General features: G+C 38.4%; 2 long non-coding RNA genes across 9 annotated transcripts, besides 2 other annotated features; both read left to right on the top strand.

The window, feature by feature from the left end:
* Positions 5281-5481: a silencer, noted in NCBI's record as "peak2438 fragment used in MPRA reporter construct". NCBI's record gives its function as "represses an SCP1 promoter by STARR-seq MPRAs in K562 erythroleukemia cells {active_cell/tissue: K562}" and the evidence as "EXISTENCE:reporter gene assay evidence [ECO:0000049][PMID:32103011]".
* Positions 13141-13341: a silencer, noted in NCBI's record as "peak2437 fragment used in MPRA reporter construct". NCBI's record gives its function as "represses an SCP1 promoter by STARR-seq MPRAs in K562 erythroleukemia cells {active_cell/tissue: K562}" and the evidence as "EXISTENCE:reporter gene assay evidence [ECO:0000049][PMID:32103011]".
* LOC105371005 (uncharacterized) lies at positions 63461-79751 on the top strand. Its single transcript, XR_932684.2, has 4 exons — positions 63461-63547; positions 65043-65164; positions 66311-66442; positions 76437-79751. It is a non-coding gene; the product is annotated as an uncharacterized LOC105371005 (long non-coding RNA).
* Positions 79752-79914: 163 nt separating this feature from the next.
* LOC105371004 (uncharacterized) lies at positions 79915-111542 on the top strand. 8 transcript variants are annotated; one of them, XR_001751689.2, is made up of 10 exons: positions 79915-80171; positions 82504-82586; positions 84972-85070; positions 85795-86009; positions 98367-98621; positions 98714-98826; positions 99339-99507; positions 109029-109137; positions 109831-110107; positions 111241-111542. It is a non-coding gene; the product is annotated as an uncharacterized LOC105371004 (long non-coding RNA). The 8 variants fall into 8 exon arrangements; XR_001751690.2 differs by lacking the exon at positions 79915-80171 and adding an exon at positions 81882-82032; XR_932677.2 differs by lacking the exon at positions 82504-82586.
* The last annotated feature ends 32637 nt before the right edge of the window (positions 111543-144179 follow it).

The raw sequence follows: 144179 nt of genomic DNA, 5'->3' as shown, positions 1-144179 counted from the left end.
CGTGCTCATGTTAGTGACAGTAACACAGTACCATCTGGACTTGGGCAATATGCAGGCAGATGCTGAGCAGACTCCCCACACACTCCTAAATGCCAGAGTGCTTCTCTGCTGACCCACAGCTAAGCATGCAATTCTGGTAATGAGCCGACCAGTGTGCAGAGAGCTTGATGGTTCCGATTTATGCCACGCTGTGGGAAGATGCATAATGCAGCATGGCTTGCTCACTCATTTCCCTCATGACATATACCATGATATTGTTACCATCTATTGTGTTTCTAATGATGAACCAGACATAGTACGTAAATAGTCTCATCCAATGCCAATAGCAAAACTCAAGGAAGCAGTAACAGCTACCATAATGCATAAGAAACTGGAGACTCCGGATGCTTATTTATTTGCCCTAGAGCACGTGGCATTGGTATTTGAACCCAGATCTGTCTAAATCAAATCATATTTTTTTACTATTATGTTACAGAGCTTCTCCAACAAACCCATCATTTTTTTTAAACTTCATTGGTTTTTGAAGGCCAGAGTCCTCATAAAACTTGCAACATTGGTATTAAGGAAATATTTGTTACATTCATAATTTTATTAAGTTTATAGCACCTCTAGCCTAAAGCATAGTGACAGAAAACAGCTAGTTAAAACATGGTAATGTATATCCTAACTCTTCACATATCTTAGAAAGAATTAGATAACCTAGCTTCAGTGGGAAAGATTCCATTTGTGAACTAAATTTCAATGACCAATTTAGAATTGCTACTACTAACTGTAAAAAAATCACTTACTCATTTTGCAGTTTTATAATAAAAAATAAGTAACTAGATCATGAGGGCAAATGAACAAGCCAGAGGATGCCAATTCTGTATGTGTTTTATGGGTTAATCTTGGGGGAATAATTTATCTATTAGTTTGAACTAAAGCAAGAACAACACCATTATCTTAACAATACTAAACAGAAGAAATCCAAAGCTATTGTTTTCACTCTGTCTCATAAGGAAACAAGTAGTGTGAACTTATTTGTTTCCCATTTCTATTTGAGGTCTTGCTAATGTGCTTTCTCTAGTGCATTTTCACCATCTTCCATGGACCCATATTTTGGGACAATGGAAGCGCTTTGGACCAGACTTGCAAAGGCTGTCTCATCACCTGAAATATAAGAGCTGTATCAGGGTTTTAGGGTCTCAAATCAGGTGGAATTCCTTTTCTTTTTGCTGATCTTCCAGAGTTAATGTTTTCCATGAAGAAAATTTTAGAAAGTTATGGCAATAGCTTCAGGTTTCTCCTGGACCCACACAATAACTATAAGTTGGTAATCATTTCAGTACAACTAATGAAGAAACATAGTTAAAGATCTACGGCTTCTGCACCAGTCAAGAGTCGGGTAGTGAAGTGCATTGTTGTAATACAGGGACTTTTCATCATTGAACTTCCAAAGGTGTGTAGTGATGTAGTTTGACACCGGTTGGTGTATTTTGATAATTACCTTTTCCAATTTTTGAAATAAAGTGATGGACAAAATATCTAAAATCTGATCTGAATTTTAATCTTCTGCAGCATCCAACCAAGTGAATTTGGGTTTGCTTTAGTTTTTCTGTCTCCCAGACTTCACACAGTTCTTTGAGGCTCCATGGTGGGTAAAAAATTTCTAGTGTATTCCTTGTTAAAATTTTTAAATAGTGAAGCAATGTCTGATATATACTCGGTGTAATCCTTAAGACTTCATGCTCCTTAATAATTACCTTAGAAATTAAAATAAACTGGAAAGCATTCAAGAATAGGTTTTAAAGACATTTGTGACCATTATGAACATTAATAATTTCAAATATATATATATTTTATATATTTATAAAATATAAATTTTAGCTTACAAAACAAAGACAGGAAGAATAACAAGAGGTCTCAAGAAAGCTGAGAAAATTGTTTAAGAGTTTGTGGAAGCCAGGGTATTTGATAGCAGTAACATTGGTAACATGGTGGTTTTCATACATATATAGAGCACTTGCTTGGAGCTGAGCATCGGGTCACAACCCTGAAAGCTGAGCATTTCATCTGTATTTTACAAATGGAGAAACTTGGTTTAGAGAGGCAAGGTGCCTCCCCAAGGTCATCTGATGAGTACGTTCAAGAGAAAGAATTTGGCTTTTTCATTCCCGAGCCTCTATTATCTTTTAATGAATCCTATCCTCACACACACAAAAACTTCTTTATCTAAAAGCTAGTCAAGTAATTTGTTTCTTTTAAAAAGCAAATAAATAAAACATATAATCCAGGCATTGCTTCCTGGTAACTTACTGATGTCCCCCCAGTTCCTGAGAGTAACAGCACAGTGTAGCATTGCTCTGTCCAATATACTGAGGATGCTGTACTGAATAATGTTTAGGCATGTAGGCACTGGGTTCAGATTGCCTGAAATCATGTATGGTTCGACCAATTATTCACTGTGTGTGATTAACCTCTCTGTGCTTGGGCTACCATATTTGTAAAATGGGGGTCATGAGAGTTCTTGCCCTATAGTATTATTGTGTAGACTAGAAGAATTGAACTCATATACACACAGTAAGTACTCAATAAATGTCAGTTAAAATTATTATGGATATCAGTTGTTGAACAAATGGGTAGAAATGTCAGCAAGGAAGATTTCCATCTCAATGTTTTTACCTTATTCTCTACCAAGCATTCATGCTTTCTTGGATTTTTTTTTTTTCTTGTTGCATCATCCTGGTGATTTCTCCAAAGCAGTAGAAGCAGTTTTTCAGAACAGTTTTGCCTATTGTCAGCTAGCTATATGAGACAAGGACTTCCAGTTGCCCTTGGAAGGCACCAAGGTATTATCTGAGATAAGATCTTACCCAAGACACTGGACAGCATCCTAGTGCCCCAATCCAGTCACTTCTATCACCAGGTGAGCCGATTATTTCAGGGAATTTTATTCACCTGATCTTCCATTAGGGCTGCTTTGCAAACCAGAGCATGTGCTATTTCTAGTGAAATGATGACCCTGCTTCAGAACGCAGGTACATTAAGGATACTTAATTGCAGATGATGATCCTGTTTAGTTGTTAAGGGAGTGAGAAAAGATAGAAAATTGTGAATTTAGATTACTAGATAACAGAGACTTTTTTTTTTGTACAGGTAACTCATAATTTAAGTATAAGTGACAATGAAAATTGAACCATACCATCATTTAAGAAATTGTCCTATGATAGAACTAGAATTTCCTGTATATTTGGCACATTCTCAGCTAAATTGACCTAGTATATTTCCAGGAATATGTCAGTTAAAAATGTGCCCTTTGGAGGAAAAAGAGGGAGTACAGATTCCGGGATAATAAATACTGGAGGACTGGGAGGAATCAGACTATTGGCTTCCAGCTGGCATGGCAGAGGTGGTTATAACTGAGAAAAATAAAAACTTGGATTAGGCAGCCATTCAGTAGACTCAAGCTGCTACTCTGCTACTACTAGATCAGTATGCCTCAAAATCTCACTTTTACCATTTTGTAAAAACTACAGTTCCCGCACTGCTATAATAAAAACTGCATCCCATTCCTGTGTTTTCTTGATGGAGAATAGCTGTCTTTTTATATTTAAGTAAACATCACTTTTTAAATTCTTTTTTTCCTATCTTTTGCAGTCCAGAATTTTGAAGGCGATTTTATGTGCCTCTTTAAAAATGTCTGAGTTTATCAGGTTCACAAAATGGAAGAGTTAAGAGGCAAAAAGTGTCCTGATTACATTCACACTCAGCACTTACTAAGATATGCACACTCCTTAATTCTATATTTTAACAATCTATAGATTATTAATTCTATAAACATCCAAGCAAAGAAGACAAAAATTGAAGTAAATAATTATAAAGGAAAATCTTTCAAACATATACATCATTTTTCTTTTCAGATGGCTGCTCACCTTCTTGGGTACTGGGGCCTCTGTCTGGGGCCTTCACTCTTTAACCTCACCATCTGTCAGTAGGGTTTTAAGGCACAGTCTGGGATCTTTATTTTTCTGCTTACCCATACCCAGATAATGCATTTACATTTATTTTAGAGACAAGAATAAAAGTTAAATTTTATTTTAGCCTGTGCTATTTGGAAATCAAGCATCTGGCTGGCTGAAAAAGGCTACGGTACCATTTTGTTTTATAACTTAGAAGGTGCTGAACTCCATTATGAAGGAATTAAATTCTCAGAGGGTATTTTCTGGTGCTGTCTTTCTGAAAAATCATCATCCTTAGCACTCTGCCTCATTTTCCACTAGAATTGCCCTTCACCAAATGAAGTCAGGGAAACTCAAAAAGCAGCCTTACAGAAACAAAGACTCCAATCTGCAGAAGGGACCATAATCTCATTGTGTCAGTCAGAAACTCTGAATTGGATCTGCTCGCTAAATTCTCACTATAATTTTGTCAGCCACATCTGCAGTCTGTGTCTCCGTATCACTGTACTTGGACGACGCAAACACGTTGCGGCTTGTTATTTCTCTCTGGCTTGCTTTTTTCTCTTCTGTCTGTCTTTCCTTGTTTTCTATTCTCTTTTTTTCACCTATGTCTTTTCATCTACTGGCAGCTGTTTCCCCTGACCTCGTACATCTAAATCGAGTGGTGTGTGTAGTTTCGGCATACCTCATGGGGCTCTAGGAGAAGCTGTCTTGTTTACCATCTCAAAGGAACACCAGTTTATCAACAGAACACACATAATGATCGCGGTGGTGCTAGAAGCTTCCATATACGACCATCTTGATTCCAAAGATGGAAGGCCCCCAGGAGTCAAATGTTTTCCCTATAGTGTTGAATAATGTAATTCCTATTCACACCTCAACTGCCTGCACTTTACTTACTTCCAGAGGCATCCCACTCCATTTTGAAACTTGGTCTGTGAATGTGTTGGGGGTAGAGCTAGCTTTTGTCAAGGAAACTGTGTGTATGGACTCTGCTGAAAGGGATGATGGTCTTCTTGTTGCCGCCTCCTTTCAAAATTGGAGGCGTCTGAACGCAGTGTAATGCTTCAGAAGTGCATGTCTTTAGGAGACAGATTTCTCAACTGCCCAGGTGCTGAGCGGAGGGGCCCTCATGCTGCCTGACCGGGCTGAGCTGCGGCTGCTTCTCCAGAGGAGACAGAACACTGTTTTCTCTGTAACAAGATAAGGCAGCCCAGCTGTATCTCCTAAAACACGCTTTATTTTTGTTGCTGTTGCCCTCTCCCCTCCCATCCCCTCCCCCAGGTCGGCCCTCAGTGCCCTCCCGAGAAGTACATGCGCTTTATGGCCGCCTCTCCCTTTCTGTGAATTAGAGTTGCCCTACTGTCTCAGCCACAGGAGAGGGAACAAGGGGAGTCGGAGGCAGGCAAGGCCATTTCCTGCTCTGGTTACGCTGAGAGGGGAACTGATGAGAGAGGTATTTCATTACATTCCAATCCCAGCCACCGTCCAGAAAGGGGGAGATTCTGTTAATTTTACTGAAGGCAAATATTTATTTTCTTAACATAGCTCTGCATTTGTTTTGATACAGTAATTTGGTTTTACCATTGCAATCTGTAACTGAAATCACTCACCTAAGCCAGAATGTTAAGCATCATGCAGCAGATGTATATTTATATTCCTACACTTACATTTTTACTGAATCAAAGTCTTGATTCTTATGTACAGACTTTATCAATTATCATCAGCCTTTATCTGCAATTAGCATAATTTTAGTCATTCAAAAATTGAGAAAGTTTTCTTAATTATTACCTATGTATGGTTAAGCCAGGTATGTATGGTAAGAATTTTTAAAGTAATATAGGATCTATTAAAATGTAGTATTTGAGTTAAAATAGTTGAGTGTTGTGCATGAGAAATCATGAGAGGCTGTTTTCAGCAATCCACGTTTTTTTATTTTTCTTTAAGAGAGGAAGCAAAGAGCGAAGAATTTACAAATATATTTTTTCCCTTTACAGATTTTATATTTCTCTTGATTATATTTTTAATGCAGCAGTTTGTCCATTCATCATAAGAACAGATCAGTAGCGATCTAATTTTAATTTCAGATATCCAAAATTGTGTAACAAGCTTAGCTGTGTGTTTCCACTTTGCCGGCAGAGTATGCAATTCTTTAAGGTAGTTGCGGATGAGAATAAACCACCTACAAACAAACATCCGATCCTAAATCTTGGCATCCTTTAGCTGTGTGGTAAAACTCTATTACCACCTCCCCAAAGGGTTAATGGCGCCACTATTGGAGGGACAATTCATTCTCCTGCTAAACACGATGACAAATAACCATTATTCTTTCCAACTGCACTGATAATCGGGACAGCTTAAACATTTTCGCCAGTATAAGTGAAACCATTAATCCTCTTGGATTTCATGATAAGTGGTGACTGTGAAATAATGACTGTGTCATTGTAGGCAAGAAAAAATGTTAACAATTAAAACAAGTTAGCCATTATCTTACCGGGTACTGAATCGCTTTCACATTTCATTTGCAATATTGTAAATGATATGTACCTTATTAAAAAGCTCTTATTATCTAAGAAACCCAATTAGTCAAAAATTTGCAGTCACCACTATAATTTTCTAATGATATAAATGCTACAGTGGGTATTGGACATGGGGAAATGTTTCTGTTTATCCATAAAAGATCCACAATATGTCATTGTTTCCCAGAAATATCATAGAGGATAACTTATTTTTTTCTGGATATAATTATATTTTATTTTAAGTGATCCACCTGCCTATTATTGAACAGAATGCAAAATCCCTCCTCAGCTAACAGTGTATTTAAGCCAAACATTAAGCTTTCTGCCAAAAGATGATAAAAGTCCAAGAAAATAACAATTACAATTTTATAGTGCGTTGAAGATTTTTTTTTATTCCTATGCTCAACCTCTAAGCTTCTTACAAATGAAGCTGATAAACTGATCTGGAAGACTTCGTATACCTCCATGCTGAAAGGGGGGGTCCCTGCATTTATCAAAGGGAATGTCCAAGATCAAGTTCAAATCTGATAGTTTCATTCTCCAGACATATAAAATGATGAAAATAACATCAGAATTCTGGAGAAAGAGTATGAATGCAGATATTATATCTAGATATTACCTACATGTTTGTAACAAAGAAGTAAACATTAACAGAATAATTCTACATACAAACACAACTAATTTTTTTCTTTAGAAATCCTATAGAAAGAGGGGCTTGTGTTCAGCACATAGATTCAGCAGTGTGTTGCACAATGCACTAGCATATCTAATACTTATGGAAATGACTCATGCCAAGCACTTAGACTCCTTGTCATTTACAAGTGTTCAATAAATGGTAGCTATTTTAGAATCACCAGTTTATCAGATTACTTCAGTAATATCAAGTAGAATGTATATGCATATATATGGATGTATAATGGACACAAATGGACTTTCCTACATAAAATGTGTCATAATAGAAATGACAGAAATCAACGCCTGTCTTCCTGGAGTCAAATTCTGCAATTGTGAGTACTGGCTGTAACTTTTTAGAATCTTTAAATCATCCTTCACTTCCTCTTTTAGTTTAAATTGCTTAGTAGTGCCTGCTTTGCACGCAGCACTGTGCTTGGTACTGGAGTGAGGGGAGAACAAAGAGAAACCTTATATGTGGCCCTTACCCTAGACTAATATTTTGTCTATATGATGGAGTTTTTCCTGTGCATCTATCTTTTTAAGAGTTTATAAAATTTTATACAGTTTTTAAGAAAATTATATATATTAAATTATGTCTCACATAGCTGGAATCATATAATGAAACAGCAGAAAGACTAGGGAAGTTAATGGAGACTGAAGAATCAATGTGGGTGGAAGGAAGAGGAAAAAAAGGGAAGAAGAAGGAAGGGAAGGAGAGAGAGAAAGAAAAAGAAGGAAAGCATTTGAACAGCAGGCTTTATGTCGGGTGTTTGTGAATATGCTATCTAGTTTGGCTCATAAACTGTGTGAAGTTGGGATTCTTACCCCCATTTTACAGATGAAAGCAAATGCCAGTGCTGTTTGGTTTATATTTGACATGTGTTCTAAGATTAGTAACTTGGCCTTATTCCATCAGTTCTGATTGAAGCAATGCTAACGCAATGTCAGAAATCAAGTTAAAATCCAACAGTGAGTCTCTGGATGAACCTACCAAAAGCACCAGGAGTTGAAAATGGTTCTGATCCCCTGGTGCAGTGTTGCATTTAGGTGAACATTTCTGCTGTTCCTTCTTGAATAAGGGGTTCTGGAGCTTCTACTTCAAACAATGTTGACACAAGTGCCCATAAACTTAATTCTCTAGTTTCCACTTTTTTTCTATTAGTACCAGGATTGGCTCACCCACTTCCCTATTCAATGTCACCATCGCACTCAACGCCAAAAGCCAACTTAGAAACACAATCATTTTAAAAACATGTACACCAAAGCATAAAATGTATAAACTGTAAATATCATATAACACAATGGAAAGGAAAATATATCAAAAATTCTTGGCTAAAGAAAACAGCAGAACTTAAAGCTGCACTTTTGAGCTTCCTAGCAGTGAAAGCAAACATGGAACCAATACAGTCTAGACTTTATCATCAGATTTCCATTCCTCGCTGCTGGAAAGTAGAATGCCCCAAGGCAGCTTCTCTCTCCTGTCCCCAAAGGTGCAGGTGACTACTTGGCATGTTCTGAAATGTCCTATTCTCAGCAATAATCATAAATGCAATGGAGAAGTCACTACTTTCATGCCTCCCTTCGTTTCTTTTCTTTTTTTCATTTAGATCGTGGCAGTGATGGGTGTTCAAGGAACTGAAAAGATCATTGTAACTAAAGTAAGCACAATGTTATGTTCCTGCAAGCCAACTGGTCACTCTAACCTGGACATTTTACTATAGGAATAGAATGGGAATGGAACCAGTATGGACTTAACTGTGTTCCCCAAAATTCACACATTAAAGCCCAGTTTGACTGCATTTGAGCCTTTAAGAAGTAATTAAGATTAAATGAGGCCATAATGTGTCCAGAGTTTGTTCCTTCTGGTGGGGTCATGGTCTCGCTGACTTCATGAATGAAGCCGCTGACCTTCGCGGTGAGTGTTACAGCTCTTAAAGGTGCTGCGGACCCAAAGAGTGAGCAGCAGCAAGATTTATTGTGGAGAGTGAAAGAACAAAGCTTCCACAACGTGGAAGGGGACCCAAGCAGATTGCTGCTGCTGGCTAGGGTGGCTAGCTGGGCTAGCTTTTATTACCTTATTTGTCCCCGCCCATGTCCTGCTGATTGTTCCATTTTACAGAGTGCTCATTGGTCCATTTTCCAGAACACTGGTTCCAGAGCACTGATTGGTCCATTTTACAGAGCACCGATTAGTCCATTTTACAATGTGCTGATTGGTCCATTTTACAAACCTCTAGCTAGCCACAGAGAGCTGATTGGTGCGTTTTTACAGAGTGCTGATTGGTGCATTTTACAAACCTCTAGCTAGCCACAGGGTGCTGATTTGCGTTTTACAATCGTAGCTACAGAGTGCTGATTGGTGCGTTTTACAATCCTCTTGCAAGACAGAAAAGTTCTTCAAGTCCCCACCTGACCCAGAAGTCCAGCTGGCTTCACCTCTCAGTAAAGGTTGGCTGTAAACCAATATGACTGGTGTTCTTGTGAGAGGAAGAGACACCAGGGACACACAGCAAGAGACATCAGGGTGGTTGTCTGCAAGCCAAGGAGAGAAGCCTCAGGAGAAACCAATTCTATTGACACCTAGGTCTTGGACTTCAGCCTTCAGAACTATGAGAAAAAGTGTGTTCCTCAGGCTCTCTTTTCCCAGGATATTAACAAGTATGTTGGAAAAGTGGACATCAATAGAGTTTGAGAAATAGTGAGTTGCACATAATTTACCAGATTTCTTCATGCATTGGAGTTGCTATTATAGGAATATCATAGAAAGAGTTTCCCAAATAGTAAATGAAAGCCAGTTTGGGGGACCATCTTAGGTTACTTGTTTTTCTTGCAAAAATTTTGCACCCATGGTTCGCTGGTTTAGGGACAGTCATTTTGATTTTGTCCCCTATGCTGGTCTTCACCATCATGGAAACCAGGCCTGGGAATGTCTCTTTAAAAAGTGAGACAAAGAAAATGAATATGGCTAAGAAATATGAGTAAAGTTCCAGGCAATTAGGAGGGAGGAAGCTGAAGGAAAAGGTTGAGAACTTGGCTTTGAAATCAACCGTAGGTTTGACTGAATGCACCATTTTATTCTATGTCATCCCTTAATTCTGTGTAATTGAACTTTGATTCCTTATATATAAAATGGGGTGATAATTCCCTGGTCAAATTAAATGCTCAACAAGTAGGGGAGGTCATTGAACAGAAGGGGGTGGCCACAGAGGGAAAGAGGTATACGAAGGACCACAGAACAGCCCATCTGGACCTGCTATTGCTGGTGATTATTCCCTGTGCACGCCTTAACTATTTTAAAGTTACAGGCTGCTGGAGTCTGTGCATTCTTAAATCAGGAACTTAAGTCAGTTCTTGTAACATAATGTATGTACTCCCATGGGTTTATGCATTTCTGATGAACTGACCAGTGGGTACACACTGAAAGTGTTACATACTTTCTCATGCCTCCATAACCTTTCCACCTGCTACTTTTTCCGCCTGGAATTTCCTTTTCCATGTGCCCTCTCTGCCTGACAACTTTCTACTCCAGCGCCACATCTTGACTCAAGCATCACCTCTTCTCCGAGGCATCCCCCAAATCTTGAGGGTGAAGTCAGGCACGGATTCTCCTGCACTCTTCTTCACCAGGTGCCTTCCATGAGCACAATCTTCTTACCATAGCTTCATCATCTTCATGTCTCCCCAGCACAGGCCCAGATACACACGGCGTGGAAAACGGAAGCATGTGCCTTGTGCTGTGGGTCCTTGAGCTTCTGCACAGCGCCTCCCGGCACGCGACAGATGCTGTGGTTTTGTTGTTTTGTTTGTGTTTTTGTTTTGATTTGCAGTAAGGTATGTTTGTTTTTAGTTTTCAGGATTTTTTTTTCTTTTTGATGTTTTTTTTTGAATATGTGAATCACATATGTGGTTTCTAAATCAAAACTATTAACAAGCCTATTGTTGAAAGACAGAATAAAGTAATCATTGTTTTCAAAACCTCAAACTGGAACACATAATTTTTTATTTTAACTCTTTTTTAAAAATTATACTTTAATTTCTGGGATACATGTGTATACATGTGCCATGGTGGTTTGCTGCACCCATCAACCCGTCATCTAGGTTTTAAGCCCTGCATTCACTAGGTATTTGTCCTAATGCTCTCCTTCCCCTTGCCTCCCAACCCTCGACAGGTGCCAGTGTGTGATATTCCCCTCCCTGTGTCCATGTGTTCTCATTGTTCAACTCCCACTTATGAGTGAGAACATGCAGTGTTTGGTTTTCTGGAACACGTAATTTTTTTACATGTCCATGTATCTGTATAAAATTTCTTCCAAAGCAATGCACATTAAACTAGGCTAGTTATATATTTAATACAAGTTCTTCACTGAAAAAATAATTTGTGCAAAATCAGGCCTGTCTTGGTTTCAGGTGGCCATTCGTTCAATGTATGCCTCCATCCCCCTGTTGTATGTAATACAACCTGGTCCTGACCTTGCCACATTCACATCACATTCTCCTGTTATCTGAAAGGCCATGATGGGGTCCTGCCTCAAATAAAAATAGAGTGCATTACAGCCTCTGAAGGAAACAGGCTGTAACTGTTAATAACAATCAGCTCTTCCCTTGATAGCCACATTCACTATGAAACCATTTTCCTTAGATACATGTTGTAATTTAAGGGGTCTGAGCTCATGCAGAAGTCTAGGCATAAATCCTGCTAATGGTTTCATCCCTAGGGAATCCCTGCAATGTTCCCTTGGCAATGCTTCTTCTTTTCTTTGCACCCACAAGAAGCCTGGAAGTGACCACTTTCTAGAACCATAACTTTCAGGCCCACCTGGCCACTGCAGTTCCTGCCGGCTGCCTCCCCCAGATCCCACAGCCTTGGTTGCCCTAGGAACAAAAAGTTCGTCCAGAAAGCCTACATGGAGACTCCAGTTACCACTAACATTAATCACACGTGCACACTGCCCTGTACCTGCTCTGGTGGGATTTACTTACACATTATTTTCTACCCAACTGAGCAGAACCATTCCTGAGAAGTACCCCATATTCCAAATCCTCACAGTTCTCTCTTGATCCTTTTAAATTCATTTACAGAAGAAATATTTGTTTTACCTTTTTACATTTTGATCTCATAACACTTTCAGGAAATTTACAATTTCTTATCAGCATAGTGATTTAGAGATAACAAAATGCTTTCAAATACCACACCTCTGGTAATGCTCATGACTACACAGAAGAAAGAATTCTTTTGAGGAGGAAATACAAGTTTAGAGAGATTAAGATATTTGCCTAAAGTCAAATGGCTGACAAAGGGTGAAACCTTAATGCAAACTCAGTATCTTTAACTCTATTTCGGGTTTTCTTATTATCCAACCCTTTTGTCTACTTTTCAGATGAAGTTCAAGGGTAAAACTACAAAAGAGTACGGAAGGAGGCATTTGTTGGAGAATGTTTTCAGTGAATCATTTGTTTTGGAAATATCTACCATGATGCTCTATTATGTCTGTGAAATGAAGATTAGAATTGCACTTATTGCTTCTCTGATAACTTGCTTACCGAAACTATCAATTAGTCTAGGTAGCTAACATTTTCAGACACTGGCAGAAAAGTAATCATTCACTGCAAGGTCTTCTTCCCAAGTCTGTGTCAGATTCTGAGCCAAAACAAGAAGTTACGTACAATCATAAATGTATGCAGCATTGCTACTTAACTAGAAATATGCATCAGGAGAGTCAACAAAATAGATGTGGACTGATAGACTTGCGTATAGAAGAAAAGGCTTCACTCTGAAGCACTTCAACCTGTAACCATCTGGGAAATGCAATGGAAGGAAAAGTGGAGGGATTTCAGTATTTGAAACGTCCAAGGGACAATGTTGCTGGGCTTTTCTTACCTTACCCGCTGCCAGGTCTCAATTATGTTTAATTCCATTTGTTCTGGCCTTGCTTATTTCTTAAGAGCAAGTGATACATACATGTAATTTTTTCCTTGAGGGTAGGCTGCTCAAAGAACAAGCAGCAATTCATGCAAAAGCAACCCCATTGAAAGCACATATTTCAGGGAAGGACACTTAACCACAGCCCCAGTGCTGTGATTTGTAAACCAACGTGTTGCTTCCGGATGCGTCCAACAGAGTGAGAGTCAGATCCTGGCTTTGCCTTTGAGTCACAAGTTTATCAGAGCCTGCCTGAGGTCATTACTCCTGAGGTGACTGTCTTGTAACTAAGGAGATGCTACAGGCAAGTGGAGCCTGTCGTGTTCCATCTCCTCTCTGGGCCTCAGCCTGTGTCTGCAGGTGTTTCTCTCTATTGAATCTCCCTGGGGAATCCTTGGCTTCACAGCAAAAGCCGGCTGAAGTGAAAGTGATTTGATTTGGATCCTATTACAGGCACTTTACCTCTTCTATTTCCATGATAATAGCAGATTGGAGTCGATTATTGTACTGGGAGGGGAGTTAATGTGATGTCGAGAAACATTGGGAAGACTGGCACAAGGAGAGAGGGATAGATAAAAAGTTTAGCCCAGATTGAAATGGGTGGCACAGGCCAGTGCAGCCACCAGTTAAGCATCCACCTAGAGTCGTTGTGGTGTTCTGCAGAGGGTCAGGATCATTTCCCTTACTGGTGCTGGTGAAGGGATAGAGGGTATAGCGGCTACTTGGTTTAATTGAACCAAGCCTTCGTGCCCTCCTAGTCCTTTTGCCCTGTCCTCTGCCGCTTTCCCTAGGCTATGCTGCCTCTCTGTTAGCCCCAGGGTTGCAGGACCCTCACGCACTGGTGGCCTGCAGTCCTTTTCCCAGGAGGGCAAAGGATACTGGCCTTGACAAACTCACCTGTGATGGTCACACCAATCACAAAGAAATCTGGACTTATTTTAAAAGAACTGCTTTATGTTGCTTCACAAAAGAGAGAGGAAACATTGAAAAATTTCCAAGCACTCTTGCTAGGGAACCAGGCACTATCTGCAGGAATGCTTGTCAGGCCTCTTTCCCTGTGGCCCTCACATGTGTCCAGCAACAGAAATCAGCAACCTCGGGTTAGAAAAACATGACACAGCCGATAAGACACCCCTAATAGGAAGAACAAACAACGTTCGACCACTCGAAACTTGAATTTATCAAAAGTAAGTAAATATCACATGCATTATAATACTTATGCCTGTTTATCCCTTACATTATAATGATATGTCACCATCATAATGATGAACACTATCAAATATATTGTCTTTGACTAGAATTTTCATTTCTGAAAGTGTATTCCTGCTTTCTGAATGTGTCAGTCTAATGAGACGCATTGTGCCTTTGAGACTAGATTTTCGTTTTCTTTACAGTTATGTAAAATAGATATGCAGAATGTTATTTCAAAGGGTGATAGAGCAAGATAGGGAAGGAATCTTTATTCGCTTTTGCTTTTGTCTTGTTTAACTTTGAAATATGAGATACATACAGAAAAGCACGTTGCATGCGTCTATAAACTACACATACCCAGATTCAGAAAGAGAGCTGCACGAGCACTCTAGAAATCACCTTTCTGCCCCGTCTCTATCACCAAAGTTAGGCCTCTGCCTTGACGTCAGACAGCACAGATTGGTTTTGTCTGCTTTTGAACTTCAGTGGAATCATACAGTATGTGTTCTTTTGTGTCTGACTTCCTGCACACGCCATCATGCTTATAAGATTCACACATATTGAATATAAGTGTGGATGGTTCATTCTCCTTCTGACAGTGTCTTTTGTGTGAATATTTATCCAGTCTCATGTTTTGGGCATGTGGGTAGTAGCCAAATTCTGGCCACTACAAAGAGTGTTGTCCATAGGTAAACATAGGTAAGCATTTCTACCGGGTGTATTCTGAGGAATATAATTGCCTTGTCACAGGGTAGGGATATGCTCAGCTTTAACAGCTACTGCTAAACAGTTATCCAAAGCAGTTGTGCCAGTTTTCACTTCCACTAGGAGCGTATGATAAGAAGCCTTGGTTGCTTTGCATCCTTCCGATATTTGGTATTTTCTCTTTTTATACGTTTTGCCATCATGCTTGGTGTGTAGGGTATCTCATGTGGGTTTAATTTTGATTTACCTGAAGATTAAAACATTGAGTACTTTTTTACATATGGTAACTACTTAAATAACTATTTGGATATTCCCTTTTGTTAAATGTACATTCAAGTAATTTGCCAATTTGTATATTAGATTGGCTCTGTTACCAATTTGCAGGGGTTCTGTACATCTCCTAGATACGAGATTTTCACGCAACATATGTATTGCAGCCATATTCTTCCACTCTTTGGATTTTGTTCTATTTATTCAACAGTTGCCTTCGATTAATAGGTGTTTGTAATTTTAATATAATCTGATTCATCCTGTTTCTTCTATAAAGTTACCACTTCATGTTCTGCCTAAGAAAGCTGTCACTATTCAAGAAGATCATGTTTCTGAACAAACTGTCTTGTGGCAAACATAATGTGAACTTTTCTTGATTCTGTCATGTATTTGGTTGTTGACTGTACCACAAACTGGTTTCATTAGGCCAGTGTGAAATTTCCCAGACTTTCTGAAACAGTGGAATGTGCCCATTTTACTCATCTTGAAAGGGAATGTATCATAGAACAACAACACATTAGCTGACTGAAAAAAGGCAGAAGTAAAAAAGTGGACTTATCTCTAATTCTGCACTGGCTTCACTCTGAATCACATATTTCAGATGAAGATTTTACACAGCACCTCATTTAAGTAAACACAATAATTGTTGAGTATTACTATCAGCACTAATACGGATACATGTAACTAGTGCCTTATAACTTGCAAAGTAAAACCTCATTTAATTGGACACTCACAACCATCCTGTAAAAGGGGCAGTTGTTTTCTCTTGTTTCTGCTGTCTAGTGTTTCCTGTAATATATTATACCAGTATTTGCTGAGCTCCTACAATGTTTCAGACACTGTACTGAACACTGAAAATACAGCAGACAAAAGACAGATGACAGTTCCTGTCCTCATGGAATTTTTATTCTACTGTGGAGAGACTGAGAATTTAAAATAAATAAGAAGAGCCTTGTATTCTAGAAGACGGTAAGTGCTCTGGAGGAAAATAAAGCAGAGAATGAAGTTACAGAAAGATGAAGAGAGAAAATACAATGTTCACAAAGATTGACAGGGACACCTTACTGAGACTTGACCAGGAGCAAGAACAAGGCAGCATGAAAGAATAGCAAGGTATGAGCAAATGAAAGGAGGGGAGGAAGGGAGGAATGGAGGGAGAGAGGGAGGGAGAAAGGGAGGGAGGGAGGTGGGGAAGGAAGGAAAGGAGGAGGGGAGGGAGGAAAGGAGACAGAAAGGCCCAATTCATGGTCAGGACAGTGTTTGAAGAGCTGTGTCAGCACAGCTGGGAGTTGGAACAGAGAGAGGGAGGGAGGGAGGGAGCCTAAGAGGTCAAAGGGGGCAAGATTTGGTGTGACATAGGAGGCCGTGGTATGAACGTTTGAGTTTTGCTCTGAGAGCATCTTTGGAGGGGAGGAATGGTTTGGGAGGTGGACCCTGGCTGCTACATGAGAAATGACTGTGGCATCGAGGGTTGGCTATGATAGCCTAACTAGGAAGCAAATGTAATAGTCTAGGTGAGAGTTGATGAGGGCAGCACTGGAGGTGGTAAGACGCTAGATCTATTTTGAAGGTATTAACAACAAGATTTACTGAGATATTAGATGTGGGATGTGACAGAATAAGAATACTCAGAGATAACTGCAAGAATCTGGGCATAAGCAAGTGGAAGGATGGAGTTTTCACACACGGAGATGGGGAAGACTGTGGAAGAATGGGTATAGGAGGAAAGATCAAGAGTCCAGCTTCTTGACTTCGCTCCTACTCGGTTCTCCCTGAAATCGTTTTACTTCCCAAATATCAACCTCTAAAAGTTTTCTTTTGCCCTCTTACTGGTACCCTTGATATCCACATGCCAAACCAGCATTGTATCTATTACACAAAAAAGACATTCCAAATACAAGAAGACTGTTAGTGTTGAATCTGCCAAAAGTGACGCATTTCTTTATTTATTCACTTGTAATATTAGAATGTATGAAATGCTGTCTGTTACGTATGCAGATTGTCAGACTAGAGAGATAAGAACTTATGGGAAAAATTCCCTAATACTTGTGAAATGGACTGTTGGATAAAATCCTCCCCTAAATGATACAATCCAAGTTGATAATAATGTTTCTGTATTGCAACAGCTTTTCTCCATCCAACTATAGGGGAAAAATACAAATGGCAGGATATTCACTTTATTTTAAATATTAGAAATCAGCATTTCTAGAGTTATGTGGCTAAGTCTCCTTCTGAAGATATATGGTCTAGTTGCTCATATATTTCCTCATTTAGTAGTTTATATGAAAACATGTCAAAGGGAAACAAAGATGGTTTTGCTCTGATGTTCTCAGCCTTCAAACCTTTTCCATAATCCAAAGTTGAATAAAGAGTCATGTATTATCATGCAGTGTGTGTGCATGTGTGTTTCTCTGTGTGTGTTCTTGGTCTACAGGACGTTCTTTGCTAGGTGGGATATACTTGTAGATGGAAAGTGTTGCAGAGCCTATCTAGATGCTCACAACTCCTCATCTATCCCCATCTTCCCAACAGATATGGGAAGACATCATTTTCCAACCTCCCTTTACAGTGAGTTGGGCCACAATGCTGGGTTCTGACCAGTGGAATAAAAAGATGATGTGTATCACTTTTTAGTTCTGGTCAAGTCATTATTATAACATAGATAGAACCATTAATTTTGATCCAGAACCTATGAATAGACAGTTGGATATACAAGTTCCCATCTTTGAGGACCTCTAACTCTCATGCCGAGAAACACACCTCATAACTACAGACCGAGTGCATTGCTGAAGGCCCTATTGGCCGTGTGTGTAAAGAACTATGGGACCCTGAAAGAGGAATGATTTGGTTTTCTTTCTCCTCTAGGAATTGAATAAGTGAAGCAAATTCCAGAAATAAATGACATCTGAGAAAGAATTCGGTAGGTGGAAATGGAGAGGAAGGGACAGAGGAATGGAAGTGTGAAAATTTAAAATAATGCAAATAGTTTGAGATGAACCAAACTAAGGGAGCTTCTTTGAATGCTAATTATTAAGCTATTGTCTCTTAGATTCAAGTTCACCTTCTGGTGTCCCGCTCTGTGATGGTGGAGTGAAAAATTTATTTCTCCCTTGTCAGCTGACTTCCTGTTAGGTTTTGATAAGAGGCACTAGAGGAAAACTAGGAAGCAAGAGAAACAGGGACGGGATTTTCTTCTTTCTGTTTGCTTCTGGTTCTTGCAAGGGTGACACCAACAATGACTCTTCACCATGACTGTACCATTTGATTCAAGCCCAACTACTTTCTCCACCCCAGCACCATCCATACCTCAAGTGCACCAGCACCAAGAAAAATAATGCCCTCTAAGGACTCAATTCCAGATGTGTAGAGCTTCCTCCGTTTGTAGGTTATGACAACCCATTTCTTTTCCCTGTCTTCCCCAGTTCTGTGGGTGGAAGCTCTTCTGGTGTTAGCATCTCTGAGCTATTTCATTCTTTTTATTGCTCTTTCAGTCCTCCGACACCTACGTAATTGATATTAAATTATGTCTGTTGAAATACCTGGTGTGGTCTTTGCTTCCCTGACTGAATCCTGATGACACAGTGCTGCACCTAAAAAGTGTCTGAAGTGCCAGCTGCGTCATCAAGGAAAGGCAAAGGGTGAGGGTGGAGAAATCTTGAGGTAGAAACAGAAGAGGTGTGGTCAAGCCAAGGGCATGCCTGGGAAAGGAAACAGTGAAGCTAGAGGGTCCATTTGGGTTTATGACTTGGAAGCAAAATCAGCTGGCTTCAGTTCCATAAGTAAGTACAACGACAAACACAGAAAATGAAGTGGGAAGGCTGAGTGAGGTGTGTGATAAAGACCTGATAAAGTTGAAATTTTGTACAGAAGTAATGCATGGCTTAAGGTTGTGCAGGTAATCGTGAAGCATGTCTTTGTTTCTACTCTGGGGCTGTGGATTCCAACAAGGTCCCTGGAGGAAGAAACAATGGCCAACAAGGGAAAAGGGAGTCAGTAAAGGGACAGGGATAGAACACAGAACCACTCAAGGCCAATTCATCATTAGGAGACGATTAAAAGGACAAGCTGGCAAATGCCTATATAGGGCTCTGCCACAGGCCTGAGATAATGAATGGCTGAGGGTGACTCCATGGGACTTCTTAAAATTAATTCAGCTGTCAAGGAAGAGGCAGGGTGATGTAAGCTGTAGGAGTGGGGTAATTTATGAGATTTTGGAGAGTTTTTAGCTTGATTTTTCAGTAATATCTGTAGGAAGGTCAAGGACAAAAACTCTATACATGTAATTTTTAAAATTAAATGGTTTCTTAAAAAGGCAGATGGGTATGGTTGTTATAAATCAGCTGAATAGCATATTGGCATGATGTGGGGTGTTGTTAAGGGCATATAAATAAATTTACTGAAATCCATGCTTAAATTCTGCCTGGATACTGTAGTGTATGACTATATTGTAGTTAAAACTGCTCAGCAAGGAGCCTTTTAAAACTCCCATCTCTGATTTTCTTTCTCATTTTACAGTAGCTGCATACCTTCAATGTGTAACACATTGTGATCACTACATGGACATTACATTCTAATAAAGAAGGAAACAATTGGCCAAGTTGAGACATTTCTAAGCATTTAGTAAACATTATAAAGAGCAAAGTTAAAAGGCATATGACAAGTCTAGAAAAATACTTTCAATATGAAAAATTGTTAACCATGTTTACTTCTTTAAATCAGTGAGAGGGGTGAAGGAAGGGAAAGATATCTATTTTAGAATGCATCCCTTTGCATTGTTTCAATTTTCAACCTACAGCTGTCTTACTCTTCTAATTTAAAAATATTAATAGATCGTTTAAAGGAAAGTTATGTAACAAAAATGTATCATGGGATTTCCAAAAAAACATACTACTTTTGGCTTTGAGAACAAGAAAAAATTTATGTAATAAATAGGCAGCATTTGATCTGTGTTTTGCAGAATGGATGGAATTAGATTGCCAAGTACATAACAAATAAAAGAGCCTTCAGAAAGCAATAACATCATGATAAGCAAGGCAGATGTGTGGCATTCAGAAGAAATGGGCTGTGAATAACGGAAGTAACTCCAGTTGGGCTAGAAGAGCCAATTACAGAATCCAGACTGTTCAGGTTGTGATTTCCAGAGGATATCAGTTAGGAGTCAACATCAGTTTTCTAGGTGGGAGATGATGCTAATGTGGACTAGGATGTAGTAGCAGACATATGTTAAAGGATTTGGGATATATGTTTGCTGATGGACTGGATATGGGCTGTAAAGAAATAAAAGAGTCAAGAATAACTTCAAATTATTTTGTCCAAGGCTACTGGATAATGGTTGGTGCTATTTATTGAGAAGGGGATCACTAAGGGTAAGGCATATTTCCTGAGGGAAATCAAAAGGTCAGTATTGGATGTGAAGTTTGAAATACCTATTAGCGAATCAAATGAAAATGATGTGTAGGCATTTGGGTTTAGTCTGGGATTCAAAGATGTTCAGGAATGGAGGAAGAATTTGAAAATCATCGGCTTATACCTGGCATTGGAAGTCGTGGGAATGGGATAATTTACCTAGGAAGAGAAGATAATTTGTGGTTTGTGAGGCTCTGTGAACATGTGAAAAACTAGAAAGTTCCGATCCACACTGAGGTGCAGGTGGCTTTAGAGAAAAATAAAATTTGAGAAGATTTTTTAAAAGGAAAAAATAAAATTTATGAACAAACAGCAATTAAAATAGCCTAGCAATAGATGTAGCACTGATGAGGAAGTTGAGTGGCTGAGAACTTAAATAACTTGACCAAAGTCTTACATACAAGCCTCAAATCCAGATCTCTCTGACTTCACGTCTTGGATCGTTTTCATCATAGGTAATAGACTATGGAAACCTTACTGCAGAACCAAAAAAGCAGCCAGGCCAGGGAAAATAAGGATTGTATCGAAGAAGAGAAGAATATAAAAAGCAAGACAAGAGTAGAAAATTAACTCATGACTCCAACGGTCTACCACAAAAGTCTTTAATGAGTCTCTTAGTGAAATAGAGCAGACAATTAAAAGAGAGAGTATCTGAAATACCATAAAGGTCTCTAAGGTAACTTTTAGCAAGCCTCTTTCCAGATTGCTCTAAATGGTAAGGAGTAGTCCCCATTAATTATTTGTTTTTGGAATCCAAGACCTCCTTTGGCACACCGTGCTAAACGTAAAATTACTCAACTGGTGAGGGACACAGGCAATTTCAAACTCTTTACTTTTTCTTATAGCATATACAAGAATAAATATGAAAGGAATAGAGTATAAATAAAAATCAGTAGGCTAAAATTAGTTGCATATACAAGAACCAGCCCAGATGGATTAAACATCTAAATGCCAAAAACAGAGGCTTCTAATTTCAGCTTGGACAAGTAGAGAGCCAAAAAAATAAAAATAAAAAACACACAGAGGCTGTTATCCTTGCAACCAGAAAATCTTGATATGGAGCAAAGTAACAACTTTTTAGGAACCTATCTAAAAATCAAAGTCACAGGACAAAAGCCCATTCCAAAATCTGAAAAGAGAAAGGCAACTGCAAAGAGATATGGATGTCAAACAAAGCAATAACAACTCTTTAAAATGAAGAAGAGAGAAAATAAAGACTTAAAACTCTAAGAGGGGATTTTGATAATAAGAAATATTATAGAATACTGTCAAAAATCTGCTCCCAAATTACTTAATAGCAAAGGGGAAAAAAGTGACTATATAACGCAATAGTCAGACAACACTTATGACTGGTCTGAGAGGTGCAGAGAACACAACATCTCTTATATATTATTTTGAACTGAAATGCATGACCTGAATCCCACCATGAAGAAACATCATACCAACGCCAAACACAAAATATTCCATTCTCAAAAAATGCCCATGCTCTATTAGACTAAAAATTAGAATTAAAACATAAATTTTCTTCTTATTGTATTAAGTATGTACTTTTGTACTCCAGTATGGTTAGGACCAAGTTAAATTTTAATTCAGTCCCTGTTCACATGAGGGGGAATATGTAGATTTATAAAGTCTGAATTCTTAAAGTCTTATTGTACTGAAAATTTTATATTAGGCTGTAACAAATGAAAGCAACCTACACACATTAAATGGAAAAAAATTAAATTAGGACTTTCTTATTTAGCAGAATTCTCTTAGTTCCGTCATTGTATGTTGGCCTGTTAACAATAGCATTTTTTCTCCATTACCTTGTTTACTTTCTCAAATGTAGGATGGGTGCAGTTGGGAAAGCTGGGGTTAAAAATCTCATGGCAAATTCTCATTTCCACTAGCAGAAGAAAAGATGGATATAGCACAAATCACTATGTACAATTTCTGGAAGAGCGTAAAGGTAATTTAATATTATTATGAAAAATACCTGTATAATGGAATCATTTGTGCTATTATAGCAGGTCTAGAAATATAAAATAATGTGAAGAGAAAGTGACCTATTGTTGCAACCTTACATTACAGAGATATTACTATGCCCCAGCCAATCATTTTTCATCTAGCTAAATTTAAATAATAAATTAGAAATAATATATTCATTCATAGCAATAAATAACCATAAAAAAGATTTCAAAACTGAACATTTGCCAAGTAAATTTATTAAAAAATAGGATATTTCTATGTATTTATTTGAATTACTATATAATTCAGTGGCTTCCCCCTTTATTCTAAACATGTTTCTTTTAGGGTGTATAATAGGTGAGATATGTGAGGTACAGTTACAAAGAAGCTATCTTCTCCAAATTTTGTTGTATTTATTTTTTTCTTAATGTTCTTTAGAAAATTTCAATGGATAACCTTTATAGGAAATATACATATGTTCAAGAATGCAAGCAAATGTTTTCATGCTCATCTATTTATACAATATATTTGAAATGTACAGAGAATTTATCAATATCAGTGTTTAAAATGCCCTGAGACACACATTATTTTTCAGAATATAGGATAGTTTACAATAGTTCCTTCTTTTAGTCATTAGTCGATAGATGTAAAACTATTGCTTTGCTATTTGAGATGCTGCATAATTTACGGCAACCTGGAAGGGCAGCGGATTTGCCTGTGGTGTTCAGGGATTGGCTCTCTTCCAGGTGCAAGTGTGCGTCAACAAGGGCGCCTGAGCGGGACTGCTGGCATTCTCCTCCCTACCTCCGAGGCAAAGAAGATTCCAGAGCTCCTCTGAAGGTCCCCCAGAGGTCTGGCTTCTCAGGTTGTTATGGGAACTATTTCTCACAAAAGAAACCCAGAAGTGACAGTTTCTAAATTCAAAGAAAGAAATGAATCCTGTTTGCCAGCCAGGTATAGAAATTTGCTTACTGCCTTTCTTGCAGTTGGGAGATGTTTGCAGAGATGAGAAGCACTCATTTCCCTTGAAAAAAAGTGGGAGTGCCAGTAGGAAGTCAAAATGGCGCCACTGCTTTTCTACCCATGCAAAATAGTAAATGAATTATTTATTACAACGGCATGGGGTAATGTACTGTGTATTGCTCAGAAGAATATCACAGACTTTGTGAAATTTGATAAAAACACAACTCTCTGCTTCAGACTGACTTCCTTGAGTCCCCTGAGCCCTTTCCAGACTCCCTGCTCTGCTGTTTTGCACTTCCCTTCCCCCTTAGAATAATCTCTCCCGACACATTCATTATGCTCATTTTATTTCTTCCTTCACTCCTGTCCTCAAATCTCAACTATTTTACTGAGTTTTTGACAGTAAAAAGCAACCAAAAAATTTATTTATATTTTTTACTCTATCCCAGCTCAAATGACAACCTGCTCTCCTGTGTCTTTCTCCTAATCAACTTATTTAACTTATTTGGATGAAGATTTTCCTGACATGACTAATTTTGCTTTCTGCAGAGCATGTAATAATTTTGTTTCTATCCAAATCTATTAAATAATAATGTTTATAGTTTTGAAAAGGATGAATTTGCTCTTCCAGGTCAGACAATAATGTTTAGTTCGGGGAGTGCATGGAGAGAAATTGAATTCATTAATAAGCAAAGATACCTCTGAAACAACAGAAACGTATAGCAGTAATTCTCCACTCAGTATTAGAGAATCAACAGTCTATTTATATTTATTAGACACCATCCTCTCATACTTTTTCTATAATAAAACTTACAATTTGAATTCACACCACAAAATACCCAAATCTGATATTTTTCAACTAAGTTCAAGTGAACAAATAGTTTTCATCTGTAGCACCTTCTGTATCTATATTCTCACCTCTTGTTTGCTACTCAAAACATATGACCTTTCTTTACATTTAGAACAATTGCAGGATCTCATCAGCAGGCCCTCCTCCAGCTTATTCCTTGTATTAATATCAATCCTAGAATTTATTTATTCAAAACTTACTTAATGAGACCCTCCTATGTACCAGACACTGTATAACTTACTGAAAATGCAGCAGTGAAAACATCTGTCTTTCCTGCAGCTTGCATTCTAATGGAGAGAGGCATAAAATAAAGAAGGAAACACATATTTCTATAAGAGATTCGAGAAGAGATCAGTGCTTGTCCTGTGAGGGAAATAAAACAGGCATTGTGAGAGACAGTGGCAAGGAGAATGGGGGTAGCTACTTTAGATGTGAGAGTTAAGAAATGACTCTGTAGATTGCCTTTGCTTCCTTGTGGAGAATCATAAATGAGAATGGCCAGAAGCACTAGAAGTTCTACTGCAATAGCCCAAGCAAGAGATCTTGGTGGTGTGTTCAGGGTACCAGGGGAAGCAGTGAGAAGTAGTCAGTGGGAAATTAGAAGGTCAGGGGTACAAATCAAGACTTCCTATTTGGACATGCAAGGTTTGAGATGCCAATTAGAGAAGTGAATAGATCTGAGATATATGTAAGAGTTGGGAATTACTTAAATGGTGATCTGAGAGTGAAGGGGAAGGGATTATGACACCCAGCTTTCTGTCTTGTAAGCTGGTTGAGGAAAGGTGCTATTCACTGAACTGAGGACCACAGCTGGAAAAGGGGGTTTTGCCCAAGGGCAAATGGGACAAGCTCTATTTTGAATATGATGGGGTTGAGATTTGTGTGAATTTCAAGAAGTTCAAAGGTCTGGCAGGTACGGATCTGTAGCACTGGAAGGTGTCAGGGATAGAAAACCAGATTTGGGTACCAGTACCATGTAGATGTTAGCTACAATCATGAGGGTAGATGAGGGCCTCCAGGCACTACCTTATATCCCCTCTTGTTCCTATAGCCATATTTCCTGAAAAATATGTGTTCATATTTCCCATTTGCTAACCTTCCAGTTGCCTCTTGACCCACCATATGAATCAGAGGATGAGTAATGTCCCTTCACTTGGCAGAACAGTTCTTTACCCCACCAGTCACAAAGTTGCTAAATCGAGGAAAGGATTTTTCAGCCTTCATGTTGACTCTTGGAACATTTGATCCTCAGTCACTCCTTCCTTGTCCTTTGATTTTCATGACACAGCATATTTCCAGTTCTTCTCCTGCTTTCTTGCTGTACCCTCTCAGATTGCTTTGTAGGCTCATCCATCCACCTAGTCTTGCATATTTGAAGTCTTATCATGTGCTTCTTCTCATCTTGCTCTATTCCATTTCCCAAAACATTCTAAGTGCATGGCCTGAATTATTACGGCTTCAAATGCCAAAGACTCACAGTTTTATATATGCATCCAAAGAATCCCCTCATGCCTTTAAATCCAAATATCCAACTCTCCTGTCTTCATTTGAATGATCCAATATCATTCAACCTCGACATAAAAGTTTAATATTTTTTTCAGTGTTGGCTGAATGTTCAATGAATGATACTACCATGCAACCAGTTATACAAGTCTGGAGCTTCTCTCTGATTTTCTCCTCTTCACATTCAGAACTATCCAATCCACTGCCCAATCCTTTCCATTTTATGTGCAAAATATTTCTCAAGTCCATTAATTTGCCCACATCTCAAATACCATTTCCAAGCTGCCATACTTTCTTTTTTGCAATGTTTATTTCTCACAGCCCATCATCCCCACAGCAGCACACATATTTTTTTCAGAGGAAAAACTGGATTCTGTCACCTCCCTGCTTAACACTATTGAAAGGTTTCTGACCACTCATAAGGAAACACCAAAATCAAGGCAGGACCACATACTCTGGCCACTGACTATCTTTCCAATTGCACAGCACAGTTTCCTCCTTCTCATTCCCTCTGTTCTAGCTCCAGTGGCTTTTTCTGGACTTCTAATAAGCTAATATTCTTTCCACCAGTGGTCTTTTACACATGTTGGTCCATCTGTTGGTAACCTTCCCTCCAATCCTATCTAGTTTTCTGCAGCCTTTAAATGTCAAGCAGTATAACATTTAAAGAATGTTTTTCAAGAAACATGTATTTCAAGAAAGCCTAAGAATTCCCTCACCCCTGGTTGAGGTCATATTTCTTCATTACCTCTTTCCACAAAGCCATTTTCCTGTATGCTTGGTTGCTCACTTTTATTCTGTCTCTAGATATCTTTAAATGCTCATTACTGTGTTTATTTGATGAAGTTCTATCTGCTCCACTAGACTGAAGGCTCCATTAGAACAGCTAAGTCATATGCTCATATGCTCTTGCTTTCTCCTGAATCCCAAGCACCTACTCCAATGCTTAGCACATAGTATGTACTCATTAAACATTGCTTCTATTAATGAATGAACTCTGGAGTAAATGTTGTTGAAAGAAGTAAGGCAGTAGTATTTTTCTTCAACATGGATAAGTGTTTTCTGGATTTCTGGAGTAGTTCACATAATAGTCATTATAAGAGGACATTAATTTTTGAGAATGCATTGTTAATGCTGATTGTCAGAAATGTATAGGGTGGCTTCAAGCTTCTCTAGTGTAAGGACAGGCACATACCCTATGAGATGTATACAAGCTAGCTGAAAGAGCAGTGACGCATTCAACAAAATCTGATCTACCTACCTCTTTGCTGACACTCTAGATCATATCCATTTGGCCTAATTCCCCCATAATCCTTTACTTTAGATCTGCCCATGATATTTTGACTACTACCTTTTAGGTCTTAGAGGCCACATCCTTGACCTCAGGATCTTATCCACATGACATTTATGGGCATCAAGAGTGGGAAGATAGAAAGATCCTGTTATTTTATCAAATTTAAGGCGGACTTTTACACAGGCCTTCCCCCATAGAGCTACATGAATAAAGGTAACAGAGCACAATGGAATGACAATTATGAAATCTTTTAGTTTAGGTCTTGATCCTCAAGATCTACTCAATGAACATAACTCAAGATACAATGAACGTAGGAAACATCATACGGGCACATGAAAAATGAAGCACTATCACATAAAGAATTCACGTAGACCTCCAAAGGGTGGAATATGCTATTTGTTGAGGGCATACCATATTCTGAGCACTTTTTCTGAGTTATTTTGTCCTTAGAAATTTCCCATTAAATAGGTACTCTCATCGATGCCATTTTTACAAGTGAAAACCAAGGTTTATTTTATTTACATGTTTATATTTATTTTTATTTTTTGAGATAGACTCTTCCTTTGTCACCCAGGCTGGAGTGCAGTCATGCTGTCATGGCTCACTGCAGTCTTGACCTCCTGGGTTCTAACTATCCTCATGCCTCGGCCTCCCCAGTAGCTGGGGCTACAAGCATGAGTCACCATGCTCAGCTAATTTTTTATTTTCAGTACAGAAGCAGTCTCACTATGTTGCCCAGGCTGGTCTTAAACTCTTGTACTCAAGTAATCCTTCTACCTAGGCCTCCCAAAGTGCTGGGATTATGGAAAATCAAGGTTTGCAGATATTAAAAACCTCCCTTTAGTACACAGAGTAGCAAGTGAAATTGAACCCGGTGGTCCTAACTGCTACACCTCAGTGCCACTCTAGAGAAAAAAAGTGGGGAGAATGAGCAGGTAGACTCGTTGTACCCATGTCTTTACCTCCAGAAAAGACAGAATAATGCAATTAAATGCCACTGAATTTAGAGTTAGAAAAAAAAATGAGTTTGAGCCTTCACTCTAATCTTCATTAGCTTTGAATTAATCACTTAGGCTTGGAAGGTCACTTTTCTCAAAGGTAAAGTGGGGCTAATAGTGCTTTTTTCAAGATTGTATTGTGGATTACCACATGACCTAATTACATCACATAACACCTGTGACATCACCAAATCTTCACTCATTGTTTTGTAAATGGCAAAAGTTTGATGTAAGGAGAAAACACTATTAAATAGGTGTATATTTATGCATCTATATATGTGTGTACATACACATACATGTATATATATACACACACAAATATATATGAGAAAATGCTATTTTAAATTCAATCATTATTAGATAGAGTACACTCCTTCCCTTGCCCAAAAAAAGAGAACTGAATTCCCCAGGCACTTGCCCATCTGTGAATTTTAAACCTTCTGCAACACACTTCACAAGGCCAGTCTTTTTTGTCTCCAAAGCCCACTCTCTCTGCCTGAAGTGGGCAGGCAGGCTGCACACACAGTCCTGCAGAATGGAAGGTTCAATGTGGCTATGGGAAAGCAGCCTGCAAAAACACTTAGGGAAGAAGCATGAAGTCCAATCTCAAAAATTAATGTTAACTTCAGATGTTCAGATTTGAGTACGGAAGGCTCTGGTCTACTTCAGACAGGATCCAGTTATCTCACTTAATAACACAGTTGTAAATCAGAATAAAATTAAAAAGAGATCAAACCCTGTAGACAAATGCTTTGGCTAAATGCCCTCTCTTGTGATCTGAATACCAACTACTGTGTTGTATAGTCATTTATAAAGAGGCTTGGAGGTAGGCAATACTGGGGGGAAAGGGTCATTAATTTCAGCCCACCCAGAAAGGTGTTAACTATGCCCCATCCTTCTGGCTAGATGATAATTAAGCTGCCTCTTTTGTGCCTCCCCAGAGGAGGCATATATACAGTATTCCTCTACAATACAGCTAGTACAGTGCAACTGCAGTGAATCAAATCTTGTTTATCCTAAGGATGGGGTGGGCTCACCAAGCTAGGGGGGTTATTTTTAATTGGGGTTCATAGCACATTGAACACTCTCTTAGATGAAAACCCTGGATGGCTCTGGGGCACATTTGGTTAACTCCCTCCCTGCCAACCCCTACCACTACTCTCAGGCATTACTGAACACCATCCATAAAAGGATTTTCTCTCACTAAAGGTTTAGCACACTTCTCCTGTGCAGGAATTCTCTAAAGTCTTTCCCGAGAACTTATAGTATCTATAGGATACTGTTGATCAGTCTTCATGTGTTACTTTTACACTTTTGGAGCATAAATCAATGGTTAGAACCTCACGTTATGCTAAGTATTTCCACATTCATTTTGCACTCTCTGGTTTTCAGGCCCTGGTAGATGCTTAAATGACTCATTCAGTGCAAGAAGCCAGTTCACTGGAAAGCAAAGGGTAGGTTCTTCCCATGAGTGTGGGCTGGGCAAATGCGAAATCTGCGCTGATGACCTCCGGGCAGTTGTTTTGGGTGAATGGAGAAGTGTGCCTTGGATTTGATTGAATTTTGCTGAAGCCACAGCCTGGCCATTTGGTAGTTGCCAGGTGGGTATCTTTTTGTGCTGTTTCCATTGATCCTAAGAACAATGAAATGTAGGTGCAAAACACAAGCAGCACCATGGTTAGGAGATCTTTGCATTCTGGTAATCTAGGGTACCTTGCCCTACTTAGCACATCGTGGGCCTCAATGCCCTTCTGTAGAGTGACTCACAGGTGATTTACCAGAGTGGAAAGAACATGGTCTTTGAAATCAGATCTGATTCAACCAACATCTCTGAAACTGTTTCATCCTATATTAAAAATGATAATAAAATAAAAATTGGATCAGATTGCAATGATGACTCAAATAAAAAAAATAAATGCAAAATGTCTGACACCTTGCAGGCCCTCAGTTCATATCATTATTTTTTCATAATCCTCTTTTTCATACATGAAAGTCTACATTTTACCCCTTACCTGTTTGCAAGTATCTTGAAGGCAAGGGTATGGCAGGTTCATCTCCACTGGTCCCCAGTGAGGAAATCAGTGAATGTTTATTGAATTAATGTTAGCATTCTAAATGGCATCTAAATAGTGTCTCATTAGGAACAAGAAATTGTCACAAAGGTTCATATATCGATACTTTAAGTAATACTCCAAGTCAAAAGCAGGTGTTGTCATTTATCCAAACAAGATGCAACGAATCTACTTCAGAGCTTAGAGGGTTAAGTGGCTAGCTGGAAGAGGAATGAGGATTGTTTATCATGATGGAAGCAGCAACAGGCTGGGAAAAAGGAAGGAGGGAATCCAAGGATTGGAGGGGATCCAAAACAAATGAGTAGGGTAGTTGTTCTCCGGAGGGAAAAAAGTACAGAAAAATTTTGGAAGGAGGTATAATTTTGGAAGTGAATGCAAATTGAAATGATGTCCCCCTGTGTCATGCAGAGAAAGTGGTGGTTTAAGCACAATGTTATGTTCTACATCTCAGAGAGAAGACAGTTGTGAGGTGCCCAAAGAAGACTGATTGACAATAAATTCAATCCATCAATATTTCAAACTATATTCACTGATAGTGTTCATTATAAAGCCCTCAGACATTCCTTAGTGGAGAGATTACCTAGACTGACATAGATGGGCTCTAGAACCCTCACAACTTCCCCACATCCATCCCCCTCTTCAATCAGACCAACGTATATCTCATTTTGCCCTCTTCAATTGGCTTTTATATCAGTTTTCAATAGAAAAATAAAGATTTTACAAAAAAACAATCAAAATGACTAGAAGTGAATAAAGGATTTTTACCTCTGCTCAAAGATGATAAGGTTTAAATTCTCAGCTTGGCATTTTTAAAATTAAATTCTTTAATCTACCTGGCCGATTTCAAAATATACACATTGGAGCAAAACATCAATAACCACAAAAACTCTTAGGAGACAAGAGTGAAAAAGCTAATTCAAATCTCAGACCCAGTGCCTCTTTTGGTAATGTGTTACCACACATGGGGCATTAATATTTCAGATTCGAGAAAGGAACTTGCGTGTCACCCAGCAAGAGAGCAACGAAGGGTCTGTGAGCCCTGTGCTCAGAGAAAGGGCATTCTAGGAAAACGGGAAGGAAAGTGTCTGCCCCAAGGCAAGCTCAACATTTAATTGGCACTCAAAAACCCAGGAATAATATATGTCGATCAAATCAACTCCAGAAATTAACAGAGCTAAATGTAAAGGAAGTTGAAGTATTGTTTTTAGAAAACAGCATGCTTCTCTAAGAGAAGATACTATGTCTCAACAATAGTGTTGCGACTTATTTCTTTTTTTCTTTTTTGGCAAATCTTTTTTTTTTTTGGTTTTGAATTTTTTATTATTATACTTTAAGTTCTAGGGTACATGTGCACAACGTGCAGATTGAACATGGACACAGGGAGGGGAACATCACACTGGGACTTATTTCTTTTAAAAATTGCATGAGAACAACCTCAGGTCTAACAAAGTGAAGCAACAATAATAACACACAAATAGCAAATATTCAGAGTAAGAATTAGAATTCACCAATATTGACATTTCTCTACTTTATTTATTGTTACAGTTTCTGCATGTCCTGCCCATGTATCTCAATATAATTAAAACTGAGTCAAATACTGTTCCCAGATAAACAAAAAGTGTGTTCACTGCCTAACCAAGGCACTGAGTATCTGTCATTTTGCTCCACTTGGGCACAGCCTGTGTTTCTCGGACAAGTCTGGGCTGAATCTGGACCAGAGAGAAAAATCTTTCATTTTATTTAGTTTTTGATTTTGTTTTTCTTAATTATGAAAGTGGACTTTGTATTCAGCCTCATATCCTCTCTCTTGAACTCATATAGAATACACACAGTTTTTATAACTTTCTTTGTGGTAAAATACATGTAACATAAAATTTGCCATTTTAACCATTTTTATGCATACCGTTCAATGTATTAAGTATATTCACATTATTGTGAAACCATCACCTCCATCCATCTCCAGAACTTTTTCATCTTCCCAAACTGAAACTCTGTCCCCATTAAACAATAACTCCCCATTCTCCCTTCCCCTACCTGCACCTGGCAACCACCAGTCTATTTTCTGTGCCTTTGAATTTGCCTACCCCAGCTTCCTCATGTGAGTAGAATCAGATAGTATTTGTCCTTTGCCACTGGTTTATTTCACTTAACATCATGTCCCCAAGGTTCATCTGTATTTCAGTATATGTCAGAATTCCCTTCCCTTTCAAGGCTAAATAATATCCCATTATATGCATATTTCACATTTTGTTTGTCAATTCATCCACCAATGGACATTTGGATTGTCAAAAATATTTCTTGAATGAATAGATGGAAAAATAAATGGAGAAATGAAAACAAGTGAATAAATGAAGTGGAAAGAACCCTACACGTTGGAGGAATACAGAACCAAGTCAAAGCCTAGACTAGCATTACCAGCTCTGCAAACTTGGGTAAAGAACTGCACCTCCCTAAATCTTACTTCTTTTCGGTAAGGAAGAGAAGAGATTAAATTAGAAAGCTGGCCAGCACATAGTCAGTCACCCTCCCTCTGCTGAGGGCCAGAGTTAGCAGCGGTGAACATCTTCCCTCAGCCACTTGAGTTGGAGTGAAGACAGAATGAAACTACCATGATTGCCAGGGTACACTCTTTTCCTTTTCTGCCCTATTACCTACCCAAAGAAGAAAAGTAACCTGGATACAATTTTCATGAAAATAAAATTTCACTCATCCAAACCATGAATATCGGGATTCAGTTCTTATTTAACAATGTAGTGTTTGCAGAAGGATGAGCTCAGGTGAATATACCCGAAACTCCTAGACTAATATTTTCATGGCATTCCTTGCATCCGTGCAACCTTCTGTCTTAGTCCAGCAAAGTCAAGGAAACTATTCAGAGTGGACATGGCAAACCTGCCGTACCCGGGGAGTTTTCTGATACCACTTTATATGCTTAAGCTGAGCGTTAGTCCAGAAGATGAGAGTATGGTCTGCCCAGGAAAATGGTCTCTTGGAAGCCTAAATCCGTGTCTATTTGTGTAACAGCAGCCGACTGTCTTTCCCTCTCAGGCCCCTGGAGAATGAAGAAGGTAGCAGTCCCTCAACACTTTCCCTGTTAATCAAGATGGCTGCTCTCTCCCAAGTGGGGTGGTCAAGTCAAGTGCTTTGGGTTCAGTTTCCAGTCTGCCTGACCACCTCTGGGGGTGGCAAAAGAGCCAGCTACCTCAGTTTCCAAATATGTCAAACAAAGTACTGGCCTTTTGTGCAACAAGTGCCCCACTGTAAGCAGATGAAAGATGCCCTGAGAGCGGCCATATTTCTTTTTATTATTACTTTGTCATCAGTGATCACCAAAGCCCTCGAGTGTTTGATGTGGTTGCCTAGAAGCAGCAGTTCTCAGTGCCTGCTTGAAAGGGGTCGACAGTATGTAAATAGTTAACCCTTGCCCTGCTAAGCAGCCCGATGCGATCACACACACATAAACATTTTCTCCACGTTGGCTGGCAAAGGACCAGCTATTTTTGCTCCGGGTGCTGTGCACGAGGTCAGCTCCACCTAAAAACTCAAAGTCTAACAGGTGTGATAGGTGAAACCCCATGGAGAAAATAAAAGTGGAGCTACAAGCTGATTTTGGTTCACAGAACCACTCGGCACCATTTTAAAACAGTCCCTATCTTTTGAAAGCTGGTTAATGGTGCTCTTTTGCAAATTACCACTCATCTGGGCAGTGACCAAACCGATCCCGATCATTTTGATCCCGTTACACTCGGGAGGTAGAATACCTGAAATTCAGCATCATTCATTCTTGCTGCTCGACCTGGAGCCCCAACACTTTGATTTTCTTTGGGACATTTGTCCAGCTATCCCTAAAGCCTAACAGCTCATAGGCTTATCTTTTTTCTTTTTTTTTCTTTCCAATCTAAATGAAAATCACTAACTACCCCCGCCCTGACCACATCTTACTAGATTCTTGTATTTACCTCCCCTGTGATTAACTAGCATTAACTAAATTGATAATAAAATTTTACTTTTTTAATTTATCCCCTAAAAAATACATAAAGAGAAACTAGGAACCATAAAGGGGCTGTGAAAGAAATAATCCAGAGAGTGAATTTGCTGTGCTTAAGCCAGATGACAACTTAAGCTTTATGGATTTCAGGGTGGAAAATGGACATATGGAGATATATATATATATATATTTTTTTCCTTTTAGTCTATATATATTTATATATAAATATATATATTTCCCTTTAGTATATATATATATTTATATATAAATATATATATATATATATATATTTCCTTTTAGATTTTGCAGCCTAATGTTAAAAATGAAATATTCAGCTATTTGGGGGGGTGGATGATTTTCAGAAAAAGGATTTATAATTCAGTAATTGGAGAAATAAAAGATGCCTTTCCAACCCGGCATTAAAAATCTCTAATAAAATAGGGAAAATGAAGGTCTAAGATGACAGTCTTTATCAAAGTGTTTATAGAGACATTATATGTTCCCATAATTGTTTAGGCCAGTGAATTAATGAATCCTCGCTGTAAGTCTCCATTTGAAATGATTTCGATGGTGTCTGCTGCTCGGCTGCTTTGGAAAAGCCTGTTGTCTGCAGCTCCGGAGAAGGGCCTTGAACCCTGCCATTCAATCCCTTTCAGCCCATCAGCTGAGTCTAATTGCCAGAAAGCACAGGAGACCCCTGAGCCTGATTGTTCCTCGACCTCCTTTGAGGTTTGGAGGCATGAAAAGCAAAAGGAAAAAAAAAGCTCCCTTTTGATCTCTGTTTCTTTCTCTCTCCCTCTCCCTCTCCCTCTCTCTTCCTTTTTTTTGTCTGCCCACTCCTACTCGAAGAATGACACATTTCTTTATAAGGCTTCTTCTCCTTCTTATAAGGACAATAATTAATAAGGCCTTTATAAAATGAGGCTTGAATTGGTGTCACCTCAGGGGTGGTCCAGGGCTCTGAAGTGAAGCCTCGGTGGGCCCCGGCCTTGTCTGGCCTCTGCACAGGTCAGGTTTAAATACCCTGACCCCAATTTTCAGTCTCTTTCCCTAATGAGGCGATTCGCACAAGGATACAAAATTATGCGAGGAGTGAAAAAAGACAAAAGAGCCAAGGTGTAGTTGACACCACACTAGCCACATTTTATTATCTTTGTGCCTGTGACATCACAGCTGTGTATGTCCTTACAGCAAAGCGTTCTCCTCGGTTCCTATGGTGAGCTTTATAGAATGACTTCACAGACCCCAGCGAGCTGCCTGCCTCTTGACAAGCTCAGACAGGAGTGGCCCTGGTGGAGCTAGTGACCAGTTGCCGGTCCCCTCTCCAGCTACATGAGTATTACCAGAGGGGCTTTCTGAATTTCTGCACCACCGGTTTCTGTCAATCGCTTGGATAAAACGGCATTATTTGTACCCATATAATTTTACAGGACTTACCATGTTGACATCAAGAGTTTAAAACGTTCTGCTGTGCATATTATTTAGCCTGAATCTGATTAAAAGCAAGCTTGGCTTTGAATGGAGCAGGATGAGAATACAGCCTCTTGCCAAAATGTTTAAGAGGCTTTTAAAACAACCGAGTAACCCCAGTACATCGTATGAGTACTTTGTCCCAGAGTTGCTAATAGTACAGTAGACGACCTGTATGAATTCCATCTTTTTGGCTCATAACTTTGTTTTTTTTCACTGATAAAATGATGTGATTTGAGGGAAGGGAAGATAGATAGTAAATTGGGAGTCATAGAAGGAAATACAAAGATCAGTCTCTTTCTCATTTATAATATGAATTCCTACTGCATCTGATACATTTCAATCAATTTTGAGGGTTCTGTACTCTGAAAAAAACAATAAATAGAAAAGAGATCCTATATTAGGAGAACCTAATGGAAAATGTACAGCCAGGTTCCAAATGCAAAAAGAGTACTGAGTCCAGAAATAAAAAAAAAGTATTGCAAAATAATTATAAATCCAGTTATGCAAAATGAAATAAAATGGGATGTTTTCATTTTAAAATGATGTATTAAATAAGTAGATGTCTTTAATTTTTGCTCATAAACGATGGTATCAGATACCAGCAAAATAATCACCATCCCAAAAGAATCACTACATATTGACATTACACAAATATGGGTAATTAAATAAGACCACTGTCTCTGAATAATAAAGAAAAGAAAATGTATCATAATAGTAGATTTTATTATGACATAGCTGGTCCTTAATAGCCTTTATCTAATAGGAAATGCAAGCGATCAGTCTACTCTGGTTAAATTGCTTTTATCTCAGAATTTTGTTCACTGGTGCCATAATGGTCTACGAATTGTATTGAGGTTCAGGCAAAAAGAAATGTCAATGATCTTAATAAAAGGTCCTTACGAAAAAGGAATATAGAATGGTAAAAGAGACAGATTTTTTAAAAAAAGGGGCAGAGGTCTCTGAATCCCAGGCACATGGAGGAGGAAAACTCTTGTCCCCTCCATGTGTAGGTGGGGTCATGTGAAAAGCTCTGGCCAATGAACTCTGACCAGAGTGATGTGTATCACTTCTGGATCAAGCACATCACTGCCAGGGCAAGACCCCCAGGAGCTCTGTGCCCTCTGGTGTAATGACTGACCATGTTTAAACTGGCAGTGGTCAGTCAACCTGGGTCACTTGACAGCTTCTGTGTCACACCACAAGGAGCTTGAGCAAGGAATAGACAGTTGTTTCAAACCATTGAGATTCTAGGACTCTTTGTTATTGCAGCACAACCTGTTCATCCTGACTCATGTAGAACAAATACCCCACACAACTGAGCTGAGACAAAGCACACTACTTCATCTCGAGGGAGGAGGAGGCAACAAAAAGATGTGAATGATGCTTTTTATAGGTTAGCTTTTCTTATAGCTTGCCATTGTTGATTACCATTAAAAGCTATAAACATACACGAAGACTAAAAGATGTCAGCCAATCACATACCTCTTAAGTCATATATAGGTTACATGATTACATTGAAATATGGATAAACGTTGAGGAAGACTAAGCGAAAAAATAAAATAATATATTTTGGGGAATCATCTTGTTCTTTTTGTTTTATTTCAGAAAATACTGTACATGAGGTTCTAAGAATGAACATATTTGATAAACAATATGGTCTTTTGGCTAGTAAAATAGAATTCAGCAGTTATAAATTTAAATACCTGGGTGGAACCAATCAGATGACATGCATTTATGAATCAGGGAAAGTATAAAACAATAAAGAGAAGTAAAGTCCATGGCAGCTGGAAAGACCTGCCATTTTTATTACCATTTTAAAAATTAGTAATAATAATAATAATATTCAACAATGGAAAGACTGTACCTATGGTTTAAATACAGTCTTTCTGACACCGGTTTTCTACCCCAGGACATAATGTCTTTGAACTGAAAGTGTTTTCAATATGTATCAAATACATCGTAGAATCCTTCATTCAAACAACTTCTTATTACAAAATTATTTTGTAGTAGAAAGGATTTCATGATTGGAGATTGGTTCCAGTCAATGTTTGTGATCTGAAATGATCATTTCAAACAAAGTTGTAAAATGGAACTGGGCTTAGAGTCCAGCTCGGCCACTTGCAGTTGATGTGACTTTACGCACACTTTCTGAGCCCCCATTTTCTCCTGTGTAACTGTTGGCAGTGGCAGGGGCACCAAGGCTCAGCAGAGTAATAACATCTACCCAGTTGCAGAGTGGATGTAAATAGGGTGAGAGTCAGTGATTCAACCATCTGACGAGAGTTTCTGGGTCTCTCAGGCTGACAGATTGCTCGACTGGATGTGGGAGTAAGAGATGCACACATGTGCAAGTGAAAGAGAAATCCAAAAAGCCAGAGGTAGCTTCTGCAATGCACAGTGAAGACCAGAGCTCTCTGGAACTGAGGTAGTTGAAGGCAGTACTTTTGCACCTGTGCTGCCTTGGGCCTTAGAGATTGGGGAAAAAAAAAATTTATCTTCTGATTGAAAACTGAAGTCTTTAGGATTACAATGGGTTTAAGCACCCCCCACCCCCGGACTTAGATGGTCTGAAGAAAGAGGAATTTTCAAGGATCAAGCCCCTTATTCTGTGCTTTCATCATGCACATAGCAACTGGAAGGGGGCCTGACCTTTAGCCTTATTAGCCAGGCGCCAACCCAGTGAGCCACCAGCTGCACTCGGAAAGTCCCCATGTATTCACACCATATATTTGCCTCATCTTTATGAACCATCCTCTTCTTATCCAGTCATTTATTAACTCTGCAGCATTAGTTGTTATTTTAGGCTGCGTACTAAGGCTCATTGAAACAATTCGAAGTATTGAAAATAAATCGTGTGTTTAGAATAAATCTTTACCCTATGTGTCTTCATAAGCCTTATTTACTTTTATGATTTTTGTTGAAATTTCAATTTAGCAAGTGGTTTCCTAGTTTGAGGAGTGGATTCTTAAGTCCCCACATATATCTCATACCTTTGCTTTTTCAATAACATCTATGGTAGAGAAGACAGATCACTGGAGTTCTTACTAAATAGCTTCTCAAACTGTGTTGTGCATATATGACTCATGCAGAATATCATTAAAATGCAGATTGCAATTCAGTAGGTCTGGAGCAAGGTCTGAAATTCTGCATTTCTACCAAGTGCCTGGGTGGTGGTGATGCCAGTGGTATCTAGACCACACTTTGAGCAACAGAGACTTAAATACATTTCTCAGCATTTATGAGTGTCTTTTACCAAATCTATAAATGGATTTAGTAACACCCACAAGGTTTTGGAGAATATCAGCATAAATGAAAACGTGATTCATTTATACATGCATATCAAGCAGATAAAACATAAAATCCATGATCAATGGATCTAAGACTACTTTTGCTATGATAATCTAGGAAAGAATTGTGTAAAAAATGTTTGAACGATATAAAGGGCTTTGGGGGAGTAGTACTTGCAACCAAAAGACAGAGTTATCTACATGTCCCTTCAATCCTTCTCTTCATGTAAGAATAGCAAGGAGAGGACAAGCCGTCTTCAGAAAAATGAGGCTCTTATCTCTGCAACACCCAAAGTGAAGGCTGAACTTCCTCACCAGCCATTATTCAGAGGCCAACAGAAGTAGAAAAGACCACCAAGCTCTGTACAAAGATCTGTGAAGACTGAACTCAAAATGATGACTGAGAGATTAAGAATCCTGCATGTGAGTGTCAACATGGGTCATGAAAGTACTCAACCTAGCATTCATCACTGGAGAGAAGACTCAGTATGAGACAGAAAAGCATGCCAAGATATAAACAGGTTAAATCAAAGAATAAAAAGATTGTTGAAATGCATACCCATAATCCTTCACCTGGAACTCCCAGAGCCAGATGTATTTTCGGATTCTAGAAAGGTGCAGCACCTGATAGATCCAGTGTGGTCTGAGGGAGCCCCTACTTCCCCACCATTATCTAGCACAATATTTCTAACTAAAATACATGAATAGTCACAGTAAGTAGGATAAATACAGACTGTGAGTAGCCTTATGATAGTGCAGGTCAAGGTTTGTCACCAAATAAATTATGGGGAAACAAAACTATTGGTTTTGGAGCTTTCTAGATTTTGAAATTGTATATGGGGAAGAAAATGTAGATCTCTGCTAATTGAGGTGGGCTTGATAGTGACTACCAGACCCTAACTATCACAGGGTCTGTTTGTTATCATTATTATTTTTCTGTACTCCTCATCCGTCCACTAACACTTTAGTAACCTGCTAGTTTATTTCTTAGACCAGTTTTTTGTTTTGTTTTTTTTTTCCCCACCAATTCCCTTTATTGATGTTCAAACCCTGGTTTCAAAATCCCTACATCTTGCTGAGACATGTGTCAGGAATTTGATAGACAGAGGTACCTCTCCTCTATCATAGGAAGTGAACCCTACAGTGATTTCTAAAGTGAATGAAGGAAGGATTGTAAGAAAGTGATTCCTACGGTGAATGAAGCATACAAGTAGTGGAAAGAGCCCCTAAGCATCCGCCGTGGAGCAACTGAGAGCCTCACATTCCCTTTGTAAACTCTCACATGCCTGTGTGTGTGGGAGAGGGTCCCAAAAATGGCGAAGTCCTTCCCTCCCTGCTATGGAGGGTGTATTCCAACCTACCACTAGCACAAAGAGAAAATCATTTGTATACATGGATATGACTTTATTGAGGCATATTATACATCTCATATAACAGGGAAAGATACTTTTTAAAAGATCATTTATCTTCATGCCACAAACTCATGTCTTAAACATACCAATTTAATCTCTTGTGCTGGAATGGGATCCACTAATCTTATCTGAAAATTCCAAAAACTCTTCTCATGCATTTGGTAGCTTTCCTTGGTTGGTTAGCTTAAAATAACATTCTTTTATTTAACTTACTGCATGATATATGCTGTTTTCCAATTCTGAGAACGTGCAGTGGCATATGGCAGGTAAGGTTTGGACCCTCTTCTTTTGGTTCATTGCTGTGTGCAGGCGTGTGTGTGTGTGTGTGCACGCACACATATGTACATTTAAGAAAAGGTGTTCTTGATGTAAAAAAAAGCCAGGGAAGGGATTGCAAAGAGAATGTGTGCCAAAGATCAGAGAAATGTGAAGAACTATTAAGATTTTAAACAAACTTCCTTTGGTTCTATGTAAATTAATTCCCTAATGTAAGGTTATAACTTTTGTATTTTTTTTTTTGACAAAAAGAAATCTCCCTGGTGTCAAAGTACTAACTTTATAATTCTTTTTTCACCCTCACCAACTCCCAGCAACAGTGTCAAACTTAATTAACTTGTGGTTTAACCACATTTATAGTGTTCCTGAGCCAGTTTCTATTAAGCAAGTGACTCAAAGTGAGGGTCAAGGCTATTTTTTTTCCCCGAAGTGAATCACAAAAAGTACTTCTCTTTGTAGGTAGACATAAAATCAGTGAAAATATGCAAAGTCACTGAGTTTGTAATGAATTCTCTTTTAAAAGAAAGGTTGTTAAATGAGTTTCTTTTTTTAATTTCCCAAATGAATATAGGGGAAATGGCAATATAGCCATAGACTAGAAGAAAGGCCAACATTTTTGTGTTCCTTTTCTCTGTGCTCGTTACCAACACAGCAGAGATAATCTTGAACTCCGGTTCATGATTCTAATCTTGTTTTAAGTGGTTACATAAAGGGTGTACTTTAATGGTAAGTGTACCATTGTTTCATTCAGGATGAAATTTCATAAAAGTAATACATATTTAATTGTATAGCATTTGCTTTTTGTTGGGAAATTGATAAAATGGCGCTTAAGGCAAGATTCAAGGGCTACTGCAAAAATGCAAGCATGTACAAATACACACATACATATACATATACAAATACATATACATATGCAAATACCTATACATACACATAGACATAGACATAGACTCCCCACCATCAGGTTATCCTCACACAAATCAAACTGCTTAGAGCAAAGAAAAGCATTTCCACCACTTTATATAGAACTTATTCAAAATTTTCACTACAGTCCAGATCAATGCTCTTGGATTTCCCTTCATATGACCTAAATTATGGGAGAAATTATACCTGAAAGAGCCAGAGATAAAAGCAGACAAGCACTTTTTACAAGGAAAATTGCAGTAGTAAAAAATGTCATACCTTCTTTATTTTCCCCAAAATAAACCAATGAATAAAATTCCCAACTTGAAAAGTTCTGTACTCTTGGAACAGTTGTTTTACCCAGCAGTTAACTGAAAGCCAGAAGAAGCTGATGCTCTGGACTGCAGATTAAAATGCCATATATGTGAACACCTTATCATTGTTCTCATGATATGGAAACTGCATGTTGAAGAGAGATGTTTAGGTGAAACGTGCTTCTGATCTGAGTGTGAACAATGGTTCATTTTGAGAATCTGAATCTGGAATCTCACATGCCTACCCCTAGAGTATACACAGGACCTAAGAATCACAGAAATAGCAATACCATGTGCCTCCTTGTGAGGTCACCCACCACTAATGAGCACCATAATGAGCACGGAGATTCTCACAGATTAGGCATCAGCCTGCTAACGCTTACCCGCCAGGGTCCCCTCAAGGGAAGCTACTTAGACTAGAGCCTAATAAAGACATCTGTGCTTGTCTCCACTCAGAGGCAACTCCCAAAGAAACAGTCATTTGTAAGGATTCTTTTTTACATGCCATAATGTTCTTGCACATGAAAAACATCCAAATGTTCGTGGGTTAAAATAGTCGGGCATTATATGCTCTGGGATGAATCATTAGTCCTTTGATCATGTGATTCTTCATTTAATTCTCTCATAGACTCTCTTTATAAAATGTGATATGCATATTTCTCTCTACTATACGGTATTTGAGCAGATAGCAATATTTTTAGCCTCTGATTATGCCCACAAATAGAAAACAAAATAGGACCTTGATCTATTGAAACATCCAGCCCCCAAAATATTGGCTGCAATGTCAAACTCACCCTTGAACACTCAGGAAACTGCCTTAATCATAGTACAGAATCAAAGACCTAATTTCTCCTACTCTGACGCACAGGAAAAATCAGAGAATTCAATTTCAGGTCTATTTAATAGAAGGAATGTCTAGGTGTTTCCTCATAAAATGCATACTTGTAAAAAATTTGATATGTAGGTATGCAAGGTTATGTGCAAATACACATAGTTTATTCCGATGTAATTCCATACTTGTTTTATTGAGATTAATGTATTCCATTTGCTTTCTTCTTTCAACCAAGGCCATCAGTATACAACATGGAAAAGTAGGTACACTTCAGATTAAATTCAATGATCAGCCATCAAGTTGCACCTGAAATTATGCTCAGTGTAAACAGCAGGGGCCAGGGAGGGCAAATGTTATTAAAATTCACCAGCTCCCATCCTTTTCTCTGGGGGAAGTAGGCATGTATATAAATAAATAAATATGAAACCTGGGCAAAACAGGGACTTCCACATTTTTAAGGCTCTTCTCAGCAGAGTGATAAGAACCAAATAAACAATATGTCTGACTTCAAAAACCTTTATAGGTAATGTAAGACGTTTACTGAAGGTTTCCTTGAGGGCAGAGTGGCAACAAAAGGACTCAATCAACTGCACACAATAATACTTCCTAAAAATTCTCTTTACCCATATCTCTCCCCAAAGTTATACTCTATGTGACTCTGCCCAAATCTCTCTGTCTCTTCAGAAATTCCACCTTCCTCCAGCTCTCAGCCTCCCTGCATCTCATCTCTCCTCTTTCCTACCTCTTTCTTTTCTCTCTGTCCTTTTCTCTCTCCCATGCTGTGTGCAAAACAGTTTTCCCTGCTCTCTTCTTCAGTAATACATCCCTACCAATGACTGTGAGGAACTCCACAAAGGCCTGCAGCAGAGCATCCAGGAAAAAGTTTGCAAATTCTGCTGAAGTTGGGCTTATTGTGATGTCATTTACATAGAGTAAAATTCATCCTTGTAGGATATAAAAGTCTGATGAGCTTTTATAACTATGTATAATCATATAACCACCACCACTATCAATCAGCATTATCGAGAAAAGTTTCTCATGCCCCTTTGCAGTAAACCTCTTCCTCTCCATTATCCCTGGAAAACACTTACTGATTCACTTACTATAGTTTTGCTCTATTCAGAAGTCAACCGGTATTAGTCTGTTAGGGTTGCCATAACACAATAGCACAAGCTGGGTGGCTTAAACAAAAGAAATGTATTGTCTCACAATTCCAGAGGCCAGAAGTCTGAGAACAAGGTGTCAGATAAATTAGTATCTTCTGAGGTCCTGGAGGGAAGAATCTGTTCTACACCTCTCTCTTTTGCTTGTAGGTGGCTTTTCTCTCAGCATGTCTTGACATTGTGTCTGTCCCCAGATTTCCCCTTTCAATAAGGACACCCATCATATTAGATTAGGGCCCATCTTAATAACTTTCTGATTTTAACTTAAATACTTTTGTAAAAGACTATCTCCAAGTAAGGTCACATTCTAAGGGACTGGGGGTTAGGACTTCAACTCATAAGTTTTAGGGAATACAATTTAACCCATACATCATATAATAAAATGATACAATATGTAGCCATTTCTTTCTGGCTTTTGTCATATAGCATATTACGAATACTTTTGAGAATTACCTATTTTGATGCATATAGCCGAAGCTTGTTCTTTTATTGCTACGTAGTATTCCATTTTATGGGTAGACCACCATTTTTATTTTTATTCATTGGATTCGTGTTTGGGAAACTCCATTGTCTCCAGTTTGGGGTTATTATTAATAATCATTTGCATATAGATCTTTGTGTGTACACATGCCTTCACTAGGTAATATCTAAGAGTGGGATATAGGGGTCATGGAAGTGAGTGTATTAGCTTGTTCTTGCATTGCTATAAAGGAATACTTAAGACTGGGTAATTTAGAAAGAAAAGAGATTTAATTGGCTCACAGTTGTATAGGATGTACAAGCATAGTACTGGCATCTACTTAGCTTCTGGGTAGGCTTCAGGGAGCTTTTACTCATGGTGAAAGGCAAAGCAGATATAGAGATGTCATATGGTGAGAGCAAGAGCAAAAGAAAGAGTGGGGAGGTGCCGCATACTTTTAAGTAACCAGATCTCACAAGAAGTCACTATAGTGAAGACAGTACCAAGGGGATGGCATTATCCATTCATGAGAAATCTGTCCCTGTGATCCAGTCACCTCCTACAGGGTCCCACCTTCAACACTGGGGACCACAATTCAACATGAGATTTTATGGGGTCAGAGATCCAAATCATATTGTTCTGTCCCTGGCCCCCAAATCTCATATCCTTCTTACATGGCGAAATGCAACCATCTTCTGCCACTAGCCCCCAAAAAGTCTCAGCTTGTTTCAGCATCACTCAAAAGCCCAAAGTCCATAGTCTCATCTGAGACAAAGCAAGTCTCTTCCACCTACAAGCCTGCAAAATCAAAACACATTATTTACTTCCAAGATACAGGCATTGGGTAAACATTCTGTACTATCCTGTTTTAACTCTGCTAATAAACACATACCTGAGACTGGGTAAGTTATAAAGGAAACAGGTTTAATTGCCTCACAGTTCCACATGACTGAGGAGGCCTCACAACTGTGTATGGAGGAAGGTGAATGAGGAGGAAAGTCACATCTTACATGGCAGCAGGCAAGAGAGCTTGTGTGGGGAGCTCTCATTTCTAAAACCATCAGATCTCCTGAGACTTATTCACTACCATGACAACAATAAGGGGAAACCACCCCATGATTCAGTTATCTTTACCTGGCTTCACCGTTATGATTCAAGATGAGAGTTGGGTGGGGACACAGCCAAACCATATCACATTCATATTCTCAAAGGGAGAAATGAGCAAAAAGAAAGGGGATACAGCCCCCAGTTGAGTCTGAAACCCAGCAGGGCAGTCACTAAATCTTAAAGTCCCAAAATAATCTCCTTTGACTCCACGTCCCACATCTAGGGCACACTAGTGCCAGAGGTGATCTCCCAAGGCCTTGGGCAATGAGTGTTTAATTTTATAAGAAACCAACCAACAATTTTCTACTATTTTGCATTCTCATCAGCATTGTAAGGGGTTCAGGTTGCTCCACATCTTCATCAGCATTTTGTATTGTCCATATTCTTTAGTTTCATCATTTTAGTAGATTTATTGTGATATCTCATTTGGTTTTAGTTTTCATGAACACCTTCCAATGTGCTTATTCATTTGTTGTATTTTTATTGGATTGTTGGCCCTTTTATTGAGTAGCAAAGGTTCTTTGTACATTTCTTTATGTAGTCTGGATACAAGACCTTTGTAGATAACATGTTGATATATTTTGAATTTGTGTCCCCCTCCCAAATCTCACGTTGAATTATATTCCCCAGTGTTGGAGGAGAGGCCTGGTGTGAGGTGACTGGATCATGGATGCAGATTTTCACCCTTGCTGCTCTTGTGATAGTGAGTGAGTTCTCATGAGATCTGGTTGTTTAAAAGTGTGCAACATTTCCGCTTTGTGCTCTTCCTCCTGCTCCAGCCATGTACGTCCTGCTTCCCCTTTGTCTTCCGCCATGGTGTTTTGAGTTTCTTGAGGCCTCCCTAGCCATGTTTCCTCTATAGCCTGTTGTACTGCGAGCCAGTTAAACCTTTTTTCTTTATAAATTACCCAGTCTCAGGTAGTTCTTTATAGCAATGCAAGAATGGACTAATACACATATCTTGCAAATACTTCCCCACAGCCTGTGGTTTGTCTTTTCATTTTCTTAATAATGTCTTCTAAAAAGAAAAACAAGTAGTTCTATCTTATTATCTTAATATTTTATTCTTGTCCCAGAAAAAATGAGAAGAACTTAAGATCTGAATGAATAGCTGTAAAACAATTTATTAACTCCAAATGTTGAATGAAAATGTAATGAAAAAATGGGCATTTTAATTGTAACAACTCCCTGTAACTCCCAGGGTTCCCCATATTTCTTGAAAATTTACCCCTATTAATCCTACTTATATCATAGTTCCTCAATATTCACATCATTGATTGTTTTTAATAGTCAATTTCTTGGTGCCTTGACTTTTTGACAATGGTCTTTTTCTTTTTCATATTTCAACCACTCATTCTTATGGTCATAACTCCAGTGATGTCATCTGCAGCCTCCTCCTCCATGTTCTCTGACCACCATCTCCTGTCACCCTCCTCATTTTCTCTAGCACATTGCTTTCAATGATCCTTCAACCCTCTTAACACGTTCAATGCATCGATCTTGTCAATGGGGCATTGCCAACATTTCTGGGGCCTAATGCATATTGTAAATATGGGCTCCCTAGTACAAAAAGCAAGGAAAACGCAAAACAATGCAGTTAAAGATTCAAACATTAAATATTTTCCTTTCTTCTATGGTCTTTCTCACAATGAGTGATGGTGTTATTTTAATTGTGATTTAATGTGGCATTCCCTCAGACTCAGGTGAATGCAGAGTCTCATAGGCACCTGGACACCATGCCCTGTGACTGTGTGCTGAGGCCCACCAGCTGCCTGAGCAACATGCTGTGCCCCAGCCTGGGACATGGAGATGAAACTCTCCTCCCAACAGGCCCACTACCCTGAACCACAGACGATGGGTGTTCCCCAAGAGATGGCAACCACTTCAACAAGATACACTCAACACGTGGATTGGGGTGAGCAAGAGGCAAAGTGCTCATCAAATGCACTGTGGCACTGCCAGCACAGAGTTAAAGTGCACTGCCCCAAAATGTGTCAGGTCACATATGCGCAACTCTGGAGCCTGGGTCCAGGCCTCTGCCAGGGATGGACAGTGGTTCTGGTAACTGGTAAGGGAGCATGCAGGAACTGTCTGGCTGGCACCTAGAGCACCAGGGAGCTGGGGCAGTAGTGGTGGCTAGGTAGAGTGAGAAGAGGGGGCCCTGGTGGGTCTTGGGAGGCCATGGAGTTGGAAAGTGGGCCGCTGAGAACCCATCCCTTGAAGGCAGGGAGGTGGCAGGAGGCTGAACTGTACATGAGCCAAGGGATCAAGCCTCCAAGTTCCTACTATGTGTTCCATTGCCTCTTCTGACATCCCTGCCAAAGCGTAGAGTCAAAGATAAAATGATTAATGATTTCAAGGTGGCAACTGCAGAGTATTAAACCAAACATGGGGTCCTCCTGAATACAGGGCCCTGTGTGACTGCATAGGTCACATACCCATGAAGCTGGCCTTGTTTGCCATGATTGTGCACTCCTGACTTCAATTCTGTGGTCCTTCATCCTAATTATTTTTTACCTTGCCTCCCACCTACATATAACCTGACCCAACTTGTATCTTGGCCATAGCCCTCTCTTCTACTCAGGATCTGGTCTGAAACAAATCTCTGCTGATGGAGAAAAAACTCCATCCTTGTGGCAAATGATAGGATTTCCCCTTTTTTGGCCAACTAACCTTCCATTGTCTATCTATACAAGATTTTGCAGAGTGCAAAGATACTTCTTTGACATACTGATTTCCCTTCTTTTGGATAAATACCTAGCAGCAGGATTGCTGGGATCATATGCTGATAACTAATGTCACTTTTTATATGTTCTCTAACACCAACTGGCACCTAGAAATTCTATGCATGTGCCTGGTTCTTTTTTTTTTTTGTCTGAGACAGAGTCTGGCTCTATCACTGAGGCCGGAGTGCTGTGGCGCGATCTCGGCTCACTGCAAGCTCTGCCTCCCAGGTTCATGCCATTCTCCTGCCTCAGCCTCCGTAGTAGCTGGGACTACAGGCACCTGCCACCACGCCCGGCTAATGTTTTTGTATTTTTAATAGAGACAAGGTTTCACCGTGTTAGCCAGGATGGTCTCGATCTCCTGACCTCGTGATCCGCCCGCCTCAGCCTCCCAAAGTGCTGGGATTACAGGCATGAGCCACTGTGCCTGGCTGTGCCTGGTTCTTTCACTCTCTGATTGTCTTAGCAGAATTCCCCTCTCCTTGAACTTCCCATATGTGTCCCTCCTCCTCAGCCTCCTGTCATGAGGCTCCAGCTCCATGTTGTTCTTTTCATATCCCCTTGCTTATGCTCTAATCCAGCTTGTCCCCACCATTTCCCAAGACTGTTCTCATCAATGACATCTGTGTTAGTCCATTCTCATGCTGCTAACAAAGACATACTCAAGACTGGGTAATTTATAAAGGAAAGAGGTTTAAGTGACTCACAGTTCAGCATGACTGGGGAGGCCTCAGGAAACTTACAATCATGGCGGAAAGGGAAGAAAACACATTCCTCCTTACATGGCAGACAAAGGAGAAGTGCCTAGCCAAAGGGGGGAAAAACCCTTATAAAACCATCAGATCTCATGAAAACTCACTCACTATCATGAGAACAGCAGCATGGGGGTAACTGCCTCTGTGATTCAAGTATCTCCTATCAGGTCCCTCCCAGGACATGTGGGGATTATAGAAACTACAATTCAAAATGAGATTTGGGTGGGGACACAGCCAAACCATATCAACATCCTCTTTGCTAACTGTTTCAGTCCTCCTCTGATGAAGTGCACCAGCTGACTTCACAGAGTGCTCTTCTTACTTTGCTTTTCTCCTAGTTTGCTGGCTTCCCCTACAGAAAACGCTTCTCAGAAACTTCCTTATCTCCTTGACTTCTAAGCCTAAAGAGCTCCAGGAACTGAGCAGGCGTGGTGGCTCGCGCCTGTAATCCCAGTATTTTGAGAAGCTGAGGTGGGAGGGTTGCTTGAGGCCAGAAGTTCAAGACCAATCTGGGCAATAATGCAAGACCACCATCTCTCCAAACACACACACACACACACACACACACACACACACACAGTTTTAAAATTAGCAGAGCATGGTGTTGCACACCTGTAGTCCCAGCTATTCGGGATTCCTTGAGCCCAGGAGTTAGAGGTTGCAGTGAGCCATGATTGTATACTGCACTCCAGCCTGTGCATCAGAGGACCCAAACTCAAAAAAAAAAAAAGAATTCCAGGGCTTAGCGGCTCAGCTTTGTACTTCTTTATTTTCTATCTATACCCCTTTGCCAGAGAAAAGCAGTCTCTCATATGGATTTAATAGTATCAGACTATCTATAAAAATATCACTCCCAAATCTCCTCTTTATGATTCATATAATTTCCAGGTAGTAAATGCTGTCAAGCTTTTCAAGCAGAATTTAGACTTCCCGTGTTTTGCCTCTGTGTTTCCCTGTGTAAGCCCAGAAGACAATGTGGACTTTTGTAGTAGGCTGAATAATGATCCTGGAAGATAGCAGGTCCTAATCCCTATGAGGTTATTTTCTATGGCTAAGATTATGCAGGTATGATTAGATTAAGACTGCCCCCCCTACCCTGATCAGAGGATTGTCCTGAATTATTTGGTGGAGGCTCTAAATGTAATCAAAACTGTCCTCATAAGAGAAAGGCACAGATATATTTGAATACAAGTAGAGGAAAATATGATGTGAAGACAGAGATAGAGATTTGAGTGATGTGGCCACAGGCCAAGGAATGCTAGCAGCCACCTGAAGTTGGTAGATGAAAGGAAAAGATTCCCTCTGCCCTATCAACACCGTGATTTCAGCCCAGTGATACTGATTTCAGACTCCTGGATTCCAGAACTGTGCGATAATGAATTTTGGTGGGTTTAAGCCACGTAGTTTGTGGTAATTTATTTCAGCAATAAATTACTAGAAACTAATAACATTTATCTAGGATCTGTGATGGCACAGGAGGGAAGACTGGGGAAAGCTGCAGATGACCTGGAGGACTGAGGATCCGTTATCCCCTGACTGACAATGAGCATTCTGATAAAAATTAGATGTGGCACTAGACTATCAGGGTGAGAAGTTTTCAGTCTGCAGGTTACTATTTAATTTCACTGGGGGCCGTAATAACTTTCTAGATGTATGTATCTTTCAATAGTATATCCTCTGCCTGAAGATAAGATCAGTGATTATACACATATGACAACATTAATGTCACATCTCATTTCACCAGACCAATGTGGTAATTTTCCATGTTGTTTTCATGCACTTAGCAAGATTAATACCACACGCTTTAGGTTTGTTATCCCTCAGTTGTAGTACATATATTAGGTTTTAGTAGCATTTACTAAGAGCCTGGCCATTTCCAGGAGTACAGTAGTTCTCTTTAACTGTAGTTTTACTTTCCACGCTTTTAGCTACCTGAGGTAAAATACAATAAGATATGAGAGAGATAGAGAGATGGGGGAGGAGTGAGAGAGAGAGACCACACTCACATAACTTTCATGAGAATATATTGTTATAACTGTTCTATTTTATTATAGTTATTATTGTTCATCTCTTACTAAAATTAAACTCTATTGTGGGTATGTATGTAGGAAAAAAAAAACACTGCATACAGGGTTCAGTACTAGCTGTGGCTTCAGGCATCCACTGGGAACCTTGGAACGTATTTGCTGTGGTTAACCAGGGACAACTAGATATGAACTAGACCCACCAAGTAACATAAATCCAACAGTGCAACCTATAAACAAAACTGCAAAGTACTGTAAAAATTGGCATGTGCAATACATATCTAAATTCCAGCGGAACAGATCCGAAATAATCTACCAGAAGCAAACTATGAAAGGAGGTAATGTGAGTTCATGACAAGTAACCCAGAGAAGCCATCAAGAAACCTGAGCTCTCCTTTGATATACATTTTCTAACTTACTTGCTGCGTCACTTTAGACTGGTCCCTTAACAACTCTGGGACTTACTTTCCTCACCTATAAAACTTAATTCTAACTATACATTTCCCAAGTCTAACAATCTACGATTCTATCTAAATATTTTGTACAATTGCTGGTACTTATTACTTTTAAAGATTTCTTTTCTATATAAATCATCTTTGTCTTGGCATCACGCAATTAGGGGTTCTGTCAGTGCCCTCAAGTTGGCTTTTCCAACTTAGGCCTAAGTGGAGCTGTCCTCGGGAGCCCTGCCCTCCAGAGGACACGGGATCTCATTGGATTCTCTTGTTCCTGGCCCCAGGGTCTGAATAACATCTCCACCTGATTCTGCTTTTCACAGGAATCTCAGATCCTGGTTTTTAGGTGATACAGAACCCTCACAGTGAATTTCCCCATCACCTTCTGATAGAATTTGGGTAGTTCCCAGAGAGCTAATTATGTCTACAAGGGTTAATTGGAGTAGGTTAACTACACTCTGTTAAAATCAGCATTGAGATTTAAGCCATTTTTGTGGCATGTTCAAATCTCTCTCTGTGTCTCACACACACACACACACACACACACACACACACGCACACACACACACACACATTAGCAGTCCCAGTCAAAACAACTTCCATAATAAAATCTTTAAACATAAATTCTTCCCAAACTGAAATCGGGTATTGACAGCAGAAATACCACCTTCAGTGGTATTTTTATTTCCCAATCTTGTCAGAAGTGCTAGGTATTTTTGTAGTCTCCAATAAAAACCCACTTTTCCTTTGAAGTTTCCATTAAATTCTCTTGGAAGTGTACAAGAAGGAAATGGGTTCTCCACAGATACAGACTTACAGACATACTTTTTCCAGACATATTAGCAGATGGAACAAAATGAAATATGTATAACTGATTAACAGTTCAGAAGGACCACAAGGCACACCATCATATTTGCACAAGGGGAAAAATATCTCTGGATTTTTCTGGTAACAGAAGAGACGTAGTAGAGATACAGGTTAGGTTTATTGAGTTGTGCACTCTTAGATGCCATAGATGGGATAAACTATGAGGAGGAAGTTGATTACACAACAGTGGAGATTATAGAGACCAATGACACTCTTAATTTGATGGAAACGCCAGTCCTCAGCCCTCCCATGCTTAACACAAGGCAGACAGATGCATATCAATCCTACCTATGTAATTCTGGACAAGCTCTTTATCTTTTCTAAGAGGAGCTAAAAAGAACTCCTACAGAATAGAGTTATGTGAAACCGAACCAAGACGTGGGAGGTAGTTCTTAGTGCATGTCTGAACGCAGCAAACACTCCCTGAACAGCAGTGCTTTTGACAGCAGTGGCAGCAATAGCCGTTACCATGCACCAAGCTGGGATCTGAAGGTGTTGTGTGGGAGTGGTAGGGCACAGGGGGAAAACAGACCCACCAGGGTTGGTGCAAAGCCTGAAGATAGGAGAGTAATAGAACTCAGACTTCTTGAAGAAGCCCATTTTGTTTTGAGGTGACTAATTTTTAAAATCTTGACATTATTAAATTTCAAACCTCTGGTTCAAAGGCTTTTCTCTGAGCCAACTAGAGCCAAAAAACAACAACAAAAAAAAACCCGATCCTAAATATATCTAACAGCCATAGCAATTTGGCAATATTGCTCAAGAGCTCTAAGGAGGTATTACATTATGACATGGTAATTCCACCTCTTATACCCTTCACCAAGAAATATTCAAGATATAGATTGAGTTATATGGAAAATGTTTATCTCTGGCACTATTTATAGCAGAGAAAAACTAAAAACTCTCTAAACAGCTTACAATAAAGGAATAGTTAAATTGGTTGTGATACAGTCATAAGATAAAATATATCTATTTAAAAATATTTAAGCACAAAAAGAAATATATAAATAGAAATGTATATATTTATACTAAATCAGTCACTGCTCATTTTTGGATTGTGTAATCTTCGGTAATTTATCTTTCCTTTTTTTTTTTTGAAACGGAGTCTCGCTCTGTTGCCCAGGCTGGAGTGCAGTGGCATGATCTCAGCTCACTGTAAGCTCCACCTCTTGGGTTCATGCCATTCTCCTGCCTCAGCCTCCCGCCACCACACCCGGCTAATTTTTTTGTGTTTTTAGTAGAGACAGGGTTTCACCGTGTTAGCCGGGATGCTCTCCATCTCATGACCTCATGATCCGCCCACCTCGGCCTCCCAAAGTGCTGGGATTACAGGCGTGAGCCACTGCGCCGGGCCTATGTTTCCTTTTATATATGCATTTTGTACTTCCAAAGATTATTTTATTAATATTGCATTTGTTTTTATAAGTGATAAAATTAAGTTGTATAAAATAAGTTTTAAAAATAGAACCGTATTATAAAGTGCTTGATTAACATGTGTTTCTACATTTGTTGAGTGCCTGCTACAGAGGGTTCAGGCCCTCAAAATACCAAAATCAGTGAGGTACTCTACACATCCTCAAAGAGCTCAGAAAGAGATATAATCTTATTTAAAAGTGTTTATCCATTTAGTCACATATGTTTACCAATGCACATCTGTTTAGTGCCAGTATTCACTAGGTCCTTGACAAAATCCACACTTCTGACAAAAAGAAAAAAACACCCTCAGCATCAATAATTAAGGCACTGATGCTGAAAAAAAGAGACTATACAAAAATTATTTTAAATTTATCTGCATAAAGACAATGAATAATATTTCAAATGGCAAATAAAATGTTTTTACAAACAATTATAGGAAATATCATTTAAAATGTTTGCCAAGAATGAGACCCAATTACTAAATGTATTGGAGAATTCTCTAAGATGCATTAACATGTATGATCTAGAGTTCATTGTTATGAATATCTTCATTTCAGGCACATATTAATTAGATTTTCTTATATTTCTTAGTTATAAAACACATTTAATCAATATACTTTTGAGAACAAATTAGCAAAACATTCAATTTGATTATGAAAGGTTATGTTATGTATTTTAAATTTTAATCATTATATATTTCTTATGTTTCTCATCTGTAAATCTTATGATTGCTTTAATATAGCCAAAGGTCAAAGTGAAAGAGCCATAAAATTATTCATGCAGAATATGTGCATCACGGAGGATTTTTGTAGAATTAGACTTAGGGTCTGAAGACAATGAGTCAGATTTTATTCCTTACCATGGTGCCAATTTTAATATAGTGGACTAAGTATTTTTGGAAAAGTTTGCTCACATTAATAAATTGTTGAGTGTTTTGTTCTTCTGCACAGTGGAGCTATATAAGGGAAAAGGTGGACAGAGCTCTGGAAACTTGGTGTCAGGAACAGAATCTCCTTTCTTTCCAATCCCAACTTCCCTATCAAAACAGCTATTGAGGACCATACAAAACAGGGCTCAGTGGAAACTTTAGGGTATGTTGGAGCTTCTGAGAAAAGATTCAGTGTGGGAACTCTCTTTCTGTCCTATGAGGTCTCCAGGACAGTTTGGGAAACCAGGATCAAAAAGGCCTGACAGATGGACTTCTGGTGGGCAGCCCGAGGAGCAGTGTGGACAGCCTCCGTAGTGAAACTGCTGAGAATTAGAAAAATGACAATCTAAAGTTTCTGGAAATGTACCTAAGAACATACAGCAAATGAAAAAATATACATACGTAATTGAAAAAACCTACTCAAATTTGCTAAGAACAGTAAGCACCTGTGGTGTTTGAACCACGGTCCACTCCCTCCTTTCCCCATGCCAACTCAGTATGATGGAAACTCCTCTCCAAATAGGTATAGCCAAGAATACAGGAATCCTCTCCACACAGTTCCAATTGCAGGGCTGTGGTATCTCTTCAGGAGGGGCAGTACATCAAAATTGCTCACTGTGCTCCAGCTACGTATTGCAGAGGCTAAGTTCCAAACAGGCACAGCCAAGAGGTAAGAGCGCCATTCTTCTGCCCTGCCCCAACTTATGGGATAGGGGCTCTATCTTGGGTGTAGTGTTTAGAATATTCTGAGACGCAGATGGCCACCTCTCTGTCCCACTCAGAGAGAAACAAACTGAGAAGACCTGAGGCTTCAGCCACAACTGCCCCATCCCTATACCTAGTTGATTGCTCACTTCCTAAGAAGTGTCAGAGAGAAATGCACTGCTGTCCCTCCGCTCAGCTTAGAGCCCTGACTCAGAGATTTTGCCCCAGGGTAGAGGCAGGCCGTAAAACAGAGCGGTCCACATTTTTTTTCCTAAAGGAACTGCCTGAATTGCAACAGCATGGGAAAGTTAAGCCTAGGAGCACTAAATCAATGGACTGTGTGGCTTAAGGTAATTAAAAGGAAGCTGGCAGGCTATTTAGACATGTAAGCTAAATCCTTATATGGATATTTTACCAGAAGAAATCAGGGAAATAGATAGCTAAGGAAAGACATTCTGTGGCAAAAACAATCTCAAACACAGACCTCAGAAACTCCCCCTACAGGAGCCTGAATTTAGTTGGATCACTCTGTGGAGCAGTATATGCCCTAGGTCCTTATTGAACATAATGGAGCAATCAGCCAGAAATTCATGGAACTTAACAGTTACATGTGGTCAGAAAAAAAAAAGACTATCAAAGATGGCTCTGCCAAAACCATCATTAATCCAGATGACAATGCATATGCCCAAGGTTTCATTTTCAAGGGGAAGGATCAGAAGCTTTATACTGTGGGGATGAGTAGGCTTCACTAAAATAATTAAGGTAGTCACTGAGTGAGTAATAATAAGTCTTAGAGAGGTGGGTGTGAGGGGCAGATATCCAGAATGCAATAATACATTATTTTAAATGTCTGAGATATATACACACACACACACACACACCCATGCACACACACAAACACACACACACACACACATATATATATATTTAGAGATAGACAGATAGATATAGTGATGTAACAGGACAATTGGACATAAACCTGAGAAAAAAAGGTGAGAGTGAATGGGTGTCAGATTTAACAAAGACTTCTAAATAGCCATTATAAATATATACAAAGAACTAAAGAAAACCATGCTCAAAGATATAAAATAATACTTTCTGATGATAATGTTACAACAGTTAAGAAATCTCAATGAAGAGACTGTATTATTTTTAAAAATAGAAATCTTGGAGCTGAAAAGTACAATAACTGAAAAGAAAAATCCAATAGAGGGGCTCAACAGTAGATTTGAACTAGCAGAAGAAAGGATTATTTAACTTGAAGATAGATCAGTGTAGATTATGCAATCTCAGAACAGAAAGAAAAAATAATAATGAAGAGTAATAAAGCAATTTTTAAATTTTAATAAAGTACGACATATCAATTTTTTTACATGAATTGTGCTTTTAGTGTTGCATCCAGAATCTCATTACTAAATCCAAAGTCATTAAGATTTTCTCCTGTGTTTTATTCTAGAACTTTTGTCATTTTTAGCTCTTACATTTAGTTCTTTGTTCCATTTTGAGTTCATTTTTCCACATGCCATTAGGAAAGGGTTTAAATTCATCCAGATATATATTATTATCCAGTTGTACCAACATTATTTATTGAAAATATATGCTTCCCCATTGAATTGCCTTGACATGGCTGCCAGAAACCATTTGATCATATATGCAAAGGTAAATATTTAGACTCTCAGTTCTGTCATATTGGTATATATTTATATACTTATTCTAGTACCACAGTGTTGGTTATTGTAGCTTTGTAATAAGTTTAGAGGTTAGAAAGTATAAGTCCTCCAATTTTGTTTGTTTTAGCTGAAACATTTTGTTTATTCTAGGACTTTTGCATTTTTATATGTGTTTTAGGAATGCCTTGTCAATTTTTACTAGATACTTTCTGGAATGTTTATACGGATAATATTGAATTTATAGATCAGTTTTGAGAATATTGTCATTTTAATAAATTTGAGCCCTCCAATCCATGAATGTTGAACTCCATTCTATTTGATATGCTGCTGCTACTTTGAATGAATTTTTTTAAAATGCCACTGTTGCTACTATACAGAAAGACTATTGATTTTTATATATTAATGTTGCATCCTGTGACATTCGTGAACTTATTATTTTTGTCAAAATATTACCTTTGCCAGTGTTCTTCACTTCTTCTTGCGGTTTCAAGTTATTCTCTCGGTATCATAACCTTTTATTCTAAACAATTCTGTAGAATTTGTTGTAAGGCTATTTTGTTAGAATTTTTTTCTAGCTTTGTTATTTAGAAATGTTTTTATTTTATTTTATTTTATTTTATTTTATTTTATTTTATTTTATTTTATTTTATTTTATTTTATTTTATTTTATTTTTTGAGTCAGGGTCTTACCCTGTCACCCAGGCAAGCTGGAGTGCAGTGGCGCAGTAGTGACTTACCACAGCCTCTACCTCCTGGACTGAAGTGATCCTTCCACCTCAGCCTCCTAAGCAACTGAAATGACAGGTTTGTGCCACTATGCCCAGCTAACTTTTTGATTTTTTGTAGGGTTGAGGTCTCACTTTGCTACCCAGGCCGTTTTTGAAATCTTGGGCTCAAACAGTCCTCCTGCCTTAGCCTCCAAAAGTGTTGGGATTACAGGCATGAGCCACCATGCACTGCTGGAAATGTTTTTATTTCACCTTAATTTTTGTAAGATATTTTCTCTAATAAAAAATTATTGATTGATGGATTTGAAATTTTTTTCAAGCACTTTGAGCACATCATTCCATTGCCATTTTGCCTACATTTCTCCTGATATAAGCTTAGCTACTAATCTCATACCCCTTCTTTCTCATTAAACACTGTCCTGAGAGATAAAATATTTACTATTGGGTATTTTAGGAAAAAGTTTACTTATTCATTTCCAAATGGCGCTAGGCAGCCTGATTCCTGGAGTGAGGAATACATGGAGTAGAACCCCCAATAGCCAAAATGGATATGTAAGATGAGAAAAAAATTAATGTTTGATGATTTAAGTCACTAAGATTTTTGAGTTATATATGATAAATACATACAATTTTATCTATAATTTTAAAAGTTTATTAAAAATATTTTAAAATGTGTACTAAAATTTTTAAAAGGAAAAAAGATTTTGGAGTTGTTTTTTTGCCATAACATAACACAGCCTTTGCAGACTAGTGCAGAAATTGATGAAATTGATACCTAGAAGGAGAATGCTTCCATCGCAAAAATAATAAGTGTTATTTTATTGGGGCTTTTATAGACTATACAAAAACTGGTACCTAGAAGGAAGGTTCTTTCCTAACAAAAATAATAAAATAAATGTTATTGTATTGGGAACAGAGATTAAGGAAGCTTTTCTGAAAGGCTGGGAAAAAATCAATCCCTATATAACAGTGGTAAACAATTGTTAAAAAAAAGTTATATGAGATAATTTTGAAAGTAATAATACACCTAAAATTTATAGCTTTAAGGTTACAATTTGAAATTACAAGTTAGTATAGTATTTATTAGTGACCACTGGCTGCATTTGAAAAGGTATTTTAAGAGAGAGATGAACTCATTAAATAGTTCCAAGCTGAAATGAAAGAGAATAGAGTCTAGAAATTGGAAGATTTTCATGGTTAATAAAATGAAAATCTCCTCAACAAATATCCGTAAAGAAAAACACTGATAAATCTTTTGAGTAAAAAGATGAATTATCTCAATGTTGCCTGGAGAACCAAAATTACTAGAATGACTGACACACTTATTGTTAAAACTTCCCAATGGTATAATTTATTTCAGAATAAAGATCAAAATAAGGTTGTCAAGACCAGTAAAGCCTTTCAATTAGACAAAATGTTCAAGAAAAGTGAAAATGTGGCTGAGCCTGATTAGGTCAAGATACCCCAAATTAGAACATCTTCAGATTGACTTCTTTCACTTAGTAATATACATTTCAAGTTTCTCCATGTCTTGCAGTGGCTTCATAGCTACTTTTTTTTTTTTTTAACACTGAATAACATTCCATTGCTTGGATGTAACACAATTTATTAATTCACCTACTGAAGAATATCTCAGTTCACTTTCAATTTGGCTGATAATGAGTAAAGTGCTAAAAAGATCCAGGTGAAAGTTTTTGGGTGGCCATAAAGACAATTCCTTTGGGTAAATACCAAGAAGCATGATTACGGGATTGTATAGGAAGATGTTCAGTTTTGATAAGAAACTGCCAAACTGTCTTCCAAAATGGCTGTACCATTTTGCCATCCCATCAGTAATAAATGAGAGTTTCTTTTACTCCACATCCTTGCTAGAATTTAGTGTTGTCAGTGTTTTGGATTTTCACCATTTTAATAGGCGTGTAGTGGCAATTCATTGTTGACTTAATTTTTATTTTAGGTTGCAATTCTTTAATGGTATATGATATTGAACACCTTTTTATATGCCTAAATGCCATCTGTATATCTTTTTTGGTGAAGTGTCTTTTAAGGTCTTTTGCCCGTATTTCAAATCAAGTTTTCTTTTTGGTGTTACTGAGTTTTAAGGTTTTGTTTTTTCTATACTTTGAATAACAGTCTTTTATCAGCATGTCTTTTGCAATTTTTTTTTTTTTTTTTTTTTTTTTTTTTTTTGGTCTGTGGCTGGTCTTCTCATTCTCTTGACATGGTTTTTCACAGAACAGAAATTCCAGATTTTAAAGAAGTCCTTAATTGTTTCTTTTTTGTATCATGCCTAAAATATCACAATATCCAAGGTGATCTAGATTTTCTGCTGTTATCTTCTGAAAGTTTTATAATTTTATATTTTACATTTAGATCTAGGATCCATTTTGAGGTAATTTTGTAAAGTGTGTCAGGTCTGTGTCTAAAATCTTTTTTAATACGGATGTGCAGTTGTTTCAGTACCATTTGTTGATAAGATTATCATTGCACTATTATATTGCCTTTGCTACTTCGTCAAAGATCAATTAATAATATATATGTGGGTCTATTTCTGACCTCTCAATTCTGTTCCTTTAATCTATGTGTCTATTATTTCACCAATGCCACACTTCTTAATTATTCTAGCTTTATAGGTAAGTCTGGAAGTTACATAGTTGCAGTCCACACTGACTTTGTTCTTCACCTTCAGTATTGAGTTGGTTAGTTTGGGTCTTTTGCTTCTCCATATAAACTTTGGAGTCAATTTAACAATATCCACAAAATAACTCCCTGGAATTTTTGTTGGGACTACATTGAAACTATAGATTAGTTGGGAATAACTGAGATCTTGACGACAATATTTAGGCTTTCTATCCATGAACACAGATTATCTCCTCATTTTTGTTTTGTAAATTTCTTTTTTCAGGTTTTTATGAGATTTTTAAAATATAGATCTTCTGCATCTATTTTTTAGATTTTTACTTTATTACAAGTAAAATTCATTTTTAAATACATATTTCATTTTTAGAGCTAATGTAAATGGTATTCTGTTTTTAGTATTTTTTAAATCAAACTTTTATTTTAGATACAGGGCACACTGTGCAGGTTTGTCACATGTTGTATGGACATATTTCTTTCAGGTAATGAGCATAGTACCCAAAAGGTAGTTTTTCAACCCATTCCTCCCTTGCACTCCCCACCACCCATAGTCCACAGTGTCTCTGGTTGCCACATTTATGCTTTTGTGTGCTCAATGTTTAGCTCCTACTTACAAGTGAGAATATGTGACACTTGGTTTTCCATTTCTGCATTAATTCTCATTATGGCCTCCAGCTTCATTCATGGTGCTACAAAGAACGTAATTTTATTCTTTTTTATGGTTATGTAGTACTCCATGGTGTGTATGTACCACATTTCCTTTATCCAGTGAAGGACTGATTGGTTCCTAGGTAGATTCCAAATCTTTGCTATTGTGAATAGTGCAGTGATGAACATGCATGCACGTGTATACATCTATTTGGTAAAATGATCTATTTCCTTTTCGATATATACCCAGTAATGGGATTGCTGTGTCAAATGTAGCTCTGTTTTAAGCTCTTTGAGAACTCTCCAAATTGCTTTACACAGTGGCTGATCTAATTTACATTCTCAGCAATAGTGTATAAGCATTCCCTTTTCTCTGCACCCTCACTAGCATTTGTTGTTTTTTGACTTTTTAATAATAGCCATTCTGACTGGGTCTGAGATGGAGTCTCGTTATGGTTTTCATTTGCAGTTCTCTGATGGTTAGCGATGATGAGCATTTTTTAAATGTATTTGTTGGCCACCTGTGCGTCTTATTTTGAGACATGTATGCTCATGTCCTTTGCCCATATTTTTAAAATGGGCTTATTTGTTTTGGGCTTGTTAATTTGTTTAAGTTTCTTATAGATTATGAATGTTAGACCTTTGTTGGATGCATAGTTTGTGAATATTTTTCTCTTATTCTGTGGGTCATCTGTTTACTCTATGAATAGTTCTCTTTACTATGGAAAGCTCTTTAATTAGGTCTCACTGTTTAATTTGTTGTTGTTGTTGCAATTGTTTTGGGGGACTTGGCCAAAAATTCTTTGCTGAGGTTGATGTCAAGAAAGGTGTTTCCTAGTTTTTCATCTACGATATTTATAATTTGAGGTCTTACATTTAAATATTTCATCCACCTTGAGTTAATTGTTGTCTATGGTAAATGTAAGGGTTGAGTTTTATTCTTCTGTATATGGCCAGCATCATTTATTTAATAGGGAGTCCTTTCCTTATTACTTGTTTTTGTTGGCCTTGTTGAGGGTCAGATGCTTGTAAGTGTGCAGCTTTATTTCTGAGTTTTCTACTCTGTTCCATTGGTCTATGTGTTGGCTTTTGTAACAGTACTGTGCTGTTTTGGTCCTAATAGTATAGTTTGAAGTTGGGTAGTGTGATGATTCCAGCTTTGTTCCTTTTGCTTAGGATTGGTGTGGCTATCAAGCTCTTTTTGGGTTCCATATGAATTTCAGAATTTTTTTTTCTAATTATGTGAAGAATGACATTGTTAGTTTGATAGGAGTAGCACTGAATCTGGAAAATTGCTTTGGGCAGGATAGCCATTTTAATGATATTTGCTCTTCCAATCCGTGAGCATGGAGTGTTTTTAGTTTGAAATCCACTTGTTCATTGCTGGTATGTAGTATAGCAACTGACTTTTGTATGCTAACCTTATATCCTGAAATCTTCCTATAATCACTTATTAGTTCCAAGTGGGATTTTTTTTGTAGACTTAAACTTATTCCTAGGTATTTTATTCTTTTTGATACCATTTTCTGCTGTTGGATGAAATGTTCTGTAAATGTTATTTGGGTCCATGTTGTTGCTTAAGCCTCCTGCTTCCTGATTGATTTTCTGTCTGGGTCATCTACCCATTATTGAAAGTGGGTTATTGAAGCCTCCAATTCTCTATTGTATTGCTGTATAGTTCTTCCTTCAGTTCTGTTAATATTTGCTTCATATATTTTGGTGCCCTGATGTTGGATGCTTATATATTTACAGTTGCTATATCCTCTTGATAAATCGACCACTTTATTGTTATATAATTACCTCCTTTTTCTCTATTGATAGTTTTTTTTTTACTTAAAATCTACTTTGTCTGATATAAGTATAGCCATTTCTGCTGCACCTGGTTATCATTTGCATGTGATATCTTTGTCCCTTGACTGTCAGCCTATGTGTGTCCTTAAAGCTAAAGTGAGTCTCTTGTATACACCATATAGTTGGTTCTTTTTTTCTTATCCATTGAGCCACTGCATTTCTTTTTATTGAAGAATTTAATCCATTTACATTTATAGTAATTAATGATAGTAAGGACTTATTACTGCTATTTTGTTAATTGTTTTCTGGCTGTTTGTAGCACCTTCATTCCATTGTTCATTTCTTGCTGTCTTTCTCTGTAATTTGATGATTTTTTTTTTGTATGGTGTGCTTTGATTTCTTTCTCTTTCTCTTTTGTGTATCTACTACTGTTCTTTTTTTGTGGTTACCATGAGGTTTTTCATAAAACATCTTATAATTATCCTGTTTTATGTCAAAGATGTCACAAATTACATCTTTTATACATTGTATATTCATTAATAAATTATTGTAGCTATAGTTACTTTTACTTATTTGGAAATAACAAATATTTATTATTTCTCATGATTCTGTGTGCCAGCTGGCAGTTACTTTTTTCTGGTCAAGTTCTGCTGTGGAGACTGAATGGTCCAGGATGCCTTCACTTACTGATAGTGGCGAGGCTGTTGGTCTCAAGTGGCCTCAGCTGGGTAAGTTTGTCTTTGCTCCACTATGCGTTATCTAATTAGCTCAAATTGTACTGGCTCTGCCCTTTTATGTACAGCAAAGACCTCCAGCATCCCCCTAGACTCTTAAACACACATCCAGTTATTTATTTTTTGAGTCTTGGTTGGAGTCTCACATAAGCTCATCACTTGTCATCTGAACTTCTTCCTCTTCAGTACTCTTGTGGAAATGTGTTTCCCACAAAACCACTGCAGGTTGGTGTCTACACCCTACCACAGCTGGTGATGTTCCCACTCTGTGAGAATACTGCTGTTTGTGTCAAGGGAATACTCTTCCTAGGTTCCTAATGCTGAAAATCCTCAAGGTATCAATACATCACCTCATTCCCTAGAGTTCTTGATATACCTACCAAAGCCAGGTCTTTTGTGTTTATTTTATTTTAAGTTCTGGGGTACATGTGCAGGATGTGCAGGTTTGTTACATAGGTAAATATGTGCCATGGTGGTTTGCTGCACCTATCAACCCATCACCTAAGTATTAAGCCCAGCATGCATTAGCTATTTTTCCTGATGCTCTCCCCTCCACCACTTTTAATTTTTTTAACTTTTATACTACAGTTAAAAGTGGCTTACACACTACCATACAGTATTAGAGTATTTTGTAGTTGATATTTTTACACTTCAGTGACTTTTATACTTTCATTTGTTTTTCTTTTTTCTTTTTTTTTTTTTTTTGAGACAGAGTCTCACTGTGTTGCCCAGGCTGGAGTGCAGTGGCATGATCTCGGCTCACTGCAAGCTCTGCCTCCCGAGTTCACACCATTCTCCTGCCTCAGCCTCCTGAGTAGGTGGGACTACAGGCGCCCACCACCATGCCAGGCTAATTTTTTTGTATTTTTAGTAGAGACAGGGTTTCACCGTGTTAGCCAGGATGGTCTCGATCTCCTGACCTCGTGATCCGCCCGCCTCAGCCTCCCAAATTGCTGGGATGACAGGTGTGAGCCACCGTGCCCGGCGTTTGCTATTGTTTTTATTTCAACTTGAAGAACTCCCTTTAGCATTTCTTGTAGGGCAAGTCTAGTAATAATGAACTCACATAGCTCTTATTTGTCTGGGAAAGGTTCTGGGTGAGCAGCTTTGCTGCTGGAGTCCTCAAAAGGTCCAGCCTGATGCCTGGGTCAGTGGGTGGCACAGCTAGAGCCTGGACTTCAGTGGCAGGCCTGGATCCTGGGTCTGTTGAGGCCATCCTAGACCTTGGTCTTCAGGGACTAGCCTGGCACTAGATGGGCCTGGACCCTGGGTCTGCTATTATAGATCTGGTACCAGGTTTCACTGGGATGACCTGGAGCTGGGGTTTGTAGCAAAGTCAGGTGCTCACTTCGTTCTCCTTCCCCCACATGGAGGATATCTCTCTCCATGCTGTACTGTGTAGGCTTGGGGCTGGGGTGATGAAGGCAATACAAAACTATCCTTCCTACCCTCTTTAATGCATCTTTTCTTATTTCTGTGCTATCCCCAGGTGCTATAATCTCTTACCTGGATTCTTTAGCCCTTGTGAAAATATTGTCATGTGTGGATAGTTGTTCAAATTGATGTTTTGGAAGGCGACAAGTATCACTCTCCCTGTATTGCTTCATAGAGGTAAGTGCACATTTTATTTTGCCCCAAGATGTGGGAATATCTGACTCTATCTTGTAGTGGAGAAAGGGGAGGCAAGAGTCAGAGGAAATTTGCATGAGTAATATTCAAGCCAGGCATTGAAAGATACATGGGAATTTAACAATAAGTAATGTGTGACAGAGGTAATTGTTTAGGGTTATGGGAGGCAGAAGTTATGGAAATGGACAAATCACAGAGGACTGTGTATGCCACAAAAAGCGGTTTGGACATTTAGTCATAAAGCATGAAAGAGCCATTGAAAGATGTCAAGACCCATGCTCAGATTTGGAAAATGAGCTAGAATGAAAATTCAATGTGCAGAGTGAAGAATGAATCAGTGGCAGAAAGGGGGAGAAAGCAAAAGGATAGAAAAGAGGTACTGAAGAATATTCTATCAAATAAATAAAGTTTCCTCACATGGCTCACTTCTTTGGAACTTATGGTGGGTCCATAATTATATGATCATTGCTTCTCATATAATAATTACTTCCAGAATTTTTCTGACCAGTGACATCATACTAACTTCTAAAATTTGCAGATCCTCCCTCTTTATATTTTTATTTTCACACATTGGGATCTCTGTTTATATCTAGTCTTTTAGCTCATTCCCCTCTAGGGCCAGCATCTATCTAGCTTTCTTATTTCCATCAACCAGTTATTTTAGCAGCCTTTTTGTTATTTATCTCACAAGATATTTGAAATATAAATTTTAGAAAATTTGTTTTGTTTTACCAATGTTTGTTCCACCTGTTATGATTAAACATTTTTTTCCTCCCCATAAAAACAAACCAAAGAAAGAAGATAGTAAACAGGATATTAAAGTGGGCCTTAATTTAAGTAAAGCTGAAGTAATACAGCTGTGATACTAAGTATGTTTGAATAATATGTTTGAATAATTGTGTGATGTTTTTTGACAAAAATAGTTGATTGGGGAAAAAAATCTCATGACAACTTCTTTGCAATCTTGATGTACTTTCATGGATCATTCAAATGACATTTCCCAAACTGTATCTACTGAACATAGTAACTATTTGAACAAGTTTGCATACGAACAATTGTCAAAATAAATCTACCTAAACCGAAATGATTTTACTGTCTTCATATTCTCAAATTCTCTTTTTGACTCAGGTTTAGGTATCAAGGAGGTCTGTATGGCATGTCTAATACCTTGGAAGAAAATTGCCCTGTGTACTAAAAGAAAACAAAGATTCAATTCCTGCTGTATCATAAAAGTCTAAAGATGCATCTTCTACAACCCTAGTATGTTTGCCTTTCTTCTCCTTAGTTGGAGTGGTCAAGTAGCTTTCTCAGTATAGGCTAGAAATAACTCCTGTTGGAATATCTTCAGAGAGGGGTTAACATATTGATAAATGCACTTGAGTATAGCTGAAGGTATCTGTGATTGAGGTAGTCTCAAAGGGAAATAAGGGGCCTGGAGACAGGTTCAAGCACATCAATATGTCAATCACAGCCAGGGATGCAAAGGATGGTAAATGGGGGTTACTCGCATAACAGTGGGATGTCTCAAGTTACCTAAGTGCCGTAACTGGATACAGTAATCACACACTTGTCTCAATGTGACACAATCTTAACAGGAGCGTCCACTGTCCACTTAGAAAGGAGACAGTTTGGCAAACCTGATCAGATTATTGCTGTCATTATATCCAGCAAATTAACAGGTTACCACATTGTTCACCTTGCGTGACACCACTGTGGGGTTTGACAGCCTGGGCTCCAAGTGAGAAAATACACCAGGCTGATTTGCAAAGCGCCTACCTGAGATGACTCATCCAGTCTAAGAGGTTTCCACATTGTGCATTGTAAGCAATGAGAAGTTTCCCTAGAACAGTTTAGCAGTGAAGCCCTCTGTTGCCACTTCTTCCAGAGGTCTATGGAATAGTTAAATGCTAGAGGTTGGGCTTTTGAAAATGGCAGCCTGATCATTCAAACTCATTACAGGTACGCTTTGAGTGTAGAGGCTGTCTCCCCAAAAGCCCCGGCCTTACAGATAAATCATAGATACATTTAACAGGAAAAAAGTTTTGAGTGCCATGTGTTAGCATCGTTACAGCTTTAGCAAAGGGGAAAGAAAGTTCAGTCACTGAAGGTTGGGAGGGCAAGAACCCTCCTCAGTACACAGTGATTTCCTCCATGTCAGAGCACAGTTAGCAAAGCTGAACATTATTTTGGTTCCTCATCAACTTTTTACAGTGCTTCTGCTATATATTTAAGGATTTGGGGCATGGGCCTATGTATACACACGCGCCTCTGTGTGTGCAAGGAGCACTCGTGCCATGCTATCTGAAGCCTCCAGTTATTTATAGCATCTGTTTCCTGTCCATCCTTATCTCATAACCTATTATGTCTCAGCTTAAATGCCATGTCATTCACAGTGCACAAAGAAGGAGTATATGACCCTAACTCCCCAGCCCCTGCTAAGTCCGGCATATTCCACTTTTTCTCCCACATTGTCCACAAGTGCTGAAAAGTGCTGCCTCCTCTTTAATTCCTTGTCAAAACTCCTGAATTTTTTAAAATCCCTAACATGAACTTTCTTCACCATTTCTGAGTACTACCTGTCAAAGCTGCTGAGTATGACGTTTCTAATTCAGAAGTAAAAAAAAAAAAAAAAATGTTATGCAGAAATTCCAAGGAATCACTGAAAATATTCACCACTTTGGCCTGGGAAACTTTAAATGAAAAATGTATTATTATTAAACGATTTTGGAGTTTCTCCATGGCCTGAACATTTGTTTGACTGCCTACATTAAATATTTCCATTTCTTGGACATTTGGAAATGGGGCAATGTGTTTAAGGGATCACAGGCCTTTGGAGGCCTGTCCTCATGTGTATGGAACCTGTGTAGGCTATTTAATTGCTGTGTGACCATATGTCATCACATTAGCTGAATTGACGCCTGTATTGATACCTGTACCAATCAGTCTTCTAGAGGAAACATGGTACATTTAGATGAGGTAATTAGAAAACAGTTTAATGAAAGCACTATTTATGAAGATTTTTTATGGATTATTTTATAACTCACCACTTTACTAAATTCTCATTTTTTCATATGGTAGGTTTTCCTTTAATTTTTTTAAATTAAAAAATGACTATATGCTAGTTTTAATAGCATAAGTAAAATTATGTATTAACCAAAATAAAGCTAATATGTAAATGTTAAATAGACTTTAAGGCAAAAGTCATCACTATTTATACATAGCATCATTAAATAGTGAAAAAAGAACCAATTTTCTAGAATGTCATAAATAACTTGAGTCTTTGTACATCCATAAAATTGGCATCAAAAATTATCAAAAATATTGACAAAATTTCAAGTAAAAAGGGACAAATACACAACCATGTTGCAATATTTTTAATACCTTCTTTTCAGAGCTAAAAATTGGGTAGACAATTGAGAAATAAAATAAGCAAGAGTGGATTTGAAGCCGGACTTAACAAATACACAAAAAGAAAAATCTGTTAATAGAAGACTATATTCTCACACTACAATTATGGGGTCAGTCAAGAAATAATGATTAACATTGAAATCTATACAGGATCAAATGCACAATGAAAATTCCACTTATTAAAGTTTGTGTCATGGTGCTAAAACCGGTATTTAGAGGAGAATATATAGTCTGAAATGTATATGTTAGAAACTAAGAAAGAATGTGAATTAAGCTAAATGCTTAATTCTTAGGAACAACATAAAAATTAATAGTAAATAAAGAAACACTAAAAGGAAGGAAATAGAAGACAAAATTAATAACATTTTAATAATAATATGCCTAATTTGCTTTTACCAATTGTTATTACTGATATTAATATATCTTGATTTTTAAGTTTTATCTAATATTTTCTCTATATTTTAATGAATTATTTTCTTATTTTCCTTTTCTCCCTTCCTGACTTCCATCAGATTAATTATTATTTATTACCATTTTTGTCTTTTATTGTTTTGGAAATTTTTCTCTACTTTTGGCTTGGACACTAAGAATCAATTCATCTATGATTCGATTATTTGAAAAGAATAAACTCAGCTGGAGTTTTTAATAAATAAGAAAGTATACAAAAATAAAGGCTATTAAAGTGAAGAAGGGGACACAGCCAAAGCTGCAGGAAAATGACCAGCAAAGCTGTGCCAGGAGCTGACTTAGTCTTTGAAAATGACCTTTGTACATTTGAAAATATGTCACTTCCATAGTTTGAAAACTGGAGGGGCTTTGTAAATTACAAGAGACTTTCTGTCTTTCTGTGTTGCTGCTTACCATTGCTACTGCTGTAGCTACCACACTTCTGCTGCTATTAGACATTTATGAAGAACTCAACTGTATCGGGCCTAAGCTTTTTATAGTGCATGTGTGCTTTTTAAATAAAAGAAAATTGCCTTAGTTTTACAAATGCTGGCAAAAGATGTAAGACTTTATGACTTACAACCAAGCAGTCACTATGAAATTCTTGTTTATGTCAGTTTCAGTAGTCTCCCAAAATTCCCAGGTGATAATGGGAACACAGGGCCAGAAGGATGCTATACACACAGTATTGTGCATCACGGCTGAGGAATTCTGAGTGAGCTTAGAAAATCCTCATAATTTATAAGAGGGTGCTAAGTAAACCTGCCCAAAGTTTGATCCAGAAGGAGCCTTTTTTTTTTTTTTTTTTTTTTTGAGACGGAGTCTTGCTCTGTCGCCCAGGCTAGAATGCAGGGGCACAATGTCAGCTCACTGCAACCTCCGCCTCTGGGGTTCAAGCGATTCTCCTGCCTCAGCCTTCCGAGTATCTGGGATTACAGGTGGCTGCCGCTGCACCTGGCTAATTTTTGTATTTTTAGTAGAGACAGGGTTTCACCATCTTGGCCAGGCTGGTCTCAAACTCCTGACCTCATGATCCAACTGCCTTGTTCTCCCAATGTTCTGGGATTACAGGCATGAGCCACGGAGCCCGGCCAGGAGACCTCTTTAAACAAAATAATAATAATATTTTGAGTTCCAGGATACATGTGCAGAACATGCAGGTTTGTTAAATAGGTATGCATGTGCCATGGTGGTTTGCTGCAGCTATTGACCTGTACTCTAAGTTCCCTCCCCTCACCTCCAACCTCCCAACAGGTCCTGGTGTGTGTTGTTCCCCTCTCTGTGTCCATGTGTTCTCATTGTTCAACTCCCACCTATGAGTGAGAACATGTGGAGTTTGGTTTTCTGTTGGTTTGCTGAGGATGATGGCTTCCAGCTTCATCCATGCCCCTGCAAAGGACATGATCTCATCTTTTTTATGGCAGCATAGTATTCCATAGTGTATATTTGCCACATTTTCTTTATCCAATCTACCATTGATTGGCATTTGGGTTGGTTCTATGTCTTTGCTATTGTATGTAGTGCTGCAATAAACATATGTGTGCATGTGTCTTTATAGTAGAATAATTTATGTTTGTTTGGGTACATACCCAGTAATGGGATTGCTGGTTTAAATGGTATTTCTGGTTCTAGATCCTTGAGGAATCTCCATACTGTCTTCCACAATGGTTGAACTAATTTACAATCCCACCAACAGTGAAGTGGTCCCATTTCTCCAAAGCCTCGCCAGCAAGTATAGTTTCTTGACTTTTTCATAATTGCCATTCTGACTGGCATGAGATGGTATCTCCTTGTGGTTTTGATTTGCATTTCTCTAATGATCAGTGATGTTGAGCTTTTTTTCATGTCTGTTGGCTGCATAAATGTCTTCTTTTGAGAAGTGTCTTTTCATATCCTTTGCCTTCTTTTTGGTGTGGTTGTTTATTTTTTTCTTGTAAATTTGTTTAAGTTCCTTGTAAATTCTGGATATTAGACCTTTGTCAGATGGGTAGATTGCAAAAATTTTCTCCTATTCTGTAGGTTACCTGTTCACTTTCATGATAGTTTCTTTTGCTGTGCAGAGTCTCTTTAGTTTAATTAGATCCCATTTGTCTATTTTGGCTTTTCTTGCAATTGCTTTTGATGTTTTCATCATGCAGTCTTTGCCCATGTCTATGTCCTGAATGTTATAATTTTGGATTTTACATTTCAGTCTTTAATCCATCTTGAGTTAATTATTGTATAAGGTATAAGGAAGGGGTCCAGTTTCAGTTTTCTGCATATGGATAGCCAGTTTTCCCAGCACCATTTATTGAATAAAAGATCCTTTCCCCATTGCTTGTTTTTGTCAGGTTTGTTGAAGATCAGATGGTTGTGGATGTGTGGTGATATTTCTGAGGCCTCTGTTCTGTTCCATTGGTTTATATGTCTGTTTTAGTATCAGTACCATGTTGTTTTGGTTACTGTAGCCTTGAAGTATAGTTTGAAGTCAGGTAGTATGATGTCTCCAGCTATGTTCTTTTTGCTTAGGATTGTCTTGGCTATACAGGGTCTTCTTTGATTCCATATGAAATTTAAAGTAGTTTTTTCTAATTTTGTGAAGAATGTCAGTGGTAGTTTGATGAGAATAGCATTGAATCTATAAATTACTTTGGGCAGTATGACCATTTTCACAATATTGATTCTTCCTATCCATGAGGATGAAGTGTTTTCCCGTTTGTTTGTGTCCTCTCTCATTTCCTTGAGCAGTGGTTTGTAGTTCTCCTTGAAAAGGTCCTTCACATCTCTTGTTTGCTGTATTCCTAGATATTTGATTCTCTTCGTAGCAATTGTGAATGGGAGTTCATTCATGATTTGGCTCTCCGCTTGTCTATTGTTGGTGTAAAAGAATGATTGTGATTTTTACACATTATGTATGCTGAGACTTTGCTGAAGTCGCTTATCAGCTTAAGGAATTTTGGGGCTGAGAGGATAGGGTTTTCTAAGTATACAATAATGTCGTTTTCAAAAGAGATAATTTGACTTCCTCTCTTCTTATTTGAATACGATTTATTTCTTTCCCTTGCCTGATTGACCTGGCCAGAACTTCCAATACTATGTTGAATAGGAGTAGTAAGAGAGGGCACCCTTGTTTTGTACTGGTTTTCAAAAGGAATGTTCCTAGCTTTTGCCCATTCAATACGATATTGGCTGTGGGTTTGTCATAAATAGCTCTTATTATTTTGCGATATGTTCCATCAATGACTAGTTAATTGAGAGTTTTTAACTTTAACATGAAGGGATGTTGAATTATATCAAAGGCCTTTTCTGCATCTATTGAGATAATCATGTAGTTTTTGTCTTTGGTTCTGTTAATGTGATGGGTTATGTTTACTGATTTGCATATGTTGAACCAGCATTGCATCCCAGGGATGAAGCCAGCTTGATCGTGGTGGATAAGTTTTTTGATGTGCTGCTGGATTCGTTTTGCCAGTATTTTGTAGAGGATTTTCACATTGATGTTCATTAGGGATATTGGCCTGAAGTTTTCTCTTTTTGCTGTGTCTCTGCCAGGTTTTGGTATCAGGATGATGCTGCCTTCAGAAAATGATTTAGGGAGGACTCCATCCTTTTTACTTGTTTGAAATAGTTTCAGAAGGATTGGTACCAGCTCCTCTTTGTACCTCCAGTAGAATTCAGCTGTGAATCTATCATCCTGGGCTTTTCTTGGTTGGTAGGCTGTTAATTACTACCTCAATTTCAGAGCTTGTTATTGGTCTATTCAGGGATTTGACTTCCTCCTGCTTTAGTCTTGGGAGAGTGTATATGTTCCAGAATTTATCCATTTCTTCTAGAATTTCTAGTTTATTTGCATAGAGGCGTTCCTAGTTTTCTCTGATGGTAGTTTGTATTTCTGCAGGGTCAATGGTTATATCCCCTTTATCATATTGGTCTATTTAATTCTTCTCTCTTTTCATCTTTATTAGTCTAGCTAGTAGTCTATCTATTTTGTTAATTTTTTCAAAAAAAAACAGCTCCTGGATTCACTGATTTTTTGAAGGGTTTTTTGTGTCTCTATCTCCTTCAATTCTGCTCTGTTCTTAGTTATTTCTTGTCTTCTGCTAGCTCTTGGATTAGTTTGCTCTTGCTTCTCTAGCTCTTTTAATTGTGATGTTAGGATGTCTATTTGAGATTTTTCTAGCTGTCTGATGTGAGCATTTAGGGTTATAAATTTTCCTCTTACCACTGCTTTACCTGTGTCCCAGAGATTCTGGTACATGTTCTCTTGATTTCTCCCTTAGTTTCATTATTTACCCAGGAGTCATTCGGGAATATGCTGTTCAATTTCCATATAATCATGTGGTTTTGAGTGAGTTTCTTAATCATGAGTTCTAATTTGATTACACTGAGGTCTAAGAGACTGATTATTATGAATTCAGTTCTTTTGCATTTGCTGAGGAGTGTTTTACTTCCAATTATGTGGTTGCTCTTAGAATAAGTGCCATGTAGCACTGAGAAGAATGTATATTCTGTTGATTTGGAGTGGAGAGTTCTGTAGATGTCTATTAGGTCCACTTGATCCAGAGCAGAGTTCAAGTCCTGAATATCCTTGTTAATTTCCTGTCTTATTGATCTAATATTTAAAGTGGGGTGTTAAAACCTCCCACTATTATTGTGTGGAAGTCTGTCTCTGTAGGTTTCTAAGAACTTGTTTTATGAATCTGGGTGCTCCTGTATTAGGTGCATATATATTTAGGATACTTAGCTGCTGTTGTTGAATTGATCCCTTTACCATTATGTAATGACCTACTTTGTCTTTTTTCATCTTTGTTGGTTTAAAGCCTGTTTTGTTAGAGACTAGGATTGCAACCCCTGCTGTTTTTTGCTTTCTATTTGCTTGGTACATTTTCCTTCATCCCTTTATTTTAAGCCTATGTGTGTCTTTGCATGTGAGATGGGTCTCCTGAATACAGCACACTGATGGGTCTTGACTCTTTATCCAATTTGCCAGTCTGTGTCTTTTAATTGGGGCATTTAGCCCATTTACATTTAAGGTTGGTATTTTTATGTGTGAGTTTGATCTTGTCATCATGATGCCATCTGGTAATTTTGCACACTAGTTGATACAGTTCCTTCATAATGTCGTTAGTCTTTATACTTTGGTGTGTTTTTGCAGTGGCTGGTACTGTTTTTCCTTTCCAAATTCAGTGATTCCTTCAGGAGCTGTTGCAAGGCAGGCCTGGTGGTGACAAAATCCCTCAGCATTTCCTTGTTGGGAAAGGATTTTATTCCTACTTTGCTTATGAAGCTTAGTTTGGCTGGATATGAAATTCTGGGTTGAAAATTCTTTTATTTAAGAATGTTGAATATTGGCCCCACTCTCTTCTGGTTTGTGGGGTGTTTGCTGAGAGATTCACTGTTAGTCTAATGGGTTTCCCTTTGTAGGTGAACTGGCCTTTCTCTCTATTTGCCTGCTACATTTTTTTCCTTCATTTAGGCCTTGGAGAATCTGATCATTATTGTGCTGGGGTTGATCTTCTCATGGAGTATCTTAGTGGTGTTCTCTGTATTTCCTCAATTTGCATGCTGGTCTGTCTTGCTAAATTGGGGAATTTCTCCTGGATAATATACTGAAGTGTGTTTTCCAGCTTGTTTCCATTCTCCCATCTCCTTCAGGGACTCCAGTCAATTGTAGGTTTGGTCTTTTTATGTAGTCCCATATTTTCAGAGGCTTCGTTCATTCCTTTTCATTCTTTTTTCTCTAATCTTGTCTGCATGCCTTATTGAAGCAATATTATCTTCAAACTCTGATATCCTTCCTTCTTCTTGGTCAATTAGATATTGATACTTGTGTATGCTTCAAGAAGTTTATGTGCTGTGTTTTCCAGCTCCATCAGGTCATTTATGTTGAAGGAGACATTTTTATTATACTGGATAGCAAACAGTTCTTCCCTTTGCTCTCTGGAAGGAGAAACTGTTTCTATCTTCCAAGGCTATTCTCTATACAAATATCTTTGAAAAGATAGTTTGGAACAGAAACTGTCAGTGACTCTACTTGTAAGATATTAAGAAACATGAGAAATACAACAGAAAGTTGTCCTCCGAAATGTATTTCTGCCACTAAAGCTGATATTGATGCCACCGTATTGAAGTTAAAATATAATTTCTTTTTAAACTTTCTCTACATTCCTTGTGAAGTACTGAATATAAGGAATAGCATTTAAAAAACTCATGATTACTCTTCAAATCGTATCTCTTATTTTGAAAAAAAAGAAAAAGAAAAACAATCTAACAAAAGCTTACTGATCCAAAGAGTTAATGACATGGAATACTGAAAATACAAATTTTCAGTATGTATTTTATCTGAAATCCCCATAATAGTTGAAGAATATACCTTTATTCACAGGCATGTTAAATACGTCAGCTTTACCTACATGGCTAACATTTCTGGAGTAGGAAGACAGTCTGGGTATAGTCTCATTTTCACCTTTGCAAATCACCTTATAGCTCAGGAGCTGTGTAATAAAAGACATCAGTATAAACATATGAAGAATGCAAAATATTTGCATTCTTGATCTAAATCAGCTAATTATTGATCAATTAGATCAATAACATCTATTATTGATCAATTAGATCATAATCATCTATTATTCATCTAAGTGTACTCATATTTAATGGCAGAATTTCTGAAATGTTCCATATCTTTTACAAATGCTAATGTTGAAGTTAGTTCTTTCTAGCCTTTATAGCTATTCTCTTGAACAAACATTTTCTGCTATAAACTATTCATTTCACAACTCTGTATTTTCTACACATTTCCTGACACGTAAAAGTCAAAGTTGGAAATTAAGCATGGGGAAAGATAATAATTGCTGTGACCTTTGCTTCAAGGGAGTATTAGACTCACCCATGTTTCTGAAAGTTTTATACAAAAGAATAAATTTGAGGAGTTAATCGTTTCTTGTCTATGAAATTGCTAACCTGATTACATTATGAACTGAATGACCTTATGCTTTTTTAAATTTTCTTTTTACTAAAATTAGCAGCCATTTCCTATATCTTAAATATATTGTCCATAGAAATTTTGCTCATATGCCTCACAGTCCCCTGAAGTGTTATCAATTCAAAAGCACTTATCTTTTCAAAAATTTTCTTTGTGATTATTTCGATTTCTGATTATAAAGTTGAGCTTTAGTAAACCAAGATCTAATAATTTGCAGTTTTATTCCAGGTACATTTCATGCTAAAACTATTAACAACCATGGTCATGATTGATATGGTTGATGAGACTACCAGGTTAACCGACATTTAAGCTGGTTAATTCTACTTCAAATCTGAATGCCAATATGCAGTAACTGTTTTATTCATGATATAGATTATCTTCTGTACTTACCAGTGATATATTTTTCCCAATACTAACTATAGAGTTTGTAATTTATAGGGAACATTCCAGCAAACCTGTCCAAAATGTGCACCAGAAGGAGACATTGTCTTAATTACACTTGATAATTTTAATATCAAAATTCAACCAAATAAAATACAGCAGTATGACAGGTAAGATGCAGTGATATGGCAAAGCCTTGTAAACTAGGCAAGATAGAACCAACAAGTGGGGAATGAGACACAAAATCTTGTGGAGCACCCGATTCTGTTGCTGTTCATGGCGCCACTATGTAACACACACAGACCTAGGGGGACTGAACAATGGTGGGCGAATGCGGGAATAAAAGACAAGAGACAAAAAGAGTATATATGGAATAAGGGGTCAGCGGACATCTTGCCTCTAGTGGACAAGGGCCCTGAGCTTTACACAGCCCTCCATATTCATTAGGCAAAAGAGATAGCAAGAAGGAGGGTAGAAGAAGAGGTCAGCTGCTCCATCCACAGTAGGGTTGCAAGACTGCATTCTCTAGATGTCCCAGTAGATAACATTAAGGAGCTTGGCGCCAGGAACTGGTTGCCCTTAGCAAATCTCCTGGCAGTGGGAGCAGTCGTGAGGTTGCCCACATCCTGCATTCATGATAAACAGTTTGTTGTTTGATCATAGAGCCTCCAGTGGAATGCTGAGAGGGTCATGTCCCAGGGGCCTTCAGCTCCCCACAAAATTTTAAATGAGATCTTGAAGTCCAAACCCCTGAAATCCTTTCTGGGACCAAAAAATAAAGACTTAACATATAATAAAGCAAAAATCCAGGAACAGGGAAAGTATTGAATCAGTAGAGAAGTTGGGGGTGGCAATCAGAGGGTCTTGGGCAGTTACTACAGGTGATGTTGCCATGTGCTTAGTCCACCTAATTGGTTACCAGGTATATTGGTCAGGATCCTCTAGAGAAACTGAGTCAATCGGAGATAGATGATAGATAGATACATAGATAGATAGTCAGATAGATAGATTAGATAGGTACATTAGATAGATAGACATAAATAAGAGGGAATTTATTAGGGAATTGATTTACACAATTAGGGAGGCTGAGAAGTCCCTTGATAGACCATCTGCCAGCTCAGAAACCAAGGAAGCCAATAGCATGGCTCCATCTAAATCCAAAGGTCTAAGAACCAAGGGAGCCACTGGTGTAACTCTCAGTAGGAAGCCAGAGCCCAAGGAGGGGCCACTAGTGCAAGTTCCAGTGGACCAAGGCCAGAGAACCTAGAGTTCTGATGTCCAAGAGCAGGAAAGGAGTGTCACAGATCCAGGAGAGAGAGAGAATTCAGCTTTTCTTGACCTTGTTGTTCTATCCAGGCCTTCAGCCAACTAGATGGTGCCCAGTCCCACTGGGTAAGGGTAGATCATCCTTACTCAGTCCACTGATTCAAATGCCCATCTCTTCCAGAAACACCCTCACAGACATGCCCAGATATAATGCATTACTAGATATCTGGGTATCCTCTAATCCATTCAAGCTGACACTTAAAATTAACCCTTACAGCAGGTGTGTCAGATAGGCATAAAAGTATAGGTTGAGACAAATAGTCTTTACCTGTCAGCTACCCTTTTAAAGGCCTCATCTGTACTTTTGGGTTGTAATGGTGAAAAGCTATCATTGAAAGACTTGAAATATAATCAAAATTGTAAAATGTTAACACAAAAGTATATTAGTGTGCTAAGGCTGCCATAACAGAATACCACAGACTGGGTGACTTAAACAACACAAATTTATTTTCTCATAGTTCTGGAGGCTGCAAGTCTGAGATCAAGGTGCTGGCAGGGTTGGTTTCTGGTGAGGCCTCTCTCCTTGGCTTGCAGATGGCTACCTTCTCCCTGTGTTCTCACTTAGTCTTTTCTCTGTACTTTCACCTTCTTGTTCTCTCTCTCTTCTTACAAGGACACAAATCATATTGGATTGGGGCCCCACTCTTACAATCTCATTTAACCTTAATTACCTCCTCAAAAGTCCTATCTGCAAGTATAGTCACATGGTGGGATGGCAGGTAGGGCTTCCACATATGAAGATGAGGGGTGTTCAATTCAATCCAAAACACAGAACTAACTTCTGGATTCACAGAGGAATTTCCAGTAAATATAACTGGGGTCTAAGATGAAGGATGATTTCCACCCATCTTCCCTCTACATATAACCCTTTCCACACTCCCGTTATCTGAAGGGAAAGACATTGGCCCACTATTTCACATCATTTTCTACATAGGTGGATTTCAGTTGTTTATTTGAAGAATATTACTGTAGACCAGAATTTTTGTTGCTTCAAACCACCTTTGAAGCAACATAGGTACTTACAATCACCCGCCTTTTCAGCGATAGTTACAACGTCCTCACTAGGACAGGGGTCGGTGCCTCCCACGGTCTATGGGCGCATCCAAAGCCACCATGCCCTTCACAACCAGGTGCCAGCTCAGTGCTCTGTTGCTGCTTGACTAGGAATACTTATTGCCCTAGTCATTATATTTTATGTCCTCAAAAAATGAAGTTTTTTTTCCTGACCCCCTATATACACAACTTTTCTTAGGTGACACGTCAGCCTCCCACTAACAGTAAGTATCCCCCTTACACAGCATTAAAAAACTCAGCTAAATGTTGGGAACACCTCACAGTGGTGCAAGGTTGTCTCAGAGCTGGCCCTCTCCTGAGAGCTTGAGCACATTAAAGTTCCTTAGTAATCCACCCTAGCCACCATTTCTGGCGTGACAACATGGCCAGAGGCAAAATATTTATGATTTAAAAGAAAATTTTCTCAGGTAAGAAGTGGGAAGAGACGAGTCTGGAAAAACCACTTGAGGGGTAATCTCTGAAGTGTATAGTAGTTCATCTGTTATTGCTGGTAAAAAGCAGGCGGGTAGGAAGAAATAAACTACTGGTTGCTTTAAGTTATCACAAAATAAATCTCAAATTTCAGAGCTGGACGACCATGCAGTTCACTCCACTAACCAGTATATCCACATAAAATAAATGACTGCTAAACAACAAATCACAGGACAGGGGATGTGTACATTAGGCAAGTTGGAACTTCTGAATGAAGGAGAAAATTCTCAGAGGACTTAGGGGGTCAGTGAAGGACTGAGAAGCAATTCAGTCATTCTGTCAATAGGCACACCGTAACTCTTTGTAGCCTTTGCATATTCAACAGAATGAACCTGCCCAGGGTCTACAAAAATATTTGAGAGCAATACTAACAACCAAGGGAAGAAGGTACTAGTGAATATGTGGAGAAAGATCTTAATCTGGAGAAGGACAACCTAGATTACATACAAACACACATATATATGTGTGAATATTCAGTCTATGTTTACAATAAAATGTAAGAAAAATAAAAAGATGAACTCTTTGAGATTAGAGGTAATAATATCAAGAAATATCTGTTCTCATTTGAGTGCATGTGTCTCTGCAAAATTCATATGTTGGAACTTAAAGCCCAGGGTGATGGTATTAAGAGGTGGTAGAAAGGCATTTGGGAATGGATTACATCATAAAGGCTCTACCCTGATTAATGGGATTATGGAACAGGCTTCAAAGAGCTACCTGGAACTTCCATCACTTCTACCATGTGAAGATAAACATGAATCTCTTTTTTCCCTTATATTTCTTCTGCCATGTGAGAACACAGTATTTGTCTTTTCCACCTTTCCATGATGTGAGGACACCCCAAGAATGTCCCCTAAAGACAGGAAACAAGACATGGAATCTTCTGGCACCATGATCTTGGACTTCATAGCCTCCAAAATGGTGAGAAATAAATTTCTATTGTTTATAAATTACTCAGTCTTTGCTATTTTGTCATAGCATCACATATGGGCTAAGACAACGTCTAATTTAGATGAAAAGAGCTGGTTGAAGCAGGATGAGTAAGATAGGAGGTATGATATGAAACAGAAAATTCTGAAAAGCAGAGCCAACATAGTAGAACACCATGATGTAACTGAATATTTTGAAAACTATTACATGTAAAAAAAAATGCAAACACTTTATCCATGAAAATCCTTTCTATGCAATTAACAGAAAAAAGTACTTGACTGGTTTAACAATAAGAATAATCTGAAGTAGAGTACTTCCAAGATTACTAAATACAGTTGTTCAACAACATTCTCAAAGACCCAGATCCTTTACATATATCATTAGAAGTGTCATCATTATAATGACCTATTATGTAGACCTATTATATAATGGCCTATATTTGACTTGAAATATTTACTTGTGCATTTTAATATGAAACTTGAATTTAGGGTTATAAGAATAGAGATAATATTAAACATGTTAGTCATGGGGTGCAACATTAAAGATCTCTACTGGAAATTTTCTTAAATAATAAAATTATTATTTTTTATTTAAATAATAAAATTATTATTTTTTATTTAAATAATAAAATTATTATTTTTTATTTAAATAATAAAATTAGTATTTTATTTTGTTTTAATAAAATATGGAGAATAATGAGATCATATTACAAAATATATTCTTTGTAAAAGTTACCAATGGCATGGCATTAGACACAGATGCAACTAAGAAACTCATTAAAGCAAATTAATAATAAGAATAATCATTTTGCTTATATTATTTAATGTTCTGTTAATCAGTAGTTATATGCATATGAATTTGTTATGTTCACTTTTTAAGAAAAAAATTTATTTTTGAAAATCTTTTGAATAGGACTATTTTATAAATTCATCTGTATATTAAAACCAATTTATGTATTTCTATAAATAAATATTTCAAAAATTACTTCTCATTATTTTAAGGCCCACTTTCACTCTCAAAAGTGTTTCAGTTTGAACAATAATTTGCATATTAGACCCATGATTAAAATTTTTAAATTAGAGTGAGAGAATATATAGTCTATGGTCTCCATAAAGTCTATACTCTATGAAGAATGAGTATAGATAAGAAAAAGTGGAGGTTCAGTTAGTCTAAAAAGAATCCAAGTCATAAGAAGTCAGGGAGTTAAGAGACAATCAGTGAAGGAGACAGAAGAATTTCCTACTGAAGACTAAAAACCAAACAAGCAAACAAATAGGTGAGTGTGATGATTTGGATGCCAAGTGAAGCAACTATTTTAAGGAAAAGCAGTTGTCTGCCGTGTCCAATGTTGCTTTTAGGTTAATTAGGATAAGGTCTGAGAATTTTATATTGGACTTGGCAACATAGAGGGTCATTGGTGACCTCAAAAAGAGCAGTTCTGTTAGGTGCAGGCTAAGGGGAGGGCAAAGCCATTGGAGTGAATTTCTTAGGAGAGAACAGGATAACTTGGGGAACAGTGACTGTAGACAACTCTTCCAACACAATCTTCTGTAATGGAGAGCAGAACCATGGTTCCTAGCTATAGGGGAAAATTGATTCCAGAGAGACAGATTATGAGCCTTTATTATCAATATAATAATTACTATTTTTTTTCAAAAATGAAAGACATAACAGCATGTTTGAATCTTAATGAGAATGAACCAGCAGAATTGAAAAAAAAATTGATAGTACAGAAAAGGAGAAACCTGGAGCTGTGGGCTTGATTGGTGAGAGGTAATAGAACTTAGTGCACAAGTATAGGCACCAGACCATCCCCGGGTTCAAGAGATAAAGCAGACTTATGTGGGCACAGGTATAGTAAAGTTAATAGAGATTGTATCTGGAGGCTCTGGGTTGCTTCTAATTTTTCAGAAGAAGGACAAAGCCACATATTAAATGTGAATGAGGGAGGAAATAGAGGTTCCAGGAAAGAGAAGCATGAAAGAGTAGCCTAGGATCTTGCTGTTTAATGTATGGTCCATGGAGCAGCAACAGTAGCAGCACTTTGGGGCTCCTTCATAATGCAGAATTTCAGTCCCCTCTCCTAGATATACTGAACCAGGAACTGCATTTCAAGAAGATCCCCAGGTGACCCAATGTGTGCTAAAATTCAAGAAGCACTGGTCTCAGACTGAGAGAATAAATGAAGAGAGGAAATACAGTAGAATAGTTAGCATAAAGTTATATCACACTGACAGCTTGGTTGAAATATGTTTTCCAACTAATAAAATGAGTTGGTTAACTTAAAAGGAATAGTGGCTTAACTAAGGTAGGGGTTTTGCAGGTTAGCAAGCTGAAGCAAGGGAAGAGAAGAACAGTTTAATAATCAAAGAGCGTGATTATAATGATGCCCCCATGGAGCTGAAGGTAAGTGGTCTGGGAAGTGAGAGCATGAGGAGATGAAGGAGAGTGAAAAGGAAGTAGGTCAGTGGATTTAATTTTCCAGCAGGGATTGAGGATTGTTGGATTTGGGGCACTAGGGGCAAGCTGGAGAACAAGAAGTGCTGGTCAGAGAGGGGCCTGTTTGAAGTTGAGGTAATGGGTGACGTATTGTATTGATAATGGCTTGACCTAACTTCTGGACATGGAGTGGCTGAAGTGGATTGGAGAATAAGACTTTCTGGGGGAGAGGAGGTCAAGGGCATTAATAGCTAAGATAAGAATCACCTATGTGGATAATGAAATTATCAAGAACTATGACAATGATGCTGGAGAGAAAGACCATGAGCCAGGAGCTAAAATCTCAATGGAAAACCATGGGACTCAGGTCCCACAGATAACTGCAAAAAGAAAGGTACTGGATGATATAGTATGATGACATGAGACTCATATGAGGTGTGTTAACAGAAGTGGGAGGGAAGGAGTGAGGCAGAGAGAGAAACACATCTATTCTACCCCCAAACCAAACAGGTGTGTGTGAAAGAGAAGATACCTGTTCCTTAAAAGCGTGAAGATGGAGTCAGAAAAGAAAATTACCACAAGCCAGAATAGTAAATTATCCCTGAGTGAGTCAAGGAAGATAATGGTGTGAAGGTGTAGGATGCTTTTAGGGAATTGCAAAAAAAAAAAAAAAAAAAAAAAAACCAAAAAAAAAAACAGATAGGTGTGTTCAGGAGACACCCCTGTCCATGGTGCTATGGAGGCTGAGGGGAGAAATCTTATGCACACACAAAACTCTAGGAATCTGTCTTAGTTAGCTCAGGCTGCTATAACAAATTGCCACAGAATGAGTGGCTTGAACAATAAACATTTATTTCTCACAGTTCTGGAGGCTAGGAGGTTCAAGATCAAAGTGCCCACAGGCTTGGATCTGGCGAGAGACTCCTTCCTGGTTGGCAGATGGCTGTCTTCTCATTGTATCCTCACATAGGGGAAAGCAGAGAGACAGAGCAAGTTCTTTCATGTCTCTTCTTATAAGGACATTAATCCCATTCATGGAAGCCCCACCCTCATCATTTTTTTTATTTTTATTTTTTATTTCAATAGGTTTGGGGGAACAGGTGGTGTTTGGTTACATGACTAAGTTCTTCAGTGGTGATTTCTGAGATTTGGGTGCACCCATCACCAGAGCAGTGTACACTGTACCCACTGTGTAGTCTTTTATCCCTCACCACCCCCTACCCTTTTCCTTGAGCTCCCAAAGTCCAATGTCTCGTTCTTATGCCTTTGTGTCCTCATAGCTTAGCTCCCACATATGAGTGAGAACATATAATGCTTGGTTTTCCATTCCTGAGTTACTTCACTTAATAGTCTCCAGTTCCATCCAGGTTGCTGTGAATACCATGATTTTATTCCTTTTTTGGAGTTGAGTAGTATTCCATGGTGTGTGTGTGTGTATATATATATATACATATATGTCACATTTTCATGTGACATATGTCATGGTGTGTGTGTGTATATATACATATATATGTCATGGTGTGTGTATATATATATGTCACATTTTCTTTATCCTCTCGTTGATTGATGGGCATTTGGGCTGGTTCTATATTTTTGCAATTGCAAATTGTGCTACTAAAAGCGTGCGTATGCAAGTATCTTTTTTGTAAAATGACTTATTTTCCTCTGGGTAGATACCTAATAGTGGGATTGCTGGACCAAATGGTATATCTACTTTTATTTCTTTATGGAATCTCCACACTGTTTTCCATAGTGGTTGTACTAGTTTACATTCCCACCAACAGTGTAAAAGTGTTCCCTTTTCACCGCATCCATGCCAACATCTATTTTTTTTTATTTTTTGATTATGGCCATTCTTCCAGGAGTGAGGCGGTATCGCACTATGGTTTTGATTTGTATTTCCCTGATAATTAGTGATACTGAGCATTTTTTCATATGCTTGTTGTCCATTTTGTATATCTTCTTTTGTGAATTGTCAATTCATGTCCTTAGCCCACTTTTTGATGGGATTGTTTTTTTCTTGCTGATTTATTTGAGTTGATTTCCTTGTAGATTCTGGGTATTAGTCCTTTGTTGGATGTATAGATTGTGAAGACTTTTTCCCACCCTGTGGGTTGTCTCTTTACTCTGTTGATTATTTCTTTTGCTGTGCAGGCTCTTTTTAGCTTAATTAAGTCCCATCCATTTATCTTTGCTATTGTTGCATTTGCTTTCGGGTTTTTTGGACTAATAAACTCTTAAAGACCCCACCTCCTAATATCATGACACGGGGTTAATGTCTTAACATGTGATTTTGGAGGGGATGCAAACATTTAGTCCATAATAGAATCTTTTTTTCCCTTTTAACTGAAGAATAGAGAACCTACAGACCCGCATGTATTGAAGTTTGAAACCACCTGTGTAAACAGCACACAGATGAAGGACCACTTTACCCTGTTTCTCACACCATAGGTGAGTTTTCTGGATTCCTCTGTACCTCTGTCAATGAAGGCAAGAGGCGAGGTAAATGATGGTCTCGCCATGAGTGGGCAGGTCTACGCAGCTCTCTTTTGACATACTGATTATTAGCACAAAGGCCATGGCAGCTTCAGAATTAGCTATAGAGCTTGGATCCATCTGGAAATTGATCACTACTTCCCTGCATTTTTACAGTGTTTTGTGTCCACTTCAACAACAGTATGTTTACAACAATACTGTATTTATCTGTTGATCACCTTTCTGCCTCCAAACACACACATACACACATATGCACACCATACACACACACACCATACACACTCCTGAATTGATACAGCAAGTATTATTACTTTTTAAAATAAATTCCTGTGGCTTTGAATAGTGCCTCTTACATTGTATATGTTTTTTGAAAATGTAATTTATTAAAAATGGAAATCAATATCACTGTCATTGATTCTAAAACCAGGTGAAAATCAAACGGTTTCCCAGCAAAACCCTTGTTTATGCCAATTCTCCCTTACTCCTTCATAGTGAACATTTTATAAAGCTATCCTTCGATCATCTCAGAGAAGCAATAACAGTGAGCTTGTTCTAAATATGTCTCATAGCAAACTGAATTCGGTAAACTGATTTTGTGAAGCATATAATTGTAGGAATGATATTGTACAATGAATTAGAACTACCTTTATTTGATCTTTCACCTGAAATCCTTCAACAGGTGTCATAGACATACTAATGAAGGGGCTGCCTCACACAGAGAGCTATCTTACAAGGTTCTGAGAATAAAATGAGAGCTAGAAGAGACATGATTTCTACTTCAATATTTTATTTGGCAACATCCTACTGAAAAGACAAGCAAAACCACTATGATTCATAATACTTGCAGATGAAGGCAATATGACACAAGAAGGTTAAACGGCCTCTCATGACAATGTGAGTTAGATTCAAAAGCCTTTAATTCTAGTCCATGCTTTATACTGGTTATAGCTTTTCAATGCCTGAAACTTTACTATCAGTGATTTGTTCCCTTCAGTAAGTTTCTGTAGTCTGTGAAAATGAAACCATCTTACTCTCAGGCTAGCAAATACCCCTTAGTTTAAAGGAGCTAGTTTTCATAAAGGAATGAGGGGGACTCATGTGCTGGGAACAGCAAAGGAAGAACCCAGGAGACTAGAAGCATAGGTGTAAAGGGTCCATTGCTCTTAAGTCAAAGAAGAGTCAGGCGTTCACAGACCTCAACTTAAAGCTGTTTATTTAATTCTGAAGCAAATGCAATCCAGTTTATAATATTAAAAAATAATACGTAGGTAGCCACTGTTGAGATGAACAATAATTGAACATATATTTAGTTCATTCATTTGATAATTACTTCAGGCCTATCATAAGGCAGGCACTTATCTATATATTGGAGACAGAGCAATAAAGAAAGAGGCCTTGAGAGTCCCAGCTTTCAAGGAGATGGCACTCTAATAAAAAATCACTGTGTTCTAGAAAATACCTAATTTTAGCTACCACCTACAAATGAACAGTTTTGCCTTGTTAGTCATAAACTGTGTGCCAAATATACCTATTGTGATGGTTCATTTTGTATTGGTCAGGGCTCTCTAAAGGAACAGAAATAATAGGATATAGGTATATATGAATGGCAATTTATTAGGAGTATCGACTCATATGATAACAAGGTAAAGTCCCACAATAGGCCGTCTGCGGGTTCAGGAGCAAGGAAGCCAATCTGAGTCCCAAAACCTCAAAAGTAGGGAAGCTGACAGTGCAGCCTTCAGTCTATGGCCAAGGGCCTGAGAGCCCCTGGCAAAACATTGGTGTAAGTCCAAGAGTCTAAAAGCTGAAGAACTTGGAGTCTGATGTTTGAGGGCAGGAAGCATCCAGCATCAGAGAAAGATGAAGGCCAGCAGACTCAGCAAGTCTGCTCTTTCCAGTTTCTTCTGCCTGCTTTATTCTAGCTGTTTTGGCAGCTGATTAGATGGTGCCCATCCAGATTGAGGGTGTGTCTGCCTCTTCCAGCCCACTGACTCAAATGTTAATCTCCTTTAGCAACACCCTCACAGACACACCCAGGAGCAATATTTTGCATCCTTCAATCCAATCAAATTGACACTCAATATTAACCATCACAATTGTATACACCAACTTTCCTTGGTTAAGGGATGCCCCAGATAGCTAGTACAACACTATTTCTAGACGTGTCTGTGAGAATGTTTCCAGAAAAGATTAGAATTTGAGTCCCTCATCTATGTGGGTGGGCATCATTCAATTTGTTGAGGGCCCAAATATAATAAGAAAGTGGAGGAAGGGTGAATTCTCTCTCTTTGCTGGAGCCAGGACATCCACCTGCTTCCGCCCTTGGACATCAGAGCCCCTGGTTCACTGGCTTTTGAACTCTGAACCTCTTAACACTGGTCCTCCCCTCCATATATTTCCTATATTTCCACCTGCCTCAATATGTCCAAAAGCAAGCTCGTGGCCTCCTTTCAGACAGCCTGTATTCCCAATTATGGCATCATCTTCCATGCTGTCACTCATATTGGAAACCTAAGAAATATTCTTGATTACTTCCACTGTCCCAACACTCTCAGTGATCAGTCTTAGCAACTTCCCCCCCGCCCCTGCATCTTCATCAGCCATCATTGTCTCCAGCCTGGACCACTGCCATACCCTTCAAAGAGGGGTCTCGGCTTCCTGCCACTCTGCCTCTTCAATCCAGAATGTCCACTCTTCTCAGAATAATTATTCAGAACCCCAAAGTCCAGTTATGGAATGCTTCTGAATAGGAACTTTGTATTAGTCCATTCTCACACTGCTATGAAGAACTGCCCAAGACTTGATAATTTATAAAGGAAAGAGGTTTAATTGACTCACGGTTCTGCATGGCTAATAAGAACTCAGAAAACTTACAATCATGGCAGAAGGCCCCACTTCACAGGGCGGCAGGAGAGAGAATGAGAGCTGAGCAAAAGAGGAAGCCCCTTATAAAATCATCAAATCTTGTGAGAACTTAGTATGACAAGAATAGCATGAGGGAAAATGCCCCCATGACTCAGTTACCTCCCACAGGGTCCCTCCCACCACATGTGGGGATTATGGGAACTAGAATTCAAGATGAGGTTTGGGTGGGGACACAGCCAAACCTTACCAAGCTTTTAAGAAGTTATCTACAAAATACTATGCATGATGACAATAAAGATAACTGAACCATAAAGAATATTCCACATACTTCCTTGTATCTCCAAATAACCTTGTGCGCCAGGCAAATGTGATTACACACATTTTATAGAGGAGGACAATGGATTAACAGATTGAGGCTCTTCCCTGAGCTTTATCTCAGCACATCTGAATTGTCTTCTTAAAATAGTCAGTTTGCACCATTGTGTCTCTCCTTTCTCATTTGTAAAACAAGGACATCAGACAAAAATCTAATGACATTAAACCCAGCCCCCTGCCCTTTTTTTAGATAGGAATCATGAATTTCTTTAAAAATTAAGTGAAATCTATGGACTCTCTCCACAGAAAATTTATCACACGCATATAGAAGTAGACCTTCTAGGGGTCCATGGAAGCCATGTTAAGAATACTTGTGCAAGTTCTAAGATAATTCTAGTGTTCATGTAGAATCTGTTAAGTTCCTTAGCCAGTGTCAATAACAAAACTCGAACTTCTGAAAAGTGTCTTAAACTATGTCATAGAATTGCTCACACCACTCATTTCCTCCTTCTCTAATTGCATAGAATTTCTGGCTCATTGGTGGTTTTGTCATATTACATAAGGACTAATATTGCAGAAGAACTAAGAACTATGGTTTACTCTTTAAAGTGTCATTAGCAATTATCTGTTCCAGATTGCAAATATCATCCAAATAGGCCAAAGCAAAGATTTCCACTCCCTGAAAGACACCTGGGCTGGAAATGGACACCTGATTGTGGAGCATGTGCTAGCGTCTTGTCAATAAGAATGAATAGAGTGCTGTAATCCCAGCACTTTGGGAGGCCGAGGCAGGTGGATCATGAGGGCAGGAGGTCAAGACCATCCTGACCAACATGGTGAAACCCCGTCTCTACTAAAATACAAAAAAATCAGCCAGGCATGGTAGTGCGCACCTGTAGTCCCAGCTACTTGGGAGGCTGAGGCAGAGGAATGGCTTGAACCTGGGAGGTGGAGATTGCAGTGAGCCGAGATCATGCCATTGCACTCCAGCCTCGGCAACAGAGTAAGACTCCATCTAAAAAAAAAAAAAAATGAATAGAGCTCCTCTCCAGTAAGAGCTGGGAATCTTCATGGGACCTGAAACATGAGCAGGCAATTACAATTTTAAAAGGCATGTGTTCCTAGCTCCAGACTACCCTGGTTTCATTCTGCATTCTGTAACCAATCACAACACTCATGGACTCTGAAAAAGTGAGGTTCCCCAATGATTACACTCCCTGGGAGTAAGTTTGTCATCTGTGGAAGTAGCATTTTCTCATCTAGTACTGAAAGATGCCCTGAAGCATGGACCTATCTCCAAACATAAGCTTACACTGAGAAAGAATTCAGTTCAGAATCTTAGATATGAATACAGTAAAAAATATACAAAGGCTGAGGAATGTTTTTTGACATAGCCAAGAACAGCAGGAAATGTCTACATAGAATATTAAATTGATGTTAATGAGCAGACTCGTTATGTATCCAGCTGTCCCTTTTCTAAATGACATAAGCATATAATCCCATTGTGTATAAGTTGTAAACTTAAGTCTTTAGTTACACATTTGCAGGAATTTTGGAGGAATGCTCTATCTGCTATGTAGACATTTGCCCATTTTACAGATATTATTAAGCTTCAGCTATGTACAAATGACTTAGCATGTGTCAACGAATAAAACCGGTAGAAACACCTGCCTTCTTGGAGCTTACAGCCTGCCCGATGGGGAGAGTTATCTGGGAAGATAGGAAAAGTTGAACATTATAGACGTGTAAATCATATAGTGTATTAGAAGGGGAGGAAAACAATGGACAAAATAAAGCAGGGTATGAAAACCAGGAGTTCCAAACTAGCTATGTGCTCAATTGTAGAGATGCCTGAATAAATATCTTTCTGAATGGCTCACCATGTGCCTGTCCCCTCTGAATACCACTACTGTGGGGTAAGACACTGTCTCTAGAAAGCACCTATATTAGGGCTAGGTTAGTGGAGGGACCAGGCTTGGAGGCAGACTACCTTGTCTTTGGAGACTTAGTCCCCTCACTGCTGCCAATGCATCACTTCTTTCCCAATAGGTGCCCAGTATCTTTATGTTTATTTCTAGCCTCTTTTCTGAAACTGCTCTGTGAGTGTTCTTTCAGGGCGAGGAAGGATTTATGCTTAATCAATTACACTTCCATATCTGCAGAAGATGGAAATGTCCAAGGTGCATGCTGCTAACCTGGGCAGAGGAGTCTAGATGAGGTGTCAGGGCAGAAAAGATGATGGTGGAGTTCCAGGTGTTGACAACCATGCAGTGAGCAGTAGACAGGACTTGGTATGTCAGAAGGTGGTGACCAACTCCACATCCAGCACAGAGCCTCCTACACCCTGCTGCCTACCTCATTGCACGTGGTGGGTTCCAGGAGGTCCATGCTCGTCCACACCTCTCACTGAGATCATTGCCTACTATGTAGTACAATTCTGAACAAGACTGGTTTGATTTTAAACCAATTGGCCTTGAAGTATGTGCTCAGTTCCTTTTTCAGTAGAGAATATGTTTTGGAGTACAAACTGAGTTAGTGGCTTTGGGATTATTTAGACAAAAAACTCATTTTCTGGATGGTTACAGTCGCAACTATGGAGGATTTTTGTTGTTAACTTTGCTTCGTTCATTTGTTTGTCTGAAATAAACCTTGTTTATTGCAACATCCATATTTCAATAAGTGGGCTTAGAAAGTTAAGAGCTGAAGGATTCCTATTTCAGCTGATTTAAAAATCACAGCTTTCTTACTTGTGAGAGATACAAAACAGCATTCCTCAAAGAACATCATCGTATGTACAGTTGCTTGTGATTATTGCTGAAAACATAAATTTGTATGTGAAAATATAACATGATTGTAATAACACATTGCACTTAAAGAGTCTATGACACTGAAACTAAATGCTAAACAAACAGCAAATAAAAATGAAAGAAGGGAAAGCTCTTTTCTATAGTAGAATACTAAGTATTAGGTTGATGCAAAAGTAATTGTGGTTTTTGCCATTAAAAGTAATTGGCAAAAACCGCAATAACTTTTGCACCAACCTAATAATATAGAAGGAATACTAGAATTAGAGCATAACCACTTTGCAAACACCACAGTCATAGTTAATGTAGGCAAGAGTCATCAATGGATACTAAAAATATTGGGTGAAAGTTTGTTAAAGAATAGCATACTGCCAGGCATGGTGGTTCATACCTGTAATTCCAACAGTTTGGGAGGCTGAAGTGGGAGGATCTCTTGAGTCTAGGAGTTTAGAGACCAGCCTGGGCAACACAGGGAGACCCTGTTCCTACAAAAACAAAAAGAGAGAGAGAGAGAGAGAATTTAAAAAAGAAAAAAATAGTATATTTATGTAGATCTGAATCGAATCATCAGGAAATAATCAAACAACCTCAAATTGGGGGACATTTTTATAAAGCACCTGGTCTATACTGTCAATGTCATGAGAGAAAGAATAAAACTAGAACAGTTTCTGTTTAAAGAAAGTATAATGATATATTAACAACTAAATGAAATGTGTAGTTCTATATTGGAGCCTGAGTTGAAAGGAAAAATAAAGATTGAGACATCTAGAGAAGATTGAATTTGACCTATGTGTTACAGACTATTATCATAGGTGTATGAAATTTGCTTAGTTTGATAACTGTATTGTAAATGCTGTGTTCTGCCATTAGAATATACTTATTCTTTTAAGAGATACATATGGAAATACTTAGGAGTCTGCAACTTACATGGTTTCACAAAACAATGACAGAGTCTGTACAATAAAGCATTTGTTTGGTCTTTGACCTCAGTTTCTGGGAGGTAGATTCTAAGCCCTTGGAATTTCCTGAGTGATAGTACTGTCTCTCTTTTGTATTCATGATGGGCCCCATGGACCACATTTAATAGTTGATGCTAATGAAATTATTTAAGATGATATGCGGCCATGCCAAAAGGAAAAAGTATGTGATCAGAGAGAGGGGACTTTGAGCCTCTTGATATTTGCCCAAACTTTGAGAAGGGAAGGTGGCTGGATAGTAAGTCATATGGCCAATAATTCAATCAATTGTGCCTACTCACTGAAGCCCCAGTAAAATCTATAGACACCAAAGCATGGGTGAGTTTCCCTAGTTGACAACAGTCTGTGTCCTTTCCCACATCGATGGTGTCGAGAAGATATGTCCTCAGAAACTATGGAACTGCAGCATTTTCCCAACATGTCTCTCCCTTTGGGTGGTTCTGATTTGTATCCTTTTAACCTAATAAAACTCTAGTCATAAGTATAGCACCCCCTGAGTTCGGTGAGTCACTGCAGCAGATTATTGAGCCTCAGCATCTAGTGGGAACCCCCAGATTTGAGGCCAGATGGTCAGAAATGCAGTTGGTCTGGGGACCCTGTCAACTTGCCACTGGTGCCAGGAGTGAGGGCTGTCTTGTGAATGACCGTCCCCTTGACCTCTAAAGTCTGGCCTCACTCTAGGTAATTGGTTAGAAGTCATTGCAGATGCACTGTACTATTGCTACAAATTTCTGTAAGCCTATTTCTTTTTTAAGAAAAAACGGTAAAAAGCTTATGACTCTTTTGTAACTTTAGGAAGTGAAACAACAATCTGAAGATGATGTCGGGTGGACTGCCCGGTATCTCGACGGGCACGTCATATCAAACACCGAGATTTGTCTGATTGGTGAACCATCAGATTGGTAGAATTATTTTTCTCCAGAAGTTAGTTTGTTTGAATTGAACCTGTTTTAAGCCAGCTTGATTTTATAAGCTTAAAAATGTCAAAAGCTCAACATTAAGTGCTAAATCTGTGCCATTAGTAGCACGACAATGAATAAATTTTATTTGATCAGTTTGGAAAAAAATTAAAAGGAGAATTTCTAAACCACTCTAAAACAGCAATCTTCTTAACACTGAAGGGCAGTCAATCAATAGAGAGAGGTAGCTATCCAAATGCATTTAAAAATAACAATAAAAATCCACAGCCAGGCATGCAGGCCTGGTGGCATATCCCTGTAGTCCCAGCTACTCTGGAGGCTGAAACAGGAGGATCCCTTGAGCCAAAGAATTGGAGTTCAGTCTGGGAAACATAGTGAGACCTTATTTCAAAAAAAAAAAAAAAAAAAAACTGTGCTAGCCACCTAGTGGGTGCTCAATAATTAGTAAAATTGATAAACAGCAGGCAAGAAACGTGAGGTACTTGAAGAAATGCTCGCGTCAATAATTCCTTTCTTTGCTATAGCACTGCTCATTTTTAAAACTAAAAGAAGTCTCTGCAGCATATTCTCAGCAAGCTGATATGAGATCCTGGGTAAACAGGTTTAATTACCATTGTGATCATAAAGCAAAAATATAAATGTAAACAGATTCTCATGGTCATGAACTGTAAAGTACTGATCAGTTTAGTTTCTTTTTCCACCACGTCACACATAAGTGCCCAAATTGAGGAGTCTGATCATTCTTTTAGTCTTCTAGATTGAGGGAGGGAGGGAAGCAGTGAGGGGGAGAGAGAGAGAGAGAGAAGAAACAAAGAAACAAAAAAGGAAGGAGAAGGAGGAGGGAGAAGAAGAGGGAGAAGAAGAAGGAGGAGGAGGAGGAAGGAGGAAGAGGAGGAGGAAGGAGGAGGAGGAAGAGGAAGGAGGAAGAGGAGGAGGAAGGAGGAGGAGGAGGAAGGAGGAGGAGGAGGAAGGAGGAGGAGGAAGGAGGAGGAAGGAGGAGGAGGAAAGAGGAGGAGGAGGAAGGAGGAGGAGGAGGAAAGAGGAGGAGGATGAAGGAGGAGGAGGAGGAAGGAGGAGGAGGAGGAAGGAGGAGGAGGAAGAGGAAAGAAGAAGAGGAAGAAAAACAAGAGGGAGGCAGGCAAGCAGGCTTTTGCTTATTCAGAATGTATTACATTAACAATTAAAAATGGTACTTCAGTTTTAATTTCTTTCCACCTGCTACTCAGTTGTAGTGCCACTGTTTATCAGCACCATGTTTTCTCCTGTATAATGAGGGTTGTCTTCCCCTATGCCTTCATTGTCTACATCTGTATCTCAGACAAATGGCTTTTAAATAAATTTCATAAAATCTTGTCCATGTTACTTGTAACTTCTATTGCAGTAATACAATGTGCTTGAAAATACATATTAATTTATTTGCAATCAACTTACATAAATGCAAGAGGGATAATTTACTCTGTCTTGCTCTCTTCCTCTCATCTCTATACATTATAAATGTTACATGTATTTTGCAACCTCACATTGCTATGGGGCTGTCATTCTGAGCTGTTCCAGGGAGTAAAACCAATTCTTTCCCCTCTCCCCTGAAGACAGTCAACTATCTGACAAGCTGGTTTCTTTCCTTGCCTATATATAACAGCTTAAAGCATCAGAATATTTCAGCTCCACTTTTTAATTATATAGCTTAGCAAGCCAACATAATCAGGAGCTGTACTTAAATATTCAACCTGAAATGGACTGAGTATTAAATTAAAGTAAGCTACTAACTAAAGTAACTTTACTTGATATATCTGCCATAAGAAGTGACAATTCATCTAATTAGTTTGCAACACACGAGTCGTTCTGAATTATTTCCCTCTGCTGTGGATTTTTTCATAGTAATGGTGCATGTAGCATCCACTGATACACATGGTTTCTATGAAAGGATAACTTCTACCAGCCAACATTTTAACAAGTATTTTTTTTCTGTTCCTAATGATATGCATAAAGTATTGTATTGAGTCTGTGGATGACCCAGTACATCAAAATGATATATTTGGGGACATGATGACATACCTCGAATACCTAACACCACGCAGCAGTTAGTCATCAGTGACCTCTGAGTTCCATAAGACAGGCTTCAAGAAAGGTGCAATTAAGGTTGTGCAGCCCCACCCTTTCCTATCATTCTTAAAAATATATCAGCATGCCAGTGAGAGAATAAGATGATTAAGGATAACCTTGAGTCCACCCCAATTATCATTTTAGAAAAGCAAATCATTGGCAAATTTTGGAAGTTCAGCTGTTTTTGGCAGCAAATGTTTATATGATCACACTGATTATAATCCAAGCAATTGTACTGCAGTGCTTTGTTGTGACTCATTGGATTGGACCAGTTTCCAAAGGTTTCCAAAGGGGCTGAGATTGATACCAGACCTTGAAGGGTGAGAGGATAGAGGAACAAAGAAAGACTGAGAGTTCTGTGTGTCTGGGGTTAGGACAAGCGAACAATATGGGGAGAGTCTCAAGGCTACAGCAGAGCATAGTGGAATTTAGGACTAAGTGCAGCACATATAGATTATAAGATGAAGTCCTAGGAGGAGTCTTTTTTTTTTTTTGAGATGGAGTCTCACTCTGTCACCCAGGCTGGAGTGCGGCATGATCTCGGCTCACTGCAGCCTCCTCCTACCTCCCGGGTTCAAGCAATTCTCCTGCCTCAGCCTCCTGAATAGCTGGGATTACAGGCACCCGCCACCATGCCCGGCTAATTTTTGTATTTTTAGTAGAGATGGGGTTCACCATGTTGGCCAGGCTGGTCTCGAACTCCTGACCTCAGGTGATCTGCGTGCCTCTGCCTCCCGAAGTGCTGGGATGACAGGCGTGAGCCACCTAAACGGATGTGTTTAAAGCAAACTGAATGCAGACTGAAGTACTTGGCTTTCCTTCTTTAGGCAAAGTAGTGGGTTTCCATCTAAACTTTTCTGTTGTTAATGCTGTCATGTAACGACATCTTTTAAAATGCATTTCAGTTGGCTTTATTTGGAAGAGCTGCAGAAAGTAGGAGGGAAAAGGAGGAAAGTCATGTATGGTAAGGATTCAGACTATATCAATGAGTTTGCTTAGCAGGCAACAACAACAACAAAAAAATAAAAATTGGAAAAATGAGATTGCTGAGCCTTGGTGTTATTTACTGCTTAATGGAATGTTGGCTGAAAACAGTAAAATAAATACTTCATTTTACCCAGCATCACTTAAAAAGTAAATAAGGCACAGAGCCCTTCTAAGACAATTGCTGTGGCAGTATGGGGTAGATATAATGGGCTTCAAGCAGCATAAAGTTTAAGCTAATATGCTTGGGCTTAGGAGTTTATATCTTCCTCTCCCCTGAAACAGTCCCCTATATGATTCCCATGGGTAAAATCATCTCGGTGGGTTTCGCAAACCAGTGTAAATAAGTGCAGGTTCGCCTTAAAGCTCCGGCTACATATTAAAGCCAAATCAACACCCTTTGCTAATAGAGATGTTCAAAAAAGATAAAACACCTCAAAGCCCGCGCGCTGAGTTGGTGCTGCTATTTCATGTCAAGGCAATTACAGTGATGGTATTAGGAAGATCAGGTCGGGAGCGGTGTTGTCATACCGGGGAAAGGAAAGCACGCCTTTAAGCAATCATGTAGAGCATGCAGGACATCTTAAAGCTGGGGAAGGAACAAAGCTTCGCGCTGTCGGAATATTGATCTGCTCCAGAAGGTGCAGGGAGCTGCACTACGGTGATTGCCTTCCCCGCTGGGTTTAGAGAGGTCTGAAAGAATACAGTATTGATCTGGCCCCGTTCCCAAGAAGTAACTTAAAGATAAGCCCTAACTGGAGGCCACCAACCTTGAGAACAAACTGTTGCAAAGAAGCCCCGTTTGCCACACAGTCAACATCAGAGCTAATGCTGTGTGGGTGATGATTAGAATATACTTAAGCCGGGCCCAGGACAAGCTGACCGTGTGCTTTCTTCCCCACCTAAATCACACGTGTCTCCCAATTCTGAAACAGGTAAAACAATGGCCTGGGTGGAAAGGAGGGCAAGGCACAGTGGGAGTTCCATGTGTGAAGCTGTTTTATGTCAAGGAAGAAAGATGGGAGTTTCTGAAGTTTTGTTTGTTTGAAACCACTCACAGCCTGATTTACTTCATGTTTTCAATGGGAATAATACTGCCAATTTCACAGATCATGGTCTGGATTCAAGGCGATAAATAAACCTACTCAGAAAATGGCATCTCTGGCCAGGCGCAGTGGCTTACACTTGGTAATCCCGGCACTTTGGGAGGCCAAGGCGGATGGATCACTTGAGGTCAGGAGTTCGAGACCAGTCTGGGCAACATGGCAAAACCACGTCTCTACTAAAATACAAAGCAAAAAAAACAACAACATACACACACACACACACACACACACACACACACACACACACACACAACACCTGGCACGTCTTAACAATCAGGGTATTGTTTGGAAGGCAATGAGGAATCCTTTATCATCTACTGTCTGCTTCGTCTCAGAAAGACTCTCTTCCAGCTACTAAAATTCTATTAATAAAAGAGAACATTTTTCAGAGAAAGGAAAACTTTCAACATTTCTGCTTCCAGAGCTGTGTGTAGAACTCATTTGCCAGTGAGTCTGTGTTTGTTACCAAACCTCAAGTTCAAACTTGGAAATAAAAATACACTGTCCTGAAAATTCTTCACTGACATGCCACTCAGCTGCTCATGGTTTCCTGGTGGAAATTACTGTAACCACAGGATTTCACATGGTTTCAACCTCTAGCCACAAGTTAAAATTAGCCAGATGTTACTGAGAAGTTAGGGAACTAGGCTGTTTATATTTGGATCTGGTTATACTGAGTGTGTAAGCAGATCCAAATACGAAAATTCATTTGCAATGAGATTTTAGGGTACAGCAACTTGATTTTCATCACGTTAAGAATATTCCATTTGCTAAGAAAGATGGCTCCAAGATCATTACTCCTTTGGGAAACAAAGCCCAATAATTCTGCCATGGTCCTGTAAATCCTCACCCTGTGAAGGACAACACTTTCACTCTGATATACGTTGTGTGTAAAATGGGGTACATCCCTACAACCCTGGTACCAGGGATTTTACAAGTCACATACACAAAAAAGACCTGGTGTCCTGGGTGTTTTGTCTTTCTAAAGCATCAGTTCATCGTAGCTATGAGGTAACAGTTTCATCAATTTCTGAATTGAGTGTATTGTGTAAGCAACTACTTCTGCTAGACTGTTTAGACAAAACTGGATTTTGTAATTTTGTTACATTTGGATCAGTTCAAAAATTAAAGGTAGACACGTTACTAGTTCCACCTGTCTGATTACTTTCTCCAACAGTGAAGGGAACGAGAGCAAAGCCACCTGCATATCTTCGGCAGTTAAAGATCAGAATCATAACAACAATAACATCTCACAATTTTCCAAGTGCTCCTTCGGCTCTGTCTTTTTCCTCCCACCTGAGGCCCCCAGGGTGGGTGTAGACATTCATCTCTGCTTCATTTGATCCACCTCTGCTTGGCCACTGCTGGACTTTTTCTCAGGCAAAGGAGAACCCCCAGGAGAGTGGATAAACTGGACCAAGGAGCTGCAGAGGTAGTTTGATTTCACCACAATCATTTCATCTGTCTTAGCAAAACCCCCTTGGGCTTGCCCTGTAGTACACAAACTTGGCTTTGTTCACGCAGCTCAAATAGAACACTTCTCCTTCAAAATTTAACTCAGCTCTCGGAAACACTGAAAGGAAATGTGGCCTATAATTATCCAACGTGAGATGCAAGGATTGAATGCTTTGTCCAAGGTAAATACTTAATCTTTTAAAGTTTCTAGGAGGTATCTTTGAAGCTGCGATAGAATTTGTAAAGCCAAATAAAAATATATACTAAATATGCATCTGCCATGAGGAAAAGGAAGTTTATTAAAAGCATTAGCACTTAGCTCTATTGGAAGCACACCATTAGTCCTACACCTCTTGTATACTACCATGGAAAAGGCATTAAGACAATCGATTTTCTGAAATTTATCCATATTGAAAAGTCGTTTTCATTGTCTTCTTTTCAGGAGGACACGATTTTCAAAACTCACATGTTTCATGACCAAGTTTCACAATCTACAAAGGTAGAAATGCACAACTTACAAACTCCCTACACATAAAAAAAGTGCCAAACATGTTGTAAATAGAAGCCCCCTCGTGCAGCAAACACGCTGCCTCCCTGACATCCCATGTATGTGAGCACAATAATTACCCATGTGATAAGAGCATCAAGGTCCTTTGTTATATCTTTCAGCCCTCCTTTTTTCTTCCTTCCCTAGCTTTGCTGTTCTAAGAGAAGTCAAGGTGAAGGGTTTAGTGCCTCTGAAGCTGGGGCAAGAAAACAATCGGCTTCTCCAACGGTCAGTAAAGAATACAAGGGCACAGTTAAAACAGAGCCACTGAAGTGAACAACCTTCATGTGACCAACAGGAGAAACACCCCCTCCAGGTACTCCCCACAGGGTTCCCTTTCGGTTGCAAGGCCAGGAAGGTCAGCCCATCTCTATGGCACTCCCTTTCAAGTGTGCGGGCGGCATGCCAGCAAGCAGGTTCCGCATGACTGCTGGTGCACAGGGAAACTCCTCAGAGAGAGACCCCTGACCCACCAGAGGGGCGAAAACCAAAGCAGGGATCAGGCACTTTATTTCAAGAGTATGTGTATGCGTATGTGTATGTGTGCGTGTGTGTGTGTGTGTGTGTGTGTGTGTGTGTATGCTACAAAGGCAAAGGAGGCCATTCAAATCTAGGAACGCTACACACATACACACATTAGGCAGAAGAAAAATAGGAAACAGAAATAGGAGAAATCACATCTTCACTAGTAAATAACTTATAAGACACTGAGAATATCAGTGACACTGTAGAGTTGGAAATTTCTATTTTAATTGTATCCATTGTTTTGAAGGAATAGAGTGAAAATAGCGGGATTTACACTTTTGTATATAATATACAATTTTCCAGATAAGCTCTTCTCTCTAGGCTGATGTCCTTCCACCAGTATTGATACATGAAAAGATGAATACAAAAAAATGCTCAAAAATGGCCAGGCGCAGTGGCTCACGCCTGTGATCCCAGCACTTTGCAAGACTGAGGTGGGTGGATCACCTGAGGTCAGGAGTTCGAGACCAGACTGACCAACATGGTGAAACCCCATCTCTACTAAAAATAAAAAATTAGCCAGGCGTGGTGGCACATGCCTGTAATCCCAGTTACTTGGAAGGCTGAGGCAGGAGAATTGCTTGAACCCAGGAGGCAGAGGTTGCAGTGAGCTGAGATCGTGCCATTGCAATCCAGCCTGGGCAACAAGAGCAACACTCCATCTCAAAAAAAAAAGAAAAAAAAGGCTAGAAAATGCCATTCTTGCTATCGGGATCAGGCAGAGGATTCTGTCTGGTATATATGCACAGGGCTATGGTCTTTTGCTGTATTTTGCCTCCTTGGCTGCTTACAGCTTACTTGACAAGCCGAGTCAGCAAAATCATCACAATGAGTGGGTGTCCCCAGCAAGTTTGTGAAACTAGAGCCCCTCGGACCTAAACATTTCCTGTTTGCAAAAGAGCAGCAATTATGTTCCCTCACAAGCAGTCTTGCTCATAAGCCAATGATTGATAAACATCTGACACTATCAAGCAGCTCTTGGAATGCTTGGAAGATGTTTCAGATGCTAGGTGTGTTGCTGAGCACTGTGGTTACATTCCATTTCTGCATCTACTGAGAGGCTCTGGGTTGGAAGAAATTAGAGACTTGCTGTGATGAAAGTGTGGGGGGTGATTGAGCTTAGACTGGAGAATCGTTGCGATGGGAATACCGTAAAGCAGGTTCAAGCATCATGCCTTCATTCAGCAAATATTTACTGAGCTGTGACTTTATTTCAGTCCCTGGATATACTTAAACATGATGGACACAGCTGAGCCCTCATGGAGCTCACATCCTAGGAAGGATGGTGACATGAGAAAGGTCATTCTCCCTGTGTTGAGCCACATGAAGGAAAAAATGATGGACACCAATGGAGCATACCAGAAAAGCAAACCTAGGCTGAGGAATAGGGAATGCTTTCTGGAGAACAGGATGTTTACATGGTAAAGGAAGAAAATTAATGTGCATTTGACTTTTAACCCTCATTTGACTGCTTCTCAATTATGACTATCAGATATATCTATATAATAATTTCCACACTCATTTTCTCCTTTCCAACCCTGCACTGACTTCTTTTGTTAGCTATCGCAACACACTAGTTAGATTTGAAATCTCTCTTTCAATTAAATTTGGAAATCCCAGCAGGGAAACATTCTCAGTCGTCTGTCTGATTAAGAATAGAAAAAGAATTGTATTTTGACATCTATAATCAAACCTCACAAAATAGCCCCAATTGATGTAAAAATTCACACTTCAACCATATATTATATTTTTATTTTCAATAGCACTAACTCTGTAACACTTTACACCTTATCATTTTTTAATTTATTGTCCTTACAAAATTCTGTAGGATTATGAAATTGACAAGATGAGTTTTAAGTAGAAATGAGCTTCCTTTTTTCACAAAATTTGGGACATTAAATTCTCGCTTTATTGAACTAACAAAAAAAGATATCCAATTTTGTGTAGATATGGCTTAAGGTGGTTGCAGGTATAGTCTTTTTGGAAGAGGGAAATAAGACTTTTAAAATGTGGAATTTGAAGATAAACTATGAAACGTTGACTTGCCAACTTGCAGCATATCAAAATGTCAGCTCAGCACCTTAAAGAGTCTAAAGGGATTATTCAGCCCAATTTTCTCTGTGCTTAATGCCATATCCTGGCTTAGAGTCAGGTTCCTTTGGAAGAATATTTAACTCTTTCTGCACATCATTATTCCATTTTAAGCAATAAAGTTGTGATTTCCTAAATGACATTCTAATAATCTGAAATATTTCCCCCAGCTTTGAAAGGATCCGTGCTTTGAGGATATAGCTGACATACTGCGATAACCTCAATCATTCTGTAGCAAGAATAGTATACCAAAATTACACTTACATGTCCATCAGTAAGTCCTAGCACAAATGATAATAAGAATATTCTTAGCATTATCCCAGGAAGAGACAGTGACTTGAGTCTTACGACAACTGTCTTTAAGCCTGTGGGCAGTGCTCAATGGCTTTAATGAAACAACATACATCTTTAACCATGGCATTCAACCTCTGAAGGAGCAGGTACGTTACATAACATTTGGAAGCAGTCTCAGAGGTGGTCCAGTCTACTTTCCGTATGATTAATGAATCCCCTATATTGTTCTCCTGATAGAGAGGCTCAAGGACTCTGGGACCTTTGCTATCAAAGAACTCCCCACCCCAAGAAGCAGCCCATGACCTTGCCTAATAGCTCTAATATGAAATTCTTCCTTGTAGCCTGCCCTAATTACCCTTCCAAAACTTTAGCTACCTGAGCAATTTCTATACTAACGGGTTGCATAGAGTAGATCCAATTATTTTCTCACAGGACAGCCCTACTACTATTATGATTAAATCATTCCTTTATTAATTCAGCCATCTATTGGGCATCCACTATGAGTTAGACACCCATCTAGTCACTGGGGATATAACAGCAAACAAAGTTATGTCCCTCCTAGAACTCACATTCTGGAGACAGTACAGAGGAAGAAAATAAGCCAGCAATTATAAGTAAACACGTAATATGTTGGTGGAGAAAACTCAGGAACGGGGGATTGCTACAGTATGTGGGATGAGGAGGGGAGCTGTGAGGTTATCTCGAGTGGTCGTGGAAGCGCTGCCTGCAATGGATAGGTATGCAGAGACCTCAAGAATTGAGATGAAGTGGGGAGACAGAAGTGTGAGTGCAAGGCTCCTGATTCCTCCCAGTCTGGAGTGGCAAGCAGATTTAGCCCCTTCCGTTGATTCTGTTTGGTTGGTAGTGCTGTCCAGATCTCCACATTGAAGGCTGAGATATCAGTCCTGCCCTGGCTGGTGTAAAAGAGTGTTTGATTTGATTAGAAATATCTGCTATGGATGCCCAACAGAGAGTGGCAGTTGCTATTCCGCATAAGCATATGGTAGGTCTGCACTGTATTTCATGCAACTCACACACAGTCTTCTCTTCTCCCACTAGCAGTAACTTCATTCTTTTAAGCAAATCTCTTATTTTAAGGTATTTTTTCCAGTCTTTACCGTATTTGCCTTTCTCAGGGGTAAAGTCTAGTTGGGTAATAATTTCACTTAAAGGGTGAAAGTCAAGACTGTGCATAATAATTTAGGTATCTTCTAAGCATAGAGAAAACCTAAAATCCCAGTAGCTTGTTCTGGAGTCCATAATGAGACCTTTTCAGACTAGGGCTATATTAATTTGGGTTGAGAAGGACTCCTCATTGCTTCCGTGTGTTTAGTGCTAAGTGGCTACTGATATGACAGGCTCATGACAGGTACTTTTCTCTCTCCTTCCCCTCCTTGGCTCAAAACTTAACATGAAATTTAAAGAAAGCTGTGTATGTGTGAGGAGTACCATTTGTCAAAGCAGACCCCAATCACTTCAGTCTGCAAGTTCTAGCACACAGCGTAAAACCGCAGCTCAACATTGCCCCATTCTTAACAAAAGGTTAATGCTTTAAGCTTTAAAAAAAATTTGGATCTGTTGTTCGGTAATTGGAATAAACATTCAAATTTGAGTATCAAATTTCTCATTAGTTTCACATCAATACCTGTGCTGCAACTATGGATCAGTGAACTGGGCTCCTCGCTGCCCAAGTGAATTCATTAATCATTCTCCCCTAAGATGGCTGTGTAAGTAGACAGCTGTTCTAAGCAGCTGTCTTCGGGCACAGCTCCTCTCATACAGACAGTGGGAAACTTTATGCACGAGTCTGCTGTCGTTTTAGATGGAAGTCCTACTTGTATTTACAGGTCCAGAAGCAACTGGATCTCAGGTCAGTAACGCATTTCAATTTGTAAATGGTCACTTTATGGTCACAGAGGGAAAGGTTTAAAACCATTCAGGCTAAGTTTCCATGTCTTATCTGACTTATCACCAGGAAAAAGAAATACGAAGCTATGTATTTCAAGCTCACACCGCATTTGGTGAAAAGCCACAAACCTAAACTGAACTCTTGTAACCCTTTTTTCCTGCCCCAAATGATATGCCCTGGCTTATTAGTGCTCCTGATCTTCCAACTATAGATATTTAACTTTATTTTTATATTTTTGGATACACTTGGCTGCTTAGAGAGATCAGAATCCACATGCAGCTCCGATTCTCCATTATATTGAAGCAAGTACTCCAGTAATTGGAGCTTATCCTGTTTTAATATATGCAATCAGGAAATTTGAAACGGCCTTGATGGCCCCTATAATATTTCCTTTAGATGCTCTCTGATATGTCAGTGTCTACAAGTTCATCCACACAGCAATGACCTCATGTGGCAACCTTTTTCCATCTACTAGAACACTTAGTAGTAACATGAGAACCTGATTATCTTCTCTTAGAAAAAAAAAAAGAGGAAAGACAAAGAAAAACAACACACATACACACAAACTTAAGAGGTATTTCTCTCTTGGAAGCAAAACCACCAAGACAAGTAGACACACATTGGAGAAAATAAAAATCACAGAATCCAAACAATTGTTTCCTGGGCAGAAGGTGGGTGGAGGGTTGTTGGGAATCAAAGGAGAGCCAGGCATATCTATTTCCTGGGGATGTATTTAGCCTTTCACATTAAGGAAAAGTGAACATGCCAAAAGTTCAACTCAAGAAGATTTTTATTTCTCTCATTAAATGCAATCGAAAGTAAACACTGGGAGCTGGTAGGGAAAAGAATGAATGTATTGCCTGGACATTTCTTAGATAAATCATTTAAAATTGGACTTTCCTAGTGTGTGCTATGAAAAGTTCTGAAGTAGGTAATGCCATCCCCAAGTGAGAGATGAGGCAACAAAAGGTGATTCATTCGCTCACTCATTTAGTATTCCTGTAACAAACAGGTACTGAGAGCCTACTGGGTACCAGGTAGTATTCTGGGCATTGGGACTTGAGGTACACAAGGCAGAAAAGGGTCTTGCTTTCATAATGTTTAGATTTCAGTGGGGAAAAGGCAAAAAATAAACAAATTAAAATAGTAGCTAGTGGCCAGGCTCAGTGGCTCACACCTGTAATCCCAGCACTTTGGGAGGCCAAGGCAGGCAGATCACCAAAGGTAAGGAGTTGGAGACCAGCCTGACCAACATGGCAAAACCCCATCCCTACTAAAAATACAAAAAGTATCTGGGCGTGGTGGCGTGTGCCTGTAATCCCAGCTACTCCGGAGACTGAGGCAAGAGAATTGCTTGAACCCGGAAGGCGGAGGTTGCAGTGAGCCGAGATGGTGCCACTGCCCTCCATCCTGAACAACAGAGTGAGCACCCTGGCACCAAAAAAAAAAAAAAAAAAAAAAAGCAGCTAGTAATAACTGTCAAAGATAAAAATAAAATAGAATGATATCATGAAGAGAGATTAGAAGTTTTTTAAGGTTGGGTGATATTGGAGGTTTCAAGGAGGTTGGAGAATTTAAATTGAGACCTGTAAAACAAGAAGAACCAGGGCTGGAGGAGTTGGCAGAAGTCACTCTCCTAACCCTATAGCTGCTACAAAATGGGATTACTTAAGCCCACATCTGTATGACTGCAAAGCCTCAGTCTTTCTCCCAATCTCCACTTTACTGGAGCATCATGAAATGTACAGCCAGTTTTGTCAACTATTAAATCGAGAGGATAACTGGCAATTATGTGTAAAATGGGAGTTGTGTAAATAGCATAATAGGATAAAGTATAAATTGTCTGCTTCTGCTTGGGCCTGTCCAAACTGGTTATCAACTCAGCCTCATTTCTGTAGATAGTTGTCCACATTAAACTTCTTTTGGACATAGCTTTATCTTGAGAGCATTATTTCTAGATGTGTCCTCATCCTTAAAATTAATGTATTTTGCCATTATAGAAGTGTTGTGTGTTTGTCTTCATTGATTTTGGATTCTTACTCTCTTCAGATCCGATTTACTCTAGTGTAGCTTAAAAGTGCATGGACTGTAGCATGGAGTATGCTGTGACTGGAGTTTGATTGCATTCCAGTCAATGTTGGGATGCAGTGAGAAATAGAATGTAAAAAGACTTATAAAACATTTAAAAATAGTACATGAAAAGACAGACCCAGAAAGCTTTGCAGAGTTGAGCCATCTATGCTCAGTGGAGAATATTAATGGAAATTGTTTAATGAGTGTCTTTCATAGTAATTATGTATTAAAACGCTAAACACTTGAATGGAAACTTTGGTCTCTGAGATTCTTGGAACGTTTTCTAGATTCCACTCCAGGGATGATTTCACCCCCTACTGCATCGCTCCCCTTCTGAGGCTGATTGTTTCATCTCCCTCAATGTACTCGGCAGTGGTTTGTTCTTTTATAAATCTGTTGACTAAAAAAGAACCCAAAAGTCAAACCAAAGTTGATAACCTTTAACTTTTGAGATTTTTCAAAGCCGGTTGAAGTAAAATCTGCTATTTATACTTTTCTTTTCTTTTACTTTTATGTCCTTATCAACTTGTTTATATAATTGGTACTTGGATCTCATCAGACAAAACTATCAGTGTTTTATGGTGTATATGGAGGAAATTACTAGGTAATAAATATTATATAAAGAGTATTGATAAAACTCAGATTTTGAAATATGTTTTATAATATTACATCCATAAATATGAGTTACATTATATCCCTGGAATGTTCCTCCTTATTCCTGTTTTTGCTGAAATTATAAATATGGATTCAATTTCTCCTTTAAATTTCAGTTATATTTCATTCCTTGGGCTTCTAACCTCAAGGGTCAAACTATAAAAAATTGTATATATTTTATTCTGTTGAAAGCTAACAACAATCCAGAATGATTTGTATAAATGAACCTGGTGAGAAAATAAGAACACATGCATAAATTATTTTGTATGCAATTTTTATAACTATAAATTTTGTAAAATATGTTATTTATAACATTGTCATTTCCGACAGTGGTATCATGGGTGTGAGAACATTCAACTACAAAAAATAGTCACAGAAGCATGAAAATTAGAGCTTAAAGAAATGTAAGAACACATCTGGTTTAATCCCCTCTCTTTAAAGATGGAGAAATGAAGATACAGAAAGGCAATGGGCCTTGTTTCTGGTGGCTCAGCCATTTAAGGGTAAAGCCCTGGCATACTGATGGTGTGTGGAAGCAACAGAAGAACTTTCTTCAGGCTACTGGTGTAAAGTTTCTATGGCCTAACTATGCAATCTTATGTGATACTCAGTGAAATGTCTTTGAAATTTTTATGTAAAGAATATTTTATGAGTACAAACTTCCACTAACTAGAAAACTCTATATTATGGATTGAATGTTTGTGTCCCCGCAAGACTTATATATTGAAACCCTAACCCCCAATGTATCAATATTTGGAGATTGGGCCTCTAAGGAAGTAAGGTTAAATGAGGTCATAAGAGTGGGGCCCTGATCCAATAGAATTAGTGCCCTTATTAGAAGACACACCGGAGAGTTCCAGAGAGCACACTCCCTTTCTCTCTTTCTCCCTCTCCCCCAATCCAGCATGCATAAAAACATCATCTTAGCATACAGAAAGATGGCGGCCACCTACAAGTCCAGAGAAGAGACATCAGAATGAAACCTACCTTGCCAGCTCAGATTTTGCAATATGTTTTGTAATATTACATCCATAAATATGAGTTACATTATATCCATGGAATGTTATGTCATGGGCTTTCCATCCTCCAGAACCATGAGAAATACATTTGTTATTAAACCACCCAATTTGTAGTATTTCGTTATGGCAGACTGAGCAGTCTAATGCACTATAATAATTCATGTGAGATTTACCTAAATTTCCCGCTTTTTAATTTTATACAAAGAACTGTTTTTTTGGGTTTTTTTTAGCAAACACATAGTATTAAGTAAAAGAAAAAGAAACTTTTTAGGACAATGATTTCCTAATATGGGTAGGGATACGACAATCAGTTTGGAAGTGCATATTCTCACATTATTACTATTGCAATGAATATTCCTGTAGGTGAAGTTCTGCATGTATCCTTGATTATTTTCTCAGAAAAATTATTGGAATGGTACTTGCTGGACCAAAGTATGCACTTTTTAAGGCTTTGAAGTAGTAAGCTTTCGCAGAAATATTGACTGCAGATTATACTACTCTCCGGAAATTAGCTTTGCAACATAGGTGGGTATGTCAATGGATAAGAGGCAGGAAAGAGGGCTGCTGTATGTACTCATAGGTAACTGCCTCTCACATTTGGAGAACTCAGCTTAGGTTGTGATTCTAAAAGTGCACTTGGGAATCTAAGAGAGAATGAGGTAAAGGGAAGAGAAAGAACCTGCTCTCACATTTGTTTACTGAAGACAAATTGCCAAAGTACTACAATTAGAAGATACCCTGCTCCCTAAAAATTATTACCCCCCAAAGTCTCTACAACCTAATTAAAATGTAAGGTTTGTTTTTTGTTTTTTTGAGATGGAGTCCCACTCTATTGCCCAGGCTGGAGTGCAATGGTGCAATCTCGGCTCACTGCAACCTCTGCTTCCTGGGTTCAAGTAATTCTCCTGCCTCAGCCTCCCAAGTAACTAGGATTATAGGCATGCACCACCGTGCCTGGCTAATTTTTGTATTTTTAGTAGAGAGAGGGTTTCACCATATTGGTCAGGCTCGTCTTGAACTCCTGACCTCAGGTGATCCACCTGCCTCAGCCTCCCAAAGTGCCAGGATTACAGGCTTAAGCCATTGCACCTGGCCTCAAATGAAAGTTATTATTGGTCAATTAAAAATAAAATTAACTTTAAAAAAAGATAAGCAGAATTCATGTGTGAATCTGACCTGAAATCAGGCTTCCTGAACTGGGGCATTGATTCAAACTACTTTCTCTTTCCTTTCTTTTTTTTTTTTTTTTTTCTTCTTTCTTTTTAAATTTAGGAACCTAAGACCAGTTTGCTACAAGAATACAATTGGTATTCCCCACAGTCACCCTCACAAGGGACACTTACAAAGCACACTCCAATCTCAGCCATTACTGACTGACAAGGTAAGAATTTTATATTTTACATCGCTTCATATCAAGAAATTCTTCAAAATGATAACTGATGCAGTTAAGCTTCCCAGAAAATGAACAGTTTGGAGGATTAGGCTAGAAAACCTGGTCACCTTTTGAAAATCTCCAGCTAGTAGCCACAAGGGGAATTTTTGAACTGCAAAGGTGAGCTTTGCAGGCCTGCACCTTGACCCCTGTCTCAGTCTGGGGCTCAGGAATTGAAGGCTGTATGATTTTATTTGAAATGTCTACCTGGCATGGAGCAAGGACAACAAAAAAAAAATTGAAAGTGTAAAAAAAGAAAAGCTATTATATCTTACAGCAGTACCTCCTGTAGTAATGAACTTTAAAACCAGTATGTTTAAACGCTTCCACACATAGGCACGCCCTCCCATCCACTTTGCACTACTCATACCTTCACATGCTAAGAAAAGTTACATTTTAAAAGGAGAGAAAGTATATCATAGAGATATACTAATCCTCTAATTCCTTAGAGGAGCGAATAACCTTTTCTCTTGATATAGGAACCAAGCATTGATCTGTCACACTGTTTGTTCTAGCAGAGCTCCCAGAGGCACATTCAGTTTGAAACGTTAAGGCTAGTTCATTAGGCGTCCCTGGCTCCTTTCTCTGAGAGAATCAAGATAACACCGTGGTTAGTTAATGGCTTTCTCTTGTTTCCCCCAGAGCCTGCCTGTCTGAAGCCTGCAGGCCCGAGAAGCTTCTTTCTCCCTTCTCTTGGCTATTAGTCACAGCTGGTAAGGCTCACAGGAACCGAGACTGTTTGAAAACAGTTGGATCACGAAAACGTTTGAGTCTTTCTGCTGCAAGCAACAAACTTGGCCCAGGCTGCCACAAGGAGATGGAGTGGGAGTGGGGGTGGCGATGGGATGCACCAGGAACGAAGGAAGAAAGGGAAATTGCTAACCACCTCACTTCAAAATCTTCTCTGAGGGAGCCCGTGGTAAGCACCCTTGCTGGGAAGGTGGACGGACTAACTTTTAAAATGAAGTGATGTTGCCTCTTGGGGCTAATGTCTTCTGCCCAGCACCCAATGTCCTCACCTGGAACCCCGTATTCTGGAAATGGGGCAGTGGGGGCAGAAGCTAATGGTGAGACCCTAGAATGCAGTGAGCTACCTTCGGCTGCTGCAATTCTCCAAGACCTGCCCACCCCTTTTTCTTCTATACTTACTTTGTACAGAACCAGTGGGGGAGGAAAGAAAAAAAAGAAGTTAGGTATTAGGTATTATAGATAAACTCAAAATCCAAAACCCAACCCATAGACCTCTCTCATGTCCAGGGGTAGAACTGCTGAATGAGAAACATGATGCCCTACAAGTATGACCTGACTTTTAATAGCCCTGTTATCTGGTTGTTCAAGGCACTACCTCACAAAAGCAGCTCCGGGAAAACCAAATCATTTTAGATTCTGCCTCTCATAGGACCTTGGCAAACTACTAACAGGGCCCATATGTCTACCTGTTCCCTGGAGTGGCTGGTGTGCTCCCCTGCAAAGGAGATGCTAAGACGGTCCATGATGCTGTCGGTGATGACAATGATGTCATCACCAGTAACAAATCACGCTTTGTCACTGCCCTGATCTTGAGTCATGAATACTATGGTGGCATTGGGTTTATGAGAACAGGAAACATATATGCTTTGGGGTCAAGTTTAAATACAAGCTGGAAGAGTTTCATTTCCCTTTCAGGGTGCCTACAGGATTCATATTATACTGAGAAATCACAGAGGAAAGTTTTATGAGGGATCAGGTCAAGCCCATGAAAGTAATGGGGCTCTTCACGTCACCTCTTTCGGGGCAGTCTGAAGCTGGTTCCATATCTGGCTTGGATTTTTCAGATAATAACCTTGCCTCTTCTTAAATGGTTTGAGAAAATGTAGGTTCTTCCTCTGAATTTGGAACATGCCAATGACTTACCAGACATGACAAATACAGGAGGGTATACAGATTTCTAGATTCTAACTTGTTGAAAGATAAAACAAAAAGCCACTCAAACACACTTTCATTCTTTTTCCAAAAATGGAAATATGTGTGTCACATTTCTAATTTACAAGGTCTATTGCAATTATGTTTTAGGCTATTATCCTGGTTCAAATGTCACAGATAGAAGATAATAAAAACAAGAAGAAATAAAATTCAAGATCCATTAGAACACTTCTGGATTGTCCATTACAGCATGTATTACCCAACAGAAAGATGATCACTAATAGATGACAAGCTATTTAATTTTATGTTTACTTTTGGAAGGATGCAGGTACTGTGCAGGGTTTCTACAACACATCAGCATTGCTTACACCAGTACTTCAAATATGAGTTATTTAATCACCCAAGTTAAATGAAAATAACCAAATGATTAAATAAAATCAAGTCATACTTCATGTGAAGACTTTACTTCGGCTTATAATTTGGGAGACTTTCCCTAACGTTGCCATGTTCCACATTAATGTATTGCATAATATTGGCCAGGCGTGGTGGCTCACGCCTGTAATCCCAGCACTTTGGGCAGCTGAGGCGGGCAGATCACAAGGTCAGGAGTTTGAGACCATCCTGCCTAACATGGTGAAACCCCGTCTCTACTAAAAATACAAAAAAAATTAGGCGTGGTGGCCAGCGCCTGTAGTCTCAGCTACTCAGGAGGCTGAGGCAGGAGAATGGCGTGAACCTGGGAGGCGGGGCTTGCAGTGAGCCAAGATCGCACCACTGCACTCCAGCCTGAGCGAGAGAGCGAGACTCCATCTAAATATATATATATACACACACATACATACACATATATACACATATATACATATATATACACATATATGTATATACACACACACATATATACACATACATATATATGTATCTATACACATACATATATATACATATACACATATATATACATATATATATTGCATAATGTTATCTGACAACCTATTCTGTGGGGGAATGTTTCTATGAGTATGCATGAAGTTACATTAGTGTTGTTCATTTATTCATCAGGCACCAATTACAACTGCATTATTTAATGCAACTCATTCTCAGCACTTTTGGTCCTGGTAACTTTATCCTTATTCTCTTCTTTCTGCATCACTCCTTCTTCAGTGTGTATTCTTCCTCACATTCTCTGCACAGTAATTGTCCATGGTCTCAGTCATTGGTTCTATTGATCTGTATTTTCCTCCCCAGAGACAAAAAGCACTATGTCCATTCACAAAGGCTACATCAGATTCCGTTCCACTTTGCCTTCATTGAACACTTACTATATTCATAGCATGTCTTTTTCTGGTCACTGCAGGAAATATAAAGATAAATAAGTCTCAATGCCTGCTGTCTTGGCAGATGAAATGATAATAATGATATAATAACTGAAAACACTTATTTAGCACTAATTACAGGCCATTCTAAGTGCTCCATACACATGAACTCATTTAATCTTTAAGGAATCCTTTGACAGAGTCACTATCATTATCCTCATTGTGCAGAGAAGGAAACAAAGACATAAGAGAGGTTGGGTTATTGCTCAGTGTCGTACAAGGATAAAATGACCATGGTGCAAAGGGAAATTGAAAAGTTGTATGCAGAAGACACAAACAAAAAGATCATGGAGAATCAACTGATGGGGCAGGGTAGGGGAGGAGACCATAGGCCATATTTCCTAAAAAGACAACCTATGAACAAAAATTTTACAGTAAAATTTAAAGACTTGTTATGTTCTTAGAACTTACAATGAATATTTTGTTTCACATAATTCCAACCAAATCCCCATTTCACCAGTGAGAAATTAGAAACTTAGAAAATGGGTTTGCTAGCCAGGCATGGTGGCTCATGCCTGTAATCCCAGCACTTCGGGACGCTGAGGCGGACAGATCACCTAAAGTCAGGAGTTTGAGACCAGCCTGGCCAACATGGCGAAACCCCATCTCTACTAAAAATACAAAAAAAATAGCTAGGCGTGGTGGTGGTCGCCTGTAATCCCAGCTACTCGGGAGGCTGAGGCAAGAGTATCGCTTGAACCTGGGAGTTGGAGGTTGCAGTGAGCCGAGATTGCAGCATTGCACTCCAGCCTGGGTGACAGAACAGGACACTGTCTCAAAAAAAAAAAGAAAAAAGAAAAAAGAAAATAGGTTTGCTAATGTTAAAATGCAATACCAGAGTTTAAACCTAGGGCAGTCTTAACCCAACATCCATGTTTTTAGCCACTCTACTAAACTGCTTGTATCTCCAAGGTAGATGGTAAAGGATGAGTTAAATTTTGAAAGCCAGAATTAGGAGGAGAGGATAATATAAGTGAAGAAGTATGAGTATAAAATCAATGAGGAGGTTTGCCAGAAATAGAGAAAGGGTGAGTTTACCTATTCATGCTGCAGCAAGAATGCATGACACATACATGACAGATAGGAGGCACACAGATGGACTTTTACAGTCTCTGGGGAGGTACGATAGTCCATGAGACACTGACACCTGGTGTAATGTGGCAAGAGTGAGCCTGAGATGCTTGTGTAGAGAAATAGGGAAACAGATAAGAAAAGAAAGATGGGCTGGGCGTGGTGGTTCACTCCTGTAATTCCAGAACTTTGGAAGGCCAAGGTGGGCAGATCACCTGAGGTCAGGAGGAGTTCGAGACCAGCCTGGACAACATGGTGAAACCCTGTCTCTAATAAAAATACAAAAATTAGTCAGGCATGGTAGCATGCCGCTATAATCCCAGTTACTCGAGAAGCTGAGGCACGAGAATCGCTTGAAACTGGGAGGCGGAGGTTGCAGTGAGCTGAGATCTCGCCATTGTACTCCAACCTGGGCAACAGAGCGAGACAAAGAAAAGAAAAGAAAAGGGAAGAAAAGGGAGGGGAAAAAGAAAAGAAAAGAGAGGAAGGAAGGAAGGAAGGGAAAAGAGAGAGAAAGAAGAAAGAAAAAGAGAGAAAGAAGAGAAAGAAAAAAAGAAAGAAAAAGAAAGAAAAAAGAAAGAAAAAGAAAGAGAAAGAAAGAAAGAAAAGAAAAAGAAAAAGAGAGAGAAGGATATATCATAATATCACAACGGGCCTTAAATGCCAAGCTAAGACATTTTAACTGACTATGTCATGCAGTGAGCAGCTACTTTCTATTATTTAGAAGAATGCATGATAGGAATTATGGTTTAGTAGCACTAATTAGACAATGAGATATATTGGGGGAAGTAACAGAAGGAGCATTTTTGAAGTCCTTAAAAATAACTTAAAAAAATCTATGGGTATTTGAATACCAATGGGGACTGTGATAATCAAAAAGAGGGGATAAATCCAAAAGTGACTATTGAAATAGAATACATATTTCTGATGTTGATGGGCTTAAAGGAAGGACTGAACAATGATTGCCAAGTTTCCACACTGATTGACTCGTAAAACAATGGTGTGGTGCCTACAGCAAAGGTCAAGAAAGCATGACGTCGCCAGGCGTGGTAGCTCACGCCTGTAATCCCAGCACTTTGGGAGGCTGAGGTGGGCAGATCACCTGAGGTCAGGAGTTTGAGACCATCCTAGCTAACAACCCCATCTCTACTAAAGTACAAAAAATTAGCTGGGCGTTGTGGCACGCCTGTAGTCCCAGCTACTCGGGAGGCTGAGGCAGGAGAATCGCTTGAACCCGGGAGGTGGAGGTTACAGTGAGCCGAGATCGCTCCACTGCACTCCAGCCTGGGTGACAGAGCGAGACTCCGTCAAAGAAAAAAAAAAAGAAAGAAGGCAGGGAGGGAGGGAGGGAGGAAGGGTGAGTGGGAGGGAGGGAGGGAGGAAGGAAGGAAGGAAGGAAGGAAAGAAGGAATCGTGATGCCTACTTAATGTTATGCTCAAAAAGATGAGTTTGAATTTTGAAGTACTTGATTTGAGACACCCACCCAGCATTCCACTGGAGCAGTCCAGCAGGCACTTAAAATGTGGGTCTGTGCTCATGGAAGAAGTTGGAATGGGAAACTTAAATTTTAAAATAAACTTTAAAAAATTGTTTTAGATTTGCAGAAAATTGTGAAGATACTATGAAAGGTTTCCATATACCCTGCACCCAGTTCTATTATTAACATCTTGCATAACTATGGTACATTTTTTTAAATTGATGAGCCAATAATTATATGTTCTTATTCACTAAAGTCCATAATTCATTCAGATTTCCTTAGTTCTTACTTAATGTCCTTTTTCTGTTCCAGGATCTCATGCAGGATACTGCATTACGATCAGTTGTCATGTCCCCTTAGGCTCATTTTGACTGTTAGAGATTCTTAGACTTTCACTGTTTTTTTATGACATTGACTAATTAAGGAGGACTGGTTAGGAATTTTGTAGAAAGTCAGTCTTTTGGGATTTGTCTGAAGTTTTTCTCATGGTTAGACTGGGATTATGTGTCTTTGGAAGGAAGACCACAAAGGTAAAATGTCATTCTCATCACATCAAGGGTATATATTATCAATATGACTGATCATATTGATGTTAACGTTCATCATTGTGTGTAGAGCTGGTTTGTTTCTTTAGTTGCTCAGTTTTGTTTCTTAGCACTTTCTTACCTTCTGCCACTGCAAGATGCTTCAGGATCATCTTGCATATTTCTTGCCCTGGGCTTAGAATCAGTCCTTTCTCTGAGGATCCCTGGTTCCTTTTTATCTGGGCACTAGATGTGGCCATTGCCACTGGAATGGCCTTGCTTCTAAGTCCTCCTAGATAACAGAGCAAGGAAATATGTGTGTGTATACTAACCCAAGTACACATACAGATCTATAAATATTTTATATGTAACCATCTGTGTCTATATTAAGTAAACATGACTTTATACTGATGTGTCCAATTCTAATTCATGATCACGTGGGTCATCCTAGCTTCCTCTCCTTGCTTATCTGTAAAGTCCCACTCTAACAGGAGAAATCTGGCTGTCACCATTGCTATTCATTTACTTAATTGCCCAACATCAGCAGACATTTTTCGTGGTATTAGAATTGTTAGTCGACACCTCAGTGAAACCGCCTTCTCACTGAAGCACAGGGCTTATGTACACTTTCTTTTCACTTTAGTTTCATGGACTCTGCTCATTTCCAAAGTACATAGGTCAGCCTCTCCTCCCCATCCCCAACCAGAATACATTTTGAGAAGCTTAATTTGCACAAAAATGATGGCAAATAACAAGAGTTTAGATGAATTTGATGAAGGAGTACAGGACCAAAGGCACATTTTGAGGAAATGCTGTAGTTTTTTGAAAGGGTAGGAGAAGATGGAACAAGTGACAAATGATAGTTAAAAAAATAAAGAAAGAAAGAAATAGGAGGAGAATGAAGAGGGGACAGTGGTACAGCAGAAACTGGTAGGAAGTTTTACAGAAGAAAGGCTGGTTAGTTGGATCATCAGGAGCATAAAGTTGGACACAGGTTCTCACATCTATGGCCAGACATGAGCTTCCTACGTGAGACCATTTCGTTTTTACAAATGTCCACCAAAGACACTCCCTATTTTGGGTTCCTGTTGTATATTCTCAAGTAATGTCTTCATTTCACCCCCAAATAAACTTCTCCCCCCATTCTCTTCCTCCTCCTCGTCCGTCTCCACTTATTTTCTTCCTCCTCTCCTCTTTCAGTCATCACGTTTTTCTAGCATCACCCAGTCTAGTTTACCTAGATTTTCAAGACTTGATCTTCCATTCATTATTCTTCAAATAAAATGATCAAATAGAATTTCCTTCCAAGAGCCTCTTGATCCTGTATTCTCCAGAAGTAGTGAGATGTTCCCTGTGGAAACTCCCATCATATTTTACTTCCCCTGCTACACCAGTGCTGTTTGTTAACTTCTCTATCTTTTGCGAGCCTGTCAACTGCATAAGAAGAAGACCATGTTTACTTCAGTCACCATTGAATATGCCAGTAGAGTATATGACATATGGTAAGCACTTGATAAATAGTTGGTACATAAACACACCCACAATAAGAACCCTTTGCCCTTGCCATGTCAGTCTGACCCACAAATGATATATCTGTGGTCATCTTTGAGACCTATTTATTTAATTATCCTTTTTTCTCATCATCATCAACCAGAACCTACCCATCCTTCAGCTTTTCAATGATCCCTTTCACTTCCCAATTTGTAAAATATTCATGGTTATTCAGTTGCTCATTTTGCTTTACCATGATTTAATTTTTTCATGAGTCCTTGTTTATGACATCAGCAAAGGATAAAATCTATATTTAACAGTAGAAAACATTTATTGAACACCAACACTATATATGTAGGAAGACTTGTTCTTTATCATTTAGAGACTTGTTATGTGGCTATGTTAACAGGGACATGGAATGATGAGGGAGTACTTGAAAAGTAACATAGGGGAAAGCATGTGGCAGAATACAGACTTGCTTAGTAATTGCAAATGGAAAATAAAGCCCAACTTTGGGTAAAAATTGTCAGGAAAGGTAAGAGAAAGTTACTGAGTCATGGGAACTTTTTGGTGGTGGAACAAATACAGCATCCCTTGGAGATGTTGCAGGTTTGGTTCTCTAATAAAGCTAATATCACAATAAAGCAAGTCACATGACTGTTGGTTTCCCAGTGCATATAAAAGTTATATTTAAACTTTTTTTAAACACTGTAGGTCTATTAAGTATGTGATAGCATTATGTCTATAAAAAAGTACATACCTTAATTAAAAATACTTTATTGCTAAAACATACTAATGATCATCTGAGCCTTTGGCAAATTATAATCTTTTTGCTAGAAGAGGGTTTCCTTTGATGTTGATGGCTATCGATTATCAGGGTAGTGGTTGCTGAAGGTAATATGGCTGTGGTAATTCCTTAAGACAACAATTAAAATTGCCCCACTGATTGACTCTTCTGTTCATGAGAGATTTCTCTGCAGTATGTGATACTGTTTAATAGCATTTTACCCACAGTAGAACTTCTTTCAAAACCAGAGCCAACCGCTCAAAGCCTGCCACTGCCATATCAACTAAATTTATATAATATTCTAAATCACTGGTTGTCGTTTCAACAATGTTCACAACGTCTTCACCAGGAGAACATTCCATCTCCAGAAACCACTTTCTTTGCTCACCCATAAGAAGCAACTCCTCATCCATTCAAGTTTTAGAATGAGAATGCAGCAAATCTGTCACATCTTCAGCCTTCACATCTTCACATCTAATTCCCACTCTCTTGCTATTTCCACCACATCTTCAGTTACTTCCTCCACTAAAGTCTTTAACCCTTCAAAGTCATCCATGAGTGTTGAAATCAACTTCTTCCAAACTCCTGTTAATGTTGACATTTTGACTTCCTCTCATGAATCACAAATGTTCTTATTGGCATCTACAATGATGAATCCTTTTCCAGAAGATTTTCCATTTACTTTGCCCAGATCCATCAAAGGAATCACTATCTGTGGCAGCTGTAGGCTTACAGAAGGTATTTTTTAAATAATATGAATTGAAAGTTGAAATTACTGCTCGATCCATGGGATGTAGAATGAATGTTAGACTAGCAGGCATGACAACAACATTAATCTCCAAGTATATCTTCATCAAAGCTCTAAGGTGACCAGGTACATTGTCAATGAGCAGGAAAATTTTGAAAGGAATTTTTTTTTTTTTCTGAAGACTAGGTCTTAACAGTGGACTTAAAATATTCAATAAACCATGCTATAAACAGATTTACTGTCACCCAGTCCTTGTTTTTTTCATTTAGAGGGCATAGGCAGAGTAGTCTTAGCATAATTATTCATGGCTCTAGCATTTTCTGCATGGTAAATGAGCATCGGTTTCAACTTAAAGTCACTAGCTGCATTCGCTCCTCACATGAGAGTCAGCCTGTCTTTTGAAGCTTTGAAGCCAGGAATTGACTTCTCTTCTGTAGCTAATGAAGTCCCAGATCAGTAGTCTTAGCTAGATCTTCTAGATAACTTACTTAAGTGTCTACATCAGCACTTGCTGCTTCGCCTTGCACTTTTATGTTATGGAGATGGCTTGTTTCCTTAAACCTCATGAACCAAGCTCTGCTATCTGCAAACTTTTCTTCTACAGCCTTCTTACCTCTCTCCAGCCTTCATAAAATTAAAGAGAGATAGAGTCTTTCTCTGAATTAGGCTTTGGCATAAGGGAATGTTCTGACTAGTTTAATCTTCTATCTATGCCACTGAAACTTTCTCCATATCAGCAATAAGTCTTTTTCACTTGTTTTCATTTTTGTGTTCACCAGAGTAGCACTTTTAATTTTCTTCGGGACCGTTTTCTTCACATTCACAATGTGGCTAACTGGCACAAAAGGCCTAGCTTTCAGCCTATTTTGGCTTTCAACATGACTTCTTCACTAATCTTATTCATTTCTAGTGTTTTATTTAAAAGGTCTGTGACTCTTCACTTGAACACTTAGAGCCATTGTAGGGTTATTAACTGTCCTCATTTCTATCTTGTTGTGTCTGAGAGAACAGAGAGACCCAAGAAGTGGGAGACAGACAGGAAAACAGTCTATTGCTGGAACACTCAGAACACACACATTTATTAAGTTTGCTGCCTTCTATGGGTGCAGTTGGTGGTGCTGCAAAACAGCTGCAACAGTAGCAGTAAAACTCACTAACTGCAGATCATCATAACATATATAATAATAAAGAAAAAATTTAAATATTATAATTACCAAAATCTGACACAGAGACATTAAGCGAGCACATGATATTGGAAAAATGGTGTCAATAGACTTGTTCCATGCACATTTGCCACAAACTTTCAATATGTAAAGCATGCAATATCTATGAAGTACAATAAAACAAAGTGCAATAAAACAAAATATGCCCATACAGGAAACTGACTGCTCTTTCTTATCTGTTTTGCTGGTCTCCTTCAGAGTCAGAGTGGTTAAAAAATAAAACAAAACAAAACAAACAAACAAAAAAAGGTTGTCAGAAGGTCTGACTCCAAGTGAGCCTTGGGTCATGGTTGACTAGTTGTATAACCCTGGGCAAGTCACATAACTCCACCAAGCATCAGTTACTCCTCACTCAGATGGTGTCTTAATGTTAGCCTACTTCTCAGGGACTGTATTAAAGTGCAGATGCCAGTGAACGGTTTTCAAGGGGAGTGGGTAATGGTGAAAGAAGAATCAACACAGATTCCTAGATTTCGAGGCCTCAACCTACATGCAAAGAGTACTGTCATTGACTGAGATGAGAAAACCAGAAGAGGAGGTGGTTTAGGTGTGGAGGGAGGAGAAAGTTGGGGAGCCAGTGAATCACAAGTGCCCTTCTCAACATGCTCCATTTGTGATACCCATTAGATAGCGGGCTTCCTCCTGCTTAATTCAGATCTCTGCTTCCTGACACATTAACCCAAATGCCATGCTCAGTCACTTTCTCTTTCTAGTTTCACTTCAATTTTTTCTTAGAATATATCCCTTTTTGAAATTACGTTAGATTTCTATTTGTTTGTTTGTTTTTTATGTCCCCCATTAGAATGTGCATACTACAAGGACAAGTATTTTGTGTTGTTCACTATAAAGCCTCTAATGCCCGGTACAGTGGATGGCAGATTGTGGATATTTAACAACGAATGAAAAAAATAAATGAAGGAATGAGTCTAAGGAGAGATGTGGATAGAACTTTTGGATATAGGAGTTTGGGGATCATGGGTCAGATCAAAACTTAAAAAAAAAAAAACTTACTGGTTTCCTGCAATCAAATATGATATAAAGTCATGAGAATATGGATGGATAAGAAAAAGAGGAGAAAATGCCAGTTAAGGAAGGTTGAGAGACTTGCCGACACCAAAGAACATACGTGGAGGAGACAGGTTTAAGTTTAGTTGCTTGTTGCCTTCTGAGCTGAGGCTTTGAAGTGCTGCTCTGTCCTGCCTCCTCCAATGGGGGAGTGATCCTTGCCCAGACCCCACCCCTCCACCCTCCAAGAAAATCACCCTCACCCATGCCCTCCACCAGACCTTCAACAAGATCTGAGGCAGCTTCATGTTGACACACTATGAGTGAGAGTAGCTTGTTGAATTTAAAAGATGTTTGTATTTGTGTAGGGAAAGAAATTTGTAATTCAAAAGAACCTATTTTTAACAGCAGAATTTAAGTTTCAGCCTCAGAGCACTCTCAGAGATTGTTAAAGCAGAAAGCCTTAGGTGTCTGTCTAGTCACTGCGGATAGTTGCTTGTCAACAGTTGAATATGAAAACTCTTATTCCCAGAAGATCGGTGACCAGGGAACTCTGTGATCTCATCCTAGTTTTTCTACTCAGGAATTCCCCAGGGTCTTTCTACAAGTAGAGTGATAGCCCAAAATAAAGCCAAAATAGTGTCTTTTGCTATTGGTTTTGCTACTCAACTAAGGAAACAGAAAGAGAGGGATAGGCTCCACGTTCCCTGCCAGGTACTTAAGTGGAAAACCATCTGCACTATTTCAATGTAAGTGTAATGTCCCTGGTTAAGATCTTGCAGCCCACTGCACTTGAAAGGCCCAGAAATTCATGAATACAGACTGATTTTTGTTAAGCTGGGTACACTGAGTTAGTTCTTGAGCTTGGAATGCTTGCAAAAAAGAATCAAACACACTGTCAGGAAATCAGGGCTCCTTTAAGGGCGCAAAAAAAAATAGAACATCTTTCTCATTTGCTTCAGGGGACAAGCAACCTAACATGCCATTTTCCCTACAGAGTCTGTGATCAAGAGTTTTAGGAGATCTGAATTCATGACAAAATTAAAAAAGCAAAAAGTTCAGAACATTCAATCTGCTCAGCAATTCACTTTGTGATGTTCTTCTGTGGTGTAATCAATGCTGAAACTTGACTCACAATACCAAGAAGGGCATGGGTTATGTCTTCATTACAGGAACGAGGCCTTTTTGTCGAATTCTCATTTATAACTTGTTCTCCTATTGTAATATTTTATTAAAGAAATTAGCATTCACAGAAAACATCACTTTCATAAGATCTTTACAGTAATAACAACAACAAAGTAACAGCTTTGCAAACCAGACAGAACGTATGAGTCTCCCTACCGTTTAGCAAGACAATTTTTTATTTTGCTCGTAAGGTGCAAATTCATGTCAGCATTAATTCATGTAAGCATTTGTATTTCAAAAGCTGTGGTTGGATCACATCATTGTGTCATAATTTGTAGAACAGGAAAAATGAATATTTTTTAAAGTAGTTTGATTAAATATAGTGAAACCAAGCTTGAGCCACAGGAGAGTAATTTCAACAGAGTAGTTCTACAACAGCGAACTGAAGAGGATTAAGCTTGACAAATCCTTTCATTTGAAGGCTTTATATGCATGTGTTCTTCTTAGACATTGGGCAAAGCAAGATGGCAACAGCCAATTTGAAACAACAATGAACAATTGTCACCTTAGACACCCATGAAGGCTTAATTTTGCTTCCTGAAGAATCTCCCACAAAGCATTGAAATCCATCTTTACTCCTTCCAGTTAATGCTGTAGTCTATTAAACACACAGTTTAGCACCAAGGTTACTCGAAGACACCATTAAAGTCAGTCTTGAATAATGTATTTATATTTGCTTTTGGGGATGAGGATGGTAGTGGGCTGTATGCAAACTTGTAAAATAAAACTTAGAGTGTCTGAAAGAACTTCATTTCACATATGACCTTTTACAGTAATTGGATCTGAATTATAATCAGTCACCTGAATCCTGAAATAGATAAAATAGTTTTTTAATGTTAAAAAGTTTTAGCCCTTCGTTGATTATCTATCAGTGCTTACAGTCCTGTGAAAATAAGATAAATGAGAAATTTGGTCTCTAATTAGACTTCACTAGATTTACAGCTTTTAATTTATACGCCAATGCAGCTCAGGCCGGCACTGACGCAGATAGAGATGGAGCCACAGTTTTCAATTGATTTAACAATTTAATTGCAGCATTAACATCCATTAACATTTAACTAACCTTTTAAACTAACCTCAGGCACAACCTTAAAGACTAAATGAAGTAAAATTGCATATAAAAAGGTACTAACATACAGCTGTAAGAAGCCAAAGTGAATCTTGAGGGAGATTTAGCACTGCTTCCTCACATCAGCAGGAGGGAGTCTGTTTTCCTTCTTGCAAAATTCAGTAGGAAAGCATGCTCTAATTTATAGGAAAAGGAAATAGGCACATTTGGCAATTATTAACTCTCATTTATATCTTATTGTCTATAGCGATATCTAAAAGATGTAATGTCTCTTCAACGGTGAAGCGCTGATGGTTGAACACTAAAGAATATAAAGGATGGGGTCTGGAAAAGGGGACCACAAAATGACTGAATGCAAATTGGATAGGAAGGTGAACTATATTTCAAGTTTGCTATTGCACTCATGAAACATGGAGAATACATACATTACACCCAGTTAGCAGAACCAGCCCTGTACTTTTGCTTGTTTCAACTTGAGGTAGGGTTACTTGGACCAGTACTTCCTTTACATTTTTCTTATCTTTTTTATGCCTTTTGTCAATTGAATGGAAAGATTATTAATTGAATAACTGATTACAGTTTACATTTGCAGGGAAACTCTGGTTGCAATTGTAAGATCAGTTTTAAGATAAGAGAAGTGAAGTAAACTTTTTTTTTTTTTTTTTTTTTTGAGACAGAGTCTAGCTCTGTCACCCAGGCTGGAGTGCAGTGGCGCAATCTCAGCTCACTGCAAGCTCTGCCTCCCGGGTTCACGCCATTCTCCTGCCTCAGCCTCCCGAGTAGGTGGGACCATAGGTGCCAAGTGAAGTAAACTTTAAGATATCCTCTGGCTTCAAAAACGCATATTAGGCCGGGCACGGTGGCTCACGCCTGTAATCCCAACACTTTGGGAGGCCGAGGCAGGTGGATCACCTGAGGTCGGGAGTTAAAGACCAGCCTGACCAACATGGAGAAACCCCATCTCTACTAAAAATACAGAATTAGCCAGGTGTGGTGGCGCATGCCTGTAATCCCAGCTACTCGGTCGGCTGACGCAGGAGAATCACTTGAACCCAGGAGGCGGAGGTTGCGGTTAGCTGAGATCATGCCATTGCACTCCAGCCTGGGCAACGAGAGTGAAACTCTGTCTCAAAAAATGTATATATTACCCATAATATATATAATATATAATATATAATGTTATATTATATATAATACAATTATTTAATATATAATATATACATACATATATGTATGTTATATACATATGTATATTATGTATATTATATAATTGTACTAGATATACATATATATGTGTATATGTTATATACATATATGTATGTTATATACATATATGTATATATAAAATACAATTGTATAATATACATATGTATATTATAAATACATATACATACATATATACATGCATATATATACATAATATGTATATCATAAATATATATACATACATATATACTTACATATATACATAATATGTATATATAAATATATATGTATGTTATAAAACTACACGTTTCATATACATATATATATATATAATTGGAAACATCTAGTTTTATAACATCTGGGCGCCTCTCTAAACAGAGTCACTCCAGATGGCTCTGTTTTTAAAGTAAATGTAGAAGTTCCTAAAAATTGGTTTTATAATGTTACTATAATGTAATACTTGGACTAACTCAACAGAGTGGCACAGAAGTCCTGCCTCATGATGATCAGCACTCTGTCCTGTAAGATCGGTGGGCTCCAATTGCTGTGGGCTGTCTCCCTGGGACTATTCCCGTCAACGTCATGGACTGAGGTATCTGCGGAAGCAGTAAGGCCCTCCAGCCCACAGAGCCACACCACTCGCAGGCTTGATACATCATCCATGTAGCAGTTCAATGATGCAGATATTAAAAGCCCATAACTGTAAGCACTGACGCAGTATATTGTCACTCTTTGCTATTTTTCATTCTTCCTGGCACTTCAGTTTCAAGTTATGTTGCAGAGCTCTGAGAATATATTATATTAACACTGTGTTCATGTAGGAAAGGTGGGAGTATTTTAGACATGCCTGCCTTAGAAATTTTCCTGTAGCACCCCCTCAATAAAGGGCTATAATTAACCTTAGTAAACAACAAGAAAAAGTTATCTGAAAAACCACTAGAGTGATAACATTATAATCTGCCTTTTCTGTTTACCTTTGGTTTTGTAATGTTTTGTTTACAAATATCACTGAACTGTATAATTTATCTTATTATAGATAGGTATAGTAATGCCTATCTATTATACAATTCAGTGATATTTGTAAATAAAACATTACAAATACCTATTATAATAGGTATTATAATAATACTTATCTATAATGTATATCATAATAATATACCTAATAATAAGGTATATTATAATATAGATAGGTGTTATTAATAGCTATTAATACATATTAATAAGTATTAATTATTAACAATGTTATTAGTAATACCCAATAATACCTATCTATAGTAAGGTATATTATAATAACATGATAATAAGGTTGATTATAATATAGATAGGTATTATTAACAATAGATATTAATATCTATAATAATAATAGGCATTATTATAATATATCTATCTATAATATACCTATAATATGTTATTATATATTCCAGTTCAGGACAGGAGAGGGGAGCTCTGAAATCAGGCTGAGTCTGTATCCTGCCTTCCTACTTGCTAGTTTTATGTTCAAAGCAAGTTCTTAAAACTCTGTCTCCATTTCTCTTCCTTAAAAAAATTGGAAGTAATTAAAATAGCTTATTTTCCACAGGCTGGTTGTGGATATTAAATGACAAGTACCTAGCACAGCATGCATTCACTACAGTGATTAGCAGAGGGTTTTTATTAAATAAGTGTTGGAAAAAGAGAGAGAGACAGAGTAAGAGACAGAGAGAGGGATAGAAATGAGATTCCAAGAAACCTGCAAATGTGGGAATTATATGTCAAACACTATTCATACAGCTACTGGTGTATGGTACTAAATGAAATCAAAAAGTTAAGAAAACTAATAAAGTTTTGAGTGAGTTACACTAAGAACAAATGATCTACCACTTTGAATTAAAAGATACTTTAATAAAATATAAAACCATAATGTTTTTAAGATAATACATAGGAGAAAAATAAATCTTCAGGTTAAGTTCTTATATTTGATGCTGAAACATGAACCATAACAGGAAAAATTGATAAAACGGACCTCATCACAATTTAAAACTTTAACTCCATGAAAGACTCTATGGTAAAAGGATAAAAAGACGAGCTAGAGACTGGGAGAAAATATTTATAAATCACATATTCAACAAAAGATTAGTAGTCAGAATACATAAAGGAATCTCAGAAGTGAGTAATCTGAAACTAAACAATCAAATTAGAAAATGGGCAAAAGACAAAGATATTTCACTGAAGAGGATACACAGATGGCAAATAAGCATAAAAAGGTATTTAATGTCATTACTCAGCAGGAAAATGCAAATTAAAATCACAATAAGATATCACTACACACCTTACAGAGTGGCTAAAATAAAAAGTAGTGAAAGACCAAATGCTGGTGAGGATGCAGACCAACTGGATTATTCAAACACTGCTGGTGGCAATGCAAAGTACTATAACCAAAGATTGTTAGTTTATTTTTCTTTTCTATTTTGTTTGTTTGTTTGTTTTTTGAGATGGAGTCTCACACTGTTGCCTGGGCTGGAGTGCAGTGACATGATCTCAACTCACTGCAACTTCTGCCTCCCAAGTTCAAGCGATTCTCCTCCCTCAGCCTCCTGAGTAGCTGGGATTACAGGCACCCACCATCATGGCTGGCTAATTTTTTGTACTTTTAGTAGAGGCGGGGTTTCATTATGTTGGCCAGGCTGGTCTCGAACTCCTGACCTCATGATCTGCCCTCCTTGGCCTCCCAAAGTGCTGGGATCACAGTCATGAGCCGCCGCACCCAGCTGGTAGTTTCTTTCAAAACTAAATATTTAATTAGCGTATGGCCCAGCAATTGCACTCTTGGGTATTTATCCTAGGTAATGAATACGTAGCTTCATATAAAAAATATGAGTGTTCACAACTGCTGTATAATAACCCCTAACTGAAAACATAGGTAAATGGTTAAAAACTATAGCTCATCCAGACTATGGAATACAACTTAGCAATAAAAAAGAACACATAACTGATGCATGAAGCAACTTGGATGAATCCCAAGACACTTACGGTAAGTGAAAAATGTCAATTCCAAAGGGTTGCATACTGTATAACTTACTTTACATAATATTCTCAAAATGATAAAAGTATACAAATGGAACACAGATTAGTTGTTCTCAGAGGTTAGGGACTGGGGTTGCAGTTACAAAACGGCAGCATGAAGGATCCGGGAAATGTTGGAACCTGTCCTAATCTTGACTGTAGTGGTGTTATACAGAAATACTCCCATGATAAAATCACACAGAACTGAATATAAAACACACACACAAACACACAGGCACCTACACAGGAGTACATGTAAAACTGGTGAAATCTAAATTAGATTAATGATTATACAAATGTCCAATTCTTCATTATTGTATTGTATGATGGCATAGTATTCTATTAGAACTGCAATGTGTTACCATCAGAGAAAACTGGGTGGAGAAGTGTACACGGGATCTCTCCATATTGTTTCTTGCCATTGTGTGTGAATCTACAAGTATTTCAAAATAAAATGTTTAATTTTTAAAAAGAGATCAGATTGTAAATATTTGATACCTAAAAAGAAGCTTGAACCTTGGGCATTTATGGGTCAGAAGTGGGCTAAGAAGGCTGCCCAGCCTCCAGGGAGAGCAAGAACCTCAACATCTATTTCAAACGTGGTCAACAAGAATAAAGAAAAGAAAAGGAATCCCAGAGGGGGAGGACAAGGTCCACAGAGCACCACAGAAAAGAGAAACAGCATCAACGAGTGATATTAGCACCCAACGAAGGCACTCAAGGATACCTTCCCAGAAGAATTTCAATCTTGGTTGTGTCACCATCCTTCCCCTTTTCTAACCTAGTGATTTATTGTGGTTGTACTGTACTTTCATGACATTGGATGTTGGTGCCAGGGAAAGATATGTCTTTTTAGTTCATGTCTGGGTGGAGAAAAAACACATTTCAGCTTACAAGACTACCACGGGTCCCTCTCCTCCCCCATGAAAAGGCTGTGACAAGCCAACAAGAGACCCTGGACCGGGGATAGGGTTTTGGATTGTCTTCCTTTAGAGTGGAAGGAATAGATTGCCTACCATGTAGCTAAATTTTGGTGACCAGAAAGACAGGCAGGGTAGTCCCTAGAGCCCCATCCTTTCTACGATAGGGTTGCATTTGTCTGTCTTTTTGAAATTGGTAACAACCATTTGCACTGTTTCATTTCCTGACATAAAATGGGAGGAAAAGTGACACTTCTGGAAGCCTTTAAAGGGCAGCATCCAACTCACCACACTTTCTTTTGTTTTGCTATTTCAACCTACACTGTTCCAAATGCTGCAGGCTACACCAAGCCTCCATTCAGGAGTGAGAATGATATGACATATGCACATGGCCAACCTTCAGTGGATTTGTATAATGAGTGATAAATAAACATTTCTTGTTTAAAATGCTAAGATTTGGGAGTGCTTGTTACTATGGCACTAACTAGCCCATTCTGACTGATGTCGTTTTCTTGAATTACACATAGTACCTCAGTTAAAAAAAATATTCTAATGGATAGCTATTGTGATGGTTCATATTGGGTGTCAACTTGATTGGACTGAAGAATGCAAAGTATTGTATCTGGGTGTGTCTGTAAGGATGTTGCCAAAGGACATTAACATTTGAGTCAGTGGACTGGGAGAGGCAGATCCACCCTCAATCTGGGTGGGCGCCATCTAATCAGCTGCCAGCACAGCTAGAATAAAGCAGGGAGAAGAAAGTGGAAGGACTCGACTTGCTGAGTCTTCTGGGCTTCATCTTTCTCCTGTGCTGGATGCTTCATGCCCTCAAATATCAGACTTAATTCTTCAGCTTTTTGACTCTTGGACTTACACCAGTGGTTTGCCAGGGGATCTTGGGCCTTTGGCCACAGACTGAAGGCTGCACTGTCAGCTTCCCTACTTTTGAGGTTTGGGGACTGGACTGATCTACCGCTGGCTTCCTTGCTCCTCAACTTGCAGACAGCCTATCATGGGGACTTTACCTTGTGATCATGTGAGTCAATCCTCCTTGATAAACTTCCTTTCATATATACATATATCCTATTAATTCTGTTCCTCTAGAGAATCTTGACTAATACAGCTATCTTTTTTTTTTCTGTCAAGAGTATTTCTATCATTTCTTTATTTAAGAAATCCCCATTGCAAGATCTGCATAAAAGAGAACATACCTCTCTCTAAAATAACCTGAAAAGGCTACATGCTTACTTTACCAACTTTTCTCTCAGAGCCTAGACTTGACAAATGAAATGGATCTGCCCAATACTCTGGATCCAGAGCTGGTAATCCAGGGACTGGGGAGAACCTACTCTGGTGGTAGTGATTATGGTGATGGCAAAATCCAGTTTCCTGGGTGGGACCAATATTTGTAATGAGGCTGGTAACTGACTGCAGTGCGGGGTTGCCATGTCCTCCTCCACTCAGCGGAGACAGCGTCAGCGTCCTTACCACCCTAATGTCAGGGCTTGACAGAAGCTGTGCTCCTCACTGTTGTCCAGCCTCTCTTTTTCTCAGTTTCCTAAGCTGGATTCTACAGCCTTCTCAGAAATTCTGTGAATTACTCAACATTCTGTCAAGGAATCCCTCCAATGTTTAAAACAGCCACTGATGGTATCTATTGCTGGCAATTAAGAGCTCTGACTGATACAGACTAATGCAGGCCTCATTTCCTGACATTAATAACACTGAGACAGTATGAATGATGCAAAACCCTCTTTAAATTCTGCATATTTCATTCCAAGCTGAACTACTCAAATGTAATTGTTTGACAAGAGAAAATTAAAAATCATCTCAAGAGAACACCGAATGGCCATATGTCACAAACGTTCAAAACTCTCTTTTTTTTAAACTGGAGAAATTGCTTAAGGATAACTTTTCATGTGGCTTTAGGTAGGCTTGCCCAGTCTTGTAAACATACCCTAAGGGCCAGCTGAAAGGTAGCGTTTATGTTTTCAAAGCCACTACTGTCTAACGCTTGCAGAAAACATTCTTCCTACCTTTTTTTTTTTTTTTTTTTGAGACCAGGAATACCTGAGAGGGAAGGGTTTGGACCACCCTAATCAATGTCTCTATGTTTTAGTATGAGGGGGCCAGCTTCAGTTGCTGATTCCAGTAGTATAAAAGCCAAGAATGTTTTTTCCATAAGCTCTTCTAGATGTAAATCACGATAATTACTGTGACACATACTATGTTCCCTAGATGGTCACAGCAATATCTTCTATCCCACAAGTACTTCTCGAAGTTTGTCACTCCCCAGTTGAGAAGTAGAATCTGTGGCCTCTTTTCTTGTTGTTTTCGTCGTTGTTTGTTTGAGACAGGGTTTTGCTCTGTCTCCCAGGCTGGAGTACAATGATGCTATCATAGCTCACTGTTGCCTTCACTTTCCAAGCTTAAGTGATCCTTCCATCTCAGTCTTTCAAGTAGCTGTGACCACAGGCTCACGCTACGTTTGGCCTCCCAAACTGCTGGGATTACAGGCCTGAGCCACCGTACTGGCTCATGTCCCCTTCTCTTAAACCTCTTACTGCATTTACTAGTTGAGTGACACTATGTGACTTCTGGGTTTGGGTCATAAAGGCCAAGCACTCTGACTTGCTTTTTTAGGGCTTGCTCTTTTAGGCCACAGCTGCCATGTTGTGAGGAATCCCAAGTCCCCCATGGAGAAGCCCACCTGGAAAAGAATCACAGCACTGAGTTGACAGGACACAATTCTGTGAGCTGAAAAGCATCTTGAGTGTGTGAGGACTGACCTGCCAGCCAGATGAGGGGCTGTGCTCAAGAGCCAAGCCATTGAAAGTGAAGCCCTGAGCAACTCTGAGATGCTCTCAAATTGTCTGCAAAGACCCAGCTCTTCTCAACTGTCAGCCTGACCATCTATTGTGTTCCTCAGGCATGAACCCTATTTTATCTGACCCTTTATTCACAAAGAAGCAAACTTACCTTAACATACCCAGCATGGCCATAGGGAGCATGTCGTGCTTACTGTCGCATGATCAGAACCTTGAGTTGCTGGGTCCCTCTCTCCTACTGTCCCCCAAGTTACATGGCTTTGAGTAAAAACACATAGGGTTGTCCTCTCAGACAACTCAAGAGGAAAAATGAAAGAATTCTATTTACTTAAAACCATAGATATATACACATATATATGTGTGTATACTATATATGTATAAAACTTTTGAAATTCAAAATATAACCTTTTATTTTCAATTTCAAAAGAAAATACATTTGTAAAGATAGCAAGAGGAAGAAAATAAAATTAAGTAGCACGCTTTCCTTTAGAAACTTTACATTTTCTCTGATCGGGGTTTTTCTGAGGGAGAGGGGTTGTATAGTATTGAAGTTTAACAGGAGAAGCCATAAAACCACTCACTAATGAAAAGATAAAGATGATGACCAAGAGAAGAACTTGGAATAATAGTAATACTGAATTGTACCATCTTTTCATCTCTTGCTGTCATTTATGTATTAATTCCACCAATATTAATAAGTATTTGCTATGTGCCAGGCACCTTACTGGGTAAAATTTCTGTTTTGGTGATAGGAGACCTTAGATATAATAGATATCTGTTAACTCTTACTGCTCTGTGTTGAATCTGCAGTGAATGTAGATATTAAACCTAGGTCTTTTGTCTCACAGCCTTAGAGTTTGTTTAGCCACAATGTCTTTACTTTAAAAGCCTACTGTTAAAATCAGTAGTTCCAATGCAACTTATCCATTGAGCAAATCATGTATAATCTTTCTTAAAACTTGGAAACAAAAATCTGGTGATCTATCCACCTAGTTACCTTCTCATGGAACATAAGACTATAAGACTCATGAAGAAGCCTCTTGCTAAGAAGAAAGTCAAAATTGAAGTAATATAAATTAATTTCTGCTCAGAATGTAGGTTATGCCCAAGCAGCAGAAGGGCAAAGTATTCCAGGCTGCATCTGGGAATGGGGCCAGTTGGCTGAGATTAGAGTTCCAGTGGGCTTGGGGTCCAAAATAAATCAGAGGTCTGGATCCAGGAGGCAAGCAAGATGAGAAGAGGTTCTGTGGCCTTATACCAGAGGGAGAGATCAGTGTTAAAGTCAAGGAGTTTGAGGCCAAGAAACGTCCACCTCTTCCCTAGAATATATATTCTCTCTGTTGGCTCTGGAAGACACTGAATCTTCAAAAGCATATAGAGTGTTTACAGCTAAGAGACAACCAGAAATCCACAAATGGCCCAGTCCTGCTTAAAGCTAAGGTCAACCACTACTTAATATACTTAAAATAATTACAGAAAATAAGCAAAGGATTGTTGAATCTGACATTTTCATTAAGTATTTTTAAAATAAAGTATTTATTAATCTTCAATGTAACCCTATGAAGTAGGCATTAATATTCCTGTTTTCCTTAGGAGAAATGAAGGTTTGGGGAGGCCAACCAGCTTACTGAATATCACAAAACAAGTTCCCAGTGAGTGCCACAATTCAAGCCAATCCCTGCTATGTTCTAAAATCCATTCTCTTAACCACTGAGCTGTATTAGTATTTAGGAATTAATAGATTTGTAATAAAACCAGCATTGTGCTAAACTAGGTATCCAAACAATCAATGCTCAAAGACTTTCTTCTTTTTCTCCCCTATGGCTAATCTGGAATTTCCTTTCCTTTATCAAACTCTCAACGAAGAGTTCAGTCTATTTATACTATTGTTACTTAATAGAAAATAAAGAAGGCCTGATGGAAATCTTATTGACAAAATAGTGCTGTCAGGAAGCACTCAGAAAGCCAGTGTCAATCAGGCTAGAAGTCCAGAACGTGTTGAATATGAATCTACAGTACCTGCTATCCAGTGTCCTATCTTTTCAGGCTAGGTCAGAACATTTTAGCCATCCATGCATACTTCAGCAGGTTAGACCTAGAGATACAGAGACCCAGGAAGTAGATGATCTACCAAGAAGGTGAGTGGCTTTGGTGGGCATTGGTCATGTTAATGAAAATTTGGTACATATTAAACATTTAAAGTACACATGCTGAAAATTCACTGTAATAGTCTGTTTTCACGCTACTGATAAAGACATATGCAACTGGGAAGAAAAAAAAGGTTTAATGGACTCACAGTTCCACGTGGCTGGGGAGTCCTCATAATCATGGTGGAAGGTGAAAGGCACTTCTTACATGGCAGCAGCAAGACAGAATGAGAGAGAAGCAAAAGCGGAAACCCCTTATAAACCCATCAGATCTCATGAGACTTACACACTACTATGAGAACAGTATGGGGGAAACCCCCTTCATGATTCAATTATCTCCTACCTGGTCCCTCCCACAACACATGGGAATTATGAGAGCTGCAATTCAAGATGAGATTTGGGTGGGGACACAGAGCCAAACCATATCATTCACTTTTATGAGATGCTCCCAAAGGGTTTTTGTGAACTTCAGATTATTTTTCTACTAAATAATTACATCTAATACAAAAAGAAGAATCTTCGGTGTTAAGAAGAGAGAACCTTCAAAAAAAGATTAGATTTTAAAACCACTTTGGGCCTGTCGTGGTGGCTCGCACCTGTAATCCCAGCACTTTGGGAGGCCGAGGCAGGCGGATCACGAGGTCAGGAGTTTCGAGACCAGCCTGACCAATACGGTGAAACCCCATCTCTACTAAAAATACAAAAATTAGCCAGGCATGGTGGTGTGCGTCTGTAGTCCCAGCTACTCAGGAGGCTGAGGCAGGAGAATCGCTTGAACCCAGGAGGTGGAGGTTGCAGTGAGCTGAGGTTGCACCACTGCACTCCAGCCTAGCCGACACAGCAAGACTCCGTCTCAAACAAACAAACAAACAAACAAAAAACCATTTTAATCATCCTATGACTGTTATGACTGCTAATGAACAAAGAAAAGTCAAGACCAAAGGTTTCTTTATCCTTATATCCTTAGAGCCAAGCACAGTGTATATGGTACATAGTAGGCATTTGACTGATGGCTATTAAATGAACCAGTAATTCTATGGGGCCCAAATGGTTCCAGTTCTTCCCTTTAATTCTGGAGACCTTTATGAAAGTACCTCATCTAAGCAACTTGGTTAGCTGTTTCGATTTTAACTATCTAAACTGGACATATGCTTTTACAGAAATGAATGGAAAAATAGTTAATTCTGACACAGCCCTGATGTTCTTGGGAGACTGTTCTTTTGAACACTAGTTATTGTTTCTGCTACCGTCGGGTTCCCAGACAGGGTAAATGTGCTGGAATGTGAATGACCACAGTGTGGAAAGGCATTCCCACTTAGCAAGGTTCACCATGTCCCTGCCTTTCCCTGCCAGCTGAGCTGGTGATGAGATGCCTCCTGACAAGCTCAGGTGAAGAGAAGAAACTCACTTTGGGAGGCAGCAAGGTAGTTCTTCCCCTCTGGAGAGTTTCCCTCGCTCCCTTTTCCCTCACTCTTAATCAGTGCCACATGGGCAAAATACAACTTTTATTTCCCTTCCCCACCAAGGACACCAAAGGTAAGTAGTACAATTACATGACAGCATAAAAATTTTAGCTTTATTTGCTCTTGACAGTTTGATAAACTCAAGACCTGCAATCCAAGGGCATACTGCAGGATCTGAAGCTTATAGTTTGGGTTTGAAAGTGCTGTTTTGCTGTGTTTTGCCTCTTTGTCTCAACAGAGAGGACACTTATTTGTCTGCCTCTACCATTTATTTGGCTATTGTTTAACTCTTTTTCTTCCTATTTGTTGAAGGCAAGGACTCTTAACACATTTTCAAAATATACTACTAAGACTTACCCTTCTGCTTGATCTTAATAAAGATGCAAATGAACAATGCCTTTGAAAAATAATAAAAACCTAAAGGCAAAAGGAATCTGGCAAATAAATATTTCAGTATACTGTGGCAGTACCTCTGATATATAAAATTTGTCAGAAAAAAGAAACACTAAGATTTCATTGAGACTTAGGAGGCAAACTATTTTATAAATAGCTAATAAAATGGGTTTGTTCAGCCTTACCAGTTAATTTTTTTTTTTTTTTTTTTTTTTTTTTTGAGATGGAGTCTCGCTCTGTCACCCAGGCTGGAGTGCAGTGGTGCAATCTCGGCTCACTGCAAGCTCCGCCTCCCAGGCTCACGCCATTCTCCTGCCTCAGCCTCCCAAGTAGCTGGGACTACAGGCACCCGCCACCACGCACAGCTAATTTGTTGTATTTTTTGTAGAGACAGGGTTTCACCCTGTTAGCCAGGATGGTCTCAATTTCCTGACCTTGTGATCCGCCTGCCTCTGCCTCCCAAAGTGCTGGGGTTACAGGCATGAGCCACCGCACCTGGCCGATACAAGATTTGTGAAAAGCCATTTGTCAATATCAATAATATTTCCTGAAAATGTTCATACCAACTTAGTTCACTTATTAGGATCTTGACTAAGGGAATAATACTAAATGCAGAAAAAAGGTGTTATGGGAAAAATGCTGATTTCTGTGCTATAAAAAATTGTGAACATTGAAAACATAGGCAACCTGAAATCAGAGGGCTAAGTACACGATGGCACAGGAACGACATGATTTATAATAACATGATAAAAGCTTTTGATGTGTTTTGAGTTAAATAAACTGTAACGGATTGTACAAACCACACACGAGACTGAGAGAATAAGAGACAGAGAGGGAGGGAGGCGCATCCTGTGATATGTTTGTGTTCATGGTGGTTTGTGTCTAGTTCCTTACTTTTACTTTTTTGCTTTCACCAAGAAACATTTTATATATATATACATCAGCACAGATAGGCAGAATTTCTCTAGAGCTATTAAAGCTATCAGGGTAGAAGGAGGAAAGTAATGGTCTTCAGAACATAATTCATCATCCAGAATATTGTCTTTCTATAGAACACAAAACATAGGACAAGATGTATATCACAGTTCTTTCTGTGAATATTTAAGTTGAAATAAGAAAACAAACAAACAACAGAAAACAAAACAAAAACAACAAAACCAAACCCACTTCCTACCTTCTCTTCTGCCCTAGCTTTGGATTTCATCAAGGGTCTACTTCATTTTTCAAGGAGAGCGCTCTAATCAGGGCCAAGGGGTGGAGTGTATGAAATCGTTGGTTATTTACCAGAAGTGAACACTGAAAACACATCTGTGCCCTGAGACATTATGGGGCCTTTCAGACAGCCTCTGAGGCAGCTATCTATAAATCTCTGCTTCTGTCACGTTTAACTAAAGCCCAATACCCACTCAACAAGAAATCCATCAATGTTATAAAGGAAACAATGACAAAGCACTCTCCTTTGTGTCAGGAAAAACCAATACTTCCACACATACACAAAATCATTCTCAAATTCTTTCTACTTCTCTCTTTCCTTTGTCTTCTTTCTTTGTTCTTCCTGTTCTTCTCTCCCTCTCTCTCTGGCAAGCTTCCAAGAGGGCACAAAGAAGCAGTAATAAAAATGTGAGAAAGCAAATTATCTTACCAACTTACAACTCCAGCCCATGATAATGCATGAGGCACCCCAAGACCCCAAGTTTGTATTCATTCTGACATTTTATGTGGAGAACGGAGTCCCATGGCTAAAGTCCTTTGCCTTCCAGCTGCACATTGCTATTATAGCTGGAGTGGCATTTCACTCAAAGTCATAACCATCTGTTACTCCTCTATGATCTTGCTCAGCCTTCCTTTTAATTCTCTTTCTTACATCTTTGGAAAAAAATATCTAGCAACTGGGGAGAGCCATGGTGATGATACAAGCCCGTGTTACTTTGTCCTCTTTGGTGTCTTACAATCGTTTCAGTGGATATGCATCAGAAAACGATGTAATATTTGGAAAATAATGTTACCCTGCTGATAACGTTGGAATTAAGCTTTTAACGTGCACCTTGGCACGTGGGTTGATCACATCTCAGACATTTTTGGAAGGAAATCTAGGATATGTAAGACATAGTGTTACAAAATACCTTATCTCAACTGACATCCCCAATCCATTGGCTCTGAAGTTGTTCTGTGCCCTGACAGGAGGAATCTCTATTGGACCCAGCCCTAAATCTCCCTTATCAATGGCCTCTTCTGCCCTAAGAAGATCCCATACAGAAGGGAGGTCCTGGACCAGCATAAGCCCTCATTGCATTCTACCACTGAGGCCATACATTAAGGGGGCAGCATACTCCACTCCTTATCAAATATGATGCTAGATTTCATCAATTTATAGCCTTATATTCATTCCTAAAAAGTGGACATTTAGACAAGTATTTTTTAATAGTTCTTGAATAATTTTTTTGCTTTTAAAATGACATAAATTCATGTTCTGATTCCATACTATTGATCATATCTTCAACATAGTATTAAAAACTAAATTACATGATATAAATAAGCCTAACTAATAGTGTATTCAAATTTTTTTGTTTGTTTTTGAGATGGGACCTCACTCTGTCACCCGGGCTGGAGTGCAGTGACACAATCTTAGCTTACTGCAGCCTCTGCCTCCTGGGCTAAAAGGACCCTCCCACCTCAGCTTCCCATGTAGCTGGGACTAACAGGCATGTGCTGCCGTGCCTGGATAATTTTTTTTTTTTTTTTTTTTTTATAACAGCGATGGAGTTTTACCAGGTTACCCATGCTGGTCTCAAACTCCTGGGGTCAAGTGATCCCACTCCGCTCAGCCTCCCTAAATGCTGGGATTACAGGCATGGACCACTGTCACACCTTAAAAGATTTTAATTGTAATTCCTCTCTTCATTATTATTAATGTTATTGTTATTTTTATTATTTTATAAATATTATACAGGGTTAAAACTTTAGAGATTATAAATTGTTTTCACAGATACATTCCCATTTTAGTGTTTCAAGAATTTTATTTAAAAATAAATATTACACCATTCCCATTATATTGATTAAAACATTTGGGAGGCTGAGACAGGAGGATCCCATGCACCCAGGAGTTCAAGGCTACAGTCATCTACGATCATGTCAGGTGCACTCCTTCCTGAGTGACAGAATAAGGCCTTATCTCTAAAAAGAAGTAAAAATTAAAAAAGAAAAAAATAACAAAAATTAAACCCCTAAATACGCATTTCAAAAGGCTTTACAACTAGTAACTGGCTATGTTAGAATTGCCATAAAATGCTTGTTGCTTGTTATATCTAGAAATCAAGTGAGCACGTAATCCTCAAAATGTCTAATTCTTACATTACTGTTACTTGGGTTCAGGAGCTGTATTATCTTTCTCATTACATTTACTAATTCATTGACAGATCATCTACTTGCTCTACTCTCCTTGGTCAGCAAGTAAGGTTCCAAACCAATCAATATAACAGTGAATTTATAAATTGTGGGAACCCACATATACATGGAAGTGTTAACTATTGATAAATATAATTCAAACTCATTTTAATGATAAGAGATACAATTAGAAATTTCCCTTGTTATAGAAGTGGTGTTTTGCACTGAACTCCTCTAATGAGTCAGTAATGATGCTAAGACAATGGCATTGTGGACTTGACTTCCAGTTGTACCCATCTTCATTAACAGTTTCCTCCATGTTCTCAGCTGTAACATCCATGCTGACCTGCATTGGGTTCACATACACACAGACCAGGCACATATTCTGCATATTTACTGTATAATAGTTTTCTGCCATTTCTTTAAACCATCAGCACTAATATGCATGAAACCCAACAGCTCTCGATTTTCATTATAATTTAAATTTACAGCATATTTTGGTTTACATCAAGTTTCCACTGCTGCCCAGGCTAACTGGGTATTGGGTTCTCTCAATAGAAAACAAACATTCTGCCAACTTCTTTTCATTTAGGCAAGAGGAAAGCCAGAGATGAGAAGAGAAGGCCTTACCCATTATGCCTAGCTGGCAAGGACAGGGAAACATGTGACCTTCCACCAGGGAGTAAATTACAGCTAAGCAAGTCCATTTGAGGAGGCAGTGTCTTTAGACAAATAGCCTGACACTCCACAGATGGAAACAAACCTGGGAACCTTGGCTGGGTTTTCTGATGGGCATCTGAAGCTTCATTGAAGGGCAGGATCTGAGAGCCGGAGGGGCAGGTATGTAATATATAATTTGTTTTTATGCTTCTGTAGTGTTTGCTTTGAGGTCATTAGCATGTGTCTTTTATTTAATCACCTAGCAAAAAGGCATTTTTGGATACACCTAGGCTACAATGTTGAGGCCTAGTTAAGTAATCTTAGGGAATGTTGAATCCCTCAGTAAGTCAGGGTAGGTATTTTTCATTGACATGTGTGCAGTATGTAAATCTCACAAAGCCCTTTCTATATAGTGACTGCCCAGAAAGGCAAAGATAAATTTCCCTCCCCATCTTAGCAACAACTGTCACAACAACAACAAAAATTATTTTGAACATAAAAGTAAAAATTAATCAATAATGGTTATTTCTTAGTTGAATGAATAAATCTCCCCTTAAATTCTGAGGAAATATGAAACTTTTAAATTATAATTATTTTAAGAAAAAACAAAAGAAAATATATCAAGATACATACCAAATTATTTAAGAAAGGAAACTAAAGGAAAAGGAAAGAATGAAGGGAGGGAGCAAAGATAGAAGCAGGAAGAAAAAAGTGGGAGAAAGTGAGAGAGGAATGAAGGGATGGAGGTAGTAAGAGGGAGGAAAAGAGAAAGCCCTCCAACTGTTCAAAGAGAATACTAATAAAAAGTAAGTATTCTGCCCCAAACAAGCTTTTATCTTCTGGAAAAAGTTTCATTATCTGACTATTAATATGGTGGTCAAAATTCTCGATATATGGTCAACATTCTTAAGCTACAAATATACCCTTTCAGGTTTAGTTATTTATTTTAATTGAGAAAATTTTGCTTAGCTGAGCAGTACTATGAAATTGATTAATAAATTACCATCAACTATCATTGTTCTAAAATTCCCTACTAGTAATATTTGACACAGAGTTGACGGTAATTAAATAACAATTTCACCACTAATAGCAATTGAATATATCCAACTGACTGGATCACTATGTGACACATTAAAAATCCTATTCTTATAGTATTACATTGATTGATGGGTAGATGAAAAAGACAATTTTCTTTTAAAGAATCTGTAGATTAAGAGGGTCTTTCCTATTGTAAAAAATATTAAAACATAACCTTTATTTTACGAATGGAAAACTGCTGTCAATTGACTCAAATTTGACTCATTTGAAACTAATAGTAACAATCACTCCCAACCCTAAATGGTATTCATTTGGAAAACTGGCAATATTTGGAAGAGATGCAGCAAAATAAATAGAAACTTCATCAAAAGGTAGACTTGCATTTTTTCACATTTGAATGCATCCTACAACTGAGGGCATGTCTTAACTTAATTGAGAGCATTGTTCTTTTTTAATTTGTATGGAAAGTAGCTATACGTCTTACAACTATAAATGTCTTCTTAGATTTCATAACATATGTTGGGTTTTATTTCATTTCTAATTTCAAAAAGTCACTTTAAATGTTTGCCCTGGATTGGCTATCATAATATTTGGATAAATTCTAATAACTTACAATTTTAATAATTTATGAGAATAAAAATAGTCTTTTAACACATTTTCTAACTTCAACATTGTAACATACTCAGAAGTGGAAAACTAATAAAGCAGAAGGGCAATTTCTCAACTAGATGAAGTAGCCATGTTACTTGGAAATATGTAGCTGATGATGTAATGAATGAACATAATTCTTAGAAAGTGGTTAAAGAAGCCATCCCATAGGTACCTAGATTTTTTCTACGTACGTATATCCATATTGGGATCTTCAGTGAGATATATACATTCTTTCCCTTAAATTATATATAATAGTTACATATGCAGTTTATTTCCTTTAAACTATAAATGATTTAAAATATATTATAAAAACATAATAAAATTATATATAATATAATGTAATATAATATAATATTTAGTTTAAAGGAAAGGTAATAGTGTCTCTGATTTGCATGGCTGTTAACAATTTAGAATCATTTACATAGAGATCCAAGACTTTTAGTTTTTATGACTTGACCCAGGAACTACCAAGAGTCTGAGAGACTGAAGTTTCTAAAAAAAAATCTAAGTTTTTTCAGAAATATGATAATACATTTTATTTTTTCATGTGATAAGATATTTTAAATTGTTATACAATTTATGTGCTATAAAGATCGTTGATTTTAAGTGTAAAATTCATTAAATTTTAGTACATTTACACCACTGGGTAACCACTATTACAAATGAGTTTTAGAACCTTCATATTACCCTGAAAAGTTCCTCGGGTCTTGTTTGCGGTCAAACCCTGCCTCACTTCCAGCCACAAATGACCACTGATTTTCCTTCTGTCTCCACACATTTTCCTTTTCTAGAAATTTCATGTAACTGGAATGATACAACTTGCCTTTCACATCTGGTTTCTTTTACCTAGCATCACGTATTTGAGGTTTGCTATTTTAGGGGGGCATATATCAGTATTCCATTCCATTTTATTACTGAACTCCATGTAGCATATTTTGTTTACTTATTATTCACAAGTTGATGGACATTTAGATTATTTTCTGGTTAGGGCTAGTATAAATAATCCTGCTATGAACATTCATATACTAATCTTTGGGTGGATACATGGTTTTATATTTTTCTTAAGAAGAAATCTGACTGGAATTGTTGGTTTGTTAAGTTTACATTTTTTATGGTTTTTTGTAATAAACCGTCAAGCTATTTTCAACATATTGGCACCATTTTACGTTCCCAGCAGTGATGTTTTAGAGTTCTAGTTTCTCCATATTCTCACCAACACCTAGTATTGTCAGTCTACTTAATTATAGCCATTCTAATAGAGGTATAGTAGTATGACATTGTAGTTTTAACTTTTATTTATCCAATGACATGACATTGCGTAGCTTTTCAGATAAAGGATTTGCAAATACTTTTTTTTTCTACTTTGTAGCTTGTTTTTGTCTATTTGTTTACTTTCATTTTCCTAATGGTGTTTTTGAAGACCAAAAGTTTTTTATTCCCTGATATTTATCATATTGTTCTTATACAGATTATGCTTTTGCTGTCATCTGCAGAAAATCTTTGCCTAATCTAAGGTCAAAATCCTTCATTCTAAAAGTAGTATGGCTTGCAACTTTATATTTGAATCTGTAATCTATTTTGAGTTAAGTTTTGCATGTTATATGAGGCATCAACCAAAGTTTAGTTTTTGTTTGGGATTTGGTCATTGTTGTTGTTTTGGTATATGTATAGTCAGCTATCCCAGAACCAATAGTTGAAAAGACTATCCTTTTTTCCCAAAGAATAGCCTTAGCAATGATGTCAAAAATCAGTTGAATATTCCAGAATTTATGTCTGTGATCTCATTTTGTTCCTTTGATCTGTATGTCTAACTCTTACCAGTATCATGTCATTTTGATTACCATGGCTTAAGTTTGAAATAGATTAGTGGAAACCTACAGTTTTATTCTTCTTTTGGAAAATGACTTTGCTTATTCTAGGTTCTTGGAGTTTCCATAAAGTTTTAGGTTCATTGTGTTGATTTCTCAAAAAAAAAAAAAAAAAAAAAGCCTGCTAGTTTTTGCTAGGATTGCGTTGAATCTGTAGAAAATTTGGGGGAAAATCACCATATTTAAAATATTTTTGAAGAAGATTTGAGATATCATTCACATACCAGATGACATGCCAATGTTAAGTGTACAATTAAATTATTTTTAATATGTCCCTTAAACTAGTCTTTAAGACTAGTGAATATGTCACCTCTTTCATTACAGATTTTTCTATTTTGAATCTTCTTTCCATTTTTTTATAAGTCTAGCTGAGGTTAATGTTGTTAATTTTTTTTTAAAAAGGATGTTTTGATTTTATTTATTTCCTTTTTAAATTAAGTTTTATTCTAATTCTTATTATTCCCTTCCTCTGACTGCTTTGGGCATATTTTTCTAGTCTTAAAATGTTAAGTTTACTGATTAGTGTTTTCATTTTCTATTGCTGTTGTAACAAATTAATACAAATTTATGAACTTAATACAAATTTTTTATCTTACAGTTCTGTTGTTTCAAGTCAAGCATATGTCTAAGCATATGTCAAGATGTCAGTGGGGCTGGGTTCTTTTCTGGAGACTCTGGAGGAGAATCTATTTCCTTGTCTTTTCCAGTTGCTAGAGGCTTCCCGCATTCCCTGGTGCATAAGCCCTTCCCTTGACCTTTAAAACCAAGAATGTAGCATCTTCAATTCTCACTCTGACTCTCCAGTTCTCTCTTCTGATTCTCTCTTCCACGTTTAGAGATTCGTGTGATTCCATTGGATCTATCTGAATAATCCACAATAATCCTCCTACTTTACGGTCAGCTCATTAGTAAATCTAATTCCATACGCACACTTAATTCCCTTTTGTCATGTAAGAGGTAATACACAGGTTCCAGAGATTAGAGATCTTTGGGGAGAAGCCATATTTGCCCACTATTCTTTGAAACATTTCTTCTTTTAAAATAAAGGTGTTTACAGCTATATATTTTTCTATAAGCACTGCTTCAGCTATATCCTGTAAGTTTTGGTATGCTGTGTTCTTCTTTTCCTTTATCTTCAAATAGTTTCTGCTTTCTCTTCTTTGAACCCACTGGTATTTTAAGGGCTTGAATTTCCACATATCTGTAAATTTCTCAAACTTCCTTTGTAATTGATTTCTAATATTATTCCATTGTGGTTAAAAACATGCTTAATATGAATTTAATCCTTTCATTTTTTTTAGGCTAATCTTATGACCCAGGTCCTGGTGATAGTGAACGTTTCACCTACACTAGCTATGTACTCTGCTATTGTGGAATGCAATGTCTTAGAGGTGTATGTTATTTCTATGCATTTCTAGTGTTGTTCAACTTCTTTATTGCCACGTTAGTCTCCTTTTTGGTTATTCCTTCCGTGGTTAATAGTGGAGTATTGAAGTCTATAACCATTATTTCTGAGTTCCCTATCTTCTCGT

This window comes from Homo sapiens, chromosome 15 (assembly GCF_000001405.40).
Source record: "Homo sapiens chromosome 15, GRCh38.p14 Primary Assembly".
In the NCBI taxonomy this organism is placed as follows: Eukaryota; Metazoa; Chordata; class Mammalia; order Primates; family Hominidae; genus Homo; species Homo sapiens.
This window is presented reverse-complemented; position numbering and strand designations above follow the sequence as displayed.